The 144,179-nt window shown below is 40.5% G+C and overlaps 1 protein-coding gene and 1 non-coding gene across 3 annotated transcripts; one reads left to right on the top strand and one right to left on the bottom strand.

Moving 5' to 3' along the window:
• Positions 1-11,770: 11,770 nt before the first annotated feature.
• On the bottom strand, positions 11,771-11,877 carry LOC122663528. The gene has a single exon (XR_006333192.1). It is a non-coding gene; the product is annotated as a small nucleolar RNA R71 (small nucleolar RNA).
• A 12,689-nt stretch (positions 11,878-24,566) lies between these two features.
• LOC122661608 (trafficking protein particle complex subunit 8) lies at positions 24,567-117,206 on the top strand. 2 transcript variants are annotated; one of them, XM_043857061.1, is made up of 28 exons: positions 24,567-24,804; positions 24,920-25,014; positions 25,419-25,518; positions 26,037-26,138; positions 26,290-26,452; positions 29,250-29,370; positions 29,510-29,572; positions 29,753-29,833; positions 29,965-30,059; positions 30,184-30,334; positions 34,278-34,364; positions 45,787-45,906; positions 45,998-46,129; positions 46,221-46,318; positions 46,407-46,530; positions 52,196-52,303; positions 75,547-75,688; positions 88,788-88,898; positions 88,991-89,087; positions 89,181-89,256; positions 98,245-98,430; positions 98,529-98,639; positions 98,787-98,954; positions 99,050-99,208; positions 108,745-108,978; positions 109,224-109,397; positions 116,356-116,477; positions 116,575-117,206. In XM_043857061.1, the coding sequence occupies exons 1-28, from the start codon at positions 24,642-24,644 to the stop codon at positions 117,131-117,133; spliced, it is 3,942 nt and encodes a 1,313-aa protein (XP_043712996.1). In that variant the 5' UTR covers positions 24,567-24,641; the 3' UTR covers positions 117,134-117,206. The 2 variants fall into 2 exon arrangements, with proteins under 2 accessions (XP_043712996.1, XP_043712997.1); XM_043857062.1 differs by having other exon boundaries at positions 88,994-89,087.
• Positions 117,207-144,179: the final 26,973 nt, after the last annotated feature.

Here is a 144,179-nt window from a genome sequence, read left to right on the forward strand (position 1 = left end):
AGAATATCTTTCAAAATAAATCTATCCCAAGTAGAATTCCAAAAGTGCCCTTGAGAAGTTGGTGGAGAGAGAGAGTAAGGGTGATGACTAGGATTCCTTCAAGAATAAATAAAATACCCATTCTATCCTTCAAAAAACGTGGAGCATGGGGTGATTATATAGGCCTCACCATTGTGTTCCTTGCGAAAAATCACCCAAAATAGACCCAAATTTCGTCCAATTTGGAGTTGGGGAGCCCAAGATATCTCAAGTTGAAGTTGGACTGTCCAGAGCCCTCCAAATGGAATCTTTCGGGTACAGGAAATATAACTTCTGGTTATTTCATTAAGGCCCCTGGAATCCGAACTTTTGCTTCACTTTGTCCCCGGCCGACTGTCAATAATTACAAATAAACCTCTATAGATCATTTTCGCGCTTCGTTATGGAAACGGCCGTAACTTCTTCGTTTCAACTCGGAATCAAGTGCCGTTTGAACCGTTAAGAAGCTGACTCGATGGGCTACGCATCCATGCCATTAACACCTCTAAATAGCTTAAAAACATTTTCTTAGCATCATCTCCTCCATTTTCATAAGAATTCACCTAAAACCTGAAAAGCACAAGAAAGCACCGAGTAACTCTGTCCAATGTGGTAAAATGTATGCTTTATGCCCTAAGATTTCACACATAAATGTGCTCATCAACAAACTAAAAAGTCTCCCAGTGCGATCCCTCACAATCTTCAAGCCCAACACAAAGTTGGCCTCACCCATGTCCTTCATCTCAAAAGTAGAGGACAACCACTCTTTAGTGGCGACAATCATTTCAATGTCATTCCCAGCCAACAAGATGTCGTCAACATATAAGGATAGGATTAGAAATCCTGCCTTGGACCGTTTAACATACACACAGTGGTCCTCTTCAATCATATCGAAACCCACGATGGTAATGGCATGGTGAAATCTAATGTACCACTGCCTGGACGATTGCTTAAGGCCATACATGGAACGTTTGAGACGACATACTTTGCGCTCATGTCCGTTCTTCTTAAAGCTCACAGGCTGAGCCATAAAGATCTCCTGATCCAGTTCTTCATTGAGAAAAGCAGTTTTAACGTCCATTTGGTAGAGTTCCAAATTCAACTTTACGATAATGGCTAGAATGAGGCGTATGGAGGCCACTCTCACTATAGGGGAGAACATCTCATCATAGTCTATACCCTCCTTTTGGGTGTATCCCTTTGCCACAAGACGTGCCTTATACTTGTCAATTGATCCATCTGCCTTTCGCTTGACCTTCAGGACCCACTTGGTCTCCATGGCCTTGTGCCTAGGAGGAAGATCAACTAACTCCCAGACTTGGTTCTTACTCATAGAACTCAACTCTTCTTCCATCGTAGCTTACCACATTTCCTTAGCTGGAGAAGAGAGCGCCTCACTTATTGAAGCTGGCTCATCCTCATCCCTTGGAACACAAATGAGGGTAGCGTCCCCTTCAATCTGAAAGTGACGTCAGGGAACGTGTCCATGTGTGCCTCCTACGTGCAGAGGGTTCTTGACCTTCTAGTTGTGCACTGTCACTAAGTGGCACACTCCCTCTAGGTTGATGATCAGTCTCACCCTCTCTGGCGACCTCTTGATGAGTTATTAATTCCTCACCCTCACCAAGAGTATGTGAAACGCTTTCATCAATCTCTATCTCAAAGAAATCAAGATCTCTACTAGCGTCACTAATGCTGGGGAAATCGGTCTTAATGAAATCCACATCACGGGACTCGCTCTTTGTCATCCGTCCATCTTGATGTTCACTGTACACTACATAGCCTTTCGATGTATCGAAATACCTTATAAAGATATTCTTTTTAGCTCTAGGGCCAAGTTTCCCAAACTTATGGGAGGTACTATAAACATATCCTGCACAACCTCATGGTCGCAGATGCCCTAAAGTGGGCTTTGCGCCTACCATAATTCATAGGAAGTGGAAGGAACTGACTGTGATGGCATGCGGTTAAGGATGTAGGCAGCGGTCAACATAGCATCCCCCTAGAAAGATATTGGGAGGTAGTCCTATGCCATCATCGATCTAACCATATCTAAAAACGTCCTATTCCTCACACATCTCTTTAAATTGATCTGATAAATATTCGTGTCCTCGATCAATGCGCAGAGTTTTTAAACTCTTGCTCTATTGATTCTCAACCTCTGCTACAAAGCGTTTGAAGCAATCTAGCGCTTCGTAGCGGTGAGCGATCGGATAGACGTAACTAAATCACAAGTAATCGTCGATAAAGGTGAGAAAATAGGAAGCACCATGAAATGCCTTCACGTTCATAGGTCCGCAGATGTCCGAATGGACAAGCTCTAGGGTCTGGGTTGACCGTTTAGCCTTTCCAAAAGGCTTTCGGTGGGTCTTACCCTCTAAACATGCCTCACATGTCGATAAGTTGACTTTAGCGAGTGAGCCAAGAAGGCCTTCTCTAACTAGCCATTCCATCCTATCTCAACCTATGTGTCCCAGTCTAGCATGCCATGCAATTAAATCTGAACTAATATCAGAATTAACCACAAAAGATGAAGAGTAAACAGTAGGAATTATTAAATCTAATGTAACAAAACCACTCTCAAGTTTGCAATATCCAAAAATACTACCATCCAAACGTATCTCAAAAGAGTCACTATAAAAAATAAAAGAATAACCAAAAATCAAAAGTGTAGTAACGAAAAGTAGATTATACTGGATTTCTAGTGTGTATAGCACATCATGAAGTAGTAGGATACGTCCAGTGCGTAAGTTGAGCTGATAAGTACCAACTCCTCGAACTACTTCACTCGTGCCATTCTCCATGTAGATATTCTGGGCTCTGATCGAAGTGCATTTATATATGCATTCTTATTTAATTTAGCAGCTCTTGTTCAATAATTATGATTTATTGCACTAAAATACTTGAATTATTGGTTATTATAGGGATATTGAAGTTTGCAAATATTTGATGCTAAAGGGGGCAGCTTAGGAATACATTATAAAAGAGGGACTTGATTGTAATTTAGAAAGGTGGAAGATTTTAAATTCCTTTTTATCTCTCCTTCCAATAATCACTTCATTATTATTCTCCTTCTTTATCTCTTTTCAATAACTAACCATCCCATCATCTCTCCATCTCTCTCTCTCATCTCCATCTCATACGTAACCTCTCTCTCTTTTACTTTCCTAACCCAACCCCTTAAGAGACGGATTCTCTCTCTTTCTTTTTCTAATTTAAAACCATCTCACCTCTTCCCACTAGGAGGAAATCAACTGATTCTAAACGGTGGGCAGAATACAGATATTGATCCCTATCCCCCACCGAGAGACAGAGAGGAGACAGAATACCATACTTGTGCGGCTAAGAGAGAAGAGAGGGTCTTAGGGTTTCTACTTAGAGACTTCGAGATCACCATTGCTGCCGTTGTTGTCATGAAGATCGACTGTAGCTGTGCTCCCTTGATCGCCATGTGTAGCTAAATTCCCAACCTATTCTCAGGGAGATGAAATTCTATGAAGTTAATTTATTTTATTTTCTTTGCACACTGACTATTTGATGTTAAGACTTCTATAAATCTTTGATTTGGCTTCATAATGACATCTAGTTAGGATCTTTTGTTTCTGTGATTCAATTGATTCGTTTAAATAGTGGTTTTCTTTTCCCATCTGGTTGTACCGAAGATAGGTTATAACGGAACGATCTAAGCGTGCCAAGCCTCATAGCGAAGGACGATAGTACTCGTCAAGATACCCTATATCTAGGAGGAACCCTATACTTTATGGTGTCATTGGGCTTGTAGCCGCAATGAACCGTAATGTGCGAGATAGTGAATAAAATCAATCTAACAGAGTGAATTTGAGCGGAGGATAGTTCTTCTCATCTTATTATTCACATTATTCTTTGTTTATCGTTGTTCTAGGTTAAGTTTAATTTCTAGTTACCTTTAATTAGCTTAAGTCATTCTTTGCAATATTTCTTCCAGTTCCCCGTAGATCGACCCCTTACTTGCTACTTGCTAGATTAATTTAGGTTTTTATTTTTTACCGGTTAACGACACGATCAGGCGTCATCCGGAATTTTTCTATAATCTACGAACCCCCTCGATCACGAGCTATGTGTTTTGTTACTCCGATATCCACAATCCAGTCAGATTGGGTTTGGGCAATCAAAACATGTGTACAAACAAAAGTACAGGGAGAGAGGGGTAGAAATGGTACCTTCTTCGCTTCAGTGCAATCACGAGCGAAGTGCCCCATCTTCTGGTAGTTATAGCACTTGACCTTGTTGATGTTTCTCTTTCCACCTCGCTTGCCACGTCGACGCTTGGTGGTTTTACACCCAGTTGGTGCAGTGTTCTGAGCTTGCTCCTGATTCCCAGTGTTCCTTTGTCTTTTGCGCTTAGACCCATTCTTGCGCTGCCCCACTTGGGTGACAAGGGCATGTGATTGGGTCACCTCTAGGCACTCTGCCTCTAGTTCCACATGAGCGGCAATGTCATTAAATGTCTTTACAGTGTCATTATGTGTTAGAACTATCTTCATTTGCCCCCAGGAATCAGGCAACGTCCTGCTGACGGCTTGTACTTGCTGCTCATCGGTAAGGTGTACCCCAGCATCATCTAATTTCTGGATCATGTCTTTCACGATCCTTAGGTGTTCAACCATAGTGTGCTTGGGGTCTTTACGGTACATCTCAAACTTCAAGGTCATGGACCTAAGCCTGGTAGTGGATGTACCGCCACAGTCGAGCTTTACCTAGTCCCACATTCACACTTTTTATACTAGCCAATGAGATCATCATGCATCGTGCTTAACATAAGAAAGTGAGCATTACGATCTCTCTTAAACCAATTGTCGTAGGCCTCTTTGTCTTGACGGTGACGGGGGGTAGTACCCACTTCGGGTGGAGCCATTTCAGTGGTCAGGAGTTCTAGGTAATCTTGCTCATTAAGCAAGAACTTAGCCTTACGGTGCCACATGTCATAGTTGGTGCCATCCAACTTGTTGCCTTGGTTAAGGTCAACAGCAACACTTTTAGAGGCCATCACTACAATGTGCAAGGGAGGACATTTAGTATACAGTCATAAACCAAAGTTGTTTAAGAAACTGTAGATTTGAATTAGGTTAATGCTTGGATGATTAGTTCATCCCAAGCACATTGTATTTATAACTATAATGAAATAGTAAAAATAATTAAATAAGCAATGTGGGATTAAACCACATAAGAAACTAACAAATAATAAAGGAAAAAAAGTCCAGAATACCCCCACGGTATTCTGGCCCAATATAACTAACACTCCCCCTCAAGTTGGAGCATATATATCATGCATGCCCAACTTGACTAAGATAGGACGAAACAGCTTGCTACTCAATCCCTTAGTGAACACATCAGCTAGCTGATCAGAAGACTTCACAAAGGGAACACAAATGAGGCCAGCTTCAAGCTTCTCCTTGATGAAATGTTGGTCAACCTCCGCATGTTTCGTGCAATCATGCTGGACAGGGTTATGAGCAATACTAATAGTCATTTTATTGTCACAATAAAGCATCATTGGAAGATGGACAACAACACCAATATCCTGCAATAACCCTCTAAGCCACAGAAGTTCACAAATTTCTTGTGTCATTGTACGAAAATCGGCTTCAGCACTAGACCTTGCCACAACATTTTACTTTTTGTTCCGCCAAGTGACAAGGTTTCCACCCACAAAGGAACAGTAGCCAGAGATAGATTTCCTATCAGGAGAGCTATAGATTTCCTGTCAGGAGAACCAGCCCAATCGGCATCAATATAGGCTTCAACCTTCAAGTGACCATTGGCAGATAGAAGAATTCCCTTTCCTGGAGTAGACTTCAAGTACCTCAAAATACGACGGACCGCATCCATATGAGAGGAATATGGATCGTGCATGAACTGACTCACCAAACTCACAGCAACTGCAATGTCAGGGCGTGTGTGGGAAAGGTAGATTAGTTTGCCTACTAACCGCTGATAGGCACCCTTGTCAACCGGCTCACCCTCTTTCTCCCTAAGTTTCGTAGGAGCTTCCATAGGAGTATCTAAAGGATGACAGCCAAGTAGCCCTGTCTTAGTCAATAGATCAAGGACATATTTTCTTTGAGAAAGAAAGATGCCCTTTGAAGATCGAGCAACTTCTATCCCTAGAAAATATTTTAGGGGACCAAGATCTTTGACCTCAAACTCACGGCCAAGAAGAATTTTTAAATCCCTGATTGCAGCATCATCATTACCAGTGATCATAATATCATCCACATAGACTACGAGAAGAGTAACCTTGTTACCAAGTCGTCTGATAAACAAAGTGTGATCAGCATTGCTCTGCGTGTAACCTACTGAAATCATAGCCTTATGAAATCTACCAAACCAGGCCCTGGGTGACTGCTTCAAGCCATAAAGGGCACGCTTCAATTTATACACCTTGCCCTTAGTCCTGTCATCAGAGAAACCAGGTGGAATGTCCATATATACCTCCTCCTCAAGCTCCCCATGGAGAAAGGCATTTTTGACATCTAACGCTCAAGACCCCACCCAAGATTTGCAAAGACAAGATAATAACACCCTAACAGTGTTGAGCTTTGCCACTGGTGCAAAGGTCTCCTGATAGTCAACTCCATAAGTCTGAGTGAACCCCTTTGCAACCAAACGTGCCTTGTACCTGTCCACCGAACCATCCGCCTTTTGTTTAACTATGAAGACCCATCTACAGCCCACTAGTTTTTTCCCTGGAGGAAGAGCCACAAGATCCCACGTATTATTTTTGTGTAGTGCTCTCATTTCTTCCAACATTGTTGTCTTCCACTTTCCATCTGTAGATGCTTCCTACCAATTTCTAGGAACCAAAACAGAGGAAAGATAAGATACAAATGCACGAAAAGAGGGAGAAAGAGAGTTATACGAAACAAAATGAGATATGGGATGTAAAGTGCAAGTCCTACCTTTGCAAAGTGCAATAGGTAGGTCAGAAGGATTACCAGGAGATGTAGGATCTGTGTCTGGAGCCGGCAATTGGATGGGTACTAGTGCTATAGTGGGATGCAACTGCCCTCTTGTGGACCTTCCCCTTGTATAGGTGATCATGTTGGAGTTGTTAATTCTCTTCTAAAATTCACCAATAGTTCTCTGGACCGGAGTCCGCTCCCCCTGAGTAGGAATATTAACAACACTATTTTCTATGGTGTCCCCCTGTAAAGGATTCCCATTAGGTGAGGGAGGAACAGCCAGAGGTTGTTGGCAGGTCTCCAAAGTAGGATGGACAGCATCCAAGGGTGGATGGGAAGCATCCAAAAAGGGTTGGACAGCAGCCATGGGTGGTAAAGAGGGCTAGGCAGCCAGAGGCTCCTCAGGTAGAGGAATCTCAAAAGCCACATCTTCACTAGCACTCTCCCCATGAAGAGGTGGCGAAGAATAATAAGAAAGGGACTAATGGAAAACAACATCCATGATAACCATGGTACGGCGGGAAAGGGGATGGTAACATTTATAGCCTTTCTAGGTTGGAGAATAACCCAAGAAAATACAACGGAGTCCTCGAGGTTCAAGTTTGCTGGGAGATTTAGTGTCTCGAGCATAACACACACAACCAAACACCTTGGGAGGCACAATAAAGGAGGAATTACCAATTAAAACATTAGAGGGGCTACGGGAGTAAAGTACCCGAGATGGCAGCCTATTGATGAGATAGGCTACCGTGATAACCGCATCCCCCCAATATTGAGACAGGACATTCCTCGCAAACATTAAGGCTCTGGCCATTTCTAACAAGTGGCGGTTTTTCCTTTTTTCCACACCATTCTGGGCAGGGGTATCAACACAACTAGTCTAATGAATGATGCCATGGTCAACCAAATATTTTTGAAATTGTGATTCTTTATACCCTGTTCCATTATCACTTCTCAATATTTTGAGAGTAGCCTGGAACTGAGTTTGGACCATTTTATGAAAGTGTTGAAAGTATGAAAAAACTTGATTTTTGGTGTGCAAGAGATAGACCCATGTGTTCCTAGAATGACAATCAATGAAAGATACAAACCACCAATGGTCAGAAAGAGAGGGTTTATGAGTAGGGCCCCAAACATCAGAATGCACTAACTCAAAACAAGAAGAACTTCTTTTATTTGAAATAGGATAATTTGAACGTGTCTGTTTGGCTAGAACACACGCCTCACAAAAAAAGTCATCCTTAGTATGTAGGGTGACCAAATTAGGAAATAAATGTGCTAAAATTCCTAAAGGGGGGTGACCTAACCTAGAGTGCCACTGGTAGAGTTCAGAAGAAACCATGGAGTTTTGGTGTAGTGGAGAAGGTAATGGTGGTGGAGAGAAGCGATCATCATTAATCAGGTATAGCCCACCGTGCACTTTACCCAATCCAATCGTCTACCCAAAGGCCAGATCCTGAAACACACAATGAGAAGGAAAGAAAGTAACTTTGCAGTTAAGATCACGAGTAATACTACTAATGGAAAGAAGGTTAGTAGTAAAATTAGGAATGTGCAAAACAGAAGTTAAGGGAAGGGAAGAGGTGCAGTTGATGATTCCCTTTCCAGAGATAGATGAAAGAGAACCATCAGCTACCTTGACCTTATCCTTCCCAAAAGTAGGAGAGTATCGATGAAACAAACTAGAGGAACCGATCATATGATTTGTAGCCCCATAATCTATGATCCAAGGATGGGAGGCTACAGAAGCACAATGACCGCCAAAAGGAATACCTAACCGGGCAAAGTGTGAACCCTGAATGAGCGAAGGATTGGCGAGAGCCGATGTAGTAGAGGCAAGAATGAACAGCGAAGACCTCAAAGCATATGTCGAAATGCCTCTAGCTCATCCTGGGATAGACCAGGGTCAGTAGTAGGGTCTGTAGTAATAGTCTTAGTCTGATGGGCCTTGGGCTTTGTCTTGGTCTTGGTCTTGGCAGCTTGTTTTGCTTCAAAGTCAGCTGGTTTCCCATGAAGTTTCCAGCACCTCTCCTAAGTGTGATATAGTTTGTGACAGTGCTCACAAACAACAGTCCATGTAGTAGAATCACCAAGAGAAGCAGTGCCAATAGGTGTAGGAGTAATGGGGGCAGCAGCCTTGAGAGTAGATCTGTCAATAACAGGAGGATGTAACATGGCAGCTGATGAGCACATTTACGTGTGAAATCTTAGGGCATAAAGCATACATTTTACCACATTGGACAGAGTTACTCAGTGCTTTCTTGTGCTTTTCAGGGTTTAGGTGAATTATTGTGAAAATGGAGGAGAAGTTGCTAAGGAGATGTTTTAAAGCTTTTTTGAGATGTTAATAGTATGGATGCATAGCCCATCGAGTCAACTTCGTAACGGTTCAAACGACACTTGATTCCGAGTTGAAACGAATAAGTTATGGCCGTTTCCGTAACGACGTGCGAAAATGGTGTATAGGGGTTTATTTATAATTATTGACAGTCGGACAGGGATAAAGTGAAGCGGAAGTTTGGATTTCAGGGGCCTTAACACAATTATCAGAAGTTACTTTACTGTACCCGAAAGATTCCATTTGGAAGGCTCTGGACAGTCTAACTTCAACTTGAGATTTCTTGGGCTCCCCAACTCCGAATTGGACGAAATTTTGGTCTATTTTGGGTGATTTTTCAGCAAAGGAACACAATGGTGAGGCCTTTCAACTTCTCTCAAGGGCACTTCGAAATTCTACTTGGGATAGATTTATATTTTCTCATCTATAGAAGGTTAAAAATCAAAGATGCTTTGATTTTATTGCTTGGAGAAGATGTCTACAAAGAAAATGAAGCACTTGTTAGAATTGAAAGTTTATTTTTCTAGAAATAAAAAGTCTATGTAAACAATCTTCTCTTCTTCTTTTTTCTTTTTTTTTTTTGTCTTAGGATTCAAGGCATTTTAAAAGAGGAAAGAGAAGAGAATATTCTCTTTTCTTAGGAAATATTTCTCCTACACTTCCATTTTCTCTCTTCCACCTATAAATACCCCCTACCTCTCTTGTAAAAATTGCTCATTCACTTAGTGAAATTTCTTCTCTTCTTCTCCTTCTAATTTGTGATTTTTGGCTTTTCTAAGTTCTAGTTTGCTTTTATGATTTTTAGTTAATGGTTATAATAGGTTTAGTTTATGCTTTAATTTCAATTTAAGTCTTCAATTGGGTTGTAATTTCTTAATTTTAGTTTAGGTTTTAAGCCTTCTAGTCTAAGTTCTTAAGTTGATGACAAGACTTGAAGATTTAGAAGAGGAGGCCATGGTAAGTTTATGCAAGTATTCAAGCTTTTCAATTACATTCATGCAAGCACATCCAGGTTTTACTATCTAAACTCTCAATCTCATTCTCCATCTCCTCTATCTCTCTCTATCTTCTTCTTCTTCCCTTTCTATTTCTTTTATTTTAATTTTATATGGTTGTGGTTTATGGATGCATTTTTATTCCCTTATTTCTTTTTATATGATTAGTATGTGTGGCTGTACTTTTATTCCTTTCAATTCGTTTTAGTTTGATAGGTTAGATGCTCATGTGTTAGGACATCGATTTAATCCCTTAATTTTGTTAGATGCTTACGAGTTAGGATGCATTGATTTTTGTTAGTTTAATTAGTTTAATTTAACACTTTAATTTGGTTAACTTTGCATTACTTTTAAGTTAGTTAAATAGAGTGGCGTATATCTCCTCGTGTTCGACCCGTAGCTACGATTGACCCGTACGCTTGCGATTTTATTTTAACTCAAACAAGTTTTTGGCACCGTTGCCGGGGAGATTATTGTCCATTTTATTTATCTGATTTTTAAGTAGTTCGAAGTGTTTTAGTTTATTATTTTCTCTTCTTTTTCTTGAAGAAAAAAAAAATCAGTTTTTGAAAACCTCTTCTTGTTTATCTTCTGTTTCAAATAGTGTGCGCCTAATCTAAAGTCCTTGATATGTTTAAACCCTCCATCTTTTGGTGTCCCTCTTAGGATTAAGTTACCTATGACGCTACATCTTGACTTGGTTGGGTGGATTGACATGTGACTTATCTTTGGAGGTGACCACTCTTGATAACAGGAAAGCGACATAGTGAGAGTGTTGGAAACATAAACGTATAGTAGACCTCCATTCTACATCAGAATCTATATTGGAGTCGCACGTAGGTGGCTATAGAAGACTATACGGGCTCCCTTGCTGTCAACCTATATGGCATCCTTACAGCTTTTGAACCATTGTTTCGCTTTTTGAGGGATAGAGATGCACTATCTACCTTGGGCTCACTCTTGTTTCTAGGTTTTTTTTTAAGTATTTTATTTTTCTTTAATTTTTCTAAAGGAGACCTCATATCTGTTTAGGTGGCTAAGGTGTGGACTCGTGATTCAAGTAATCGTCTTATTAGAAGACCACCTTCTCTACTACCTTTGACCATGGGTGACCAACAACCCAAGACTCTTAAGGATAGATTTTACCCCACCAGGGCCGCACGACCCTCATGCATTAGTCTGCCTGTTGTTATAGGGAATAACTATGAACTCAAGACCAACTTCATCAGCATGCTACCCCATTTCCATGGGATGGCTAATGAGGATGCGTATCTCTTCCTTAGGGAATTTGAGGAGGTCCGTGTTTTAATTAAGGTCCGAATTTGACTGATGATGCGCTTAGGCTTAGGTTTATACCCTTTGCCCTGAAAGACCAGGCCAAGAAGTGGCTCTATGGACTGCCAACAAACTCCATTAATACATGGGATGAGTTCACCATTGTCTTTTTGAGAAAATTCTTCCCTCTTCACAAGACCAATAAGCTTAAAAGTGACATCCTCCAGTTCAGGCAGAAACCACATGAGTTATTTTCTAAATTCATGGAAAGATTCAAGGACCTCCTCTTAGAATGCCCTCACCATGGTTTTGACTTGTGGCAGCTATGTCAAATTATTTATGAGGGTATTGATTATCAAACCAAGCAACTTGTAGAGTCTATGTGTCCAGCAGGCTTTACTTCTTTTTCTGAGGAGAATTATGCATGGACATTCTTAACCAACTTGGCTGATAAGACTAGGGAATGAGAATCTTCCCAAGAGGTTGAAAGGACCACAAAGGGGTATCTCATTGAGGGTATGCCAGCCAAGGAGGCCAAACTTGACAGCCTCATAAAACGGTTGGAGTCCATAGTTCTTAAAGAGTCTATACCAGTTAATCCGGTCAACCAGGTCAACCATGTGTCGGTATGCAGTTGGTGCCAAACCCCTGGACACCTTTCTGAGGAATGCCCCAACACCTTGGTGGGCAATTTTAGCACTGAGAATGTAAGTGCTCTCTACCAAAATAACCCATATAGTAATACTTACAATCCAGGATGGAGAAATTACCCTAATTTCTCATGGAATCAAGGAAACTAAGTAGGCCCATCCAACTTTAACCATCAAGGCCAGGTTGGTGCCCAAAGGCCCAACTATGCACCACAAAGCCAATGAATGTCTCCTAACCCCTTTCCCCCTCGTCCTCATCTAGGACCTTCTATTAATTCTGCAAAGCCTCCTCTCCTTGCACCTTATCAGCAACCCCCAGGGTTTACCAATATAGGAGAGGCAACAAGACTGAATGAGATGGACAACAAGATAGCTCTTCTCATGACAAGCCACAATAACATGGAAAAACAACTCACTCAGCTTGTCACAATCCTGCGTGAGAGGGAAACAGGGAAGTTACCTAGCCAGCCTGAGCCAAATCATAGGCATCAGGTTCATATTCAGCAAGGTACCTAAGCTCCTCCAACCAATGTTGCACAAGGCCAACAAAGACCAAGGGCCCTCCGAGATGGTAAATGTTGTTTATGCTTTAAGGAGTGGCCGTGAGTATCAATAGGCTAGTGCACCTCAGTCTTTACCATCTCATACTCCTGTTGACTCTCCCCCTTCTGAAGAGGGCATTGAAGTGCCTATTGTTCCAGGTTCGTCTGATGAACCTAAAGATATACCAGATGATTTGGTTGAGGAAACCAAAGAGGATTCTGTTGAGGAAGTTAAAAAGACCAACCTTAAAAGAATTTATACCCCACCTGTCCCTTTCCCAAATAGGTTGGTTAGCAAGAAGTCTCCTTCTGTGGAGAAGATATTGGATGTGTTCAAACAGGTTCAGGTGAATATCCCCTTGTTGGATGCTATTGCCCAGATCCCCGCTTATGCTAAAGTCCTCAAAGACTTATGCACCCAAAAGCGAACCACCAATGTGCCCAAAAAGGCATTCTTGGCTGCTAACATTAGTTCTCTAATCTCACAGCTAGTAGCAGCCAAGCATAAGGATGCTGGAAGCCCCACCATCTCTTGCACTATAGGTCATACTATTATTGATCATGCCTTATTGGACCTTGGTGCAAGTATGAACCTCTTACCCTTTCATGTCTACCAACAACTGGGATTGGGAGAACTGAAACCGACCAAAATTACTCTTCAACTTGCAGATCGGTCGGTTAAAGTTCCTAAGGGAATGATTGAGGATGTCCTGTTGAAGGTTGGAAAATTTATTTTTCCTGTGGACTTTATTGTTTTAGATACCCAACCCACTACCAACTTCAAAGACCAAATCCCAATCATATTGGGTAGACCATTCCTAGCTACCAGTAATGCTTTAATCAATTGCAGGAATGGTCTCATGAAATTATCTTTTGGCAATACTTCTGTTGACTTCAATGTGTTTAGGTTGGGTAAGCAGGCTGACATGGATGAAGATGTGCATATGCTTCAAGGATTTTCTGATGATATTGATACGTTCTTTGAGATTGATTTTGATTCGGGATTTCAAGAATGTATGCAAGAATTGGAGGGTGTTGATGATACTCCCTTATCTGAGGTCTGGAGCATCCAACCACCTTTGGAGTTCCTTGGACCCCTATCCACTTCCATTCCCAAATTCTCTATTATTGAGTCCCCCACATTAGAGTTGAAGGCATTGCCCTCCAACCTCAAGTATGCCTTATTAGGACATGATCATACTCTTACTGTTATTATTGCTTCTAATTTGACTTCTATTCAGGAAGAAGAGTTGATTAAGCTTCTAAAGGACCATAAGGAAGCCATAGGTTGGACCATGTCTGACATCAAAGGTATTAGCCCCTCCATTGTTCAACATCATATACATCTGATGGAGAGTTCCAAACCTTCTAGGAAACCCCAAAGGAGGGCTAATCCTGTGCTGAAAGAAGCAATTAAGAAAGAGATCCTAAAATGCTTGGATCATGGCATCATTTATCCTATTTCTGATAGCCAATGGGTGAGTCCTATGCAGGTTGTGCCTAAGAAAGGAGGAGTCACTGTAGTTGAGAATGCCAATAATGAGTTGATTCCAACCCCGTATCCAAACGGGATGGAGAGTGTGCATTGACTATAGAAAATTGAATGCGGCAACTTGGAAGGACCACTTCCCCTTGCCTTTTATTGATCAGATGTTAGAGAGACTAGCTGGCCATGAATATTATTATTTTCTTGATGGTTATGCAAGCTATAACCAAATTCCTATTGCTCTAGAGGACCAACACAAGATCACTTTCACATGCCCTTATGGAACCTTTGCTTACCGGGGTATGCCTTTTGGGCTTTGCAATGCCCCTGCTACATTCTAAAGGTGCATGATGAGTATCTTTTCTAATATGGTAGAGCACTTCCTAGAGGTGTTTATGGATGATTTTTCTATTCAAGGCTCTACTTTTTCTAATTGCTTGCATCATCTCTTTTGGTTCTTAAAAGATGCATAGAAAAGAACTTGGTCCTGAATTGGGAGAAGTGTCACTTCATGGTAAAGCAAGGTATAGTTCTTGGTCATATTGTGTCCAAAGAAGGGATCAAGGCTGATAGATCTAAGGTGGACCTTATTGTCAATTTACAACCACCCAAGAGTGTGAAGGACATTAGATCTTTTCTTGGCCATGCAGGTTTTTACAGGAGATTCATCAAGGACTTTAGCCAGATAGCTAGACCTCTCACTTCTCTTTTGGCAAAGGACTGCCCATTTGATTTCTCTTCTGAGTGCCATGATAGTTTTGAGCAATTGAAAAGAGCTTTGACCTCAGCCCCCATTATTCAAGCTCTAACTTGGACAGTTTCATTTGAGCTTATGTGTGATGCCTTTGATTTTGCTATAGGGGCTGTTCTTGGGCAAAGAATCAATAAATTGTCCCATGTGATTTATTATGCAAGTAGGACTCTTAATGATGCACAGCTTAATTATACCACCACTGAGAAAGAATTTTTAGTTGTTGTATTTACTTTAGAGAAGTTTAGGCCCTACTTGGTTGGATCACATGTGATTGTTTATATTGACCATGCAGCTATCAAATATCTTATGCAGAAGAAAGATGCCAAGGCTCGCCTCATTAGGTGAGTTCTTTTGTTACAATAATTTGATCTTGAAATTAGGGATAAGAAAGGGTGTAAAAATTTGGTTGCAGACCATCTATCCCGGCTGCCTAATTCCTTGACTGTTGATTCTCTAGTCAATGAGAATTTTCCTGATGAGTATCTGATAGCAGTGTCTAGTGAACCTTGGTTTGCTGACATTGTTAATTATCTGGTTACGGGTGTGACACCTGCACATTATTCCACCCAAGATAAGAATCATTTCTTTTCACAAGTTAAGTATTTCTTTTGGGATGATCCTTATCTTTTTAAGACCTGCCCGGATCAAGTAATCCGGAGATGTGTCCCTGATCATGAGCAACAATCTGTCTTATCTTTTTGCCATGATCAGGCTTGTGGAGGCCATTTTGGGCCTAATAAGACTGCGGCCAAAGTTTTACAGTGTGGATTTTATTGGCCTAGTCTGTTTAAAGATGCTTTTACTTATTGTAGGGCATGTTCTTCATGCCAATCCTTAGGGCGTCTTACTAAGAGAAATATAATGCCCATCAACCCAATTCTAGTGGTTGAGGTGTTTGATGTATGGGGTATTGATTTTATGGGGCCTTTCCCTAATTCTTTTGGTAACCTGTACATATTACTTGATGTGGACGATATGTCCAAATGGATTGAGGCAGTTGCTTGTAAGACCAATGACCACAAGGTGGTTGTGAAATTTCTAAAGGAGAACATCTTCTCCCGTTTTGGTACTCCCCGGGCTATCATTAGTGATCGGGACAAGCATTTTTGTAATCGGCCTTTTGAGGCCCTCATGAAAAAGTATGGTGTCGTCTATAAGTTGGTCACACCCTACCATCCCCAGACCAGTGGCCAGGTTAAGGTTTCAAATAGGCAGATCAAGCAAATTCTTGAGAAAACCATCAACCCAAACCGCAAGGATTGGTCTAACCGGTTGGTAGATGCGTTGTGGGCCCATAGGACAGCCTTCAAGACCGATCTTGGTCAATCTCCGTACCGTCTGGTGTATGGAAAGGCATGTCACTTACCTGTAGAGATTGAGCACAAGGCCTTTTGGGCTATCAAGAAGCTTAACTTTGACCAACGCACTGTAGGTGCCCATAGGAAACTCCAACTATCTGAGTTGGAAGAGCTTAGGAATGAGGCATATGAGAATGCCCGGATTTACAAGGAAAAAACCAAGGCTTTCCATGATAGGCACATTTTGAGAAAATCTTTTGAGGTAGGCCAGAATGTTTTGTTGTACAATTCTCGTTTGCATATCTTTCCAGGTAAGCTGCGTTCTAGATGGGATGGCCCTTATATTGTTCAAAAAGTTTATCCTCATGGGGCTGTTGAAGTCCTCAATCCAAGTACATGAGCTACTTTCAAAGTCAATGGCCAAAGATTGAAGCCGTACATAGAGATGCCTACTCCAGTTGAAGAAGAGGTCATGGATCTCCATGAGCCTCTTTACCTTGACCCCTGATATCTTGGTATGTATCCCCTCCCTTGTCCTTATTCTTTCTTTTCTGCATGCATTGAGGACATTGTATGAATTAAGTGGAGGGGGGTGTGTGTTGGATTTTAATTGTGAATTTTGTGAATTTTGATTGTGGCGATAGTTTTTGGTTATGTGCATAAGTCTCTTCGATTTGCAAAGCGAGAGTGAGAGGGAATTAGGTGCCCTCCTAGCATGCGAAATAATAAAAACATGCCTTTTCAAGGATGGTAGTTGATTTGTATCTGGTGATTGGGATTGAGTTTGAAAATATGAGTGCTACTTCATGTGATGGTTAGATTCCTCTATGTGTTTATGGACCCCTTTGATCTTTTGGCTAGTAGTTGAGACCAATTTGTTTGTGGCAAGGCATGAAAGTAAAAGTGAATGAAAAAAAAAGAAAGAGAGAAACAGAAAGAAAAGTGGAATTCCTTGGGACTAGACAGGGCATTATGCCTCATGAAGCAGGGTGACTTGATCGGAATTCCTTGGAAGGAAACTCAAAAAAAAAAAAAAAACTCTTGCATCAATGTCTCAATGTCTTATGGATACATGCAAAAAGCAAAGCTACCAAGTATTTGGGTGTCTGGTGTATGCTCTACCATGTCATTCAGAGAACAGTAGTAGAGTAGAAAAAGAGTTTGTTGTTGAAAAAAAAATAAAATAAAATAAAAAACTTTTGCCTTAATGCCTGGAAAAGAAAGTATGGTAAAAAATACTGAATGCCTAAGTCTTTGGTTCTATCAGTACTATGAGTGGTTTACTTGAAGGTGAGTAGTGTTCAAACAAATATGAGCAGATCCATTGACCTTGATACATGCTTGTTACTTGAATTGATGTGGGGTGATAAAATTCAAGTGTGGGGGAACCTTTGGCTCCTTAATCTTTAGTTAAGTATTTCTTTGAGATTGTGTGCCCTATCTTACTTATGCTATGAGAAAATTTTACATCATTTTTTTTTTTGATTTATTGAATTTTGGGTGTATATTCACTACAAACACCCACGAGACACAACTCGTCCACTAGGGGTAACCTAGGGGTTGAAAGGCTTGTTGCACATGCTAAGTGCAACCGTGATTCCTACGAAAGTGAGTTAGGATTTTTTTTTTGCATTCTAGGTTAGTTTATCTTTTGCTTTACTTGAGGACAAGTAACATTCAAGTGTGGGGGAATTTGATGAGCACATTTATGTGTGAAATCTTAGGGCATAAAGCATACATTTTACCACATTGGACAGAGTTACTCGGTGCTTTCTTGTGCTTTTCAGGGTTTAGGTGAATTATTATAAAAATGGAGGAGATGATGCTAAGGAGATGTTTTAAAGCTTTTTTGAGGTGTTAATAGTATGGATGCATAGCCCATCAAGTCAGCTTCGTAACGGTTCAAACGGCACTTGATTCCGAGTTGAAACGAAGAAGTTATGGCCGTTTTCGTAATGACGCGCGAAAATGGTGTACATGGGTTTATTTATAATTATTGACAGTCGGACGGGGACAAAGTGAAGCGGAAGTTCGGATTTCAGGGGCCTTAACACAATTATCATAAGTTACTTTACTGTACCCGAAAGATTCCATTTGGAAGGCTCTGGACAGTCTAACTTCAACTTAAGATATTTTGGGCTCCCCAACTCCGAATTGGACGAAATTTGGGTCTATTTTGGGTGATTTTTCGCAAGGAACACAATGGTGAGGCCTATATAAGCACCCCATGCTCCATGTTTTCTGAAGGATAGAATAGGTATTTTATTTATTCTTGAAGGAATCCTAGTCATCACCCTTACTCTCTCTCTCCTTCAACTTCTCAAGGGCACTTCTGGAATTCTACTTGGGATAAATTTATATTTTCTCATCTATGGAAGGTTGAAAATCAAAGATGCTTTGATTTTATTGCTTGGAGAAGATATCTACAAAGAAAATGAAGCACTTGTTAGAATTGGAAGTTTATTTTTCTAGAAATAAAAGGTCTATGTAAACAATCTTCTCTTCTTCTTTTTTCTTTTTTTTTTTGTCTTAGGATTCAAGGCATTTTAAAAGAGGAAAGAGAAGAGAATATTCTCTTTTCTTAGGAAATATTTCTCCTACACTTCCATCTTCTCTCTTCTCCTCTCTTCCACCTATAAATACCCCCTACCTCTCTTGTAAAAATTGCTCATTCACTTAGTGAAATTTCTTCTCTTCTTCTCCTTCTAATTTGTGATTTTTGGCTTTTCTAAGTTCTAGTTTGCTTTTATGATTTTAAGTTAATGATTATAATAGGTTTAGTTTATGCTTTAATTTCAATTTATGTCTTCAATTGGGTTGTAATTTCTTAATTTTAGTTTAGGTTTTAAGCCCTCTAGTCTAAGTTCTTAAGTTGATGACAAGACTTGAAGATTTAGAAGAGGAGGCTATGGTAAGTTTATGCAAGTATTCAAGTTTTTCAATTACATTCATGCAAGCACATCCAGGTTTTACTAACTAAACTCTCAATCTCATTCTCCATCTCCTCTATCTCTCTCTATCTTCTTTTTCTTCCCCCTCTATTTCTTTTATTTTAATTTTATATGGTTGTGGTTTATGGATGCATTTTTATTCCCTTATTTCTTTTTATATGATTAGTATGTGTGGTTGTACTTTTATTCCTTTCAATTCGCTTTAGTTTGATAGGTTAGATGCTCATGTGTTAGGACGTCGATTTAATCCCTTAATTTTGTTAGATGCTTACAAGTTAGGATGCATTGATTTTCGTTAGTTTAATTAGTTTAATTTAACACTTTAATTTGGTTAACTTTGCAATACTTTTAAGTTAGTTAAATAGAGTGGCGTATATCTCCTCGTGTTCGACCCGTAGCTACGATTGACCCGTACGCTTGCGGTTTTATTTTAACTCAAACAGCAACCCTACGGTTCTCCTCAGAAGAAACCAATGCATAAGATTGTTCAAGTGTGGGAAAAGGTATATGGCCCAACACTTGAACACGAATGGGATCATACTCCATATTCAAACCAGCTAAAAATTTATAGACTCTGATCTTGTCCACATGTTTCTTATAAGAGGCAATATCAACAACTGTAGAGGGGTGAAAATCAGAGTAATGATCCAACTGTTGCCACAGGCTGCGGAGAAAAGCATAGTAGTCCGAAACAGAAAGGTCTCCCGAGTAGTGTGAAGGACCTTTTTCGAATTTCATAAACTTGAGCATCATTGCCAAGTCGTCCGTAGGTCTCCTTGCAAGCAGCCCAAACGGTGGACAGTGTCCAAAGAAGAAAATTATCTTGTAAAGTCAAGTCATAGAGCCTATGAGGTAGGACATGAGAACACCATTATTGGCCAGCCACTTAGTTTGATCGGGCCTTTATCACTAGGCTTAACAATAGTGCCATCAATATGGTTAGTGAGGCCACGCCAAGAATGGCAAAGGAGGCGATCTAGACCACGGAAGGTAATTTGAGCCATCTAGTTTGATGGGGTTAGGTGGAAAGTCTGTGATAATCTGTCTTGTGATTGCCATCATGAATGTAAGTAGCAGAGAGTTGGTAGAGTCACCCATACCGAAGCAGAGAAGGCCAAACAACTTCAAGTAAAGTCCCAAACAAATAGAACCGTGACCAAAAAGAACCTTGATCGATTATGATTTTTAGGGTTTTGAACAAAACCCTAAAGTGATGGAATCGATGGATGAGCCTAGGCTGCAATAAATAATATCAAAGTGGCTGAAAGACTAAGGTAGAGAAGTCCTTAATAAGAGAAACACATCTGCAGAAAAACCAGATCCAAAAAACAGGTGCAGCAGCCCAATATCGATAGAGTTAGGGTTAAAAAAAACCCTGTAATGATGAGATCGATCTCAAGGTCTTCACATACCAAAAAACAGATCTGTAGAAGCTGATATAGCTGTCGAAGGAGCCCTTATAAGTGAAGAAAACACCTCAACAAATCAAAAAATAGGCAACAATAACCCTAAGATCGATAGATGTCGTGGTTTTGAAAAAAACCCGATAATGGAGGAATCGATCTCAAGGAAGTCTTCAATCTTGAGGAATAATTTTGAACCAATAAAACAACAATTCTCAGAGCAGCTTCTGGTCTTCAAAGAGAGGAGAGGAGCCCTTGTATCTGATGTAGAAGCAATCTCCAAGAAGGAACTGAAGAACCAATATCGCAGCAGTGTTGATTGGAGTCTATCGAACAAAATTACAAGTCATAAATGAGGTAATGGGGGCAGCAACTGGATCGCATGATTACCTCATCAGTGCTGCCCTATATGGGAATGAAGAACAAGGGAGAAGAAGGAGAGAACTAGAAGAGAAGAAGATCAAGAGAGAGAAGAATAACAAAAATCGAGAAAAATTGGCGTCCCTAGTTCGAAATCTGCTTTGATACCATGTAGAAACAGATTTGAATTAGGTTAATGTTTGGATGATTAGTTCATCCCAAGCACATTGTATTTATAACTATAATGAAATAGTAAAAATAATTACATAAGCAATGTGGGATTAAACCACATAAGAAACTAACAAATAATAAAGAAAAAAAGTCCAGAATACCCCCACGGTATTCTAACCCAATATAACTAATAGAAACCCTAATTAAAATTAATGGTTTCCTTTCCCACACGGTGAGACCAAAAACTTCACTAGGCTCGTAATCAAAACTCACATTGTGTAGGTCTGGGGACATATAATTTTAATTGATTTCGAACAAATATAAGAGGAAAGGGCATCTCCAAACCACAGTTTAATGTGTCATACATCGGGTGCACAAGGGACTCACACAAGAGACCCAAATTCGTACTTGAAGTGATATGCCGAGTCGGTACGGGGTTGTGATACGCAGTGCAGTAGCTCCCATTATATGGCTTCTCAAAATAAAATATTAAAAAAACAACCAGCTCTTTACATTCAAGAATCCTACTATAAACTACCGACGAGCACTGCACTTTGTATCACTTTCAGGTACCAACTCTAATGCACATACATCTCAAAAAATATATCACTATGCAAGCACCAAATCCATCTCATTAAAAATAAAAAATAATAAAAACACAGGGTGTGCATGGGATGGGGTGTTTGATAGCGTTACCCAAATGATAGAGTCAAACCAGGTCAATACCGCCACAGGAAGGTATATAATATTTCTCAATCAAAAAAAAAAAAAAGAAGCCCCTGGGCGATCTCCAATATACATGGGAAAAATATGGGACGATTTGGGATTGAACCCTATCTCCCATTTTTCTCCCATGGATCTCAAAACTACTGATTTCTTGCCAATAGGGAGACCACGTAATATAAATCAATAAAAAAAATATATATCCCCCCAAAAACAAGAAATCTCACAGGGGAGATCACCCCATAATTTGTTGAGGGTCACAAGAACAAATCATGAACATACCCAATAATCAAGTTAAAGTATGCAATTCCTAACCATACATGATTTATTCCAAGATCAAGAAACAAATTAATAACAAAAAAAACAAACCTAACTTCCCATGTTGTTTATTTTTTTTTCTTCTTCTCTTTTCTTTTTCCCTTTCCTTCCCCCCCCCTTTTTTATTATTCACAAAGTTGTTGCCTAAGGCAACGGTTGCTACCCCAAACCCGCAGACACCAGTCGGCTGCACACAGCCACGGCAGTCGCAGGCCGAGGCCCGCTGTTGCTACTGCTGTGTGCGGCTGGCACATGGGAGTGCGCGCCCTGCACATAGCCGCTGCTGCTACTGTGCGCCTAGGGCCGCACGGCCATGGGGGGAAGTCGAAAGAGAGAGAAAAAAGGAAGGGGAGGGGATGAGAGAGAAACAGAGGGAGGGACATGAGCCGCTCCCTATGGCAGCGGTCATATTCCTTCCAAAAAAAAAATAAAAGTGTTTCTCCATTAAACCAAAAATGATCTCATCCCAAAGCATGCAAACCATAAACCTAAACGGCTCTGATACCACTGTTAGAACATCATGCATTCCATTCTCTAAGTACTATAGGTTTAGATTATACCTGGAGTGAACGGAATCGCAGTGGAAGGGATGATCGGAGTCGGCTTACAGTTACGAGCACACCGCAATCTCTACATGCTTCTCCGTGTGAGAAATCCACATCGTAAAACCCTAGGCTGTTAGGATGGAAACCCAAGGAAAAAAAGCGCAGGACTTGAAGGAGGAGGAGAGACCGAACTAATTCTTTTATTTTTCTAGGGTGTAAGCCAACATATATTTATAGGCTAATACCCAAGGCACCCCTCCAATCCGATTCCCTTTGGGACTCTAAAGGATAGGAGAAGCAGAGAAGGGATTGGTCACTTAAGTGATCGTCCCTCTCTCTCTCTCTCTCGTTTGGGTTTGGCCGGTCTGCCCCATGTGGGCGAATCGGTTGGACCCGAGGCCCTTCAACAATTTACAAGAATGAAACTGAATGTCACATGACCAGTGAACATCTACTAATTAATTAAGCTGATATTGGTCACATAATAAGCAAAAATTCCAAGTGAAATTAAAGGGATGTTGCATTCAAGCGCAGTAACAAACTCAATAATCACAGAAAGAAATATGATCCCAATCTCCAAATTCTGCCGCACCAATCTTTGCTTCAACTTTGCCATTTCCTCTGACTGTCAATTCCCACCAAGTACCAAATCAAGATCTCGTGGAACGCTAGCGTAGCAACAAGAGGCCTAATGGTGCAATAATTCTAAGACATCCCCATGGTGACTCCAGTAATGACAAAGTGAAATATGATCCCAATCTCTAAAACCTGCGATCAATCTCTGCTTCAACTTTGACATTTCCTCCAACTGTCGACCCCCATTTCCATCATGGTAACTCGCCTGTACCCTCTTCCATGGTCATGAGACCTCCAATTCATTAAAAAAAAAAAAAAAAGAAGAAAACAAACTAAAGTTTCAAAACCTCATTAGGAGAATGGCAAAATATACTTATTGACGTCAAAGAAGAAAACCCAAAACACACCATTTGCGAGGAATCAATTCAAGAGTTCAGCAGTTGGGGCGATTTTAGTGTTCCAGATTCAGATTAGCAGACATGGAGGAGGTGATTTGCAGCAACGGTTCTAGAAATTGAAGGAGTTCGTTCCAAGCTTTATCATAACGGTGCGACAACTGATCGGTGATGATGGCTCATCTTTTGTCCATCTGTATTTCTTCGTCAGGGAAAACCATGAAACTGGTTGCAACAACGGTTCTGGAAATTGAAGAACCGAAGAAGAGAGAGTCGTTTGCAACAATGGTTCTGCAGATCGAAGTGCTTGGTTTAATTTCGGAGAGTCGAAGAGGAGAGGAGAGGGAAAGAGGAGAGAGAGAGTGTGCGGAAAATGAGGTGAGATGTGTATCGTATTAAACACATCTCATGTTAGCGGGAAATATTAAAATTTTTTTTTGAAGAAATTACTAACCTTGCTTCATTTGCTCTGTTTCCTTCCATTTGTCAGTGAATAGATGTCACAAGAAGAGATAAGGGGGGCGTCTTATATGCTACCCAAGGGGTAGCTGATCCGGACTCGTTTCTTATGCCGTGATTAGTGTGGTGTGGGCTTCACCCCAAAAAAAAAAAATAAAAAAATAAAAGATTAGTGTGGTGTGGGAGGACTGGCATGAGAGATTCGTCTTAAGAGTGGATTGGGACCCTCCTCTGTTTTAAAAGTGGGGGGAGCGGTGGGGGTTGTGTAATTTGGGGAGGAAACGCTAGCACATTCTCTCTTCTGAATGAAATGACCTTGCTGCACTCCATGTACAACGAGAGGGGGAGAGAAAGGGGACGAGAGAGCATAATCGCCTTTGCTGCAACTAAACAAGGTCGTCTTCACTTCCGAATAGTTGCCGGCGCCATCTGAGCACAACAAGATGGTGGATCCGGCGAGTTCATTTCTCGGGAAAATGTTGTTGGAAGAGATCACTCCGGTGGTTATGGTTCTTCGAACTCCCCTCGTTGAAGAAGCCTGTCTCAAGAACGGACTCACCTTCGTTCAGATGCTGCAACCCTTTTGTGTCTTCAACAACATTGATGGTAAACCAATTTATCTTCTCAAAATCTCTCTATCTATTAGAAATTTGGCATTGCGTTCCGACCACAAATTAGGTATGAATTTAAGCTATTTTGTGTTTGATCTTGTGTATTTCAGTACCTGTACGGACGGTGAGCGACCAGCCCTACAGGTTGCACAAGTTCAAGTTGCGATTGTTTTATGCTTCCGACATAAAGCAGCCGAATATGGAGGTAATATTTTCTTAATAGGAAAGGAATATGGCAAAGTACTAATGGGTTGTCTTGCTGAGTGTTGAAACCCTTATCATGGAAGTTATAGGTTCATAGGTGTTTGGATATTGTTGAAATCAATGCATTTATAGATGAAGAAACGTTTTCTACGAAATGTTCTAGTGGTTCATCTGACTGAAATATATTTGATATTGCTGAAAACACGTTGACTTGGGGGCGTGAAGGAGCTGAATAGACAGCTCAGGGGAAATGTCTTGATTTAGGTGGATGTAGGACTTCTAATATTTAGTTTTATTGTAACAATGCAGTTATTGTTTATATTTATTTGCTTTCAAACAAATTTTTTATTTTAGTTATTAAATTTGAACGAGATTCTTATTAGGTTTCTTTTTGGTTTCAAATAGGCTGCGGAAGAGCATTTAAAACAGGTGGTTACTCATGCTGCTGAGAAAGGTCTTTCTGATTTGCACACAGATCCACCTCAACTTGATGATTTACTTGCTAGTATGTCTTTTACATGAATTGATCTGAATCCCTGCAATTAAGTTTGAATCGTTCTATGCTTTAGATGGCTCATTAAGTGTGTCGGATTGAGAATTTCATCTTTCCTTTAGCCGTCTCCTTTGCAAACTCATTTGAGTGGCATTTTCTAGCTTTTATTTTCAAGCAGCCTTTTGGTGGACAAATTATTATTTTTTATTTGTTCTATATAATGTATAGTTTCCAGACATGGACTGTTTGTCCTTTAGCCAGTTGTTGTGTGTACTCTTAGCCAAGGTTCTAAATCTTGGTTTCGCGGCCGATTTCTAAATCTTTGTTTCGAGGTTGGTTTTGGTCAGGCCCGAAATCGACCCTGGGCCTCTCTGGGTTGAAACTTGGGTCAAAACCCAGGTTTCATTTCGGCTAGGCCCGAAACCAAGACTACTCAGTGATTTCAGTCAGTTTCGACCGAGATTTAGTTCCATGCTCTTAGCTATTGGGAGTTATTTCAGATTGAGATATGATATTTTTCTGTGCCGCAGTGAATTCTGAATTGCTGCCATTGTGGTTTAAAATCTTCAACAAGGAGCTTATACAGACCTTATCTTTCTCAGAGCAGGAAGCCTTTGACCATCCTGTGGCTTGTAAGGAAAATTTATACTCAAAATATTGCTATTCATCCATTTTGCTTATAATATAACTGTTTATCAAGAGTCATAATTATGAGATTTTTGGGCCTTAAGAAATGTTGAACTCATATCCTGATTGTTTCCTTTGTTAAAAATTGGCTTGCAGGTCTTTTGGTTGTTTCTTCTAAAGATGAACAACCTATCAACAAATTTGTTGACTTATTTAACACCAATCAGTTGCCCTCCCTTCTCAATGATGGTGTGATGGATCCAAAGATTCTGAAGCATTACTTGTTAATTCATGATAATCAAGATGACAGTTCAGAGAAGTACATTGACCCTCTCTCTCTTGATTTACAGGATTACAATTTCTCTATTCCAACCAAGAGGGCTTCTGACTAGGAAATTTTCTTTCTGATCATCGTTTACTTGTTCTCTTTAGTCTATTCTTGTGGTGCATTCTCACTATAGGTGGAGTTGCATATGTAAAAGAAATTCTTGTGACTTACTGGTATTTTATGTCTCACCATGGTAGGATGACATTGCCTGGGTACTTGTACACAAAGACCTTCAGTTTACATACGATTGATGTCTGATCCAGTTTTTCTGCTCTCTAGAGTGGATTACTTGTTGCTTATGCGCAGAGTCAGTTACTATATTTTGAGAAAACTTCACTTTTATCTGACGAAGTAATTGATTGTTTCAACTGATAATGTGAAACGCTTTGTGGAGGAATTTATGAATTGATTGTTACACAAAGTTTTGAATATTGTAACCGGATCTGGTGTATCGGCGAATTTATATTGGTATCGCTGGTTGCTATCTGGCCAATACACCTGGTATCTAAATGGTCAATCAATCTGTACTGGTATTCCCAGAGGCCGATCCTGTCCCTGCAAGCACTAGTTAAATCCTTGTTGGTACATATTCTGACACAGGCTGAAGCTTGGGCCAATTGAATCTCAAGCCAACCTCATTGATGCTCAATTTGATGGGCACTATGAGCATGGAGCAGGACCTTTCTCCTTGGCTATCTCTTGAATCTGGATGGCAGAGTTTATTGTCATATTCCTCTGCAGAAATCTGTTATCTCTAGGAGTTAATCCCTTCTCCTAGGTTGTTGAGTCAATGCAGCCCAAATTGGCTGAGTTACCTCCCAGCTTTTATCAAGTTGCAGGTCCTTCCTGCATCATATTCCATAGTGCTGAAATTCATAAATGAGGATGGTCTGAATCGACCTTGACTTCAATACATGAGCCAATGGATCCAAGGAAATAATTGATTTCTGTATGGCGTTGAGAACCATATAGTATTTAGCATTCTTACTGTGTTGTGTAGTAAGAGTCTTCAATGTGATTAGGTTTAATTATGAGAATAGAGGAGGCGTTGAATTATGTACACCAGAATACCGTGGGGGTATTCTGGTTATTTTACAGTTGTTTTTTATATTATTTGTACTTCCTAATTAAGTCGGCTATGCTAGGGGTATTTTGATCATTAGGATGTAATCTTCTCTATTATAAATATAAGGCTTGTTTGATCATATTGATCATTCAAGCAATTACTCTCTAATTTAGGTCTGCTAACATGGCATCAGAGCAGGTTTCGAATTAGGACAGTCTCCCTTTTTTGTCCATTCTCGATTTCCCCTCCTCCTTCCTTTCATTCTCCAGCTCTTCTTCCCCTCTCTTTCCCATTTGTTCTTCATATACCCACTAGGGCAGCACTGATGAGGTAATATTGAGGTTGAGTGATCCTTGTAGTAGTGGAGAATCACCCTTCAAAAATCAGCAGCAATTGAAAAGAGGAACCCTAAAATCGATTGGAGTCGGGGTTTTGAAAAATTCTGAAAAGGTGAGATCGATTGGGTGAATCAAGGCTGGAAAAGAAAGGAGAGGGGAGTAGATGGAAGAAGGTAGATAGGTGTTGGGAATGGTTGCATAGGAAGCTCCAACAATGGAGGATCAACCTTCATGAGTGAGAGGAATCTAATCTTCAAAAATTTCTGGAAAGCTCCAATATCGCAGGTATGGTTCCAGCAGTATGGATTAGAATTTAGGTTATGAAAAAAAGGTAGATTGGGAGGAGGGCAGCAACTAAATCATTGGATTACCTCATTAGTGCTGCCCTCTTAGAAGGATGAGAACCAAAAAACCAGAAGAAGGAGAAGCCGAGAGAGAGAGAGAAAGGAGGGAGAAGAGAAACGATGGTGAGAGGGGTGTTATGTAACCCTAGATCAGATTAGGAGGCTCTGATACCATGTTAGCAGAACCGAGAATGAGAGAATTAGAGAATGGCTAGTATATTATTATTGATAGAAAATTACAAATGGGACAGAAATACCCCTAACTAGCTGAGTCTATAAGAGCAGCAGTCTATACCTAATGAATAACAATTAAACTATCCCAAAAGTACCAGAATACCCCCACGGTATTCTGGATTACATATTCCAACAAGATCCTATCAACCCAACTCTGTTACTCACCACCTTTGTTTGTACTCAGCCTTAGAAAAACCATAAATCTAGGCTGTGCTGCATCCCTTAAACTATAATAATCCTTGGTAAGCAAAAGTTTTTGGCAATCCAATTCAAAAATTAAAAGGATCACAGCACCCTAGCTACGAGGGGGGGGGGTTTAGCGCACTGAGGAAACCCTACTTCCCATACCCTTTATATCACAACGAAAGCCAACACATCTAAAAACAGTCCCACCTCATCGAGTGTCTAAATAATGAGCTCCATACACTTCTTCCTCTCCTGCCATATGCAACCAGTTGGCTGCTGGATGTTCTGGAGTTGGATATTCTAGTTACTGGTCATAGCTGTAACGTCTGGAGCTTTCAGTTCTAGGCGCCTGCTGTTTCATCTCTTTTGCTAGGTATCAACTAAAAAAAAAGGGTGTACCCAGTGCACGAGGCTCCCGCCACTGCGGGGTCTGGGGAGGGTCATAATGTATGCAGCCTTACCCCTTCGCGGAGAGGCTGTTTCCTGAGACCCGAACCCGTGATTACTTGGTCACAATGGAGTAACCTTACCGTTGCACCAAGGTCCACTCTCTTTTGCTAGGTATTAACTGCTGCTTGAAATTTTTTTTTTTGAAACCTTAATTCATTCTTTGTTTGCAGGGCGACTAATGTTCTTACAGAAATGAGAAGTACTTTTGGCATCAATGACTCTAGATTGTTGTGCATTAACTCTGCCAAAGATGGATCGGAAGAACGAATAGGTAGCCTGTGGACTCCTTATGTAAGTTGACTGTTTAGAGAAAGCAATTTTCTGTAGAGCTGGTTGCATGTTATTCCAAGGATATCTCTTTTTTCTTGTTTTTTTTTTTTGAACATTTTGAAGGTTAAGGCTGAATTATCTTTTTGCTGCCATGTGGCAGAAAACTGATGCTTCTCCTAGTCAAGATCTTGGTTGTTTGCTTAATGTCAATGATGTTAGTGAGGTAATTTTTCTTTCCTTCTTTGATCATGTATCTTCAGAAATTTAATGAGGCCCCTAAACTTTTTCATCTTCTTTTTCCCTTTTTTTAGCATTTCATTTTTGGTCCCCTCCCTCTCCTTCCAAACAATTATTAGATTGGAAAATTCTGACCAAAATGTTAGTTTTGGAAAATCTTGTTTAGATAAAGGACCTCATGCAAGATCTATCTTCCAAACATATAATTCCTCATATGGAACAGAAAATACGAGTTCTCAATCAACAGGTATGCCTGCTAGTTGACTTGTTCTTGAGTTCAGGTACGAAGGACATCTTGTACTTCACTATATTCTAGTGAATAAACTTGTTTATTTTGTCCTTCTCCATTGACTAATGTTGTTTTTTTTTCTCCCTTAGGTTTCTGCAACACGTAAAGGCTTTAGAAATCAAATTAGGAATTTGTGGTGGAGAAAAGGAAAAGAGGAAGCTCCTGATGCCCACAATGGCCCCATGTATATCATATACATTTATCTTATGTTACTTTGCCACCCTACATTGTTGTTCCTCTCCAAGGACTGTTTTTTCATAGTTTGGTTATAAAAATAATTGTTGAACTTTTGGAAATTATTTTTGAAGGTACACGTTTAGCTCCATTGAATCTCAAATAAGAGTTTTGGGCGACTATGCTTTCATGTTGCGAGATTATGAACTTGCTTTGTCAAATTATCGATTGCTTTCAACAGACTACAAAATTGACAAAGCCTGGAAACGCTATGCTGGTGTTCAGGTATCTTTAACTGTTTCTCACACTTTCTGTTCTTAGTCATAGCCGTAGGTTTGTATGGTGATTGTTTGTTATAGGAATTCTTGCCTACTCTTGATTTTTGCTCCTTGAATTTTAATCATGCTGACTATATATAGGCAAAGGTTCTTTCCATGGTTCACATGTGAAAGCCTTCCTATGTGGGCCACCTATTTTTCCAGGTGGAATGTTGATGTGGCAATACCTTTGATAGATAAGGCATGTTCTGGATTAGCCATTTTTCAATATTTCAGAGCCAAATCCAACCATGTACAAATTGGCGTTTTCCCCAATATTATTAGCAATCCATTGTTTTGAACCGTATTTTCAGGAGTTTCATCTTCTTAGTGAATTTCAAATGCTTTATTTTGCCATGTGGCCAACTCTGGGAGCAGGGTATCTTGTGATGCAGGTACATCACCAAAAACTGCCTTATTTTGATGGGAATAAGTCTAGGGTTAGGTTATATACATGTTGGGCCTTTGATCCCATGGGTTTTCAATGTAATAGGTCACTTTTATGGACCTAAAGTAGGAGTACAATCAGTACATAGCCACATAGGTTGCATACGGGATTAACTCTATACTTAGTTTGTATTTTGTTTTAAATTGAACCGGTTGAACCACTCGTCAAATTTAAGTGATTTTAGTAGTTTTCTTTTGAGTGTTTAGTGGGGCATGATTAGGATTCTGTTTTGAGTTTATTTCATTTTCCTAGTCAGTTTAAGTTACCTAATAGGTTAAGGATTGGGTTAGGCCTTTCTTTCTTAGTATAGGAGTCTATTTTTGAGTTTTTTGTATAAGGTTGTGAGGGGGGCAATGTATTGGACACGAATTTTGATATTAATGAAAGCTTTTTGCTGCTCTTCTTCTCCAATCTCCATTGAATATTTTGTCTTGTGTTTGATCAAGGCTGGTGGGATTGGTGTTTGATCCGATTGACACCTTGCAGTGGGAAGCCCTGGTGGTTCGTTGGTGAGATTGGTTTTGATCCAATCGACACCTTGCGGTGTGAAGCCGGATGGTTCTTTGAAGCTTTCTTTCAATTCTTTGAAGATCTCCTTCAAGTTCAAGATCAAGATTCAAGATTTATTCAAGATCCTCTAACCAACTGAGCTGCCCTTGCAACAATAGTAAGTTTGAATTATCCCATCAATACCCATTCTTCTCCTAATCCTCCAAACCACCCCAAAACCCTAATTTTCCCACCCATCTCCCAAAATTCATAACAAACCATTCAGCTAACAATACCTTCATATAATTGGATTGAGTAGTCTCCTGCCCAATTGGAATACTCGAACCAAGCTGTTTATACCCCATTCAAACCACAACATCCCACCTATTTTTGGAGATCATCCCATTACCTAAATTCTTCACAGACCAATCTAACCATCAGAAACACACCATAGCTGAATCGAATTTCGTTCCCTACGCTAGGATAATCGATCCAAACTCTAGCCCCAAATTCCCATCAGATCCCCCTCTTTTCCTCTTTTCTTCTTTTCCTAAACCTGAAACCCTAAAACTAAGTTGCTGCCCATTCAAATTTACACACTTCCATCCATAAAAACATCTCAGGACCTTTACTAATAGACTCCCCTACCTTGACTTGACATAACCCGAACACCAAATCCTAACCCTAATTTCACCAAAAACCCTATTTTTGACCTAGCCGATTCATCTGTTCATAACAAATTCTGGTTTACTGGCTCCTAGTTTGTCTCCTACCAATCTAGGACTACATTATCTTGTGTCCTACTTGTCTACAAATTTGGGGCCAATCAAACCTGCCAAGTGGCAGATATTAGGGCCGTACAAGAATGGTTTCCAAAGTGGACCGTCCAGGAAATGGGCAGGTAGTGTTGGGCTTGAGTTGTTGTGTTCATTCATATTGCACATAACAGTTCCTGCTATTGTTTATATGATGAATTGTCAAAATGACATTGAGTTTCCATTGTTGGACCTATATTGAAGTTTCAAGTATAACAATTGTTTGAGAAGCTCTGAGGCCTACTGGAATAGTTTTTATTTCTCTTTCTAGGAGATGATAAATTGGTTCAACAGACAAATGAAGTAGCAAATAATAAAAGTGAGAATCTGTTGGAGTGCTCAAAAAAGGTTCAAAATGTTGGTCTACACTGGGTTCTGCGTTGAGTCCTCACAAGGACAACTTTTCCCTAATGTATGAGTCAATGTAACCATATCTAGTGTTGAAGCCCTATATTGTATTCTATCTATGGATTAGACTAAAGAAAGTTGAAATTTATTAGAATTTGGGAGGGGTGCTTTAAAATAAAAATGATTCAAGATAACCTAGATCAAACTGAATAGGTGATTGATGTTCAAGAGAGTCCTTGAAGTTTCAATTTCATGTCTTTGTTCAATCATGTCTATTGAGGGAGGAATTGGAGAGGATGTTTGTGATAGACTCAGAGAGAGGAACTTATGGAATCTTTGCATAGTTGTCAAGGTGTTGCCTAGGCGTCTAGCTCTTTCTTGGGTCCAAGGTGACAACACGCATTGTTGACACTTCACGAGTTTATGTTGATGTATGTTTATTGCTTTGTTTTTTAATGAATACGCTTATGTTATATTGTATGCTTTGTTTAGTATATGTTGGTTTTTCTCATATTAGGCCATTACTAGCATAGTTATATGGTATTGCATTGATATGATGGTGGGTGTGGATAGAATGAACCCTAGGTTCAGAATTACACTCTTGTGACAACATCTCAAGAAAACCCTTAAACAAAATTTAGGTCAATGATATGGTCAAAGTCAACCTTTTCTGATAAAGGTCAGATTTTGACCAAGGATTACAAACTATTAGAATAGATAATTGTTAAGGTTACAGTTTGCCTATCTAGATTTAATGTATGTACAGGCTAAGGATGCTGACCGTATTGTGACTCTACCCTCGCTAAGCATATCATATCTGTAATCCATTTACCATCTATAAATAATAAAGGGCCTCTAGCGCTACTGACAAGCCAAATCATTCTCCAACACTTTCTTCTCAACTTGGTATCAGAGCCCAATCCACTTTTGGGTTCAAATTTTTTTTTCTGCCAAAGGTTTCTCTCAATCGCCGCCACTGAGGCTTCAGCCTCTCCTTCATGTTTAGCATGGATGACTGAATGTGTTCAGCCTCTCATATGGTGTTTAACATTTAAAAAAATTGAAGGCCAACCACTAAATATTTACCCTATTTTTTGCAAAAACAATTTTAGGGAAAAGGGTATACTTTCAACTTGGAATCTTGCACAAATCTTGCAAATCGTTGCTGTTGATGAAGCGGTCCTCAACACCTTGTTCCACCGAGAAATGGAGGTGATTTGGTAAAAATACTGAATATGGGGTTTTCTACCAAATTTTCCCACTCTCGGTCGGAACTCTTGAAATGAGCGAAATAGGTCAAAATTTCGAACCACTTCATCAGTTTTGGATTTTTTTATTACTACATGGTATAATTTCACCGGAACGATACCGAAATCTCGAATTGGGACAAAAAAACCGGCTGCTGAAATTTCGATAAAAAAACTGTGTACCTGCCGAGTTGCATAGCAATTTGCTTCGATCTTGTCAGAACCGAAAAATTTCAGTCATTTCAACCAAAATCTCAAACCATATAACCGGGGATCTTAGGTCCATACCTACTCTAAATTACAAGTAGAACCTTCCGATTACAGCATTAAGAAAAAAGACACTTTCAAGTTGTCAATTGACCTTTGGATATACTTTTCTGCTTTTGGTTGTTCTCAACTGCAATTTATCTGGTCTGCCTGTACGCTTGTTAGTTCTGTTTCTTTTGCTTAGGTCAGTGACTAGATTTTCTGGCTGTAACAAATAAGAAATTTTCTTTAGTATTGTGTAGGACATTTTGTAGTAAGTTCTTGAAAATTATTGTTTTGACATGCACTCTTATGCAGGAATTGATGGGACTTACCTACTTTATGCTGGATCAATCAAGGAAGGAAGCAGAGAATTGCATGGAAAATGCTTTTAGTACCTATTTGGTATGTTAGCTACATATTGCTAAAACTATTAGTATGCTATCATGCTCCAGGTTATGAATAATAGGGTACCATTTTGTTATTAGTAGTTAAAAAAAGTAATTGACCTGATCTGTGAACCTTTAAAATTTGGAGGAACTATGGTATTGTCAATCTGTGCTCAAGCTGTAGGTCATTTCATACATATAATTCATAACATGTTTTGCCTCTCTTAGTGATAAGCTATTGCAGGTCATGTCATGCAGTCTTCCTCCCTTGGACATGGTACACTGTTATCTTTCTTTATTTGATTAGAAAACAGTATTAGAATTTATTAAAGCATAGAGGCATCTAATAAGATATTCATTCGAGAAAAGATGTGCTCTGTAAAGCACCACAAAATGGAGCCTTGTTTCTGAATTGAACCTTTAGGTTTTGAGGGTGGATAACACAGAGGATATTTAATAGATGCTTAAAATAAGTACTGCATAAGGGCGAATGGTAGGTGTGCCCTGGGTGTCTCATTGTTGTCATTCCCAGAGGATCTCCAACTTTGCTGATCATATCCTGTCGTCTTCCCTACAGAACCGTATGGTTGAGGAAGTTGGGTCTTATTACTAGTTAGCATAGTTGTCACGGCGTCTAGGCGACTCAAGGCATTGGAGAGGGTCCAAAACATAGTTATCAAGGGCGACGCCATGGCGTTGGCTCCTTGGTCGCTTTGGACGCCTTGGATGCCATGGTGGGCGCCTTGCCGCCATGGCGGTGTCGCCTTGATTTTTTACCCTCTAAAACGCCGTGGTTGCCTTCCTGCCTTGATAACTATGGTCCAAAATCAAGGCGACACCAACTAGGCGACCAAGGAGCCCAACTCTGATCTAGCAAAATATATGTACCTTAGCTCCAAGGAATTTTTTAGGGACCTAGGGAATGATAACATGACCTACTTGGTTAATTGCTACTTGGTGTGCAAGCCTATACATTAGGTAGGCCTTGGATGGAGAAATTTGCCCATGAGAAATGACGCCCTCCTCTCCAAATGGATTGGGAAGAGAGTATTTGGAGACTGTTTCCAAAAAGTTCTGCATCACATTGGATACCAGATTGGTGATGGTGCTCGTAATTGATTGTGGGAGGATTTCAGTGGGGTGATCGACCCTCCCAACTGTGACAAACTAGACTTTAGGGCAATTTATAGCATTCTTTCAGTAGGCAGATCCCATAGGAAGTGTTTGGTTCAGTTATCTGAAGAATTAGATTCTGATTCTGGATCAGATTCAATGAAATCAGTTTCTGTGGATTCATAACTTTGAAATTTAACTGTTTGGTTACCCTGAGTCTGTCAGTTGGATTCATCTGGAATCTGATTTAAAAACTGTTGGGTTCCCATGTTTCTGTCATTTGTTAACTCTTTTTCCAGCCCAACATATGCAAAAAAAAAAAGAGAGAGTTTTTAGAGACTAATTTCCTCCTCCCATACAAACTAATTGCCATTACCTTGCTATTAACACTACCCCACTATTTATGTAATCGTGTCATTACTTGCAATCCAACATAAATAAAAAAATGTGAACAGTCCACCACAATCACTAAATTCTTACTTCTAATAATGATATATATTATTACCCAAAGACGCAACTAAAAAACAAAAAGAAAATTGTAATCCATGGAATGAATAGTTATTATAGTCCAACTACCAAGTTGTAAAATTAAGTATAAAGAAAACCAAACACATCAGAAAGCCCACACATGGTTTTAATTGCTTCCTTTTTTTGAAGTCAAGCTTTTGAACAATGTCAATGACATCCTTTTGTGATCCATATATCCCAAAGAAAGAAATTGATGTGTGAGAGAAAATATTAATGGAAAACACCACTTGAAATTGTGTAGATTATTGCCATAACTAACTATGCTATGAACAGTTGAATAAAAAGATCCTTGGTGGATTTGGACCACTGTCCTTGGAACATGCTCATGTTTCAAGTGCTCTACCAATTTGAGCTAAGACCCATCAAGAGGAGCTTGGAATTTACAAATAACCATGAGACCTTGCCACAAAACCTTGACATTCATGATGTTGGGAAGAAAATAACTAATATAAATACTAAGCTAAGAATCAATTACCAGCACAAATGAAAACTCAAATGATGGTCTCTTATCAGGGTTATGCAACAGTTACAGAAATCTTGTGTGTGAGAACATTTTCACTAAGTTTCTCCTCAATTACTAAATCAATTGTCAGCTGCTTCAAAACAATTCTTTCAAAAGATAGCTCATCATGCACAACTAAGGAGTACCAGAAGAGTTCTATGGAGCTACCAATATAGAAACCAGAAGATTCTAATGAAAATTGAAGTGGGAAAAGTACAAACACATGGGGAATTGCTTGGAGCTACCAATATAGAAACACATGGGGAAAAGCAAGGATTTAAGTCTTGGTATCCGGGTATCGTATCGGTCAGGCGATTTTAAGAGACGTATCGTATCGTATCGTATCGGAGATACGTATCGATCGGTGCAGAAACGCATGAAAATGATCAAAATATACATGAAAATACACTTTTGGACACAAAAAACAATATAAACAAGCAATTTGTGTCATATATCAGGCATATATACTAAGAATTGTGAATAATCAATAACCAGACAAGTGCAGCACTTTGAAATTGTTATAAAAGATTAAAAGATGAAATTCTTTACATGTAGAGTCATTCTATTTCCATGAAGAATATCGGGGTGGATCAAAGTCATGTCTGTAAGGGTCTTTAACAATAGGAGCGACTAGGATGATGTTGTGTCTGTCGAACATAAGCACAACATCGAGCCCATCAAAATACTCGATGGTAGTGAATCTCCCACTCATAGTAGAATCGTGTGTCTTGCTCCTGGAGTGGCTAATGTCACGACAACACTAGGTTGTGCTTGTGCTTGATTCTCTCGTATCCATAACTTCCATACCCTCTGAAGCCCCGTGTCCATAGCCCAAGAAGAACCGATGCATAATGCCCATGGCCTCGATGAAGCACTAGCATAATCGAACTAATGCTAAGTGACTCCATGCCACTCATAAGCACATCACTATCATATGGATGGTGAGAGCGCTTGCGGATTTGCCCTTATGCGCTTCCGCGAGTAAGTCTTATGGCGCAGGCTCAGCACCATGATCCATATCTTGGGTAGTATGTGTGTATCCTGCCTCACATGTGAATCGAACTCCAAGACGATGTTGTGAAGCCTCATGGCCACCACCACTACCTCCAAGCACCACCACTACGTCCAACACCATGGCCACCACCACCACCACCACCACCACCTACCATCATCATCATCGCATCATCATCATCATCATCATCATCATCATCATCATGAACCACCACCACCATCACCATCACCATCACCATCACCATCACCATCACCATCGCGTCTTCATCCTCATCATCAACATGTTGTTGAGTTCCTCCATACGGATGACCGACCTCGTCCTTCCGACTAAACCTTCTTTGAGCTACTTTCATTTTCTTCAACATTAGGACAAGGATCTTGTGATGGTGGCGTGTTGCATCCTCATCCATCTGTTGAATGATGCTCTCTATCACTGGATCAGGTTTGGTTGTCTGGCGATCCTCACTTAATTGATCCATCACCAATACCTTATTGGTATCTTCTATCTATGCTCTAACTGGATCTTCATCGTCAAGTAGGTGGTTGATGTCGATTGGGTTGACATCTACATCATCTCCTTCTCTTTCCAGCTCTAAATATTTAAGCTTCAGCTTCATGTTGTAATGGACATACACTAGCTTCTCCAACTTTGAATAATCGAGACGATTCCGGGGTTTGGTGTGTATCAACCCGAATGTACTCCAGTTACGTTCGCAGCCACTAGAGGATGCCGTCAGGGATAATACTCGAATTGCAATTCGGGTTAAGTGTGGAGCACTAGTACCCCCATAATTGAGCCACCAATCAGCTGCACAATAATAAATGAAATATTAAAAGACAAAACCTTAAAACAAATTTTAAATGATATAATAAATTAGGTAAACCTAACTTACCTGGGCGTTGTGTGCTCCTAGCATGGATAGCCATTCTATCAGCAAAACCATGAGTGGCCTCCCGAAAATACTTAGCCTAGAGAGGTATTAAAAAAATATATATATTAGTTCCACTTCCACTAATCACTCTATTCTTGGTTTCAATCATTTATACAACTAATTTAGTTCTAAACTCATCCATGGCAAGTGTGGCCTTCGCTACATCTGGCTCCATTCTGTTCACAACATTCCTTAAGGCACGCAATAGATCCGGTCTACACCCTATATCATTGGAGTATTGGATATCCGGATTCAAATAATATGCTGCACATGGTTTGTAATGGATGGTTAGAAACTTAGAAATTCTAATAATAAATAAATAAATAGTAACTTACTAACTACTAAGTGTTTAAAATGAAACCAAAGTCATATACTTATAAGATTACCTGCCCAATGAACATCTTGAACCAACATATTTTCCCATCGATCGGATATAATCTTCAAATATTTCTTGTTTGATGTTGGGTTATTCTCATGTATTTTTCTCTGCACACATCCCATGGCCTCTACCATCTTACTCATGGTCTGCTCTTTATCCCCATCAACCTCTCGAAGCAGACAAAAGAGTGGCATCATAACATTATAAAGTCGGCCCATTGCAGCCCAAAACTTTGAGGAGGTGACAAGATCTTGAACAAATCTCCCAATTTCAGACCTTGCATAATTGCTAGTCAACCACTCAGTAGAGGTGAACATCTGTAGTAGCCCATGCTTTCGGAAAATGAGGCTATCAATTGCAATGTAATTTGTTGCAAATCTTGTTGTTGCAGGCCTCACTAAATCCCCTTGTGTATAACTCCTCATCAATGCCAAAACCCAACTATGGTTGTAAATAAAGCTGGTGATTTTCCTTGCATTACCAACCAACTTTTGGACCTTGGGCAATTCTCCCATGTCCTTAAACATCAAATCTATGCAATGAGCTGCACATGGTGTCCAAAATAAATGTTGCCTCTTTAACATAAGCAACTGACCAGCTTTCTTGAAATTTGCTGCATTGTCAGTTACTATTTGGACAACATTTTCTTCTCCTATGTCCTCCACAACTTCATCCATTAACTTGTACAAGTAGTTGGCATCTTTGATTTCACTAGATGCATTGACCGACTTGTGGAAGATCGTCCTTCCATCACAGTAGATAAGAAAATTGATGATGGATAATCTTGTTGGTCCACTCCATTCATTACACATGATGGTCACTCCATATAGTGGCCACTTCTCCTTGAACCTCTCTACATACTCATGCACCTCTTGGACAATATCATCCAAGTAAGGCCCAGCAATCTCATGAGGTGTGGGTGGTTTAACATTTTTCCCACACCGCTGAATCTCCTTTACCATGGCCTTGAAGTGGGGATCTTTGGCCTTATGTGGTGGAATCATAGAACTGTGGAACCATTTGGAGATTGCTCTGCCTATCCTTTTACTAAGTGTTTTGGGTTGAAAGCTTTCTTCAATCCTCTGTTGGCTAGCATCCCTTGCTCTATAGACATTAGGATCCATGTCTCGATATCTAGGCTCTTCTTTCTCTTACCCTTACCACTCTTTGTAAACCGGTCAAACATCCCCTTCACATTGGTTGCTCTACTAAGGCCAACAGGCTGCTTACCCTTACTTAGAGATGGACGACAAGAGGAGCCAACACCAATATCTACAGGGCCCTGGCTGGGTCGAGCTGATTGACTTCTAATCAATTGCTCAGCTCTCCATTGTTGCTCTTTTGCTTCATGTCTTGATTGTTTCATCGCCAATACCAACTCTGGGTCCTCCTCTGCTTCCATATCCGATCCTTCATAATCTTCAAAATCTTCCATCAAAATTTTCACCAATGCATCAACATCATCATGTGCTTGCTTGGATTTTTTTTTGGAATCTCTAAGGTGTTTTTGCATTGCCCTGCTTAACTCTACAGGGCACTGTGTACACTTGGAAACATTTCCATATCCTCCTGCCATGTGCTCTTTTTGCCGAGTTACCCCACCTCCAAGATGTTGGGTGTCACGAAGTTGACCTGTGTATGCAATCTATTATTGTTTATTTTGGTACAATAAGACCACCCAATGTCTTGTTGTCGCGGCATCGTCCTAAATACCAAACAAAAGTAGATAACTATATAAGATATATATTAAACAATATTCAAATCCACACATCAATAATTTATTATTTATACAAGTATAGACAGACATTATGATGCATGTCATGCATTGCATCATCTTCTTTTATTTACTACCTAGCAAAGTTGTCCTAAACAATATTTAAACATTTTTATATTTTCTACAACTAGTTACACATTATTTAATTTTTTAAATAATTAAAAACAATGACATAATGTACTACATAGTCTACATATATGAATCTAAGTCTTTGATTCTATTTCAACCAATTATACATTTTATCAAACTATAATGAAAGAGTATAGATGGAAAAAGATTTTAGGGTAAATGTTTAATCTTCTTGGGATGTCATACATCTATACATAATGTACTCCATATCTTATAAACATTACCATTTGTTTTAAAGTTAAGAAGAAAAAAAAAAAATTTCATTTTAAAGAAGGAATTTTCGGTTTTGGGTAAAAATGGTCAAAGAAACATGGATTTGAAACCAAATCTTTGTAAATGCATACAAAGAATGCAATTTCTATGTTTGTTTAACATATTCTCTTTGATTTATACCAAAAAACATACCAATAATCAAAGATTAAAGCAAAAGATTCAAGTTTTTTTCAAAAAACTTACCTAACCCTTCAAGAACAGCTTTTGAATTCGAATGTAGGCTGTTAGATCCACCAAATGATGTGATTTCAGCTCCTCTAAGTTCGTTTTTGGCAAAGAATTGAAAGCCCTTAAGAAATCTTACCCAAAAAGCAAGTTTCAATGTGTTTTTGGAAGGGTTTCTCAAAGCTGGGAAGACCTTTTTTCCGCCAGGACTGCTAGAAATCGAGTTTTAGGTGAAAACAATGAAATGGCCATGTGTTTTTTAAGTTAACGATACGTATCGAGTCGTCTCGATACATATCGTTTTTTAAATATAATAAAATAATCTTTTTTAAAAACTCTCGACTGTATCGATACGTATCGATCGTATCGTATCGTATCGGTACGTCTCGGTCGATACGTCTCGATACAGTCGAGACATTTACATTTAAAAAAAAAAAGATACGTCTCGGCCTGTATCGTATCGACCACGACCGATACCGAGACGTATCGGCCGAGACGATACGATACGGACCGAGACTTAAATCCTTGGGGAAAAGTACAAACACATGACATAGAAAGATCTTAAAAAAACCAAATGAGATAAGTCAAGTGCAGACAGAACAACAACATAACCATAAAGATTTGTACAAAGATCTTGAAAAATCAAATGAGATCAGTCAATTATAGCCACTGTTGTACTATTATTACAAGAATTCATATGAGATCTATAAGAATCAAGTGGAAAGTTATTAAATGGTCATGGCAGCACCACTCTTAACATGAGAAATCTAACCAGCAAAAATAAGAAATCCAAAAAATGTAAATATTTGCAGTAACCATCTGCAACAATACAACAAAATGATCAGAGCAGTAAGGCAAGAAAGCATCCATTTAATGAAGAAATTTAGAGTAGAGGAGAAATTCAACATTATAAGTCTATGTCATTTTAACTAAACCAAAAGATAAAATAGCATAAAGTATGTTTGTTAGTTTATCCAACTCCACCACCACCATTAAGTCATATAACCAAAAAAACCCACATTATAAGTCTATTTTATTTAATGTTTTTTTTTGCAAAAATATGTCATTAAACAGCATAGCTAAGGTTAGCCTATAGAGTTTTAATGTTTGGATTGGTGACATTATGACTCAATGACTCATTATGAGGGACAAATGCTAATATATATGGAAGTCCACTCCTTAGAGATATGAAATAAAAAAGATTAACAGCAGAAGCATCTGTGCTTACTGTCCATCCACAGAGCCAACATTCATTGGACGCCACGCTTGTAGGACAACTCAGCTTTTGCTTGGATGATTTGAATCACTTATCAGAGTTTTGAGGCACTTCAGTTTAGGACCCATATGAGTATTATCGTGCTAGTGGAAGCTTCACTAGGGCTAGTGCCTTAGTGTATGGTGGAAGAGGATGTTTTGAGCCTTTGAGCAGGGACTGCTAGAGATTATATCAATCTGGGGGATGAAGAGAAGAAGACTAGGGCTCCATGGGGCCATGTCTTGATGTGTTTCGCAGTCAACCCTATTAGTTTAATGCTTAAACAGATAAACTAATAACCTACTTGATTGTTTGAGAATTGAGACCTTAAAAATATGAAAATTAGGATTAAAGCCAATGGAGCCAGAGTACTAGACAGAGTCTCCCACATGGGGCATGTGATTTAAGGTTCGGTCAAGGGAATTTCAAACCAAGAGAGCTAAAACCAAGAACTTACTTTGCTCTACCAAGACAAGAGATTAGGAATTGGGTTTTGGGGAAGGGGGGGGGGGGGACAGGTAGTGCCAGATACAATCTCCCAGAAGAAAACATGGGTATGTCGGCCTATCTCAAAGAAAATTGCACACTCTCCCTAATGACATAACATCAACAAATATTGCCACTTCAGAGTTCAGACTACCTAATCCACTTTTAAAAAATAAAAAATATCATCTTATGCATCAGAAATTATTTTAATAATTTGGTACATTATGAAGATGGTAATAAATTTCCTCGCTCATACTTAGTTCATTTTTGATTCATTGATTGCAAGGGAAAGAAAAAAAAAAAACCTAAGAAAGAACAATGAATTTTGTTAAACAAAAAAAAAAAGAGGGGCAGAGAGAGAGAGAGTGTGTTCCATACTTGAGATCTCGGCGACCTGTTCCGGGATGAGCTTAGCGGAAAGCCCACTTGCAGCGGTCTTGTAACTGTAAATCAGAGATTCCGTTGCTGCCTCCTTGCTGCAACAACAGATGCGTTTGAAATAAGAACACAACTCCAGAGAAGAGCGAGCAAAAATAGTAGTTTAAAACTTAAAAAAAAAGGATCCCAGTGCAAGTCTAGAAGAATAACCTTAACTCATACAACATGTTTAATAGGTTGAAAACAAAATCATGCATCATATAGCAAGATCCTAGCATTGCAGTCAAATCATAAAAATAATTGTGAATTAGAGAGATTATACCTTTTTCACCTACAATCTTGGTTGCAGGTGGATTTCACGGCCATGAGCAAGATTGGTGGTGAGCTTTCCCAGTGCCCCTTCCCCTCTCCAAGAATTGTATTTTGGAATTAGTGTCAGAATCACCCAACAATCCCCTTTATATACGAAGTACCTCAAATGTGTGTTTCTTTTTGGAATTCACCTCCTGAGGTGAATTCCTCAACGAATCAATTTTACGTTAAAATGTAGAATTACATTAATTCCGTAGAATCATTTTCAAAATTAACCAAACGATATTTTAAAGTAAGAATCATGATTCCGTAGAATCTAAATCTTCAGAATAACTGAACCAAACACTTCCTTAGGAACATAGTTGTCAAGGCACTAAGCGATCCAAGGCATTTGAGGTCGTCCCTAAGCGCTTAGGCGGCACCTAAGCGGTGCCCATAGTTATCAAGGCGGGAAGGCGACCATGGCGTTTTAGAGGGTGAAAAAACAAGGCGACACCGTCATGGCGTCCAAGGCTCCCATCCAGTTTGATAGGATTAGGGAGAAGATCACGGGTATCATTCCTACTATACCCATTGTCAGTAGAAGTTCCATTAGAAATTTCAGATTCAGCCATAAGTGCAGCAGAACAAATCAAATCGCAAAGAAGGTTGTGGTAACAAGAAACACAAGATATCCTCCAAATTAAAGGCTGAAAATTGGAGGAGAATCCCCTTTCAATGTCACAAGATGTGTCTCCAAAAATCAGCAGCAGCAGACAAGTGTGGCCCCTATATCGATTTTTTCAGGGTTTTGAAAAAAATCCTGCTAGGCTGAAATCGATATAGGGAAGAATAGGCCCAAAAACTGAATAGTTTAGGCTCAAATTTGGGGCAGATATGTCATTATAAAGGGAGAACCAACCTTCAAAAAACCAGCACCAACAGATCTTCAAAATACTGATATCGATTTTTTCAGGGGTTTGAAAAAAACCCTGATTTTGTTGAGATCGATGTAGGGAGAGAAACCTGCAAAAACAGCACTGGATTGAGCTGAAACTTGGCTCGAGTGTGTGTCTAGAAGAGACAAAGAACCCCTCCAAATATCAGCCCCAAAAGAGGACAGCAGCCCCTAGATCGATATTTGTCAGGGTATTTTGCAAAACCCTGTTTTTGGAGAAATCGATCTAGGGGGTCTTCAAGGCAGATCTTAGATAAAAAAATCAACAAAGGAACTTGCTGCAGTTCTTGATCTTCAATAAGGGAGATTGAATCCTTAGAGTTGAGGTGGAATCAATCAAATATGGGAAGCTTCAAATATCGCAGCCAAGGTGTTGTGGATATGGAAACTTATGTAATCATGGAATGAGGTGAGAAAGGGCAGCAGCTGGATCTATGGATCACCTCATCAGTGCTGCCCTATTGAAGAATAGAAAACAAAAGAAGAAAAGAGAGAAGAGAAGAGGAGATCGAGATCGAGATCGAGAGAGAGAGAGAGAGAGAGAGAGATGAAAATAGTAGGTAGAAGACCCTAATTCAAAACCTGCTCTGATACCATGTTAACAAACTTAGAATTAGAGTAAGGCTTGGATGAATAATGATCATCCCAAGCTCTTTTTTATACGACTGAGAATAGAGAATAAAAGTACAAATAAGCAATGTGGGACTAAAGCCCACATAATAAAAACATAAAAACATAAGACATAAGAAAAAAGGGTCTAAAATACCCCTACGGTTCTAACATATGTATATATATTTACTCTACTGGTTAATTCTCGTTTCTTATAAATCTAGAGGTGTATGTATTTTTCTCATCTTACTTGACTAGTTAAGTTTCGTCTCTTAGAAATCGAAGTTAAAACTGATTTTGCTGCTACTCGGATACCTTTGCTTATTTCATGTAATTTAGTTAGAGAAGTCATACACTAAAGGGCGTACCCAGTGCACGAGGCTCTCGCTACTGCAGGGTCTGGGGTGGATCATAATGTATGCAGCCTTACCCCAGCTTCATGGAGAGGCTGTTTCGCGACTCGAACCTGCGACCACCAGGTTGCAATGGAGCAACCTTACTGTTGCACCAAGGTCCGCCCTCACAGAAGTCATATGCTATGGAGTTTAAATTTAGTGAATCTGTGGGCATTGATTGGGTTTAAATTCAGCTAATCGCATGGCATTCATGAATCAACATTTCTTATATATATTAAATTAAAATGATGTGTATGCAGAAAATTGGGTCAATTGGTCAGAGAAATGCTACGAGGTGTGGGCTTTGGTGGGTTGAAATGCTTAAGGCCAAGGACCAGTATAAAGAAGCTGCTGGTGTCTATTTCCGAATTTCCAATGAGGTAATGCCTAATTCCCAGGAAAGAATACATTAAAGAATACAAAGTAAGTTTGTATTGTAAGCTCCTGACAATTTCCCCCTCCCCCCCTTAGGAACCTTCTTTACATGCCGCAGTAATGCTTGAGCAGGCATCTTACTGCTACTTGTTTTCCAGTCCTCCGATGTTGCGTAAATTTGGGTTTCATCTTGTTCTAGCGGGTAACCGTTACTATTTATCTGACCAGGTATCTGTTATCTTTTATTTCAAATCTTGTTTTTGGTACTTACAATGCTGTCAGCCATTTGAAGCAGTTCTTTGTATGCTTGCCATCTCAGAGAAAACATGCAATTCGAACATACAGAAGTGCTCTCTCTGTTTACAAGGGAAATTCATGGAGCTTCATCAAAGATCATGTTCATTTTCATATTGGGAAGTATGTTACCTGAACTCCCTAATGAAATATGTTTGGATATACCACCTCTTCCCCTATTCTTAATTGTATAGATTCTATCTTTGATCAGGTGGTATGCTTTCCTTGGGATATTTGATGTGGCGGTCAAGCATATGTTGGAAATCCTGGCATGTAGTCATCAGTCTGTCTTGACACAAGAGTTATTCCTGAGGGACTTTTTTCAAATTGTTGAGGTGATAGTTTGCTCTCTTTTACTTGTCTTTTTAATTCTATTTATAAAAACCGATTATATTGTTTAAAAAAAAAAGATACAAGGTTATGGATGAGATTCCCTTTCATAGAAGAGAGTTCAATGTGAAGATTCCTTAAGAAGTGAATCTACCAGGTAACCAGAATTTCAGGCTAAATGACATAAATCCACCATTTTAAATAAAAATAAAATCTTGTCAACTATAGAGGAATAAAACTTATGAGTCAGATCTAAATAATCAAATCGATCAGCATATCTTTTCTCCCCTCTTTTCTTCTCTTCTTCTACGCAGGTACTGGTGATCTAAATGGCACCCAGGGTACCTAATGTTTTAACAAATTGTAACTTAAGTACTCGACGTTTCATATATTGTGTTTGAGGTACCTAAACCAGATTATCACTAACCTAATTACTCAATTTTTTCTTTTTTTTCCAATTTTACCCTTGAAATAAACTTAATCATGGGACTCACCCTATCACCGTCCCTTCTTCTGCTTCCTCTTCCTCTTCCTCCTCCTCCTCCTCTGCAACCCCACTAGCCCCACCACCTGCTGCAACCCAACCCCACCCGCTCCTACCCCTCCTGCAACCTAACCCCACCACCACACCCCACCCTCCCCCTCCTAGAGGTTCCTTCCCCAACCCCAACCCCAACCCCCAACCCCCAACCCCTGCTTCCTCGCAAGTGTACGCTACATTGCACCTGGGCTGCAATTATTGTATAAACATCAAAGCATGAGGCTTAAATGATATAGTCCTATAAGCAGACCGTGATGAATTGAGATTGTAAAAGGGAAGCTGCACAACACTAAAGACATATCTAAGCTAGGAAAATCTATTGAACCAGTCTATTCAAATTGGAATTGATTTACTCCGATTTTGATTAACCCTGGTCCTGATAAAACCTATTTTGGATGAAAATCTAAAGTACAAATGATTACAGAAACTTACCTCTTGTATAGATAGATTTACAAAACTTTTGAATGGAAAAAAGTTAAAAAATCTATGCTTCTTCTCCATCTCATTTTTTAAAGTTTTTGTCAATTCAAATCCAATCCAAACTGACATTGATGGAGGTCAGTCTTGTCCCGAGTAAACCTTGAGGCTACATATATAGCATGATTGGTTTGTGATAATGACACAGATACCTGTGCTGCCGCGCAATTGCTAATCTCAATTTGTGCCTGGGAAGAACTTCAATTATGATTTTTATGTTTCTCAATTGGAACCTTATTGGTACTGCATTGATATACTTCTTTTTTTTGGGTAAACACATTGATATGCCATGTTTATCATGTTTGCAATTGAATTGGTGGAGTTGGGTTGCAGAGGGGGTAGCCGCGGGGTTGGGTTGCAGCAGGTGGTGGGGCTAGTGGGGTTGCAGAGGAGGAGGAGGAGGAAGAAGAAGAACAAGAAGAAGGGATGGTGATGTGGTGGGTCCCATTAAGTTTATTTTAAGGGTAAAATTGGAAAAAAGAAAAAAATTGAGTAATTAGGTTAGTTATAATCTGGTTTAGGTACCTCAAACTCAATCTATAAAACGTCAGGTACCTAAGTTACAATTCGTTAAAACATTAGGTATCTGCAATTTTCCCATGATTTTTTGATAGGGAAGCTGAATCATCCCATTAGATGAGGTTTGTGCCTACCCAGCCCCTGTGACCGCCGGCCACCATGGCTGGCTCCCCTGGGGTAGTGGGGTAGTGCCATCAACACCCAAGTCCCCCTCTCCCCAACTGCCTTCTCTACCTCTTGCCCCCACCGCCTTCCCGTATCCCTCCCTAGTTTGGCTCGATCTGGAGTGCTCTGTTCAGCTAAGCCCCTGTGTCCTCTTGGGAAGGCGTCCCTCTTCGCTTTGTCGCCCCTACACTTGTTGGAAGCTCTAAAGTAGCTCATTGCCCACCTGGGTTACTGGATGATAAGGCCAGACTCTGGCTCAACTCTTTGATTAGCCACTTCATTGGAAGTCGACCACCATTCCATATCGTCAAGCTCTCCCTCAGTAAACAATGGAGATTACAAGGAAATATAGAGATCTACCTGATGCATAACGGATTCTTCATCTTCAAGTTCTCTGATCAACATGATACACTACGTGCTTTGGAAGGAAGACCATGGCAAGTTAGACGGAAACCTATATTTCTTTGTCAATGGAACCGACAACTCCATCTGCATCGTGTTTAGCTAAATACCATACCCCTGTGGATCTTGCTACCAGGACTCCCCCTCTACTTCTGGTGCACTGAAGGCCTCAGCAATGTTGGTTCTATCTTTGGGACCCCTCCCTACTATGCTAGAACCAAGAGGAAGGACCGCCTCGCCTATGTTGAGGTCTCTGCGGTCGAACCCTTGCCAACATCCATCACGGTTCATGAAGGTGAGAATTTCTCATTCCAACAAGAAGTTGCGCATGAACGGACCCCTCCCCACTGCCTGGTTTGCAATCTCTTCGGCCACGACTCCAATCTATGCTCTCCCATTCTTCCCGATGATGCTGCTCAGGATGACCCTTTGGCTCCCAATTCCTCTGCCATCCTTGTGGCCAAGAACCACCACCCCTCATCTTACCCACTCCTGCTCCACCTCCTTTCCATGTCACTAACCCTTCTTCTGGGTTCCATTCCCCTAGTCATGGCAGGCGGAGAAGAGAACGGGTTCGAGAAAAGCCGGCATCGGGTTCTCCAATAGGGCACTCTCCGAATTGTCAGTCCCTACAGCTGGTTAATAACCTAATTGGGAGCTCTGGTAACATCAGATCCTCAGCTCTGCAACCTGAGATGGCGACCTCAACACTGCTCTTGAGACTCCGCCTCTTAGCCGCTGCAACTTTGGTCCCTCTTGCTCCTTGGGACGTCGCTCTCCTTGGAGAATATGTGAGAAACCAGCATCGGGCTCTCCGTCTGACTGTCTCACTGGACAATCGTCCCTACCATCGGTTCAAAGAGAGGAAGGGACTAACAAATCTACTCGTTTTTCCTACCTGCGAGAAGACGTCGTTCCCGAGGATGTTGTGGCCCCTTTGGCAGCTTCTCCCTGCGGAATAAACCCTCCTTGCCCCCCTTTCTGGTTGTTGTACCTTGCCAGAACCCCCACGCTTCTCTGTTGCAGCTTCTGTCTGCGAAGTGCCTTCCTGGCTCTAGTCCTTCTGCCCCTCTTGTCGGTAACGTAACCTTTGTCTGCTCCTCTCCCCTCCCCCCTCTTCTTCCCACTCCTCTCCCCTCTATGATGGGGCCCAGCCTTGTTCTCGATCAGTCAAATCTTGCTCTTTGCAAATCGAGTTTTTCAAATAATGCAAACCTTAAATCTGGCTCATCCACTAGGTCCAGCCCTTGGACCCCTTCTAGCTGCTGCTATGAGGCCAACCATGCCTGTCCTCTGCTTTCCCATTTTTCTCCAGCCCTAGCCCTGCAGTCCCACCCCGCTGTAGCCCATCTGTCTCTAATCTCTAGCCAGCCTTCCCCTTCTGAAATAGCCCAGGGCCATTTGCGTGCTACTCCCCTCTGCCACCCTTCTCTCCTCTCCCTTCCTGATGCTGCCCCTACCCCTCTCTGTGCTCGCAGTGGGTCAACCTCTATCCCCGTCCGGCACTCTATTGCCCCTCCCCCACCCCCTTTCATGTCTACCACCGGCTTGACAGAAGTTCCCCTCCTTATCCCAAAATGCAGCCCCACCAGGACTTTTCCTTGCCCAGCAATGAGAAACTTTTGCTTCTTAAGTATGGATATTCGTAGTCATATCCTATGCCGAGACAACTACTTCTGTTAGTGAGGTCTACCCTGCTTTTTACACAGCTTCTACTCTCATGGTTCGTTCACTTTCTTTAGTTGGGTCTGTTCGTTGAGTTGCGATTCGGCTGCCTCCCGGATGTGCGCCAGCCGCCACCCCCTTTTGGTCTTTTGTGTTTGCTTGGGGTTCTTCCCCTTTTTCAGGCCATCGCCTTCCCCCTTGTAAAAGCAGGGTTTTTTAATGGGTTCATGGGTTGTTTGTTCTCCCTCCCTTCTTTCCTTTGGTAATGAATTTTTTATTCATCCAAAAAAAAAAAAAAAAAAAAAAAAAATTTTCCTGTCACAGAATAATAGCATCACTGGATGTGCCATAACTTTCCCAGAAGTTCTGATTTGCACGAATTTGGTCTTGTTGCAATGTGAATGATGTTGTGCTGGGTGGTAAATGAATGGTGACTCTCCATCACAACGCAGTGCAGCTTGTGGTTGTATGGTTGTGAGACTGCCGGCACAATGTGTGTGATCCCCCAATTGTAGGAAAAGTATTGTGTGACCTGTGTCACTGATTCACCCCTCTCTCGGTGACTGCTGAAATCAACATTTAAGGCAGCTCTCTTCATAGTTTAGGCCTTGTATCAAGTATGACCTCGAATAGGGCTGATTGGAGGCCAAGGATCCATGTCAGACCCACTTTGTTAGGATAAGGCTGAGTAGTTGTTGTTGGCTTAGAGGAGTAACCTGAGCTTGCCTCCAGTTAGCCTTTATACTGTTTAGCAACCAAAAGACTGAACACCCTAAGAATAAGCATATTACACCTTATTTATTGAAAGACAAAAATCCTCTTAACATATGACCCACAGCAAAACCCCAATGCTGTTGGCCTCACATTAGAGCATGAGGTTGCCCCTAACCTCACGTTGCATCGTGGATGCAGAGTGCCAATGGTCATGTGGCAAGACACCTTTCTGCTACGTCACATGGCCAGAACCTTGGCAATATATGTCTCTGTCTCAAGAGAGATCTGTTCAGGATCTCCATTTTCAAGTAAGCTATTCACCATTGTAAACCACATGGTCCACATCATTGATTTCGACCACCATTCAAGCCCAAAACATGAGGCCCCCATCTTTGATTTTGATAGGTTATGGTGTTATCCGAGATGGAGAATTACCTATTATGGTTCCAATCATAGTTATCAAGGCGTCGCCTAGGTGTCCAGGCTCCTTGGTCACCTTGGGCGCCTTGCCGCCTTGATTTTGGACCCTCTCCAATGCCATGGTCGCCTTGTCGCCCTGATATCTATGGTTCTAATTACATCAATATATTCCTAATAAATGCTTTTTATCTTGTTTTGTTACAAGTCCTTACAAACATGTCCAGTTGCAGCAGTAGTGACTGATCAAGCTTAAGTGGCACCCCTGTACTTGTATATTGTTTCTCTCAACTGATCGAACAGAGGGGACTGGGAACAGAGCAAGCTCCCTACCACAGTACCACCCACCCTTAGTTGTACAATGTAAAACATGAAGTCCCTCCGATCCAAGTGGAATATAAATACAAAGAGACTGCCTCCCATTCCTCTAATAGAAAGAGAGGAGTTTATATTCCATTTAGCTCAGAGATGGAGTGGTTTCTAGGTCTACAAATCCTGTATGAGGTTGCACTTGTTTTCTTTCTATTATTGCCCCCAACCATTCAAAAAGAAAAAAAATTGAAACTATCTTTCTCTGTCTTGCGGATAAAGCATCTAAAGAAAAGGGTAAAAGAGACTGACACTATCTTTCTCTGTCTTGCGCATAAAGCATCTCTTGGATTAATAGTTTTCTACTTTGATGGTCAACCTTTTAATGTTATGAATATTTTCACTATTGAAACAATTCTGCAGATCATTAACAGTCTTTCTTGGATTTTATGCTAATTTAGAAAATGGGAAAGACATTTGAGGTGTTCAGACTTCAGTTGCCCGTTATCAACATGTCCTCATTGAAGGTTGTATTTGAAGATCATCGGACTTATGCATCAATTGCAGCTGTAAGATCCACTACTTCTGATTTTTCTTTTGCCTTGAAATAGGGACTGTTGTAATAATTTGTGGTGGGTTCTTTCTGCAGTTGGCTCATAATCCTGAGCAACAGTGTATTACCATTTGTTGCTTGTCATTACGGTCTATATCTGTTAGACCTTATAAATTTCTCTGATTTCTCCTTTGATAACTTACCTTAGTTATATGCCATCGGGCTCATCACCTGAAAAAAATTCTGTTATCATGACAAGAAACTTGATGCTATGTAATGCCCTTCTTTTTCTCTTTTTTTGCTTAAATTTCTTTCTGTGGACATTGGAATTCCCTCATCTTTGTAAAAGCATATTGTGTTTCCTGTGGTACTGAAATCTATAGATGTACAATACTTAATTATATGGATTCATTCTATTGTGGAGTATTTTATGTTTGCAAAGTTGGGTGGTAATTTTATTATTTTCCCTACTACATTTAATTTTTTTATTCATAAATTTAACTTCATACAACTCAACTCAACCCAACCTTATCCCAATTAAATCGGGTTGGCTACATGGATCCTCTTTGGCCAATCAATGCAAAAATGATACATAGTTTTTTCTTCATCTGATGTCTTAAGACAGCTTTGTGGATAAATGTAATTTGTAACTCCAATGAAACTTATCCCAACTCCCAAGTACTTGATTGTGTACAGGAGATTCTCTATCTTGTGTGTTATCTTCCATTAATTTCTTCTTTTGATTGGTTTAATAGGCAAGTGAGAAGAAATTTTATTAAGAAAGAAAAAGAAAGAGAAATGTGCAATTGTGTAAGACACCAAAGAATTACAAATACATTCTGGCAACTAATCTTTCAGAAACCAACTCGAGCGAAATTCTGGCTGTTGAACATCCTTCAAGTAACCCCTTCCGAAGAAACCCCTTGAAGACCACAACCCATTGCATGAAGAAGTCTTAACAAATTCTCCGTCCTCTAAATAATCAATATGTAAAGGTTATAATCTCCTCACTATCAAGAGAAAGGAACCCTGGGTTAATCCAAAATAATCTTCTTAGGAGTCACCCATTAATTTTTTAAAGTTAAAAAATTTGCACTTACCATCTGTTCTTTTTCAACATAAATTATTTTCCTGAAAAGTAATTATTATACATAGATTTGTTTATATTTTCTGGTATTTGGCATATTTCTGTTGGACATCACTGAAAGACACATCTGAACATGATTTTGTGAGGGAAAAAATCCAGCCATATGAGGGGGGTGGAGTCCTCCATGAATGCCAAGAGTATCAATGATCAAAGATACCATCACTATTTTGGGAAAACAACATGATAAGATTTGAAATGGATGTTTTCCAACTTTTTTGTATTGCATTTTAGTAAAAAGAACTTATAATATAAAATTATAAGCTTTCTCTACTTCTGAAAACCTTCACGTTCTTCAACCTGACCCTCTCTCCCATGTCCGGCCATCCTGGGATGGTGCCACCACCCCCAAGGGTCCCTTACTCCACCCATTCCCCCTCCCCACCTCCCGGGGGTTTGCCTTGGTCATCCCTTTTTAGCCAGCCGTCGTCTTCCCTTCGTGAAGGTTTCCCCCTTCAAGTTGTCCCTCCCATCATCATCGGTGGATCCAAAGTAGCCCACTATGAAGCTGACCTTCTGGTTCATGAAGCGAAGACATGGGATAACTGCCTTGTTGGGCACTTCATGGGCAACTGCCCCCCTTCCCAATAGTAAAGTCTTCCCGAATGAAGCAATGGAAAACTTGTGGTCGGTTTCAAACATACCTTTTGGATAATGGTTTCTTCATCTTCAAATTCTCAGATGATGGCGACAAATGCCATGTTCTCGAAGGAGGCCCCTGGAATGTTGGTAGAAAACCGATTTAGTTGAATGGCCTAGACCTCACCTCCGTGATATGGCGTAGAAACTCATCAGCTTCAATGCTGATACGTGCATGTGGTTGCAGTGGAACAAGGTCTATAGGCCATCGAGGTTGAACTCCAAGTATTATCTCAAAAGGGTGTGACCTGTCGTTCGATTCACGGAGCTGTTTTAAGCAAACTCGGCTATATCAAGTATGGATGACCATGTCTTCTCATAATCACAAACCAAGCACCTCAATAAGTTTCCCAAACTCCGATTAACCACTTCTGTTTGCCTGTCAGTTTGTGGATGAAAAGATGTGGAGAACTGGAGCTTTGTGTTTGTTCTCAGCCACAAAGTTTTTCAAAAGTAACTCATAAATTTAACATCACAGTCGGATACAATACTGTTGGGCAGGCCATGAATTTGCACCACTTGTTTGAAGAACAGCTTGGCAATTTGATAAGCATCAAAGGTTTTGCGGCATGGCAAAAAGTGAGCCATTTTAGAGAAGCGATCAACAAGAAGCATAATGGAATCATACCGTTCTCTAGTAGGCGGCAGTCCAAGGACAAAGTCCATGCTAATATCAACTCATGGTGCATGAGAGACAGGTAAGGGAGAGTATAAACCTGTATTTTGCTTTCCTCCCTTTGCAAGCTGACATACCCAGCTCAGTTTGATCACATGATCAACATCTTTTGCTATGTGTGGCCAATAATAACGATCCGTCACCTGAATAATGGTCTTATCCTTCCCAAAATGTCCTCCCAAGCCTCTTTCATGTAATTCCCTTATGATGTGATGTTGTAGGGAAGAGTTGGGAATGCATAGGCGTGTTCCCAAGAACAAGTAACCATCATGGACAGAATATTTAGGATGCTGTCCTCCCCGCTGCAACTCATCGTAGATCATACTAAAGTCTTTAGCGGCAGCATACTCTCCTCATATTTCTCAATACTAAATGCATGGGCAGAAATGGTATTGAGGGTGAGAACCATGCGGCTCAATGCATCAGCCACCATGTCCTCTTTACCAGCCTTGTATTTCAGCGTAAATACGAACTCCTGTAGATAGGCTACCCACTTGGCATGCCTGTTGCTAATCGACATTTGAGAGTGAAGATGTTTCAGCGCTTCTTGGTCAGTGTAAACTGTAAAGAATAAATTCTTTACCAATAAGATAGTGGTGCCAATGTCGTAACACTTGAACAACTGCATACAGCTCAAGATCATAAGTCGAGTAGCGCTTCTTGGCATCATTTAATTTTTTGCTAGGAAAAGCGATTGGGTGCCCTCATTGCATTAATACACCGCTTAAGCCGATATGTGAGGCATCCGTTGCAACCTCAAATACTCGGTCAAAATGTGGTAGGCGTAAGACTGGTGCTTTTGTCATCTTCTTCTTGATAAGGTGGAAGGCCTTTGTTGCTGCTGCTGTCCATTCAAATTTTCGCTTACTAGACTTCATACATTCATTAATAGGAGCCATAACAGCACTGAAATTTTGAATAAATCTCCTGTAGAATGAAGTCAACCCATGGAAACTTCGAACTTCAGTGAGTGTCTTAGGTACCGGCCAATCTTTGATGCTTTTAATCTTCTCCGGATCAGCTTTCACCCCCTTGGCCGTGACAATAAAGCCAAGAAATACCACCTTGGGCAGCATGAAAGAACACTTCTTGAGGTTTAAGCATAATTTCTCTTGACGAAGAACTCTCAAGACATGTTTAAGTTGGTCAATGCCATCTTGGTTTTTTCTGTACACCAAAGTATCGTCAAAATAAACAATCATGAATCGACCAATAAAAGGACGAAGTATCTGAGTCATAACTCGCATTAAGGTACTAGGTGCATTCGTCAAGCCAAAGGGAATGACTATCCACTCATAGGCCATCCTTGGTTTTGAAGGCGGTCTTCCTTTTGTCTCTTGGGCAGAGACGAATCTGATGATAACTGCTCCTAAGATCAAATTTAGAGAAGATCCTTTGCCCCAGACAGCATGTCTAACATGTCATCAAGCCGTAGAACAAGGAACCGGTACTTAACAGTTATTTTAGTTATCGTCCTGCTGTCCACACACTTCCGCCACGAACCATCCTTCTTTTGAGTAAGCAAGGATGGTACAACACATGGGCTTAAACTCATAGCTGTCAGGGCGTCGCCTAGGCGTCCAGGCACCTTTCTCTCGCCTTGATTTCTGGTGTCGCCTTGGTTGCCTAGATGGCACCTTGTCGCCTTGTTGGTGTCGACTTGGTTTTTAACCCCCTCAATCGGTGGTTTGCCTATGCTCTTTAACAACTATGGCTTAAACTCTCCACAATAAAACCCTTTTGAAGAAGCTCATTAACTTGCCGTTTGAGCTCATTATGCTCCGTAGGACTGAGGCAATAAGCTGGTAAATTTGGTAGCACCGAACCGGGTACCAAATCAATGGCATGTTGGATTTCCCTCATAGGCGGTAACTCATCTGGTAGCTCATTAAGAACCACATCAAAAAAGTCAGAAAGTAACTCTTTGATGGGTGGAGAAAATGTTACCTCAGGTTGAGGAGTAACCTCCCTCATAACAAGGGTCAATACCATTCCCGTATCATGGCTGGTGTGCAGGAATTCCTTCTGAGGAACGGGTGAACAGCTAGCAGCTCCTTGTGTGGTACAGTCAGCACCTTCGCATCACTGGTGCTCTTTTGGTTGGTTCTCAAGGCTCTTCGTTAGCGCAACTCAGCTGGTACATTGATTGGATGGAAGACGGTGTGAACTCCCTTGAACTTGAATACACACTGATTTTTCCTTCCACCGACCATGACGTCATTGTTATACATCTATGGTCTGTCAAACAAAACATCAGTGAGGTGCATAGGAATCACATCGCACCATACCTTATCCTCATTCCTATGAAGTTTCAGCGGTATAGAACAACGCTGATTTTCTTCCAAGGTGTTACCATTCAGCAAGGATACCTTATATTGTTGAGGTTGCTTCTCCACATTCAAGTTTTCCTTCTTCACAAAGGTGTCCGAAATGACATTGACGCAGCTGCCACTGTCAACTATCACCAATGCATTATTATCCCCCGACTTCATGTGGCTGTAAAAGATACAACTGCGCCGCCAATCCTCTCCTTTATTTTCAGACACCAATATACAGCTGAGTACATGAATGCCTTCAGTATTTTCATCATTAGCATCATCCTCATCATATTTTCAGCCCCACCATAATCAGCATCATTGAATGAGTATCGGAGTAGATCAGGATCTTCCTCTTCCGGTGTATTTTCAAATTCAGCAACCGCATTACTTTTTTGATGGAGTGGACAATACTTAGCATAATGTCCAATCTCTTGACAATGGAAACATTGTGCCTTGTTGCCACTAGTCATAGAAGCCTTGCCTTTGTCTTGTGGGGTAGCGGCGGTGGGTCGATTAGGGGCTACTGTAGCAGGTTTGGCTGCTGGAAAATTCTTCCTATGCTCCCCAACTTGGTAACCAAACCTCTTGTTATTGGAAGCCAAAAACTCTTCAGCACGTAGGGCCTTCTCAAAGTAGTCTCTAACATTCACCATGTCCGCAACGCCAATGGCCCTATTAATTTCAGGCTGTAGACCCAATCTGAATCGTGACAAGACTTGAATAGCTTTCTCCCTAATTCCTGTACGAGATGAGAGAGAACCAAACTGCTCCATATAGTCCGCAACTGTTAAATTACCTTGATGAAGAGAATTTAATTTATCTTCTAGTCGCGCCCTAAATTTGGGTGGCAAATACTTGTCTCTCAAGTCTCAACTCTTCTTTCATCTCCTCCCACGTGACAGGTGCTCTACCAGGATCCTCTAACTCATTCTCATGAGTTCTCCACCACTCACGTGCAGCTCCAACTAGCTTTTTGTGTGCTAGCTTCATCTTTTGCGCCTACGACAATTCATACCAATCAAAGTAGTCGTCTAACGCTGCCAACCAATCATAGAACACTTGGGGATCATGCTTACCCGAGATTCCTTGAGTTCATGCTTAACATTTTGAGAATCACCAGTGTTCTTATTAAGTGTGGGCTGATCACCAGTAAAATAACTCCGTAGATGCTCTTCAATGGTTGGCTGTACTGCTGGAACCCTTTGCGGCCCTCTTCCTCACCCCTCCGGTTAGGAAAATTGGCTGCAGAGTGAACTGTCTGGACTTCTTCATCAATTGGAAGGTGTGTGGCATGATTAGGGGCGGCAACTCTAGCTTTCATTGCTGAGAGTCTTTCATCCATAAGCTTCTGGCTCTCAGTGATCTGGTTACTCAGTTTGGTAAACATCTCCAGCATAGCTGCCATGGGATCAGGACCAGAAGGTCCAGAATTATTTGTCCCTGACATGGTCTCTGATACCACTTAATGTAGGACAGGGTTGGAGGCTCAACCAGTCCCAAAATAAGATCTGGAATCAAGGGAATTGGTTCAGCTCAATGGGTTAGGGCTGGGATGGTTTGATAGGTTAGGGTTTAGTTCAAGGGTTAGGTTTAGTGTGAAGGAATAGATCTGTGACAGTAGAGGGGTCAAGGAATTAAGCAAAACAAATCAACAACAAAGTTTCTTCTCTGCCGATTCGAGTACCAGGCTGAGAATTAGGTTTTTGAGGGTTTTAGGGAGATTTATTGTAGAAGACAATCTACTGGGTAGAATGGGATGAAACAAGGATCGAGTGGGGGTCTTAGAGGGGGGGATGGTAAGCTGAAAAGCTTGAAGAAAACTGATGGCTAGATAGGGCAGGAGAGAGGGGGAATGGAATTAGAAAGTTTGGAAAAATAATCTCAAACCAGGTGCAGCAGCAAGGGGAAGGCAGAAGTGGCTCTCGGTTGTAGAAGAAAGGTCTTCTAAGGGCTTGACAGCTTGAAGAAGATCGAAGATAGCATTGGCATGGAACCTCCTGGTCTTGTCTCTGTAAGGAGTCATCCAGATCACACTCCAGCTCCATCCTTCATGGATCAAACACCAAGGAAATAACTTGAGTAGAAGTAAAAGCTTGACAGCAATGTTGATTATCAAAATCGTGGCCAGTATGGCCTCTTAGGTTGTTTTTATTGACCTCAATAAAGATAGAATGGCAAGGGGACAAAATTAGGAAGTCCTAAAATTAGAAACTTCCAATTTCGACCTTGCTTGGGTTACAAAACACAACTACTAATTATGAAAATAGAAACTAACTCCCTACAATGAAAATAGAAAACTACTAACTTGGTCCACAAGACTTGACCATGACTTAAACAAGACCAATGGAACCAACCGGTTCATTGGTTTATTACATGACCCAAAAATTAAAACAAAACAACCCAATAGAACCATGGGCTACTGCTGGACAGTAGTCTATTCAAAATCCGGCTGCTCAGCCTTATTCTTCTTCTTCTTCTTCCTTGAATGCACCCTTGGTTTTGCATCATGGGATATCTTAAAAGAGAACCTAACCAAAGCTCTTCATTCTTCCTTAATCCTTCCCAGATTCGTGGCATCAACAATACTTTCTTCTGTCTCATCCCTAAAAGAGAGGGTGCCTCCTCTATGCCTTACTTTCGCCCCATCTCCCTTTGCAACCTCCTTTACAAGTTCCTTACCAAAATCTTGACAAATCGCCTCAAGGTAGTGGTAGACTCCCTGGCTAGTGAAAACCAAATTTGCCCCAAGTAGATGCATTTCAGTTAACATTCTCCTTTGTCATGAGATAGTTCGGGGTTTTGAAAGAAAAATCACCCTCTCTAGGCCCTTTTGAAGGTGAATATTGAATATTCATATGGCTTTTGACTCCTTACGTTGGGATTCATAGTTAATGTCATGAACAAAATGTTGTTTCCTCCTATCTTCACTCACTGGGTCTGCTATTGCATTTCTTATCCTCACTTTTCCGTCCTTGTCAACGGAAGTTCAGCTGGCTGGGATTCGTCAAGGCTGTCCTCTCTCCCCCTATCTCTTCACCTTAGCTCTTGAGGTCCTTTCTAGGAGCCTCCAGTCTCTCCCTGACTAATAGCTTATCTCCCCCATCCCCAAGTGTAAAGCCCTAAAGCTCACCTACTTAGCCTTCGCTAATGACCTTATGCTGTTCTTCAAAGCTGACCCCACCTCTGTCCAATCCATCTTGACTTGCTTGAACCAATTTAAAGCTATGTCAGGTCTTCCTGTCAACCTCACAAAATCCCTCCTTTTGTTATCGGGGATCTTTGAGGACCTCAAAGGTACCCTCTTAGAGATTTCTGGTTTCTCCCTTGGTTCCCTTCTAGTCAAGTACCTGGGCCTTCCCCTAATCCCATCTAGGTTGACTGCACACCATTGCACCTCGATGCTTGATGTTATGCACAAAAGGCTTCAAGTGTGGAAGGGCAGACCTTTTTCCTATGTTGGGCGCCTTGAAATGATCAGATCAGTCCTCCAAGCCACTTGTCTCTATTGGTCGGGCATTTTTGGTGTCCCTCATTCGATCATCTCAAAGTTGGAATTGCTTATGTGTTCTTTCCTCTAGAAGGGCTCTGAAACTTCCAGATTTCTTCACCCTACCTCTTAGGCCTCGATTTGTCTTCCCAAAGCGGAGGGTAGTCTTAGGTGTATAGAGGATACTAATGCAGCTGGTATCTTAAAATTGATCTAGAAGATTGTCTCCAAAGAAAAAAAGTATCTGGGTCGATTGGGTCCATACAAGGTATCTTTGAAATGACTCTATTTGGATTGTCGATATCTCTTTAGATACTTCTTTGGTTTGGAGAAATATTATGAAACTCAAACCCCTTGCTCTTGGTTCTATTACTTCCTTGATTGATGATGGTGTCTCTACAAGGCTCTGGTTGGATAACTGGCACCTCGCTGGTGTCCTTCTCTGTAGGGTGGTCGACGAAACTATTAATAGGTTGGGTTCTAATAGATTAGCCAGTCTCTCACATCATCAGAGGGCCTTTCTGGGACCCTCCTTCCCCTTCCCCCCTCCCCTTGATCTCATCTGGTCTGCTTTGCCAAACATTCACAGATCTTCTCTAGGAAGGGGTGACAGGGTCTCTTGGAGTGCTTCACAATCAGACTTGTTCAATTTGAAGTCTGCTTGGAACCTTATTAGAACTAGTGGTGAGGTTGTCAATGGCGCAAGGTAGTTTGGTTCCCAAGTTGCATACCTTGCAATGGCTTCCCCCTTTGACGAGCTCTTCGCTACTGTCTTTCCACGCAGGCTTTCCTTATTAGTAGGAATATCCCTGTATGTCCCAAATGCAAGGTTTAAAGTATCGGTATTGGTTATCGTATCGGTCGGGTGATTTTAAGAGACGTATTGTATCGTATCGTATCGTAGAGACGTATCATATTGTATTGTATCGTAGAGATGTATCGAACGGTGCAAAAACACATGGAAATGGTCAAGATACACATGGAAATAAACTTTTGGAACAAAAAACATTATAAATGTTTGAAGTTGTTGTAATAAGGGGGAGGGAGTCGTGAATTAGCGATAGAGCTAATTCACGACTTCTCCCTCAGGGGTGGTTTGGTCTTTTTGGGTTTACCCTATTGTCTAGTAATTAACTTATTATATATTGGTGGTTTTGGGGGCAGTCAGGTTTACGGCTGTGACTCCCAACATGTTGCAGCAATTCTCTTCTATTTCTCCCCTCTTCTTCTTTATTCTTATTTTATTACATGGTATCAGAGCTGGATCGATAGGGACTGGTTCACACTTATAAGGATCAGTTGTTCTCTCTTGATCGAGGCTCTGCAGTGGCTGAAAGCTCCTTTGATAATTCGATTGGTTTGTAAATTTTTTTTAGGCTTTCGTTTGAAGGGGTGCAGCACCCTATGCTGTTTTTTATGATTGTCTAGAGACTAGTTCGTGACTATAAAGAACTAGTCTGATTTTTTGGTGGTGTTGATCAAGTGTGTTGAGCAGTGAGTTTGATGGAAGTCAGCGACCTTTGAAGTATCCAGGATTTTTTATTTTAATCGTGATTTTCTGTAGTGGGGTGGTGTATGCATTGGAGGTGATTCACGATATCTGTTTTTATTATTTGATTCGTGTCTTTTTGGTGGACTGTTGGCTGTCTCTGTGGCTTGCCGATTATTGTGATTTGTGAGGATGGTTGAGACCAAGACTACTGTGATTGAACTTTTATCTTCTCATCGTATTATTGACTGAAAGTTAGAGGGAATATCAAATTTCCAGCAATGGAAGAAGGTGGTTCGATTGGCTTTGATTGGCCGTGATCAACATGATCACTTGACCCAATCGAAACCTGATGGAGATACAACATGGGACACTGTCGATGCAAGAATTTTGAGCCAGATGCTGAACTCAATGGAAAATCAGATTGCAGATTTGGTGACTCATTGATACGGTTAAGGAACTATGGGAATATTTGAATATCTTGTACTCTGGACAAGATAACCTATCACGTATATATGATCTGTCCCAGGCTTTCTATAAAGTGGATCAAAAGAATCTCAATGTTACTCAATATTTTGATGACTTCAAACGTTTGTATGAGGAGCTCAATTCCGTCCTTCCTATCTCATCGGATGTACAGGCAATGCAAAACCAGTGAGAACAACTTGCTATTATGGTATTTTTGGGTGGATTTCGTAAGGAGTTTGAGTTGGTGAGGTCTCAAATTCTTGGTGGGGATAAGGTCACCACTCTTTCTGAAACTTTTTCTCGAGTTTTACGTGCTTCCCGTGAGAGCAGCCTAGAGACCACCAATGCTGAAAATTCTGCTCTTGCTTCTTTTCCACCAAACCATGGTCCTACAGGAGGGTCGGGTAATAGTGGTGGTGGTGGTAGGGGTCGTGGGACTGGTACTAGTAAAGCCCCCACGACTGGTGCTTCGAAGACTTCTGGACAGGTGTGGACTTGTCATCATTGTGGCAAGACTGGCCACATTCAGCGCTTTTGTTGGAAACTACATGGTAAGCCACCTCAATTTGCCAACTTGGCCAGCAGTGAGTCGGGTGTTTCTTCTTCTTCCTAGTCCGAGGGTACGACTGTGACAATGTCTGATGAAGATTATGAGTGCTTTGCTTAGTTTTAGAATTCCTAGTCATCTCAGTTCTCCGCCGTTACTGTGGTTCAGACAGGTAATGCTACTGCATGCCTCTCCTCCACTTCTCGTCCCTAGATCATTGATTCAGGTGCTTCGGATCACATGACTGGGGTTCCAGGTATTTTTTCCTCATTTTGTGAGTCTTCTTCTAATGTAGTGTTAGCTGATGGTTCTTTGGCTCAGGTTCGGGGTACAGGCACTGTACATGCTACCTCATCTTGTCATTATCCTCTGTTTCTTATTTACCTTAGTTTCCATTTAATTTGTTATCTGTTCACAAGTTTACCAAAGCTCATAATTGTTCTGCCACTTTTTTCCCTGGCTATTGTGTATTTCAGGATCTCAAGTCGAAGAAGACGATTGGTAGAGGCCGGGAATCTGGGGGGCTGTATCTGCTTGAAGACACATCAGCTGTGGCATGTTCGAGTGTGGCGCTTCCTCATCAGATTCATTGTCGGTTGGGTCATCCTTCATTGGATAGTTTGAAACTTTTGGATAGTCGTTTTAAGTCTTTGTCTAGTCTTAATTGTGAGTCATGTCAGTTTGGGAAACTTCACCGTGTAAGTTATCCCCCTAGAGTCAATAAATGGGCTGCCCACCTTTTTGCACTTGTTCATTCTGATGTTCGGGGCCCTTGTCCGGTTGTTTCTCAGTTAGGCTTTCGTTACTTTGTTACATTTGTTGATGATTATTCCAGGGTTACCTGGATTTATTTAATGAAGAATCGTTCTGAGTTATTCTCCATTTTTTGTGCTTTTGTTCTTGAAATTCAGAATCAGCTTCACACTTCATTAAAAGTTCTTCGTAGTGATAATGCTAAAGAATACTTTTCTGCTCCTTTTTCTTCATTTATGGTTCAGCATGGCATTATTCATCAGTCCTCTTGTGCGGACACACCACAACAAAATGGTGTGGCCGAAAGGAAAAATAGGCATTTAATGGAGGTTACTCGCTCTCTTTTGTTTGAGATGAAAGTGGCTAAAATTTTTTGGGCTGATGTTGTTTTGACAGCCTGTTATCTTATTAATTGTCTACCCTCTTCGGTTTTGTGTGGGAGTATTCCATATTCTTTATTGTTTCCTTTGCAGCCTTTGTTTGCTTTACCTCCACGGGTTTTTGGGAGTGTTTGTTTTATTAGGGATCATCGTCCTGGTCGCTCTAAATTGGATCCTAGGGCTCTTAAATGTCTTTTTGTGGGGTATTCTAAAACTCAAAAGGGTTATCGTTGCTACTCTTTTGATTTGAAGAAATACTTTGTTACTGCTGATGTCACATTCTTTGAGTCCACTCCATTTGTTGAGTCTTTGCTGCCTTCTTCGGATTTGGACGATGATCTGCCCCTCTATGTTGTCGAGCAATCTTCTCTTTTGCAGGATCCTTTGCCAGCAGCGCCACCTCCAGCTAAGCCACCTGTTGTGTTTCATCGTCGCTCTTCTGACGATCCGACACCTCGTATTTCAGCCTCTGACACATATAGAAAACGGTTCGCTACCTCTACCACGTCTTCTTCGCCTCCAGATCCGGATCCTCCTATAGGTACTTCCCCTTCACATCCCGCTTCTGTTATTTCTGATTTGGATGTTCCTATTGCTTTTCGTAAGGGTGTTCGGGGTTGTACCCAACATCCTATCTCTAACTTTGTGTCCTATTCTGGTTTGTCCTCTAATTTTGTTGCCTGTTTATCCACTATTGAGCGTCATCCTATTCCTAAGTCTGTTGTCGAGGCCTTGTCTGACCCTGGGTGGAGGGCTGCTATGACTGAGGAATTATCTGCGCTGAAGGAAAATCAGACATGGGACCTTGTTTCGTTACCCTCGGGTAAGACCGCAATTAGCTGTCGGTGAATCTTTGTGGTGAAAGTTAATCTTGATGGGTTTGTGGCTAGGTTGAAGGCCCGTCTTGTTGCTAAGGGCTATGCCCAGGTCTATGGTATAGACTATCTGGATACTTTTTCTCCTGTTGCGAAACTTACTTCGGTTCGCATATTTCTCTCTTTGGCTGCTACACATCATTGGCCTTTGTTTCAGTTGGACGTCAAGAATGCTTTCTTGCATGGTGATCTCCATGAGGAGGTGTATATGGAGCAACCCCCTGGTTTTGTTGCTCAGGGGGAGTCTAGTAAGGTGTGTCGGCTGAAGAAATCGTTGTATGGGCTGAAACAGTCGCAACGGGCATGGTTTTGCCGGTTTATAGAAGTTGTGTTGAAGTTTGGACTGACTCGGCCTGAGAGTGATCATTCGGTGTTTTGATGCAGGGAGGATATTTTTGGTAGTGTATGTAGATGACATTGTTATCACAGGAGATGATTCTTCAGGTATTGAGAGCTTGAAGACACATTTGGGACAACAATTTCATATTAAGGATCTGGAACGTCTGAAATATTTCTTGGGTATTGAGGTAGCCCAATCACGGAAAGGAATTTTGCTCTCACAGTGAAAGTATGTACTTGACTTGCTTTCAGAGACAGGGTTACTGGGATCTAAACCTTTGGATACTCCTATGGATCCTAATTTTAAACTAGTGGCTGATGGTGGTCTGTCTCCTTGATGATCTAGAGAAGTATCGGAGGCTGGTAGGGAAACTCAACTATTTGATTGTGACTAGGCCTGACATCTCCTTTCCTGTCAGTGTACTGAGTCAGTTTATGTCCTCTCCGCGGACGTCTCATTGAGATGCAGTTATAAGAGTTTTGCGCTATATCAAGAAAACTCCAGGCCGTGGTCTTCTGTATTCTGATCATGGTCATGGGAGGGTTGAAGGCTTTACTGATGCTGATTGGGCAGGGTCTCCAGTTGATTGAAAATCCACTTCAGGTTACTGTGTGTTTGTTGGAGGTAATCTTGTTTCATGGAAGAGCAAGAAACAGACCGTTGTAGCTCGGTCCAGTGCAGAATCGGAGTATTGTGCTATGGCACATGGCACTTGTGAACTGATGTGGGTTAAACAGCTGATGGTAGAACTTGGGTTTGATGATGATTCTCCTATGTTACTGTGGTGTGACAATCAGGCTGCCATTCATATCTCTACCAATCCTGTGTTTCATGAGAGAACAAAACACATTGAGGTTGACTGCCATTTTGTTCGTGAAAAGCTGCAACAAGGGATTATCTCTCGTCGTCATGTTCGAATTGGGGAGCAACTTGCTGATTTGTTTACAAAGTCTTTGGGGAGTGTGAGAGTAGATTATATTTGTAACAAGCTGGGCATGATTAACATATATGCTCCAGCTTGAGGGGGAGTGTTAGAAGTTGTCGTAATAAGGGGGAGGGAGTCGTGAATTAGCGCTAGAGCTAATTCACGATTTCTCCCTCAGGGGTGGTTTGGTCTTTTTGGGTTTACCCTATATTGTCTAGTGATTAACTTATTATATATTGGTGGTTTTGGGGGCAGTCAAGTTTACGGCTGTGACTCCCAACATGTTGCAGCAATTCTCTTCTATTTCTCCCCTCTTCTTCTTCCTCTCTTCTTCTTTCTTCTTATTTTATTACAATAAACAATCAATATAGAGTCAATATATCATGCATAAACAATAAAATAGCTGAAAAGTCATGGATTTGAGTTCAAATCCTTGCACATGTTCAACTTTGATGCATCTAATAGCTTAGTTTAACCTAAATACATTATAGCAAAAAAAAAAAAAAAAAAAAAAAAAAGGGGAAAAAAAGCATGATTTGAGTAAAAAATCACGTTTTTTCAAAAAGCATACCTGTTCCTATGAAATCCCCTTCAATCTTTGATTTCAGCTTCTTGGATGATTGTTTTTCCACTCCTTGAATCGTTTTCAAGTGTTGAATGGAAGCCCCAAGTAGGTAAGTGTGAAAAATTGAGTTTAGAAGCAAGATTTAAAGGTTTTCCAATTGGGTTTGGGTGTTTTTTCCGCCTTTGGGCTTGCTTTGTTGACTTTATGAGTAAGCATAGGGTTTAAGTACTTTGTATCGAGCGTATCGATATGTATCGAGCTGTATCAGCCGATACATCTCGATATGGATACAAATCGATACGTATTAATGTACATTTAATGCGTTGTTTCGATTGTATCGAGTGTATCGTATCATATCGTATCGGTCCGTATCAGCCGATACAATATGAGACACTTGATACATTTTATATAATATATTTATTTTAAAAAGAGACGTATCGATCAGTATTGTATCGATACCGACCGATACGATACAAACCGATACTTTAAACATTGCCCAGATGCATCCTTTGTTGGAATGGCCTAGAAGATGTGGATCACTTGTTCTTCGGCTGCTCTTTTTCCTCGAAGATCTGGTCTTGGCTCCTCGCCCGTTGTTGGCTGGTTCATCGCGGATCCTTCCTTTCCATAGAGAATGGATTTGGGTTGACATGAGCTTCGGAGGTTCCTCTTTTTGTGACCGAGTGGGTAAACTGGCTTTTAGTGCTGCTATTCACCACATTTGGCTCGAGCATAACCTTAGAAGATGGACTACCAACTCCAGATTCTTTAATCAGATTTGAGATTCCATCTCCTTTGACATCATAAGCAGACTATCATCAGTCTCTCTTCATTATATTGATTCCCCTAGAAATAGACACATTGTATCTTCATGGAATATTTCCCTTTAAGGGTTGTAATTTTTTTTGCTTTCCTTGCTTGTAGTTTTTGGATCTTTCTTTGTTTCTTCTTGTTTCCCCTTGTAAATTATTATTGATTTAGAGTTGCTATATGTCAGTATATTTGGGGGGGGGGGGGGAGAGATACTAATTCGTTAGTTTCAGTCTTTACTTGGGAGCCATTAACAATTATTCGTTATTGGTTGCGTCACGAAAATTTTGTGTGATTGCAATCTTTATGGGTCATACAATTTAGGCTGTCCTTTTCTTTAAAAAAAAAACACTTCTTGGTGTGGGTTCTCAGGTTGTTTATTATTTTTATGAGAATTTGAATTAGGAATCTAGTTGTTTTCATGGTTTGAAATTTTGGTTGAAATGACCAAAGTTTCAGAAAATATTTTCATTTCCTAGAAGCCTCAAAATGAAACAAGGCTTGACTCTATAGCTATACCAGATTTCGACCGAGATTTCAGCATTTTGGCCAAAATTTGGTCATATAAACTCATTTCAGTGAAATTTCGAGCTTTTGCACCCTTTCCCCCAAGCACTCCAGTTCTACTAGAAAATCTAATTTTTGAGCAAAGCCCATCATTTTGCTACTGAATCAAGAATTGGTGGTCAACTGTGCAACATCCAGTTCTACATTTGGTGGATTTGAAGCATCATTTGGCCAAATTATAAAAAATTTTAAAATTTCCACACATAGGTCTGTTGTGATGGACTTTTTGAGATTCTTCAGGTAGAGGATGACATGGCTGCCATATGTCAATAATAGGGTTCAAAGCCAACTACCACTTTGGGTGTTCTTTTTTTCAATCTAATAATGCTTCAAACATATGTACAGATGCTTAAATAGGTAATCCCTATTAATTGTCTATGATGACAATGGTTGTCAAGGCGAACCAAGACATTGAAGGGGTGCTTAGGTGACAAGGCGCCCGCCAAGGCATCGCCTAGGCAACCTAGGCATGCATTAATGACTACATGTCATATATGAATGATAATTTTATATAATTATGTTTATATGCAATGTAGAAGCCATATCAATGTGATATAATTATGCTCGTAATAACCTAATATGAGAAAACCAACATATAATAAACAAAACATAGGACATAATATAAGCATATTCATCAAAAAACAAAACAATAAACTTAAATCAACATAAACTCGTGAAGTATCAACAATGCGTGTTGTTGCCTTGACCCAAGAATGAGCCTGGACGTCTAGGCAGTGCCTTGACAACTATGATGATGACATTTTTTGACACTGGTGTACTATTAAATGGTTTTTCTTCATTCTTAACTTATATTTCAATTGCTTTTATTAAATGTTGTGTTTTGTAGCACTATTATATGTAGAATAGGTTATTAAAGAGAAAGGATACTGAAACATACAATGTACAGTACCAACCTAGGCTTCAAAGCCAAACTACCATTTTGTGTGTGCGTGGTTTTTTTTTTATTTTTTATTATCTAGGGTTCAAATATGTTTAGAGATGCTTAATTAGGGTTCCCTGAAGTTTTGGGCCAAAATATGTCCATTTGATCACTAAAATGCCCAACTGAAATGTAATTCGACCGAATCTGAAATATTTCGGTTTTGTTGAAACCCAGTTCGAAATTGAATTCTCAAACTATGATTGTTTTCTGCAGTTTACTGTAATTGGTAAATTAGCACCTAACATCGTAGTTATATCTTAAAGTTTTATAATTCTTTTCATTGCCATTTTCAGTTTGATTTGGGTAAGTGATGGTATGTAATTATGTATGTGCATGGGGTTTGTTAAATTCTGTATACTTTTTGGCATTTAATATTTTAATATGGGTATTGTCACCAGTGTACTACTATGTAGTGGTTGGGATAGATGGTAGGGAGATACTTCAGAATGTAAGTTTTTGTTACTTAAGGTCAAATTTAAATAAAAAAGGAAAAATTGAAGATGTTATTTATAGAATTAATGCAAGGGTTGGTGAAGTGGAGAGATGCTTATGGAATGTTATGTGATAGATGCGTTCTGCTAAAACTCAAGGCAAAATTTTGTAGAACAGTTAAAAGCTGAAAATGTCTCGAGGAACCCCTATAAAGACTTTCCACTGCACTTGTATTGCAAATTCAAAGAAGATTGAAATGTAGACCAGCATAATCAGAACTCTATCGTCTAGTCTTGATTGAAGGGTAGATAAAATTGCACCACATCACAGTTGCAAGGACAGTTCACAAGTAGAAGTGGTAGCAAAGAAATATACCCTCTATTAGCATCATCTTAAAAAAACAGAGGATCTCCATCTACAGTGCCTGTAAACAGATACAACATAGCCTTATCCCAACTAAATGGGGTTGAGCTAAATGATCCTTGCTCTCAAATCAGCCCTTTTTGAAGTCATATGTGGTTGAAGGCCTAGGCTATATATGTCTTTCCTCACCAGTCACCACCTCTCGTAGGGTTATTTTAGACCTGCCCCTGGCTCTTAAGATCTTTCAGTCTGAATGAAATCAGTCCTCCAAATTGGAGCATCCGAAGCCTACATTGAACATGGCCATTCCACCTCAAACGACTTTCTCATAGCTTATCATGAATCGGAGCTACTCCCAAGTCCCAACTTAGCTCTAATGTGGTCATTCCTTACTCTTTCCTTCCTATTTTTGCCACACATTCATCTCAACATCATCTCCGCTACTCTTAGTTTATCTATATGCCACTTCTTAACTACCCAACATTCTGCGCCATACATTATAGCCGGTCGTATGACCGCCCAATAAAATTTTCCTTTTAGCATTAAAGGAATACGACAATCAGACAACACTTTGGACACACCTCTCCACTTCAACCAACCTATTTTAATTCTCTGTGCGACATCATCCTTTGTATCACCTTCTTTATTTATGATTGAACCCAGATACCTAAAATAATCACTTTGTGGAATTTCCTTCTTATCAATAATATTTAGCACTTCATTAACCGTCATAGTGTAACTAAAGTTGCACACCATATACTTTGTCTTTGTCCTACTTATCTTAAAACCTTTTGATACCAAGGTTGATCTCCATAGCTCTAACTTGGCGTTAATTCCCACTTTTGTCTTGTCTACCAACACAATATCATTAGCGAAAAGCATACACCAAGGAACCTTATCTTGGATGTCTTTGGTTAAATCATCCGTGATAAGGCGCAAACAAATTAGGGCTTAAGGTTGATCCTTGATGTAACCTAATTGTAATTGGCAATTCACTACCTTGATCCCCACCGTTCTTACGCTAGTTACCACATCTTCATACATATCTTTAATTATGTCCACATATTTATTTGAAACCCTTCTTTCTCAAGAATATGCCAGATTAGATCTCTAGGGACTCTATGGTAGGCTTTTTCTAGATCAATAAATACCATATGGAGCATAGTTGTTAAGGCGGCAAAATGATCCAAGGCGTTGGAGGGGTGTCTAAGCGCTTAGGCGACAAGACGCTCCCAAGTGCTATTTTTTTTTATTTCCCCCTTTTCTGACATTATTTAGTGTGCTACAATATATATCTTATGTTATAAAAAATCAACATTAAGCCTTCTCAAGTCATAAAAAATCAACATTAAGCCACATTAAGTCACATCAAGTCATAAAAAATCAATATTAAGACACATCAAGTCATAAAAAATCAATATAGAGCTAGAAGACAACAGAATTGGAGAAGCACGCTATTGGAAGTTTGAAACAATCAAACATACATTTGGTTTATGCTAGTCTCACATTTGGTTTATACTGTTCTTAGAAAATATGATCTTATCTATAAGTAATTAAATTGTTCTCAATTTAGAGAAATGTTCTTGTTCTCTAACAAGTTTGACTAATTAAATGATTTTATTTTTACATGAGACTTTTAGTATTAGGTAGAACACAAAACCAGCTGTCTAATCCAAAATTGCTTAAATTTGATTTATATTGAAAAAGTTATGTTCTGGTCAAACCTTATTTGATATGCGCGAATGCTGTCAAAATTGCTTTGAATGAAGATATTTTCTTGTCCTCTCTTCATCTTTCCATAAGCCTCCTAAGTAAATAGCTTCCATCGTGGATCTACCTGGCATAAACCCAAATTGGTTCTCTGAAATAGTAGTTTGTTTTCTCCAATGGGTTTCTATTTCTCTCTCCCATAACTATGTTGTATGGCTCATTAGTTTTATGCCTTTATAGTTATTGCTGCTCTATATATCACCTTTATTTTGTGAATTAGGACCACAATGCTTCTCTTCCATTCATCTGGCATTTTCCTTATGCTCATAATCTTATAACAACTTGGTTGACCGAGATAAACCACATAATCCTAAGCTCTTCCACACCTCTATTGGGATCCCATTTGGGCCCGGTGCCTTGCCTACTTTCATCTTTCTTAAAGTTTCTTTCACTTCAGACACCCTGATTTTGCATATATATGTACGACATATGTTGTTTAGATGAGTAGTGCAGTCTTTTGGGGGCAAGGTTTTAGAACTCGGTTTTGCCCTTGGTTTCGCCAAGTCACGAAACCAACATCTCGGCGAGATCTTGCATTTTTTTTCCGTCTTAACTAGATGGTGGCTTTCGATGGCCATATGGCCAAGATAGGTCCTGAAACTTGGCATCCACTCTATTTTAGGCCTTTTAAACATAGTGGAAACATTAGTTTTTACAAATTCAAACCCTAAATGGTACTTTGACTTCAAACCCTAGGTTGATAGTCTACGACGTATGTGAGGTCTATCCGAGACTAAGCCACACAATATTTAGAACTCATAATTAAAGTAGAGGTGTAAAACAACTTCAAAAGTATTAGGAATTATACATCAAACCATAAACCATTTAAGCATTAGGCATCATAATCATATATGGTGATGGTTCGACGGTTTGTTAATAATTATTAGAAACTTGGAAGGAAAATAAGAGACGTATGTTAAACAAATACAAGTGTAAGTGTGTAACAAGCAAGGTTCTAAAACTCGGATCTCGGTACCAACTCAGTTCTAAGAAAAACTGAGTCGAGATCTCAGTGAGATCTCGTCGAGTTGGTGCTTTTTTTTTTTTTTCCGACTCGAAGCCTCATCTCGGTGGGTTTTAGACCTAGTTTAGGTCTGAAACTTGGTATTTAGCCTATTTTAGGCTATTTAAACACAATGGCACTATCAGATTTTGCAAAAACAAAGTCTAAATATGAGTTTCACTTCGGACCATAGGTTGGTAGGCATCGAGGGTGACGACGTACTAAAATACCCTACTCTACACATAGTTTAAAATTGTAGATAGGCATAAAAATGGTAGATGGGCCATTAAAATGGTAGATGGGCATTAAAATGGTAGATGGACCATTAAAGGGTAGATGAGCATTAAAAGAGTAACTTAGGTGGGCATTAAAATGGTAGATGGACCGTTAAAAGGGTAAATGGGCATTCAAAATGGATCAAACCGAGATATCGACCCGAGATCCGAGATCTCGGCGAGATATGGACAAGATGCCTTATAAAAATGGTTCAAAACGAGATCTCGAACCGAGATCCGAGATCTCGGGACTCGCCTTAGGTCTCATCTAGTTTTTTCCAAAAACCGAGAAACTTGGCGAGCGAGTTCTCGAACTATGGTAACAAGTCCTACCATTTGAGAGTAGCTAGTACTGAAACGAGTGGCTAATGGTAAAACAAAAAATTTTCACTATTTGGATCATGCTTCTATGAAAAAAATGATCGATGGACATTGTATCACATATATTAAGTACATAATCAACAAACAAGCATTGATCATGATTATATGAAAAAAATTATTTTTTTAGATGAATAGATATGTGACAGTGTTCTTGAGAAGCAACCCTCCCTTTCTTGATGTTGAAGCTTGACTGTTGAATCCACATGCTTTAATCTTCACTTAGAGGTGAGATTTGCCAAACCAATCCACCAAAGTTGGGTTTCCCTTCACAACAGACCGAGATTGGCAAGATGAGGCGAGATTTCGACTTTGGGGTCGAAATCTCGCCGAGAGGGGGGGGGTTTATATGTTATAAGTTGGTCTGGTTTGAGTTGAGACCGAGATATATGTTGAGATCTCGGCCAAGATATTGTATGTTTTTGGTATCACATATGGTTTCGTCTCGAGAGCTGCCGAAACTGAGAAAATAGCGAGATCTTGTACCATGTTTGGGGGTACTATTTCTCGAAATTGACTTCTTTGAGAAGTTTGTAAAAGTACTCTTTCCATCGCTCCTTAATATCCTCATCCCTTATTAGTACTCTACCGTCTTCACTTTTAATACATTTTACATAGTTGAAATCTGTACTCTTTTGTTTTCCTCATTCTAGCTATTTTATAGGTAGCTTTTCCCCCTTCCTTTATGCTCAGGTTGTTATAAAGGACTTCATATTTCTTCGCCCTTGCTTCCTTACATTTTTGGCAAATTTATACAATTTTGATCCTCTACATCCCTGGTCCTTTGCCATGTCTTAAAACTATTTTTCTTAGTCTTAATGGCTGCTTGAACCTCGTCATCCAACCACCCAGTCTCCCTAGGGGATATTGTTTTCCTTTCGATACCCCTAAGACCTCTTTAGCAACCTTCTTAATACACATTGACATCTCATTCCACATCACATTGGTGTCTCCCTCAAAGCCCCAATCTCCTTGTTTGACCAGTTTATCAATATATGAATTCAAGGAGTCTCTTTTTAGGCTCCACCACCTTATTTGAGGGCAAATAAACTCCCTTACGATTCTGTGTAATGAGTCACATATCCATGATCAACAATCTATGTTGAGTGGTTAGGCTCTCCCTAGGTATAACCTTATAGTCCTTACAAAACAATCTATCGGACCTTCTAGTTAGGAAGAAATCTATTTGGCTGATATGATGCCCACTTTTGTAGATGACTAAATGCTCATCTCTCTTTTCAAAGCAAGTGTTTACAATGGATAGATTATAGGCCATAGAAAAATCTAAAACTGAGGTACCCTCATCATTCCTCTGTCCAAAACCTTAACCTCCATGTTCGCCTTCATAGTCTCTACAATCTCTCCCCACATGTCCATTCATATCAACCCCCATAATCACCTTTTCTCCTCCATTAAAACCTCACATTAATCAATCCATGTGTTCCCGAAATTCTAACTTACTAACTTCAGCCAATCCTACTTGGGGTGCTTAAATGCTAATTATATTGACAACCTCTTTCTCCAACACAAGCTTGATAAATATAATCCTACTTCCCAATCTTATAACATCCACCACAACATTCTTTAGATCTTTATCCACTACTATGCCCACTCCATTTCTATTATTTTGGTCTCCCGTATACCAAAGTTTCAAGTTGTCCAGAGTGGATCAACTTAGGAAACTTGAAAAATAGAAACAACTTAAAAAGGAAACTAAATACTTGCAGCCCAAGTACAATAGAAAGTAGATCTTCTAGAAGCCTTCCAATCAGCTCGTGCTTGTAGTGCAGTCAAACTCAACTTGATGTCTCCAATGGGCCCACAAGATCTTCTAAAAATCATTTCCAAACAAGGCAAATATTCAATGTGATACTATTCATGTGAACAGTAATTAGGGTACTGGTACCATGAACAGTAACTTTGTTTTGAATTTTGTTTTGGTCATTCTCTTCTTCATGCTTTGATCTACATCACAGACAAAAAAAAAAAAAAAAAAAAAAAAAAATGAGGTCACAGTGATGGCTCAAAATTGTGTAGCTGGCTTGAGTCTGGTCAATTCTACAAACGAGCTATTTTCTGTTGCTGATGTTTCTTTTTAATTTTAAAATCCAGGTTAATGTCAGAGAAAGCTTGTGGCAGTCTTTGGAAGAAGATATGGTCCCTTCATTACCTATTTCTAGGACGAATTGGTTGGACTCACAGCCAAAGTATTCTTCAAGAAATTATAAAGATTCTAATGTCTGTGTAGTGGGAGGTATGTAGCAGTGACTGTTATTTGCTTTTAATTTTTTCCCTTGTTGTGCCGAAGTTTATCACTCTAATACTTTTTGATTGACCAAAGGAAGTGTATATCTTATTTGATGCTGGTTTTAATGAATTGTTTTGACCATTATGAAAAACTAAACTAAAATGTTGCTAAAACAATTTGAGACTTAAGAGAAGGTTAGATTGGTTTAGGTAGGTTTTTCCTATAGATTTGCTAGCAACAATTAAGTGATCTGATATTTCTTCCACCTTTATTTATCAAAACCCCAAAAAGGGGGAAGAAAATATTCTCACTATGCTCAGAGGGTAACGAAAGGCAGTGAATGATGAGGGATCAAGCACTGAAATTGGATAAATAGAATTTAATGATTGAATTTGGGGTAATAGTCATGTCTTAGAATACATTATGTCCTCAGTAAATGCAAGGGCTTGATGTAAAAGTTACAATGTTGTTGTCCATCCCTTAGGAGACGAGGAATATTTTACTTTTCAATGGTAGCACGCCACATGGCATAATATTCTATCTATAGATTTAAATTAGGAACAATTTCTGAAATATTCTTCTGTTAACTTACAAACTGTATTAAGCTGTCGCAAATTTAATGGTAGAAGTACTGATATTGTTATAGTAAAGCAATGTATGCATGCATAAAACCATGATCTATCATAATTGAAGGTGTCTTAAGAGTTCTCATGCAATGTAGTTAGTTACAGACTTACAATCATTTAAACACAATAGAAAACAATGGTCATTAGTCAATAGTCAAACACTCGTTATAAGTTATAACAAGGACTTAAATCTCAATTTGAAAGTCTTATCTAAAATTCTAAATCCCAAAACTCCAAACTAAGCTTCAATGTAGCAGATATTTGGGCCCCTGTAGACAGGATGAGGAAGCCGTTACTTTTCTTCTAGACAATTAGAATCATTCCATTATTAAGGAATGGCTTTGCAGATTGGATTGATAAGTAGCCATGTGGATTGGCATCTCAAAATTCAATACCAAATTCAATCACATGGGCCACTGGTTATTGAATATTTTCCTGTACATTCAAATCCAGACCCAAATCGGCTTGTTGATTGTGTTGTATAATGCTTTTGGTCTGAAACTGGCCAGATGCGTCTAGAATGACTTGGACAATACATCCTCAAAAATTTCAGTGCCACCTATGATGTCTTGCAGTTTATGTCTATGTAACCTCGATAAGGAAGTCATTCCTTATTCACCAAACAAGCAGAAGTGCTCTTTTATTATTGCAATCTTATTGTTATTACTATTAATGGTATGTATAATTGTTATTGTTGTTTTTATTCGGAAAATGTTCAATCTCTCTCCTAAAGTATACCTATAATTACTGATACTTCTCTAGTGTGTCTTTATCCTGATATTTAAACTTACATAATATTTTCTTCCCAGTTCTTTTTGAAATTCTAACATTGCCCCTCTTGGGTCTTGGCAAGTTGGTTACTGTACAATCTGTTTCTCTACCTATTTTAACTTGACCCAATTAAAACAGAATAGACCAGTATGAGTTACTCCAAAGTCAGCCCACGATGGGTTTACTCTCTCAGTAATTATATGAATTCCACAGGGCAGATGTTGAAATTTCCCCTTTGTTGTTTTTATTTGTTACTTATTATCAATAGTTCTGTTCCTGTCAGTGGTACTGTTACTATGACTGGTGAATTTTCATGGATCACAATGCCTAGCTGTCCAGAACAGAATAGATTGCTTAAGCTCTGGAAATAATATGTATAAAATATAGAAGAAATACAATTAATTTTACATAAAGAGAAGATTCTGGTATCCTAGGCATAGTGATGTAGAACAGGTTTGGAAAACCAAGAAAATATCCTAACTGAAAGGTAGGAAGACTGGGAAGGGTATCCAAATCATAAATCTAAGAATACATGCAGGAACTTTTAACAAGTACAGACATCAATAAAGAATCGAACAATTAATATAAGGAAGGTGATTGCTCCTCGTTTGTGCCCGCTGAAAATCTCTAACCTTTGCTTCTGTCTCCTTGATGCAGATCCAAGGGCCTACATCCGTAAGAAGAAGAGGCAACCCTAGGAGTAGGGCCAAGTGTTTGGAGCCTTAGTCTATTTTTGCTAGTAGTTTCCATACTTAGTTTATTTTGAGTCTATTTGTAAACTTAAATTGAACCTGGTAAAACCATGGTCCAATTTAAGTGATTTTATTCTTTTATTGCTTAGGGAATAGTCTCTTATTTTAAGTTGATTTTTTTAGTCCCCACACCCCTCCACGATTTCTAAAGAGGGAGTGACTTGTATTAGGAATCAGCCAAGTGATCATACTCCTAGGTTGAATAGGAATTAGACCATTGGCCATATCATAAATAAACAAATCGTGGGAGGCTCCCTCACAATTCAGAATTCAAAAGAACAATCTCTTGCTTGCTGCCATAGCTGCTGCTGCCTTGCTCTGTTGAGTGTTGCCTTGTGAGTCATATCAACATGAAGGGAAGAAGTGGGCTGTGAAATCTGGAACTGATTGTACCGTGCAAACTCCTACTCCGACATTACTACTACCTTATCCTCAGTGGGTTGAGACTGAGGGGCTGAATCACTACTAGTAGCAGAATTAGCAAACTGCTGTTGTGCTGGTTTCCCATGGAGCTTCCAACAAAACCTTTGAATGTGACCAGGTTGGCCACAATGATGACAAGTCCATACAGTACCTGAACCATCAGAAGAAGTACCAGACTGGCCGAAACCTTGTTGATTCTTACTGCTTCCTATGCCACCACCACGACCACAGCCACCTCCACGACCACGGCCTCCCCGATGACTTCCACCATCTCCACGTCCACCTACACGAGCCCCTGTTTGTGACACCAGGGCAGAACTCTCAACTGTAGGTGTAGCAGCACGAGAATTCTCACGAGATACACGATGAACTCGAAAAAATGTATCCTTGAGTGAGGTAACAGTTTCACCACCAAGGATCTGTGATCTAACCGACTCAAATTCTGGTTCAAGCCCTCCCAAACAGCCCATAACAGCCAATTGCTCTCTTTGGTTCTGCATCTTTTTCACATTGGAAGAGATAGGAAGGAGTGAATTTAACTCTTCATACTTTCTCTTGAAGTCAGCAAAATATTGAATGATAGAACGTTCCTTCCTCTCAATCCCATAGAATTCCTGTGACAACTCATATATTCGAGACAAGTTGTTTTGGCCAGAATACAACACTCCCACATAATTCCATAGTTCTTTCACAGTATCAATGTGAGTAACTAAATCCACTGTATGATTCTCCATCGGATTCAACGTCTGTCCAAGGATTTTGGCATCAATAGTATCCAAGTCGGATCATCAGCGGGTCCTGGTTCCTGTTAGATGTGCCTGTTGATCACGACCTGTCAAAACAAGGTTCACAATTTTCTCCATTGCTGAAAATCTGTGATACCCTCAAAGCTTCTTTCCCGTGATTCGATTGGAGGATGAGGACACAACCTCCGTAACCACTGCATTCTTCTTATCATCATCACCCATACTGTTCCCTTGGAGATAATACCAATGGAATCACCAAAAAAAATTGAAAGACAACAAAGACAACCAATCGGCAACCTACTGCCACCAATCTGATCAAATATAGCACCATGCACACCAATCGAATCACCACAAATTGAAAAGAAGAACCAAACCAGCAACCTGCCTCTATCAATTCTTCACACAACACCATAAGTACCGAAAAATGCCAACCCAGCAACCTGCGGTCGACAATCCTTCACAGCCAGCACCATAAACTCCATCTGAAACGAGAAAAATACCAACACAGCAACCTGCGGTCATCAATCCTTCACACCAACACCATAAACACCGTCTGAAATCTGCTTTTGTATTGTATAATAAGCAGATTTAATCCATCATCAATATTATCACACCCGCAACCAAAGAACAAACGAAAAGGAGGGGGTGAAACTACCCCTGTTCTTAAGATCGCAGACCTCTGGTTAGGTCAACCAGAAAGCGCAGAAAAGGATAAGGAAACAAGAGGAGAAAAGAAGAAAGAGGGAAAGGGAATCTCGCAAGTTGTGCACCAGTCTTGGTGGATCTGCTCTGATACCATGTTACCTGCGAAAATGAGAGAAGAGAAGAGAGGAAGAAGAAGAGAAAAGAAAGAGAAGCTGACACAGCTGTGCAGGTCTTATATTTCTTATGTAATTTCGTTTCGAGTAGGTCGATATCTCCGAGATTTTTGAAATTTCAGCGAACTTTCGCCGAGTTTTCGAACTGTCACTTATATTTCCACATCAAATAATCTGTAGAAGTCAGTTTGAGTGTAGCAAAACTTGAGAGGTGATGCAAATTCTGGGTTGAAATCTTCGAAGTGAGCCCAAGAACCCTTCTGTTCGGATATTTGGTGCTCTGGTAGCATGTGAATTCTCATGGATCATAATGCCTAGCCGTGTCCAGAACAGAATAGATGGCTTAGTTTCTAGAAATATTATTATATAAAATATAGGGCAGCATTCTCTGCAGGGGAGCACAGGGGCCACTCGTATACGGCAGGCATTGAGAGTGCTTGCGCTGGCACATTGGGGCTAGAAATTCCGCCATTCATGGGGGTGGGGTGGTCATTTCCGCCCCCCCCCAATGTGTCTGGGCATGGCCCCTGCGTCCCATGCTGGGAACATCTCTCCATAAAATATAAACGAAATGCAATCAGTTATGCTGTGATACAAAAAGGGAAAGTCCTATTCAAATAAAAATCCTTGATATAAAGAGAGGATTCTGGTATCCTTAAGCATAGAAACAAATAAATCCTGATTTAGGAATAGCTTGACTTTCTCCTCATCCTAGCTGTCTTGCATGATCTTCTCTTTTCAGCTGCAGAAATGCATCCCTCGTGGTGCTCTCTCTCTCTCTCTTACCAGATCATTTTCTTGTGGGCCATGACGGTTGCAATCAGCCCATTCTGAGGTGTCAAAGTAACTTCACTCATCTTTAATTACACTCATTTAGCTTCGGCCAGTTTAGCCAATCCAATTAAGCCTCCATGTTCTCTTTTCTTTTATAAAGTTTTTAGGTCTCCACAACTGAGATCCAAAACTTAGGTATAAGCATTAGGACACTTATGTTCATAACGGAACACTTCCTCACATGTGCCATAGCCCCTGGTGATATTGGCAAGATGTTTTATCACTTGGCGTTTCTAGATGAGCTGTCACATAAAATGGTACATCAAATTTGGTACCAAAGTTTGAGTTTTTTGTTTCTTATTGGTGTCTAGCTGTTGGATTGTATGGGCCAGAATACCGTGGGGGTATTCTGGACTTTTTTACCTATTTTATGTTATGTACAGCCATGTCGGCTTAGTTAGGGACAGTTCTGTCCATGTAATATTTTCTATTGGATTATAAATATATGGCTTGGGGTCTGCCTCAGACTATCCAAGCATTCAGCTCTAATTTTATTCCTGTTAACATGGTATCAAAGCAGATTTCGAATTAGGGCCTCTCCTCTCTTCTTTTTTTCAGCTTTCTCGTTCCCTTCTCGCTTTCTCTCGATCTCTTCCTCCCTTTCTTCCCTTGTTTCTCTTATCCCAATAGGGCAGCACTGATGAGGTGATCAATGGATCAAGTTGCTGCCCTTTCTCACCTCATTCAATGCAAGAAAAATTCTGATCGATAGGAACCTCCTCCCTGCCTGCGATATTTGAAGCTTCAAGTTCTTGGATTGTTTCCCCCTCAAATTATTGGAACCAATTCCTCTTATTGAAGATCAAGACCTGCAGCAGATTTTTTTCCAAACAAGTTCCTATCTACAGCCACCTATTGTGAAGACCTCCTTGGATCGATTACTCCCAAAATCAGGGTTTTCTCAAAACCCTGACATATATCGATCTTGGAGTTACAAGTTTCTGTTGGTGCTGATATTTGAAGGACTGATGAAGCCCCTTTGGAACTCCACCCGACCAAAGTTTCAGCCCCAAACAGTGTCTTTTTGGAAGGATTCTGCCCCCCATCGATATCAGCCAAAACAGGGTTTTTTTTCAAAACCCTGACAATGTCGATCTAGGGATTCCCTTGTCTGCTGCTGCTGATTTTTGGAGACATACATTCTCCCATTGAAAGAGGATTCTCCACCAAATATCAGCCTTTACCTTGAAGGGATTCTTGGGTTTCTCATCTCACCATCTTCTTTGTGATCATGGGTGACTCAGTTAATTCGACTGCAACTTCTGTTGGTGATGGCCAAGGCAAATCAGAATTTCATACCTTTCCTCCTAATCCAATCAAACTGGATGGTTCCAATTACTTGCTTTGGTCTCGGTCTGCTTCCTTTGCGATTGTTGGCCGTGGCCTTGCTGGCCACATTAATGGCACCACTATTATGCCAACTGAGACTGGTCATGTTCAAGATAGATGGCTTGCCAATAATGGGGTGCTTATGTCATTCCTCATTGGTTCGATGACTTCAGATCTTGCTCATGGATTTCTTCTCCTTGATACACCCTCTCAAATATGGGCTGCTTGCAATGAAACTTATGGGCAGCTTGGCAATGATGCTCATGTGTATGAACTCAGGCAGAAGGTGCTTCATACTACTCGGGAAGAGTTGTCAGGCTCCAAATACTATTCTACTTTGCGCAGCCTTTGGCAGCAATTGGACCACTGCTCTGATTATCACCCTACTACAGCTGCTGACATTAATTCCTACAAGAAGCATGTGGACAAGATCAGAGTGTATAACTTTCTAGCTGGTTTGAATGTGGAGTATGACCAAATTCGGGTTCAGCTGTTGGGCCATTAATCTTTTCCCACCCTTGAACAGTCCTATGCTTTGGTCTCCTCTGAGGAAAACCGTAAGGTTGCCATGCTGCACCCACCTATTGCTGACAGATCAACCCTCAAAGCTGCTACCCCAGCGACTCTTGCACTTGTTGGCACTGCTTCTCTTGGTGATTCTACTATAGGGACTGTTGTTTGTGAGCACTGTCACAAACCCTACCACACCAAAGAGAAGTGCTGGAAACTTCATGGGAAACCAGCTGACTTTGAAGCTAAAAGGGCTGCCAAGACAAAGACAAAGCCAAGGAACAAGGCTCATCACACTGAGACTGTTACTACAACCCCTGCCATTGACATTGGTCTATCCCAGGATGATCTACAGGCATTCCTATGTGTGCTAAGGACTTCCGCTGCTGCTACCTCTACTACATCTGCTAATACTGTCAACTCTGCTGCTCCTTCAGGTTTAGACTTTGCCCGGTCAGGTATTCCATTTGGTGGTTACTGTGCTTCTGTAGCTTCCCAACCTTGGATCATAGATTCTGGAGCTACAAATCACATGACCGGTTCCTCTTTCCTGTTCCATCTTTATTCTCCCACAAGACAAAGTCAAAGTAGCTGATGGTTCCCTTTCTTCCATAGCTGGAAAAGGAATCATCAACTGTACTTCCTCTCTTCCTTTGTCTTCTGTTTTACATATTCCTAATTTTATTACTAACCTTCTTTCCCTTAGTAGTATTACTCGTGATCTTAATTGCCAAGTAACTTTTTTCCTTCCCATTGTGTTTTTCAGGATCTGAACTCTGGGAAGACGATTGGATTGGGTAAAGTACATGGTGGATTGTACCTGCTTGAAGATGGTCATCCCTCTCCACCTCCACTACCTTCTCCACTACATCAGAACTCCTTGGTCTCTTCTGAACTTTACCAATGGCACTCTAGATTAGGTCACCCTCCATTAGGAATTTTAGCACATTTGTATTAAGGATGATTTTTTTGTGAGGCTTGTGTTCTGGCCAAACAGACACGATTAACTTATTATTTATTAAATAAAAGGAGGAGTTCTTGTTTCCAATTGGTGCATTCTGATGTTTGGGGTCCTAGTCGTAAAACATCTCTTTCTGGTCACCGTTGGTTTGTTTCTTTTATTGACTGTCACTCTAGGCACACATGGGTGTATCTTTTACACACAAAAAATCAAGTTTTAGAGTGTTTTTGGCATTTTCATAAAATGGTCCAAACTCAGTTCCAGGCTACTCTCAAAATATTGAGAAGTGATAATGGAATCGAGTATAAAGAATCTCAATTTCAAAAATATCTAGCTGACAATGGTATTGTTCACTAGAATAGTTGTGTTGATACCCCTGCCCAGAATGGTGTGACAGAAAGGAAAAACCGCCACTTGTTAGAGGTGGCCAGGGCTTTGATGTTTGCTAGACATGTCCCATCTCAATATTGGGGAGATGCTGTTCTGACTGCTGCCTATCTCATCAATAGGCTACCTTCTTGGGTTCTTGACTCTCGTAGTCCAGCTGAAATTTTACTGGGAAATTCCTCCTTTGTTACTCCCAAGGTGTTTGGTTGTGTGTTTTATGCTAGAGATACAAAATCTCCAGACAAACTTGAACCTAGGGGGTTACGTTGTATTTTCTTGGGTTATTCTCCAACCCAGAAGGGTTACTAATGTAGTCTTAGATAGACAAGGGGTCTACTAGGAGCCATGTAAAACTGGATCTGCTAAGCTACTGGTTTGGAGGGGCTGATTTGGGGAAATTTGTCAAGACTAGGGTTAGGATTGGGGAAATGGGGGTTGATTTTTATGTAGTAAAGCAGGGCACGTGTAGGGGAGGCTAATAAACCAGATTTGGATAAGAAATTAAAAATTAGAAAATTAGGGTTTCAGATTTTAGTTTTTGAGGATGAAGAAGATGGAGGTTTTAGGGTTTTTAATGGAGGGTTTGAGCCAAGTTTGGATCGCGTTTCCCAAAGGCTGAGAACAGCACTCGGCCAAGGTTGGGTGATGTTTGGGTGGTTGGAAATGGCTGAGTGGAAATCTAAGGTTTTGGGGTTGGAGAAGGTGGTGAATTTGGGGAAGGAGAAGGTGGTGAATTTTGGGAAGGAGAAGGTTGTGAATTTTGGGGAAGGAAATGGGACAGAACTCGGGATTGAGTGGAAGGGTTGATATGAAGGAGCTGGGGTTGAGAGATGAAAGGATTTTGATGGCTGGAAGTGATGGACAGAAGTTGAATCTTAAGAAAGAAATTGCAGAAAAACTGTAAACAATTATTGATTTGCAAAGAGTGCAAGACAGCAATTTGAAGATGAGCTTGAACAAGACCCCCCGATCTGAACAGATGCAAAGAGTCAATCGGAGTCCACCGATTCCTTCACCTTGAGATCCACAAGGCTTTTTTGAAGTAACTCTCAAGGAACACTCACAAAGGGAGCATGGCAGCAGCCACAACAGCAAAAGCTGATTCAGTTTTTTTAACAAATCAAAAAGTGGGCAGCCTCCCATGATTCTCTTAGCTATTAATAAAATGGCCAAAGGCCTACACCCTAATACAAGTTAAGTAGATCCTCTAAGGACGAATAGCAATACAAGATCCTCTAAGGACCAATAAAAATAGAAAACATAACTTAAACTGAACCAAAGCTGAACCAAAGGTTGAACCAGTTTGGTTCAACTTAAAACATAAAAAAAATACACTTAGCTAAAAAACTATGGAAAACAGAAAATAAACTAAGATTAAAAATAACTAAGGCCTAATCTTAGGGCTGTTTTATTTGCGGATGCTTGGATCTACATCAGTTACAAGTGTTACCACCTCCCTTCCTGCCGTACTTTGGTCAGTATGGATGTTATTTTTCATGAGACCCTTTCCTATTATTCTTCACCACCTCTTCAGGGGGAGAGTTTTAGTGAAGATGTGCTGCCCTTTAAGGTTCCTCCTTTTCTAACCCCAACGGCTGCTGTCCAGCCCCTATTGCTGCTGTCCAGCCACCTACGGCTGCTTCCCAGCCCCCCTGGCTTGCCCAGCCTCCTTTGACTGCCCAATCTCCCTTGGCTGTTGCCCAGCCTCCTCTGGCTGTTCCCCCCTCATCCAAAGGGAGTCCTTTACAGGGGGAGACCATGGAAAAGAGTATTGTTGATGTTCCTATTCAGGGGGGGGGGGAGCAGACTCGTGTCCAGAGAACTATTGGTGAGTTTCAGAAGAAGATTGACAACTCCAATATGATCACCTATAAAAAGGGAAGCACCAAAAGGGGGCAGCTTCAATCCACTGTAGCATCGATATCCATCCAGTTGCCGGCTCAAAATCCAGGTCCTTCCTCTCCTTGTAAGACCTCTTCTTCCGACATACCTATTGCTCATCGCAAAGGTACTAGGAATTGCACTTTGCATCCTATATCTCGTTTTGTTTCTTATAGTTCTCTTTCTCCTTCTTTTCGTGCATTTGTATCTTCTCTTTCTTCTGTTTTCATTCCTAAAAATTGGCAGGAAGCATCTACAGATGGAAAGTGGAAGGCAGTAATGTTGGAAGAAATGAGAGCACTGTGGCTTTTCCTCTAGGGAAAAAACCAGTTGGATGTAAATGGGTCTTTGTGGTCAAACAGAAGGCAGATGGGACCGTGGATTGTTATAAGGCACGACTGTTTGCAAAGGGGTTCACTCAAGCTTATGGAGTTGACTATTAGGAGACCTTCGCACCAATGGCGAAACTCAACACTGTAAGGGTGTTATTGTCTTGAGCTGCAAATCTTGGGTAGGATCTTCAGCAGTTGAATGTAAAGATTGCCTTCCTCCATGGGGAGCTTGAGGAAGAGGTATATATGGATATTCCACCAGGCTTCTCTGATGACAGGACCCGGGGTAAGGTCTGTAAATTCAAGCGTGCTCTTTATGGTTTGAAGCAGTCACCTAGAGCCTGGTTTGGCAGGTTTTACAATGCTATGATTCAGCAGGATATAAGCAAAGCAATGCTGATCACACTTTGTTCATCAGACGAGTTGGTGACAAAGTAACTATTCTCAAAGTCTATGTGGATGTTATTGTGGTCACTGGTAACATAGTTGTCATGGCGTCGCCATGGCGTCCTGGCGCTGGAGAGGGTTGCATGGCGACCTACGCCATGGCGTCCCTCTTTGATTACTTCTTCCTGTCTCTCTTTCCCTCTTCGATTTCTTCTTCCCTCTTCGATTTCTTCTTCAATTTCTTCTTCCTGTCTTCTTTCCCTCTTCGATTTCTTCTTCGATTTCTGAATTTTCTTCTTAAAACTTGAGAAACAATAGAGAAAAAATAAAACATGGCTTGAGTTTACATCTATTAACACATTAAAAATAGAGAAAATAAAAAATAAAACATGGTCGACATGCTCGCCATGGCGGGCGACATGTCGATATATCGACGTGACACCCCTCCACCGACTTGGATCGCCGTGACGCCGTGACAACTATGACTGGTAATGATGGTGATGCTATCAAGAAATTGAACCATTTCCTTTGCCGTGAGTTTGAAGTAAAGGATCTGGAGACTCTAAAATATTTTCTAGGGATAGAAGTTGCTGGATCTTCAAAGGGCATCTTTCTTTGTCAAAGAAAATATATCTAAGATCTGTTGTCTGAGATTGGGTTGCTAGGTTAGTAGGTTGTCATCCTTCAGATACTCCTATGGAAGCTTCTACAAGACTTAAGGAGAAAGAGGGTGAACCTGTTGACAAAGGCCGTTATCAGTGATTAATGGGCAAACTAATCTGTCTCTCTCACACACAACCTGACATAGCCATTGCTATAAGTTTGGTGAGCCGATTTATACATGATCCTTATTCCTCTCACATGGAGGCAATCCTTCGTATTTTGCGATATTTGAAGTCTGCTACAGGAAAAGCAATCCTCCTCTCTCCCAATGGTCATCTAAAGATTGAAGCTTATACTGATGCCGATTGGTCTGGATCTACTGACAGAAAGTCAATTTCTCGCTATTGTTCCTTTGTGGGTGGAAACCTTGTCACATGGCGTAGCAAGAAGCATAATGTTGTGGCAAGGTCTAGTGCTGAAGCAGAGTTCCGTGCAATGGCACAAGGAATCTGTGAACTTTTGTGGCTTAGAGGATTGTTGGAGGATATTGGTGTTGCTGTCCATCTTCCCATGATGCTTTATTGTGATAATAAAGCAGTCATTAGCAATGCTCATAACCTTGTCCAGTATGATCGTACTAAGCATGTGGAGGTTGACCGACATTTTATCAAAGAGAAGCTCGAAGCCGGACTCATCTGTGTTCCCTTTGTGAAGTCTGCTGATCAGTTAGCCAATGTATTCACTATGGGACTAAGGGGAAAAGTGTTTCTTCCTATCTTAGTCAAGTTGGGCATGCATGACATATATGCTTCAACTTGAGGGGGAGTGTTGGATTGTATGGGCCAGAATACCATGGGGGTATTCTGGACTTTTTACCTATTTTATGTTATGTACAGCCATGTCGGCTTAGTTAGGGACAGTTTTGTGCATGTACTTATAGATATAAGGCTTGGGGTCTGGCTTAGACTATCCAAGCATTCAGCTCTAATTTTATTCCTCTTAACACTAGCACATCATTCGACGCCTAGACTAGGTTCTTTAGAAGGATCGACTGATTAAGCTATTTATGATAAGAGAAAATTGAAACCAAGTACAACAAGCTAGGTGCCAACCCTCTGAATTTTCTAATTTTGAATGTGTCTGGCACATCATTGGTTCCTAGACAAGATGGCTTGAAAGGATTGATTAAGCTATTTATGAAAAGAGAATAATCAAACATTCAAGTAGAGCTCTTCGGACATGACCCAAAAGTGAATGCTACCATGAAGATTCAAATGGATCCCAGGTGAATCTTATATTGCATCTACAAAAGTATGGTACTGGGCCCTTGATTGGCTCAAAAAGGGTGCATCCAGATTGTTCATTGTTGGGAAATATTTGCTTGTGGTCTTCTAATCAAGTATGGTTCAGAATTATCTTGGAGGATTGTTTTCTGATTAGAAAACTGGAGTTGTAACCTCAACCATCACTTTCAGTTGGATGCAACTATTGCCTCAAGTAATTTTAGCTGGTTTCAGTCACTTGTTGAGTTTGTTGCCAATCCAGAACAAACAGAGTCTGCATGAACAGCCAATTGTGGTTTTCTGTTGTACCAAAGGGTTTTGTGGCCGATGGCTTATAAACAGGGGAAAATCAATAGTTCCAAATTTATTTTCTTTGACACAAATATTGAACATGCAAACACTTCTTATTATTACACTATTATTTTGATGTATCTCACTCATGTACTGTCCAACCTTTTGCAGAAGGAATTAAAATGGATATTGAATTCAAAAACCCTCTTCAAATCCCTATTTCCGTTTCTGGTGTTTCACTTATATGCCGGCTCTCTGCAAGATCTGAAATGGTGGAAGCTGGTAAACAGCTTGAGTTTTTCTTTTGTTTGGCTTGTTTTCATATTCTGATGCTTCAGTCCGATATTAATATGCTTAGAACTCAAATCTTTCACCAGAGTTAGTTGAGAAAGATGCACAGGCACATCCATATGAATCAGCTAGTGGCCAAAATAATGATGCAGAGGAACTTAGAAAATTGACCAGCAATTGGTATTTTTTATTTGAACTCTGTGTGGTATTTCCTACATGCTCCTTTTTATCATGCTTGAGCCATTAAAGGTGGTCATATTTTGGGAACTGCAGGGAGCTGAACTCTGGTGTTTCTCCTTTTACTTTGTCAGAAGTTGATTTTTCCCTGCGAGGAGGTGAGACCACTGTGGTGAGTCTTGCTGATATCTATGCTCTCTAATGTACTATTATATGGCAATTTCCAGCATACTCAGCATTTAAATTTAGTTTAGCCATATTTAATGGTTGTTGTGCAAGATTTGCATGTGGTTGCATGAAAAATAAGGGAAGAAGATGACTTGAAAGAATACGACCATGTAAAAGTTAAAAAATGCAACTGATGATTGTCAAGATCATTGGATCCGGAAGATATTGGTATCGAAGTACTCAAATATAGTATGAAATTGATTTAGATGATGCTGGTAAGAAAGCATCTATAGGTCAACCAACTCCAAGATATGTGAAGGAACAAAGGCACTTGCAGATCATCAAGTTGTTGTTTACCTTTTTTTTTTTTTCTTCCCCTCAGTCCTTTCGGAACGCTAATCCCTAAGACTTCGACTAAACAAGGGTATCAATAGATTAAATTGAATGATGTGTCATGTTGGATGCACAATGCTTATTCTTATTGCTCTTGAAGTCTTCCATAATGATTATTTTACTACAGTAGTAGAGGGACTGATGTTGAAGAAGGCATGGATGATGAGCATCCACAATCCCTCACTAGGTGCATCGGAAGTCCTAAGCAAGGTTTTAAGTATCCTTCTGTATTTACCGATACTAACTGATGCGTATCGTATCTTTAAGGTACTGATACGATACCTGAAAAATTTGGTATTAGTACTTGTAAGAAACCTCATCCTTTATATAGTCAATTGAATGCATCTGTCTCGTCGTACTTTGTTCTTCATTTTATACATGATATATTTTATGTATTACTTATTTAGGTCCTTCTAGGCTGTGACACTATGCCTAGTGAAGTATAACGTTTCACTATTTGCCACTTGACAGTACATGGGTTAATCCATGTGATATAGGACCCCACATACATCTCTATGGCCAAATTTTAGTCCAAAGTAAGCAAGGAAAATTGCTCAAACTCTAATTCAAAGTTTTAGTAAAACTACCAAAACGCCATCAAATAAAGAGAATATAAAGTTCAACATGATATCTTTTGTAATTTTTGCTACTTTCTATACTCATTTTAAGCTGAAATTGTACCAATGAGATGCTTTCCTGGTCCTCTATCACCTGGATTAACCCATGTACTACCATATAGCAAATAGTGAAGCGTTATACTTACTAGGTATAGTGATGGGGAAGAAAACCCTACTTATTTACAGTGTTTTATGCTTTACAACTGTATTTTTTGCGTATATCCTAAGCATTTTACATGTTTCTTGACCATTTCCACACGTATCTTGCGTTTGTCTGACACGATATGTCTCTTAAAATCACCCTTCCGATATGATACCTTTATACCGATACTTTAAACCTTGGTCCTAAGTTCTACTGAAGTGGTGGAAAAACTGGGTTGGCAAATGACACATCAAAGAGTTCTTACTTTGGTTGTATAAGAGTAGACAGGGGCGCCACCTTCTCCCTCACTTTTCTTATGCACAAAGAAGAAGGCAAATCTGTGGACTGCCTTCGCCTTTATTTCCCTTTAACCAACCGGGTTTGGTGTCACTTTCTGATGCTCTTTCATATCGATTGGGTTCTTCCCTTTGGATGTGGGTGAGTTGGTGTCTACTTGGCATTATTCCCATGAAGGGTAGATTATTTTGGAGAGGGGTGATGCTAGGTAATTTTTGGTGCTTATGGAATGGAATGCAAGAATCTTCCGAGATAAGTTTATGAAATTTGAAGCAGTGAGTAATTTTTTTTTTTTTTGGGTGAATAAATATGTATTACCATACCCCAGGAGGGGGCAGGAAAGAGGAAGGGATATACAACTATACAAGGGAAAGAGGGGGGGGAGAACAACAAACCAACCTACGCAGAGATGGAAGAAAAAAGAGAGGACAGATCAAGGCCCCAGCAGACGGCAATATGCCTATTCCTAGGGAGTCCCGGACAGCATGAAGATGGGCACGACTGAGTTTGGAAGAGACTTCAAAGGAGATGGCTTTCCAAATCAGATCGTAAGATCGAGAGTTGGAAGCCCATCTCCTAAGGTTTCGCTCCATCCAAATGTGATAAATAGCAGCTCCAAAAACCAGCTTTCCAATGGTGTCACATATCGAGGACCAGAGAAGGATTTAGCCACCCAAAGCCATTCTCTGTCGAAGTGGAGAGGTCTCCTGTTGCGGTGCCAGATCGAGGAAAGGGCTTTTTTCCAGATGGTAGAGGTAAAAGGGCAATCAAAGAAGAGGTGGGGGATGTTCTCAAGACCATTCTAGCAAAGGAAGCAGGCAGGGGAAACAGGGATGTGACGGTGAATGAGGAAGGCTTGGGTGGGAAGGCAAAGGCGAAGGGATCTCCAAGCTGTGATACTGTGGCGAGGATGTGGCCTTTGAACCAGACTAGGTTGTGCCAGGGGACGATGGGGGCGGTGGTTCGAACAAAGTTCCAAGCTGATCTGGTGCTAAAGAGGCCATTGGGGGAGGGCATCCAAAGGGTTCTTTCCGCATGGGGGGGGAGGGGGGAGAGCAGGCCAAATCCGAGAGATAATAGAGGGATTGAGATGGGGGGGGGGACCAGGATCCAGAGGAAATGAGACAGGAGAGGGGGGCATTTTTTGGGAGACTAGAAGAGTAGATCGTCCTGGGGCCAAGGACACAGTAAAGGATTCCTAGGGGGTGCAAAGGGTCAAGCTAGAGGGAAGTGGAGGAGCCACGAGCAATAGAGGAAGAGATACCATGAAGGGCAAGGGGGCAGAGGGTAAGGATCTTTCTCCAGATCCAGGAGGCGTCAGAGGGGGTGGGAACAGTCCAGATGGAGTCGGACTTGAGAAGGTGAGAGTAGACCCAGTTGACCCAGATGGAATCATAACGGGAAGAGACTTTCCATATCAGCTTAAGAATACCAGTAGTATTGGAGTCCCTGATATGCTGAATCCCAAGACCGCCTTCGGATTTTGGAAGGCAGATAGACTTCCAGCTAACAGGATGGAGGAATCTAGAAGCGTTATTCCCTTTCCAAAAGAAAGCGCAGAATAGGCGTTCCATCGCCTGGATGGTGGCTTTGGGTAAATCCAAAATCCCACTCTAGTAGATGTAAGAAGCTTGGAGGACAGAGCGGATGCAAACAAGGTGGCCAGCGTAGGAAAGGAGTTTGCTTTTCCAGAGCTGGAGGCGCTTGTGGATGTAATCCAACATAGGAGCGCAATAGTGATTGGAGAGTCTGGCCGAAATGAGAGGAAGGCCAAGGTATTTAACCGGGAGGGAGCCAATGGAGAATCCAGTTAGGTGCAGAAGGGAGTCTCTATCATGATCGAAAATACCAGAAAGGAAGATTTTGGATTTGAGGAGATTAATGCGAAAGCTCGAGAGGGTCTCAAAGAGGTGGAAGGAATCCAAAATAGCAGAGATGGAGGAGTGAGAGGCCTTGGAGAAGATCATTAGATTGTCTATAAAAGCCAGATGGGTAAGGTTGATATGCTTATATTTAGGAATGGGAGAGATGAGATGGAGATCAGTCTTGGATTGAAGGCTACGAGAGAGGACTTCCAAAGCAAGGGAGAACAGGAAGGGGGAGAGGGGGCAGCCTTAGCGGATGCCCACTTTAGAGTGGAAGAACCAGGCCGGAGAGCCATTGACAAGAACGGAGAAGGAGGGGGAGGATATGCAAGCATGAATCCAGCGGACGAAAGCTGAGGGGAAGCCCATCTGAGAGAGTACTCCACAAATGAAGTCCCAGCGAAGGGAGTCAAAAGCTTTGTGAAGATCAATTTTCATAAGGGCAGCCGGAGAGTGGGATTTGCGGTCGAATCCTCGCACAATTTCAGAACAAAGGATAATGTTATCCACAATGATTCGCCTAGAAATGAAGGTGGACTGGTTGGGGCTAACCAGGGAGGGGATCACAGCCTTGATTCTGTTGGTAAGGATTTTGGCAATGAACTTGTAGATGAGATTGCAGAGGGAGATAGGCCTAAAGTCAGAGAGAGAAGTGGCTCCCTCTTTTTTAGGGATGAGGCAGATGAAGGTCTAATTGACCTGGGCCAGCTGACTTGGCTTGAAAAAGAAGCTGTGAATGGCTTTGAAGAGGTCTCCTTTGATGGAATCCTAGTAGCTCAGGAAGAATCCCATACTGAACCCATCCGGACCGGGAGCTTTGTTGGATTTGTGGGAGTGAATGGCCTTGGAGATCTCATCATCAGAGGGAATACTAATGAGGGAATCCACAACATGGGGAGGGAGAAACTTCTTGATGAGATCAGGGGGGATAGGGGGGCGGAAAGGGGGGGATTGAAAAGGTCGGAGAAGAAAGAGATGGAAGCAGATTTGATATAATGAACTGAGGTAAGGGGGGAGCCTTCAGGGGAATGTAAGAGGGTGATGGAATTAGAGTTGAGTCTAGCTTTCAGGGACCTGTGAAAGTAAGCTGAATTTGAGTCACCTAGCTCTAACCACTTGGTCCGAGACTCTTGACGCAAGAAGCTTTCCTCCAGGGAGGAGAGAGAATGCAACTCCTCTGAGAGGAGGTTTTCCTCAGAAGCAAGGTCAGAATTTAGGGGGTCGGATTGAAGTCTGGACTGAACAGAGGAGACGTTGGATTTGCAGGAGGAAAGCATGGAATTGATGTTACCAAAGGTGGAGAGATTCCAGCTCTTGAGGGCGGCTTTGGTGTTGCGGAGCTTCCTGGCTAGGGCAATGAGGGGGAGAGAAGGGGAGGAGACCGGAGTGCGCCAGGCCTTTAATTTAATTGTTACTAGATCTCATATTGGGCTGAGGTATTGAAGTGTTTTGGAGATTTACCTAAAGGGACTATTTGGGATTCGGATCCTTTGATACACTTTAAAGTAAGGTTCGAGATTTCGGTTTTGACCAAAACCTGGCTGGAACCCTACATGTTTTCGCTTATGGATTCGATAGGGCATTTCAGTGGTCAAATTGCCTTATTTGGGCCCAAAACTTCAAGGAAATCCTAATTAAGCATGTCTAAAAAATGGAACCTTTAGATTGTTAAAAAACATACCCGAAATGCTAGTTTGGTTTCATACCCTAGGGTGGTAGTATACTGCATAATTTAGTACTAGAACACCTAAAATTCAATGAAAACAATTAAAATTAAAAGGGAGTATCCAGTGCACGAGGCTCCCGCCAATGCAGTGCCTGGGGAGGGTCATAATGTATGCAGCCTTACTCCTGCTTTCGTAAAGAGGCTGTTTCCATACTCTTTTTTTTTTTTTTTGTTAGAGGCTGTTCCATACTCGAACTTGTGATCACCTGGTCACAATGGAGCAACCTTTACTGTTGCACCAAGGTTTCTGACAAGGATGATTGGTGTTGCAGCAGTATTCTCCAGACTAGAGATATAACGATAGTCTATGCACCATGGTAATCGACAGTGGTAGGTGTACCAATTCCGTCTCTGAAGACACCGTTTGCAAGCTCGGTTTAAAGACAGCCACATCCTAATCCCTACAAAATTGCATAGGTGAACAATACAAATCTTAAAATCAATGATTGTTGTTTGCGCATGTACTCTATTGGTAGGTTGATTGATACCATGCAATGTGATGTCCTAACCTTCAAGGTGTGTCACATCCTTTTGGGACGACCGTGGTTGTTTGATAGGAAGGCACAGAATTGTGGTTATGAGAACACATATTCCTTCAAACGCGGTAGACTCAAGATGAAGTTCCTTCCAACTAGGGACCTTCAGGCAATCAAGCTTTGATGGACAGCGTGATCATTTCTCCTCCAATATGTTGACTAAGATGGCCTCCTTGGTTCTTATCCAAACTTGATGAAGTCGAGTTCTTTTCAGAGGAGGAGAATTGACACAGTGGCACTCGAATGGTTGGACCAGCATGATAACCCTAGCCTAGACGGAACTGGCCCAAACCAGATTTTTGATCTATTAAATGCTGGTAGTGGTCTAGTTATTTGTGTGGGTTTAACTTGTAGTCTTTTATTTTATCATGTTTTGTTTTGAGTAGATTACTATAGGATATGGGAGATAGAGTTTGACTGCAAGTTAGTTTCAGTTTTACAATCAATTTAGGGGACTTTTATTTCCTCTTGATATGTTGGGATGTATTCATCGACTAGAGCCAGATTAATGGAAAATTTGAGTTTACTTGAGTAGCCTGCATGGCTGTGGTTGGTGTTTCCTTCTTTCTCCCCTATTCCTGGTATGAGCCATCCATCTTGCCTTATCCTCTTCTGTTATTCTCTTCTCCTCCTTATTCTTTCATTCTGTTTTCTTTTCCCTACCCCTGCTTCTAGCGGTACTTGCACTCACCAAGGGTTGAATCTTGTTCCATCTAATCAAGTTGCAGTATCCCAACTAAAAAACCCGCTTGATATTTCTATCCCCAACCCACACGATCAACTATGTTTCCACTCGGAGACCCACTTTTGCATTAGATCCTGAGCCAGGCTGGAAGCACCACCAACTAACCCTTTCTTCCTGAGATTAGGATCGAAGAAACCCCTTCCCTGGGTGACTCAAATCTGAGATTCTCCTTCCCCATTCAATTCTCTTGGTGTGGGATATCTAATTGCAACCAAAACAGAACCTGAACTTGTCGCCAGATCTTGAATCTGGTTGTTCTTGTTTACTTGTCGATTGCTCTTTTGATCTGCTACTAATTGTACTTGATAGGACTTTTGGTGGCGATTTCTCGAATGAAAGTTCAGGGCCATCCATTGCTTAGTGAAGGAGTTCGATTACAAACTCCATTCTTGTGTTTTTGCATCTGGTAGCCTTTAGAGGTAGAATCCGATTCATTCCCCCCTTTCTCTCTCTCGATAATTTATTTCTTAGGTTTTTTTTCTTTTGGGTGAATAAAAAATTTCATTATGAAAGAGAAGAAGAAACGGCAGCCCCCTAAAGAAGGGGAAAAAGAAAGAAAAACAAATACACAAACAAGGCCAAACCCTCAAGAAGCAGAGGGGGGTCCTGAAGAAAGGAGGGAGAAAGGTCCTAGGAGACAACAATATTTCTTAGGTTTTAGTGCCGTAATAGCCCCACTTTCTCCTTTGTTCTTGTTTATCCTTTTCTGTACTTTGATTCCAAGTTTACACCTGTCAAAAAATAATTAGGGAAAATGGTTTTTGTTGGGGAGCATGGTGCCTGCGCTCAGAGATAGGAGGGGGCTAATGACCGCTCTGCTCCCCATGAAATTCGAAATGACCGCCCTTGTTGATGCTTCCACATGCGCTCCCATTGACCCTCGCGCGCGCTGGGCCCATCTTCCCCACAGGAAACACTTCCCTTAATTGTTAATACTCTTTATATCCTACTACCAAGTTACTTTTTAAGATTCCCTTAAATTACTAATCTGCCACTCTTATATAAACTTAAGTATATATACTGTTTTGCCATTGTCCGTTTGATGTAAGTGTTCTTTTACTCTTGTGGGACCATAGTGATTCCAAATAAGGTTTTCGAGCCCCAGGATCGCCATTACTTCACCACTAGAAACATTGGTGAGTTAACATCAATACTAATTCGAGTAATTGCATTGATTAGAATTACATAAGAAACTAAAAGTTTACCTCACTATTGCATGTTGACATTATATTTGGGTTAGTCTCTAGCTTGGGCACCATATCTTGCACTACATCAATCAATTCTTGATTCATCTCAGGTCTGTGCTTGTATTGGTACTCAGGATTGAGATAGTAGGCTGTGAATGACATGAAGAACTTGTCAAGGCTTATGAAGATGTAAATGGAAAGTAATTCAATTTAGGTAGCATAAAAGAAAATTCAGCAACCTTATGCAGTGGATGCATAAGTTGCTTCTCCTAGCGATCTTGCACTATCTGAATGTAGTTCTGCTACCACATGGTCCTTCATCATCTCCAATGTAGCACACACACTTGGCAGGATAGGCTTTTTCTCAGAGTCTGCCATCCTCAAGACCTTCACCACTGGCTCAAGTAATATTGTAACCTTCTGCAGGTTGTGCCAGAACTGGTTACTGGATATGGTCGCCTTCACTACCATATAATGTGGCGAATCCGACTCCCTCTAACTAAACCACTCCTTTGAATCGAACATAGATCTGAGTCCTACCTTTTTTGCCTCAAAGCTCTTTAGGACAATGTAGTTCATGGAAAATTGAGTAATGCTCTACCTAACCAAATCCCCACCATACTTGGTCCTCAACATATGTAGAGCATGTCCGTGGTTGTACACAAATGTGGTCGGTGTCTTGCCCTCTCGACCATATTTCGTACCAAGGGCTTCTTCCCCATTCCTTCAGCACGAGTTCAATGCAGTAGGCTCAAGGTTCTAGATCTCGGTTTCGAGGCCAGTTTTGACAGTAGCCGAAACCTAGATTATCCTGGTTTCGACCAAAACCTGGTCAAAACTACCGAAATGGGTTGCTTAGTTGCCCTTGACAACTATGCTCTCCATTGAATGTATTAGTTGCTGAATCCAGGACAAATCAATTGTAGAATGCAGAGTTGATGCTTTCAGGGAAATCACATAAAAGATAGGCTAGTTTGTATGCCCATGTGAAGCATGCTTTGAACATACTTTGTCCTTCCTGCCATAGGGATTGGAATTTATTTATTAATATTTTAAAGTAGTCCAGTTCATAAAGGTCAAACCTTGTACGTGTTTATGATATGTCAGCACAATAGGGCATTAAGCTGCTGAATTTTATAATCCTTGTCATTTTTAACTTTACAGATCGTAGGTTTTTGGTAAAACTTATTACATTTGAAATTTTCGTCATAATTCGTAGGTTCTTAATTACATGCTTTTATAATGCATTTAGATATCTGCTTGATATATAGATTAATTAATTTGCTTGTTTTCTTGGAAAGTTTATATAGGATTTGTCCTTGTGCTGAGTTCTTGTATCCTAAGATTTTAATAGTTAGCGAAAATTAATCCTGGAGGCTGGAGATATATGTTGTAATTTGTTTTTATGCTTGGGCACTAGTTTGCACATTATCTTCTATCTTGTTTTGTTATTGTTGGTTAAGTTCTGTGTTTTCTAATTCCAGGTACAGCTTACTGTCAATCCCAAAGTGGAAGGTGTCTTGAAAGTAATTGGTGTGAGGTGGAAGCTGTCAGACTCTGTAGTTAGTTACTTTAACTTTGATTGTGATCATGTAAAGAAAAAAAATGTTAGAGGACGAAAGAAACCTATGCAATCTTCAAGCAAGAACCTAAATTTTGTTGTGATCAAGGTATTTTCTGTCTCTTACTGTTCCAACTCATAAAAAAAAAGTTTGTAAATATAATTATTTTCTCTCCACTTTTCTTACCTCACATCCTTGATTGTCAGAGTTTACCGAAGCTCGAGGGCTGCATTTGTCACCTACCTGGAAAAATTTATGCAGGTGATACACGGCGTCTTGTTTTAGAATTGAAAAACCAATCAGACTTATCTGTTAAGGTAGAACTTATGCAAGCTTCTGATACTATTTTTTCCGAAAAATGTTGTATTACACGATGTCCCAATGTGTGCAGGAGTTGGTGCTTATGATATACAGTATTTGTAGCTAACTTGAAATGTTCCGTGGACTGTGCTGTCCTTTGGCAGAATATGAAGATGAAGATCAGTCATCCAAGATTTGTAATTCCTGGGAATCTGGAAGACTTGAACATAGACTTTCCATCATGTTTAGAAAAGAATTCAAATAGTGAACATAATGGTGTCCAGCCTAACAGTTCTAAACAGCCTAACAGCTTCTTATTTTCATTTCCAGAGGTCAGTATAGAACATAATATCAAGCATGATCTCCAGTGCAATGTATAGATTTTGGACGCTTTTTTGTGCCATTCTTCATTAATGTCTTTTTTCAGGATACAGCAATTCAAGGGGGAACAACTTTCTTCTGGCCTTTTTGGCTTCGAGCTGCTGTTCCTGGACGGATTTCCTTGTACTTGTCAATATATTACGAAATGAAAAAATTGTCAAGTGAAATGAGATATCGTATTTTACGCATGCATTATGATTTGGAGGTAATGTCTTGAATATGATGGATTGATATTTGGAAGTTGTTAGTTTAATAATCTTATTATGTCAGTGGGTGTTAAATTAAAATATAGTGACAAGAAAACCGAGTACCATTCTGAACAGTAGCTCAAGGTTTGACAATATCACTCGAACAGAGAAGACCCATTGTAATTTTCATTCCCTGTTTTCTGTCAAAATTCCATACCTTGTGACTAGATCTCTTAAAGATTTATTAAATTAGTGAGAGCCCTTTTCAAATTTCATTCCAGATCCGAGTTGCTAAAAGATTAAGGGGTAGACAGTAGACTGAAAATGCCCTGGGGTGATGTGTTGAGAAAAGCGTGGATGGCTTAAATGAACGACAGATATAACTTTAAATAGAGTTCAATGGTAAACAGGATGTGTATCCCACCAGAGTTATTTGGATAAGTGTTTGAATTGAGTATATAGAAGTACCCGAATAACTAAGCATATCCTGGAAACCCAGACTACTGATTATTTGTAATTTTTCTAAATACTCTCTCATGTATGAAGGTGTGGGAAATATGAATAATGGCTTGTGACCATATGATCACAGCCCCACTTTAGTTGTAATGAGTGTAGGAATAGTCTAGAATAGGTACAAGGACTAAAGTACCCCTAGGACAAAAATACCCTTGAACCCATATTACAACACTCCCCCTCAGGTTGGTGCATAAATATCAAACATGCCCAACTTGCTAAATATAGAACAAAAACTCTTACTACTAATTCCTTGGTGAGAAATATCAGCTAACTGCTCACTAGACAGGATAAAAGAAACACAAATGACTCGTCGTTCTAACTTCTCCTTGATGAAGTGATCATGAATCTCAACATGCTTTTTGCGATCATGTTGAACTGGATTATGTGCAATACTTATTGTTGATTTACTGTCACAATAAAGGCACATAGGCAGATCAACAACAACACATAAGTCTTGAAGAAGTCCTTGGAGCCAGCGGAGTTTGCATATTCCATGGGCCATAGCCCGAAGCTCTGCTTCAGCATTGGATCGAGCAGCAACAACTTGCTTCTTGCTTCACCAAGTGACCAAGTTACCTCCAACAATAGTGCAATAGCCTGATGTCGATCTTCTGTCATCTGGACCTTGCCCAGTCATCATTAGTGAATGCCTCAACTCGAAGATGTTTGTGGAGAAAAAAGTATGCCCTTTCTAGGAGAAGACTTCAAATATCTCAAGATCTTATATGCTGTCTTTACATGAGTAGAATAAGGATCATGCATATATTGGCCAACTACACTCATTGCAAAAGCTATATCTGGCCATGTGTGGGATAGGTATATTAGACGCACAACCAATCGTTGATAACTGCCCTTATCCACTGGATCTCCATCTTTACTCTTTAAATGAGTATTCAGTTCCAATGGTGTATCAGCAGGCTTACATCCCAACAGTCCAGTATCAGTCAGCAAATCAAGTGTATACTTTCTTTGAGAAATAGAGATGCCTTGAGCTGAATTAGCAACTTCGATCCCAATAAAATATCTAAGCTTCACCAGGTCTTTTATTTCAAATTTTGTCCCCAAAATAAGTTTGCCTATTTCTTCAACATCACTCCCAGTGATTACTATGTCATCCACATAGACAATCAAATATTGTAATATGCTGGCCAATCTTCTTGATTAACAAGATATGATCAACATTGCTCTGTTTGTACCCAATAGAACCATGGCTCTATGGAAACGATCAAACTATGCTCTCAGGGACTATTTTAGGCCATATAAAGCTTTCTTCGGATGACACACCTTTCCCTGTGTCTCTGGGGCAGAAAAACCAGGAGGAATCCTCATGTATTCTTCTTCTAGCTCGCCATGGAGAAAAGCAGTTTTTTACGTCAAGTTGTTGAAGATCCCATCCTTGGTTGACAGCACAGGAAATAATTACCCTAACCGTATTCATTTTTGCTATTGGGGCAAATGTTTCTTGATAATCAATCCCATTGGTTTGGGTAAAGCCTCTAGCAACCAACCTAGCCTTGTATCTTTCTATTGATCCATCAGCCTTCTATTTAATAGCAAAAACCCATTTGTGACCTACGGGTTTCTTTCCTGGAGGAAGTGTTACCAACTCCCAAGTGTTATTTTTCCCAGGGCGCTCATTTCTTCATTCATTGCTTCTTTCCACTTCGAATTAGCTTTTGCCTCCTACCAGGTGTTACGAATAGAGACAGAGGACAAAGAGTAAACAAAGGCATGGAAAGAGGGAGAAAGAGAATTATATGATACATCATTAGAGATGGGATGTTGAGTACAGTTTCTTTTTGGCTTACGAATAGCAATTGGTAAGTCAAGACTAGGATCAGAAGCAGACTTACCAGAAGGAGAACTTGGAATAGGTAGTGCCGATTGAGTAGGAGCAATGGTGATGGTTTTTTTATGCCATGTTCCTCGAGAAAAAGTCTTCAAGGTGTCAGGCTTGTCCGGCTCCCCCTGGATCAAAGGCTGCTCCTATTCTTGTCCTGTTATACCATCCTCAAGTTTTATGGATGGGTCTTCCACTGTAGGTGCGTACACATGCGATGGCGCAATGAGAGACACCTCTTCACTTACAGACTCCCTTTGAAGAGCTCCATGGGTAGGGAATAAGTCTCAAACTCGCTAAAAATAACATCCATGGTGACAAATAACTTCCATGTAGGTAGGTGATAACACTTATATCCATTCTGGGTAGCAAAGTAGCCCAAAAAAAATGCAGCGAAGACCCTTGGAATCAAACTTTCCATGAAGATGATGATTGGGAGTGAACATGACAGCCAAATACCTTTCGAGGTACCACAAATGAAGAAGAGCTGTAGAAAATCTAGGACCTATAACCAGTAACTTTAGAGAGAAGAAAAGAGAGAACAGAAGATGGAAGAAGAATAGATTGTAATGCTTGAGTAATCATAGTTGTCATGGCGGTCCAAGGTGGTGGAGGCTTGTCTATGCGCTTAGGCGGTAAAGCGGCCGCCTAAGCGGTAAAGGCGGTATAGTGTTAGTTCCCCCCCCCAAAAAAAAATAAATACTCAATACATGATGGCATGATGGATCATAGTATCATACCTTATATCATTAAAAATTAAATTTAAGCCACCTCAAGTCTTCAAAATGAAAAATCCATGATACATAAAAATTCAGAATAATCAGACCTCATAATGTACATAAACTAATAAACTATAAAGAATTTCATTACCCAAAAAAAAAAAAAAAAGATTACAGATGTAGATGTATAATCCCATTAGTGATCATAATTCAGTGATTCATTCACTGATTCACCATTATTCCATTACAAATAAAACAGAGAAGAAGCAGCAGCAGCAGGAGGCAAAGAAGAAGAAGAATAAGAAGTTAAAAAAAAAAAACAGAGAAGAAGCAGCAGTGCGTTACAGAGAAGAAGCAGGCAGCATTAAGTCATTAACCAAGCAAAAAAAAAAAAAAAAAAAAAAAAAAAAAAGAACAGAGAAGAAGCAGTAATTAAAAAAAAAAACAGAGAAGAAGCAGGCAGCAGTAAATCAAGCATGCAAGCAAAAAAAACAGAGAAGCAGCAGCAGGTTAATGCGTTAAAGAGAAGAAGAAGCAGAGCCCAAGCACAAACGAAAAAGAGAAGTAGCAGTCAGCAGCAGCATGCGTTACAAACTACAGAGAAGAAGAAGAGCAGTTAACCAAGCATTCAAGCAAAAAAAAAACAAAACTAGAGAAGCAGCAGCAGATTAGTGCGTTAAAGAGAAGAAGAAGCAGAAGAAGCAGAGCAGCTATCCAAGCAAAAAAGAAAAAAGAGAAGCAGCAGCAGGCGATACCAAAAAAAAGAAAAAAAAACAGAGTAGAAGAAGAAGACGACTATGGTGTAGGGGCTAATAACTACTCACCTTGCCGGAGACGGAAAGATAGGAACTAGGAGGAAGCATTGCGGCCTTCGTGACTTCGTCTGAGTCTAGTTTCCAGAATAGCAGTGCCGGAAAAGAGGAACTAGGAAGAAGCTTTGCCGCCTTCGTTTGCTCAGAGTCGCAGAGTCTTAGACTTCGCAGAGAGAAAAATTGATCGAGGGTTGTTTACTTTTTGAGAAGTTTTTGGTTTTTAGCTTTTAGGGATTTCAGTTTTGTATGATCCCATGTAGCAGCATTACATGAAATACTTGTACATCAACAAATAAAAAATAAGAAACAGAATAAAGGAATAATGCATGAAAAAAAAAAAACCCACACAAGAGAGGTGGCCGACTTGACCACATGGCGCACCAAGGCGTCGCTTTAACTGCCTTGGCGACGCCTAGTTGGTCAAGGCTCCCGCCTTTCGTGACTCTCATAAAGCGTACCATCGCTTATCATATGAATTCCCGCTTCGATGCCAAGGCGACGCCTTGACAACTATGTGAGTGATCAAATTGATCAGGCAAGCTCTTTATTTATAATGAAGAGAAAATTACAAAGGGGACAGAAATACCCCTACACTAGCCGACTCTATAAAAGAAGCAGGCTATACCTAATAACATAACAAATAAACCCCTAAAAGGACCAGAATACCCCCACGGTATTCTGGTGTACATATTCCAACACTCCCCCTCAAGCTGGAGTATACATATATCAAAAGGAAGCTCCACCTTGAACTAATAAGAAAAAAATAAATGCCAACACTCCTCCTCAAGTTGGCACATATAAAGCACTAATGCCCAACTTGAACAAAATAGGAAGAAACAGAATTGTAGCAGAGTCCAGCTTGACGCACTGGAGGATGGATGAAGCTCCCAAATAATCTTTGTTATAACAAATCTTCAAGAACTAGAGATAATTGATCTTCAAAACACAGATAGTCTTGATTAGCAAACCGGGACAGATTTGTTCTGCAAAGCCTGAGAATAATCGTTCTTCCAAATAGAGAGAACCACCGACCTCAATAAAGGCAGAACACAATCTTCCAAAAAAGGCAGCTTTCAACGATCTTCAATAGCTATCCAGTGATGAATCTCGGATCGCCACAGTGACATAGAATCTTGAAGATAAACAAATAGGACAGCAAACATCGGAAAAACCTGAATCAACCCAACTGTAGATTCTCAAATAGGCAACCAAATAAGATTCCAAAATATTTTCAATACTTCAATCTTCCCCTCACGGTAAATTCAACCCAATAATAAAAGATACCCAATGGCAATGGTGGAAAAACTGGTCTTCAATGCTTTGCACAAATGTTTTGCAATGTCTGCAAGTTTCTGCAAGTTCTGCAATGGAATTGTACACAATCTCCCCCTCACGTGTAGTAGTACACGAGGACAAATAATGGAGATGAAGTAAAGGAAAATGGCAAAAAGTGTAATTTTTCAGAATTTTCCAAAGGTGCTATAGGTAATTAAAAAGAAAAAAAAATGGCAAAATGGCAATTTATCAAAAATTTCCAAAGGTGTTATGGATAAATACCTAATTTTCAAGGCTCAATTAGGTAGTCAAATTAGGTAGTCAAATTGGGGAATGGACACAAGTGGGTTAACAAATATTTAATAAGGGCAAACTTGGAAGAAACAAAACCGAAGGATATATAGGGAATTAATATTTATAGATGGGGGACACACTTGGATGGAACAAACTCTTAATGGCAAGATGTAAATAACATGAGAGGGATGGGTAATAATAAAAGGTAAGGTAGTAGCATTAAATACCTAATAAGTTAAAACTTAAAAGGAAAAGGAAATGTGAGGAAGAAGTCCATACAACAAGTAAATAACGTCTTCATCCTCAAACCCAAAACAGGGGCAGTAATCAAGGGACCAACGAAACCTGAAGAAAAGGGAATTGCGACATGGCAGCCATCTTTCTTCCCCAGCTGTAACTCAGATCTGAAACCAGGGAAAGGGGGAGGCAGAACAAAAGATGCATCTTCAACCTCTCTTCAACCAATTCCAAGAACCAGTCACAAGAGGAAAACAAGAACCAGGGATCGATTCAACTAGGCAGCAAGCAATAGAAGAACAGCAACAAACCAAAATTTGATTCTACAAGTAAACCTTCGATAGCAATCGAAGTAAACAGCAGCAGCGACAATTGATGAATCGAACCTTATTCAGAAAATTGATAGAAGCACAAATGACTACTTGTCTTCAACAATCGACTCCAATAGCAAGCAATCTAACCACATAAACAGAGCACAGCGAAACACAACTCTCAAATCAGCGGCAGTGAGACCATGATTTGGGGTTTTCTGCATCCCCCCGACCGTTAACCAATATGGAGAACAAAGAGAGTTACGACTCTCAAACAAAGGCAGCAAACGATCGACAAGAGCCCTCAAACCGTGCAACACTTCCTTCGATCAGTAATAGTTTACAAAACAAAGCACCTGTAGCAAATCAAATCAGCAACTCAATGTACGAAACCGTACTTCTTCTTCTTCGATGAACTAGGGTTTCTTTCTTCAAACCAGAAACCCTAAATGACTCTCAAAACGACAATCTTGTAGAGAATCAGTCACTGGTTGCCTAGCTCTGATACCATGTAGAAAACCTAGGACCTATAACCAATAACTATAGAGAGAAGAAAAAAGAGAACAAAAGATGGAAGAAGAATAGGTTGTAATGCTTGAGTGATCAAATCGATCAGGCAAGCTCTTTATTTATAATAAAGAGAAAATTACAAAGGGGACAGAAATGCCCCTACACTAGCCGACTCTATAAGAGAAGAAGGCTATATCTAATAACATAACAAATAAACCCCTAAAATGACCAGAATACCCCCACGGTATTTTGGTGTACATATTCCAACAAGAGCCCAATAGAACATCGAGAGGGCAATGAGCTGCTAGCACTTAAGAAGGCAGCCGATTGAGTGAGCGCTTTTTCTACTATGAATGAATGACCTCTCCATTTTCAAGCTTGCTCTTCAAACCGGCCTATCGCTCTCCTTTATGTAAAGGTTCTTCCGTAAGGAAGGCAGCCGATTTATAAGATAGGCAATAGAAAGCACAACATCACCCAAAAATGAGGAGGAACTGCCATTGTGAACATAAGAGATTTGGCCACTTCCAAGAGGTGACGATTCTTTCGTTCAGCTACACCATTCTAGGCTGCAGTACCCGCACAAGAGGTCTGGTGTTTTATCCCATGAGAAGACAAGTAGGTTTGAAAGGGGCCTTCCATGTATTCCTTCCCATTGTCTGTCTGAATTTTTTTTTCTCTGAGCATCAAACTGAGTTTGAATCATTTTGTGAAACAATAGGAAGCAGGTGAAAACATCACTCTTTTGGTGCATGAGGTAAACCCAAGTAGTACGACTAAGCAATCAATAAAGGTGACAAACCACCGGTAACCAGATGCAAAAACACAATGGCCAGGACCCCACGCATCAGAATGAATTAAACCAAATGGAATTAAACTTCTACTATCTGAATAGATAAACGGCTCTAGTTTGCTTGGCAAAAATGCACGCATCACAAAAAAAGTGGTTTTGATTACAACTCTTAACCAAACTGGTAAATAAAGTAGATAAAACTCCTAGTGAAGGGTGGCCTAGACGACGATGCCACCTATGCAGTTCGGCCGAAGCTGATGCCGAAGATTCAGGGGAGAGAAGCCTGAGAAGTGTGATTTTTGTGGCATGGAAGGTCTGGGTTACACAAGTCAGAGTTGTAAACGGATAGTCGAAAATCCGAATTCAATTCGCATCTGTATCTAGGCAGGGAATATTCGGATCCAATCACATCTGATCTGTATCCGATCCGTTTACATCCCTACCAGTAACGCAGGAAGAATCCCCACGGGATGAACTCTATTGGCTAGAGAACAGTGTTGAGCGTTCCTGAGTAATTGGGTGAACCATGGCATTACGACATCTCTCCTTAGATTGGACCATGGCATAGGCCTGCTCAAGAGTAGGGAGAGGATCGTAATTCAGGACATGAGCCCGGTTCTGGTCAAACTCAATATTGAGGCCAACAAGAAAATCGAATATACAAAGACCATCTTCTCATTTCTTGAAAGCAGTAGCATCAACATTGCAGGTAGCAGTAAATGACCCATAAGCATCCAACTGTTGCCACATGCTACAAAGCTTGGAATAATATTGTGAAAGAGATAATTCCAATTGCTTGGTACCATGTATCTTTTGGCGAAGTTCATAGCATTGGGCAGCATTACCAACCTGGGAATAAGTATCCTTGGCTGTCTTTCAAATTTTGGAAGCGGTATCAAGAAGAAGATAAACCCCAGCAATTTCATGATCCATGGAGTTGATGAGGTAAGACATCATGAGAAAATTAGAAGTCATCCATTTATCTTTGGCAGGACCAGCATTGGTAGGCTTAACCAATGTTCCTGTGATATAACCAGAGAGACCATAGGAACTAATGGCTAGAAACCAGGATCGCGACCACATCAAATAATCGCTCCCTTTTAATTTAATGGAGATTGCAGGGAACGGAAGGAAATCACGCTGAGTAGCCCCTTCGTGTCCAATAGATGCAGTGGAGATCTCAGAATCAGTCATAGTTGCTGGTCAGGGAAAGCTTCAACAAAACATCAACTTTCCAAGGAATCCGGAGAGAAACACATCAAACAATCCCAACAAAGAGGGATTTAAAATATGCTGATCGAGGTAACGTCCCTTGGTGGGAGATAACTCACCACCATGGGCAAAGAGAAGAACGGGCAGCAGCCGGAGTCGCAACCGCAACCGAGAGGAAGAGGAAGGGGCGGCAGAAGTTGGCAGTGGTTCTGGCTGGGCTGACGGTGCATTCTATTATTTCCTTAATACAATCTTTTCATTGATTAGAAGGGTCAGAGAGAGAGAGAGAGCATTCTATTATTTCCTTAATACAATCTTTTCATTGATTAGAAGGGTCATTTATACTCATTCTATTATTTCCTTAATACAATCTTTTCTTTGATTAGAAGGGGGAGGGGAAAAATTGGGATTGTCAACCATGGTCCTGTAGTTTCTGAATCAGACATTGGTATTTCAACTTTACAAGGCTAATGGTGAACTTACAGTGCTTGTTCAGAATTATTCCCTCCCCTCCTCCCTTTTCTGATTAAATAGCAAAATTGGTCACATGGACAGAAAGAACTGTGCAAGGTATGCAAATTATTATGTATTAAAGAAAGCCCACACCTCAAAACACCCTTCCCCAATACATTCTGCTCTGATCATGCAATTGGATGGGATACAGCACTTCTCTCTCTACCCCTTCTCATGCTGTGGCAGCTGCCAATAAGTTGGTGGATCTTGGCTAACAAGAGAACAAGATGTTTGCTTGATCGCACAAGGATCAAGCTGTTCAAACCAGACGCACGTCACGCACCACCTCCAAGGAACTTGAGTTTTTGGGCAGCCATCTGATACCCAACCCTACATGACTAAATGGGACCATTTACTTTGTAGCATAGATTGATGATCATTGTCTAATTGCTTTTGATGTTGAAGGAACTTCAGTATTATCTTGCTGTTTCATTTACTTGCTATTTACATATACTTTTTGTACAAACCTGTTGGCTGGAACTTCGTTCAGTAACCACTGGAATGGTTTTGTGCTTTAATAGGTACTACCATCATTGGATTTGTCATTCCAAATCAGCCCATGTCCATCAAACTTGCAAGAGTTCCTTGTGCGCATGGATGTTGTCAACAGGACCAGTCAAGAGAGTTTCCAGCTTCATCAGTTGTCATCTGTTGGATACCATTGGGAGATTTCACCACTGCAGCCTGGTGGAGTCATTTGTCCCTTGCAACTGCTAATTGCTGGTCAAGCATTATCTTGTTTCTTTAAGCTTAAGGTGATCCAAGTACATTTGTTTCTTCGACACTTCTTTATGAGTTGGGCAGACCTATTATTCTCACCTAGTTACTAGCTAGTTAAACATTAGGGAACCTTCCCTATATTGCATTTATCATTCAGTAATTACTAATTGCAGCTGAAAAAAAAAATTACTAATTGCACCTCAGAGGATCAAACTAGTATTCTTTACCTTCTGATTTTTCTATTACTTTCTTCAACTTCACTAAATTGTTTGTCCTTCAGAATTGTAGGAAATCATCATCTTTTGAAGGCTCCGCCTCTTCTCATAGTCTTCTCCAAGGACGTGATGTAAGATTGGGTCCTCAAGGCAGCAACAAAGCATTGTTTAATGTATTCAGTTCACCTTTGGCAGATTTCCACCATTATGAACGATTGCACCAGATAACGTCAATTCAGGTTGGCTGGTTCCTTATGCATATCATGTAATATGAATAAAAAGGTCCTTATGCTTATCATATGATATGAATAAAAAGTTTAATGAATGACACATATCATCACCGACATTGCCAAGCCTTGTCCCAAATGTTTTGTAGAGGGGGGGGGGGGTGAAGAACCCAACTAACACCAGGTTTCAACCTATCTGAATCAAGTGATGAGGCAAAGCTTTGTAGGTCAGGAAAAGTACCAATCACTGAAGGAGCTTCAGTTTCTTAGAAGGGGGAACAAAGGGAAAAACCTTGTAGAAGGTGCCAACATTCGAAATTTCGTTGAATAGGATAAACCTTGTATGAGAACACCAGAATCTGCAGAAAATCTTATAAAAATGAGGAAATTGGGGGAAATTATGTGGAAATGTCAAATTTTCCGGTGAAATTATGGGGATTCTAATTTAGAGATTAATAACATCTTGATTTGATTGTATCATTGTATGCACATCCATAATTCCTTTGTAAGAGTTTGTCCACAGAATTTGTCAATTATATTTATGTAACTACTGTAAGATATAGTACAACAACAAACTCAGCCTTATCCCAACTTAATGGGGTCGGCTACATGGATCCAAAAACCAAAAAAAAAATAATATGAAAACATAGATTTAACCGAAAAAAAAGATGGGAAAAGAGAGATGAAAAAGGAAAAGGATAGTAAGAGGAGGAAAGAGGCATAGTCCAATCCATCAGGAAAATCTCAGCTAAATGGGGTCTGCGACATGGATCCTTGATCTCCAGTAGGCTCTCTCCGTGGTCATACTTGTAACAAGCCTAACCTATACATGTCCTTCTTCACCCCTTCTCCTATGGTCATATTTTAGGTCTGCCCCTAGCTCTTTTAGCTCCTTCAATCGGGATCATATTACTCCTCCTCATTGGGGCGTCACTAGGTCTCCGTTGAATATGACCATACCACGTTAAACGAGTCTCTTGTAATTTGTCATTGATTGGGGCTACTCCCAAGTCCGATCTAATAAGTTCATTCCGTGCTTTATCCTTCCTTGTTTTTCCACACATCCATCTTAACATCCTCATCTCTGCTACACTTTGCTTATTATATACTGTAAGATATAGTATATAACGCAAATAATATGAGAAAAGATGCATATGCTAAGAATATATATTTTTTGGTGACTTAAAAAAGAGAAAAAATGAAAATAATAAAATAATAGATCCTGTGTGCCTTCCCTCATAATCTGCCATATTATATTTTTATTATCTATTTTGAGCATTAAATTGAAAATATATCTTATTATATGAAGTACAAGATACACAAAAGTCTAAGTTGTTCATTTGAGAAAGAGGATGATGTTACACAGAGAATTAAAATAGGATGGATGAAGTAGAGCGGTGTGTCCAGAGTATTGTGAGACTGACATATTCCTTTGAAGGAAAATTTAATGGGAGTCATACGACCAACTATGGTGTATGATGCGAAATGTTGGCAAGTTAAGAAACATCATATAGATGAACTCAGTGTGATGTAAGAGCCCTTCCATGGACCGGCCCAAACCCTTTGGGGAACCCCGATGGACATGAACCGGGTCTGATTGGTTCTTGGGTCCAGTAGGATATTTTAGTTTATTTATTTATTCTAGTTTTTATTATTTGGATTTATCTAGTAATTTTATGTTTTAGTTTTAAAAGGCCAATTAGTGGTAGAAGTGGCTATTTTCTGTTTTAGTATATTTATTTAGTTTTTTCATTAGTGGTAGAGAGTGCCTTAAACCCTCTCTCTCAATCACTATTGACACCTCATCAACGTCTTCCTGGTCACTATTTGAAGGTGAAGGTGCAGGTACCCTCAGCGTAAATCGTAGATCTTTTAATTCTCTGTTGGGGGCCTCTGTAGCAGCCTCAACAACAGATGTATGTGTTAGGTAATCATGGGATCATCTCCATGGTTGCCCATGAGAACTCAATCATAGGAAATTTATGGTACAAATAAAAAATTGTTCTAGTGATCTCTTTTTGTATCCCATAAGAATTAGGGCAAAAAACAAGAAGAGAAAGAACCTCTTTTTCCATCCCATGGAAAAAGGAAACAATCCCATACCCCAATGCGCATCAGAAAGAGATCGATTCGGGTGTTCTTTTGCATCCCATGAATATCAAATAAAAGAAACTCAATGCATAAATAAAAACATTAAGATTTTGCTAACTTGGAGAGCCTCAAGTGTTGCTCCTCCTCCAGATAATGGTTCTTTTCCCAATGAGCACTTCAAGAAAACACTTTCTTGGACCTTCTTGATGCAGTCAGAGATTCCCTAGTCAAACAACCAGCTTCTCCAACAGGAAAGATCCAATCTTTCAAGCAACCAGGGTTTACAAAACCCTAAAACAGCTCACTACTCAAAAGCAAGGCAAAGAAGAGAGGGTCAGAGAACATCATGTGGAGGGGGAGAGGGCAGGAAATTCGGCCAAGCACTCCTCTCACCTTGGTTTATATAGATGGGGTTCTAAAGAGCCCTATGCCAATTCCTAGTGAGAATCTTGATTCTCTCCTCTTAAATTTGACTTGAAACCTAATGGGCTTTCTTGATGGGCTTCTAATTGGTGAAGAAGCAGAATCTAAAAGGGAATTTAAACAATTAATAAATTTAATCTTTAATGAGCTTCTAAATAATTGCATCACACCCATTTAAGATTAAATAAATTAATTATTAATTAACAAATCCAAGAAATACCCTCGCATAATAACAACTTATTACGCTCCAACCCTTTACTAAACAACATCATCGTTATGGAATCTAGGGCATGTATCTCAATACTGCCTAACCCCATTATATTGTACATGTCCATATTAGAATGTCTATGTACGGAATCCGCAAAACACGATTAAATTCTTTAATCAAAAACATATTTCATTTTATGTGAAAATAAGTTTTGCAAACCATTTCTAAAACAGTATAGGATCATGATTCTCATCCGACCATCCACAGACAAACCATCCTTCATGTTCGGACAGTGGAGACCATGTTGAGTAACTCTTTCACTCACAAAATGTTTGCGCATTCCTAGAATACCGGCTTCAGTTCTCTTGAACTGTAATCATTGATGAACCAAAGAATTCGTTTACGCTTTGTAGTGACAAGCAAGGTTTAAAGTATCGGTATCGGGTATCGTATCGGTCGGGTGATTTTAAGAGACGTATCGTATCATATCGTATCATTTCGGAGATACGTATCGAACAATATAGATACGCATAGAAATGGTTAAGATACACATGGAAATACACTTCTAGAACAAAAAACAATATAAATAAGCAATATATAATAAGTGTCATGCATAAACACTAAAATGGTGAATAATGTCTAACCAAACAAGTGCATTAAATTGAAATTGTTATAAAAGATGAGGTTTCTTACATGTTGTAATCGACTATAGCTATAAAGAGTATTGAATGATGCAAAGGATGATGTTGTAGTACCCCTTGATTCGTTTTTTAGTTTAAAAGTGTGAAAAAACAAGATTAAATGCAAGATTTTAGACTCTTGGCTGAGAGTTTTCCTTCATTTTTTCGTTAGATTAGGAGTTGTATCCAGTCTGTGAGTGAAAATGGTTTTTTTATGGAATTTATCGATGGTATCGGTATGTATCGATACATATCGGTATGTATCGAGCCGTATCGGCCAATACGTATTGATATGTATCGATACGTATTAAACCACCCACAAACTCCTTTACTGGACGTATCGATGGTATCGATACGTATCGTATTAGCCCGTATCGGTCGATACATTTCGATACAATTCAAGACAGTTTATTTTTTTTTAAAAAAAGGAGACGTATCGGTATCGACTGATACCGATACGTATCGGTCCGTATCATATCGGTTGATACTTTAAACCATGGTGACAAGGCCCTCTCAGGTACTGGGTCTCGGTGACACATGTCTATCCCAAACCTAAATCCGACAGTAATACATGAGGAAATCGACACAAGTAGATTCTTCGCCAATACACACCAATATGTGTACTCGCATTTGTATCCGGACATCACCATGTCTAGGCATACCAATGCAACGACCATATGATAAGGGTGTCTAGCCCAAACCCTAGTCGTGACTACCATTTTAAGTATAAGTATAAACTTACAGACATGCGTTGCTCAAAAAGTTTATATCGCATGTGATAATATTAAACCAAAATGTATAAAAGGTTCAATACACAATAAACCGGGTTGGATGGACATACATATCCAACAGTATGCTGGTGCCCGGTGGCAAACCCTAGCTACAGGAAGATTGATCGAACTGTTGAGATACTGAGCTTGGTGTGGATACAAAAAAGAGATCGATCCTTTGTTGAGTCCTTCATTTGAGTGTGAGTTACGAAATCTGAAACCGTATAGGTAACTCACCGGCTCACCCCCTTGCCCCCACCCTCGAATCTCTCTCCACGATCTATCCAACCCCACCCACTGCCCATATATTTTCCCCCTACCCTCCTGGTTCTCGATCAAGTCCTAACCCCTTTGCTATCACCCCCTGTCCCAACCCTCATCCCTGACTCTCACCCTGTTCCTGTCTTATTCTCTTCTCAATGGCTCTTTCTTGCTCTCTCTACTCAACGACGCTCTCTCGCTCTCTCGCTCTCTCTTCTCAATGACTCTCTCCCTGAGCACTTTACTGCACCCAAGCCCCAACCCCCAACCCCCCTTAGTTTGCTTCTCATCCCTGTCTCCCTTTACCTACTCCCGACTCTCTCTCTCTCTCTCTCTCCCCCACACCCATCCGTACCATACCCCACCTCTTGAGTCTTGACCCTATCCTGATCAAAGAAACCCAAACCCAGCAACCTACCGCACAAGTAAAAAAAAAATTGATCAGGATTACTACAGTAGTGCAGTGCACGGTTCTGCATCACGCCGCATCCTCGACTGAGTTATCCTTGGCCATGGTTCTCGGAGCCGCTGTATCGTAAGGGACACCCTCTATACCCCCCCCCCCCTATTAAATTTTTGCTTGCTAGTGTGTTGTTCCCTGTTAAGCACTAGTGTAACATGCGTGAACCCGTTATATTCCTGTTTGTTTATTAAATCTTGCTTTTTCATCTTTGTTTGGCCTGATCTTCTGTAGCCTTGATACCATTTGTATGTATGAGGTTCTACTACCTGCCCCTCATATTGACGCTAATCTGAGCCACTTGTCTACTTTATCATCAGTATTGTTTAGTTTTAAGCTCTACTTTACCATCGGTATGCCTTGCTTTGCTTGATTATGAACCTTTTTGAGAGTGTCTTTTAATGCATTCAGTGTGTCCCATCCTTCCTATCCTTTTGTATTTACTTCTCGTATATATATATATTTTCATATAGTGGTGCGTCAGTTCGGCAGCCGACACTTTAATATATTCTACCAATCACCTTTTGCATGGATCCTTTTGTTTTATGATCTCCTTTCTCTTGATCTCATGTCTTTCTGTCCTCATTTTACTATGGTGTCTCCCGTAAGCGATACGTCGTGTCGATGCCTGAATGCGGTGATAGACAAGGGCAAGTGAAGAATTTTTTCAGCCCAGAATCCTAGGATTAGATTAGCTTCCTGGAACATTGAATAAAATGTGATTTACATCCAAAGGGCAGTTCTCAAGTTATGAGAGAATCCTATTGGGAGTAGGAAAATTCAAGAGCTGCAGAATAGATGGTCAGGGTTTTACATATCAGAACACAGTTTAAAAGACAGATTTTAGAATGAATTCAGCAAGTAATAAAAGTCAATACTAGAAACCAGAATCACCTATTCAAATCAGATTCAATTAAGCAGAACTCCTATTCTAATCAGGAAATCCACAAGTAGAACAAGTGACCGAATTTGATGCAGGAAATTGAGATTCAGTCACTAAAATCAAATTGTAGATTGATATCTGAATTATAACCAGAACAGTGATTAGAAATCAGATTTTTAAAAATCAGAACAGAAAACAGAGTTTTTGAAGAAGATGACTTCAAATAGAAAAGCTGAAATTTGACTAGAAGAAAAGAATTTTTGAAACTGACCTGATAAAATAAAGGAAGAAGAAGAGAAGTAGAAAGAAGGATATGAATTCGGAATCCCACCTGATCCTCGGGGCTTGCACCCCACCAAACGACAGCTTGGAATCACCACCAAGCTTTTCTGGAATCACCACAGCAGAGAGCTTTGAATCTTGCAGAAACAAAAGGCAAAAGCCAATTTCCATTCATCAAATTTGTGTGCAGGGATGAAGTCTCTAACAACCTTATATAAAAGGCTCGAAAACCGACTCAGACTAAGCTTAAACCTCCTCCAACCAATATAGCTTGTTATTGAGGTAGTCTTATCTGGCTAAACTCTGCATACAATAAACTAAGGCAACTTAAAACAAGGCTGGACTTATAGAGACCTTTTTCAACCTAACTAAACCAATTTGATAACAATTAAAATAAAGAAATGTACTATAGCTAGACTAACTAATAACATAAATCTGAAAAACTCAAAAAAAAAAAAAATTAACAATAAAGTAGATCCTGTATTCATATCTCCAATTCATATTTCAGGCCCATTAAAGTAGTCTATTACAAAGAAAACCCATTGGACCAAAGGCCCAACACATATCCCAGCTCATGGTTAATTTCCACGGAAATAAGCCCAAAGTTATGATTTATCTGCATCAGAGAAGCTGATTCTGTAGTGAGGAAATATGCTCATGTCATCGAGGTAGGTGGTCAGGCTTTTACGCATCGAAAATAGACATGGAGATTCTTGACAAAAGTTGGGTTGTATGGATGATGACCGGTAAATGAATCATGACATCAGAACCTTTTGTTTGCAAAATATATGCTCATCATCATCCATTTGGGAGCTTTTGATCTCTATGGAACAGAAACCATGTCGATTGCTCTGCCATTATATTGTTACCCTTTTTGATTATTTATTTATTTTTAAATTTTTTGTATTATAGGGACTGCAAGGTACTGTTGATTTTATCTTGATCTCTCAGCTGCCCGAAAATCAAGCAGATCATGTGCCAGGAGGCCAGTCGGATCTCCTGCAACTATTCTCTCATCATTCATGTCACTGCAGGCAAGATTTGTAATATGATGGATGCTTTAGGTTATAAATCCTGGATTTAATCATGCTTGTATTAACCCATCCTTTCACCTTTCTTTCGTTTTTCTAGTATTGCAAGCACGAGCCCTGTGTGGTGGCTAATGAATGGGCCACGGACCGTACATCACAACTTCTCTGTTTCTTTCTGTGAAATTAGACTGTGTGTGACCATTCACAACTCATCAGAGGAAGCTGTTTCTATTCGGATAAGCACTGTAGACATCACATCCAGTGATGGCCAATTAAGTGATGTAGCTGCAGCAGCTCAGTATCCAATGTCTTCGGAAAATCAAGCAGGATGGCATGATGTATCTCTAGGCAAAGACATTAAAGTCACTTCTGATGTCCTTGGGACCCAATCTGGCAAGGGAGTGTCATCTGATGTGATGGCTCCCTTTGTTTGGGCTGCTTCAAGTTCTACCCGAGTTGAACTTGGGCCTATCTCTACCATTGAAGTGCCTCTCAAGGTCTGTGTGTTTGCTCCTGGAACATATAACCTTTCAAACTACTCAGTGCACTGGGAAGTTAAGCTTTCAGGTGATCCAGTATTTGCTGGAGACGGGACAAGACAACTCTCCGGGAGGAGTCCGGGTCATCCATATTATATTACTGCGCTGCAGTCTCCTTAAGAACTGTATCACTTTAAAGGCTATACTCTATCCATCTCCTGTGAAATTAATTAAATGCAAGCTTCTACTGTCCTGTAAGTTATGATGGAAATTTGATAGAAACAGAGGCACTAGAGCCCCACATTCTTGTGTGCTGAAAAGATAAAAGGGTGTAAATTTGTTTTGGGTGTCTCCAATCCACCCTATCTTTGTTACAGGACTGAAACATTCTGAACACCTTTCATGGTTGTATATCTCCACGCAATAAAGGTAGTCAGGCTCTGGAAAGGAATGTTGGGACTTCTGCTTGCTGTAAGGACTGTCAGTCATCACGAGGAATCCTTGCTGTATGGGCTGTGCCATGCATTTAAAACAAAAGGCGTTTCACTGTTTTATGAAGTCCATTGAGTTTTGTGGTTAAAGCCAACCATTATGCCATTATAGGCTTTGGGGCCTCTACGGCTGGCCCTTCCCATCATCACCCCACAACAGTGTGAAATACGTACCAGGACGACACCACTCTCTAATGTAATTTCCTCCTTTCTACCTCCCATTTGATGGACATTCGATTGTCTACGCAGCTGACCTAGGCACTGTTCCATTTTAGCAGAATCGGTTGAGTGTAGATGTCCTAAAATACTGGGGCATATTGAGACGTAAACAATGCTCGACCCGACTATTTCAAGCAATGTTAGCTTCATAGTCCACCTGTTAGTCATTGTCCCCTTCAAGCTTACTATTAGGAGGCCTCGTTGGCCATGTGACAAATTTGAAGCCTCTAAATAAAGGTGGCAATTTAGAACCAAAACTGTAACTGGCTTAAAACCGAATTGAGTTGAAACAAATCAGTTTGGTTTTGGTTTCAAAATATTGAATCTTTTCTCAGTTTCGTTTTTAGGGATGAAACTTATTGTTTGAACCAATAAATTCTGTTTATTTTAACTTTTAAATTAATTTGGTTGATAAATTCTATTCTTTGTTAATGTTTGGAAAAGGCTCGAACGGGCGAGTAGTCTTGAATTATCTGGCCGCATGCCTAGCCAGGATAGATTCACGGCCATTGGAGGATTCATTCCCAGACGAGGGTGTAGCATGTGTGGAAGAAGAAGATTGTAAAGACTGGTGGCAATTGTATTTCGATGGCACAACCAAACAACGAGGATACGGGGCAAGAATATTATTGATAACCCCAGATGATCTCTATGTGTCATCCACATTTCGGCTAGAATTCCCATGCACTAATAACATTGTAGAATATGATGCCTACGTGAACGGCTTTGAAGCCGCCATGGCATTGGAGATCAAGAAGTTAAAACATCATGGGGATTCATCGATTGTGATCTGCCAAACCCAAGGGAGGTGGAAGACGAAGATGAGAAGCTAAAGCCCTACCAGTAACACTTGGAAGGGTTGATCAAGAGTTTTGAGGAAATCACCTTCAAATACTTGTTGATGGTCAACTACAGATTTTTGCAGGCGCCTTAGCCACTTTGGCTTCGATGGTCTAATGCAGACCAGATACCTAGATTCGTCCATTTTTGGTAGACAAGAGATGCGGACCAATATACGAGGAGTCGATGAATGCTCTGACTGTTGATGGCAGGGCTTGGTTTGCACCCATCATCAATTTCATTAGGGAAAGAAAGTATACCGTAGATTCTACAATGGGTGAAAAGAAGCAGCTGCGAAAGAATGCCACACAATTTGTGCTCCAAGGTGACCTGCTGTACAAAAGGTCTTACGTTGGCATACAACTGTTATGTGTGAGCGAAGAACAGGCTCAGTTGATTATGGAGGAGATACATCAGGGGATTTGTGGACCACACATGAATTTCAGGATGCTCGTCAAGAAAATCCTTAGATTGGAATATTATTGGACAACCATGGAGGCAAATTGTGTGTCGTTTGACAAGAAATATCATAAATGTTAGAAATTCACCAAAATCATCCATATTCCTCAAATAGAGCTTCATTCATTGAATGCTCCCTGGCCATTCTTAATGTGGGGCATTGACATAATAGGAAAAGTGACGTCAAAGGCATCCAATGGGCATGAATTCATCCTCGTTGCCATAGACTATTTCACCAAATGGGTAGAGGCACAGTCTTATGCTGTCCTGACAGCTGCGAAGGTAGCGAAATTCGTCAAAGAAAATATATCTGATTAGGGAGTACATTTCTAGAGAAAGGCGGACGCGTTCTGCACTAAGTTTGGTATCCAAAGGCACCGGTCCATGACTTATAGACCATAGACCAATGGAGCAGTAGAAGCGGCCAACAAGAATGTCAAAGTCATATTGCAAAAGATGGCTGATAACCACAAAGATTGGGTGGATAAGCTTCCATATGCATTATGAGCCTATCGAACGTCGATTCGAACTTCTACCAGGGCAACCCCCTTTTCTTTGGTCTACAGAATGGAGTTAGTATTACCCATAGAGATCCAGGTACCGTCTCTTAGAATACTATTGGACAACAAATTACTTGAAGGAGGATGGATGCAGGAGAGGCACGACGAGCTCAACCTGTTGGATGAAAAAAGGATGAAGTCCTTTGACCACCTCAAGAAGTACCAACTTAGGATGGCAAGGGCATTCAATAAAAGAGTTCGCCCTCGCAACATTAAAATGAGAGATTTGGTTCTCCGGGAGCAAAGAGCAACTATACACGACCCAAGGGGCAAGTTCAGGCCTAATTGGAGCGGACCTTACCGGGTGAAAGAAATCTTGACCGGACAAGCAGTTTGTCTCACAGATTTGGATGGAGAGGATCTAAAGGGCCTTGTCAATATGGACCAACTCAAGAAATATTTTGTGTAGACATCTTGGTTTAGGCGAACTACATTTGACCTGATTCCTTCTCAAAGGATACATAGAAAACTTGGCATGCTCAAGTGCGGTCTCAGTAACCAATTTCCATAAAGGACATGTTTTCAATTCTGCCACCCAACATCACAATCCTTTCCAAAAACAAAAATTTATTCGCCAATTGGCACTTTCCTATGTCGCTAATAGGAGCTGACTATTCCTTAAAAAGAAGAAAAAAAAAAAAAAAGAAAGCAAAAAAAAGATAGGGGAAAGAGACCTTTTTCAGTTTGCTAAAAAGAAAGTTTTTTAGTTGAATACAGGCAACATGTATCTCCCGAAAAAAGCAACTCTCGATGAGATTCTACGCAAATGGACCATTATCATGAACTCCGATGATCCAACTATTTTTGGGAGATGTCCAATTTCCGGTCCTAGGAAGGATTATGTGTATGTAGATTCATCATGATCTGCTTCAACAAGCCCACCAATGTTGAGATCCGGAGCTACATGTCTTTAGATTCAGAGAAGTGAAGACAAAGCTCACAATTGAAGAATTTTGAGCTTGCATGCTCTCACCACCCCTAGGGAGACTCTTCTGTTCGCCCTTGCACAGTAACTACGAAGAAGCATTACAAGAATTCTTCAGATGAACCAAGAAGGAGGTCAAAGGAATAATGAACTATGGCAAAGTGGATATCTTTATAGTAGCAAGGGTTTTCTCAAAACAAAACGGCGACGAAGGAACCCTATAGAAGAACAGGAGGAAGGCATACCACTTTTGCATGATCGGGAGATATTTACTACAGACTCCAAAGTTGTTTCCCCTGTAGTTGTAGACCTTGTTCGGCAGCTGCTGGACGGGTGTGATATCTTCCCTACCATGTTGGCAGAAACTTTCAAAGGCCTAGATAGAATGGTTGCTTCCCAGAAATACAGCACAGATTATTGCATGGGGTCACCAGCAATCATGCAGATGTGGTTGATGGAGAGATTACGGCTGGTTAAACCCATACCTTGTGCCAAGCTTCAACCAAAACATATCCAAATCAGAAGAGAAATGGAAGAATTCCGTATGATCAAGGACTAAAAAAAGTACTTGGAAGAAAGGACGGACGAGAAGATTCAATGGGATTGCCACTAGTGGGCTACAGAAGCCCCAATCCTCAAGACTCAAGGATACAATTATGTGAGGTTAATGGGTCTGACCCATACTACCTTCTATTTGCCTCATTGTGTGTCTGCACAATACCAATCGCTTCCAAGAACATCAGAAACAAAGGTTCGACCGCCAAAAGAGTTAATGCCGAAAGTCGTGAACTTGTTGGATGAACTATGGATGAAATATGTAATTGCGGGATGACTTTATTGGACTATGTGCCAGTTCCATCCCTTTTTCCTTTTTCTTTACCATTCCCATCCATGTAATGATCAAGAATTAAATGAAAATGTCTAGAATTGTGCATTGCAAAGGAAAGAGTAAGTGTCTTAAGTGTTTAACATGTTTTGTTACAAAGCATAATAATAAAACCATCATCTAACAATTCTTGTTTTAAAACATAAAACAAAAAAAAAGGGGAAACAATAAAAAAAATCAAAAGAAAAAGAATGTCTAATTCTCATCCTTGGAGGAAGAAGCATCATCCTCATCACCCACATTACCCTCATCCTCCTCACCATCATCATCACTATCATAATCAAAATGCAATACGGACGAACCAGGATCAAATCTAGCATACATCATCTATCTCTGGTGTCACACCCCTATCCCAACAAGAAATATAATACATTAAAGGGTGTGACTAGGATGACACACATCATCCCAATAAGCCGCCAAGATTACAGCTACAATGTCCCAAGCCACAGTCATAAACCAATATTAAAAAAAAATAATATCAGAGTGCGGAGGAAGAAACATTACATTTCAAAAGATAAATAAGCAAAAGCGTTTACAAAAGTTACAGTATGTTCAATCGTCTAATGATACTTAAATAGTCTAACAGTTATCTGACTAACCATCATATAACTACTCAAAATATAAGTATAACATGGAATGTTTATACAAGGGCTCAAGCCCCAAAAAATAAAAAGAGAACAAGTCCCAGACATCATTATGCCCCATAGGTACAGTCGTCGCAAGGACATCCATCGCCGTGCTCCTCAGTCACAGCTTCATGGTCCTCAAAACCAATATCATCATATCCCAAGGATTGAACCTCGAGTCCAACAAAATAGCCATCACCTGCAGTGACATCTAAAAGAGAGTGCACAAAGGGGGTTAGCTCCACTAAGCCAATGAAGGGATGGGGAATGCACAGACAAACAATTCACACATAGTCCATGATGCATGTAAATGTTAATTGATTTTTCACCTAACAAACAGTTCTAAATCGATGGTATATGCTATTATAGCAATTCGGGAGACACCATGGGTCACTTATCTTATTGCCCTAGTGAAACCTTAATTGTTACCAGGGGGCCCGCACTGGTCGTAGCCCCAATATCACCCAAAGGCAGACCTTGATGATCAGTGGTCATTCCTGACCTGGCCTCTCTCCTCCACAGGCAGCAAGGAGCCCTGATCACCCACCTAACTGCAGTTATACTACATGCAATCCTATCGTTTCGAGAGGTATTTCGGGTGCATCAACATCCCATATCATCTAGCACTCGGGTAACAACACGACACAACACATGCAGATCAGCATGGTATGCAACAAAAGTTTACATATTATTGGGGTTCCAATGCCGGTACTTCCTGGCACCGTAACTCGATAAAAAAAAAAAATAAAATAATCCACAACAACATCATATCGATCAAGTAAGATAAAATGGAATTATGAAATCATGCTAGTAATGATGCAAATAGCATGATACTTGTACAAGTAATATAAAGCAAACCCAAACAATTGCCCAAAACCCAATCACCAATCGTTCGCGTATTGTTCAGTGCGTTTAGTAAGGATTGTCTTGGTACATGTTCCCCCATAGTTGTTAGATAGTCTAGGGATGAATGAACAAGGTGTTAGAGAGTGTAGGTGGATCCCATAAAGAGTCCCCAAGAATTGTTGTATAGTACAACATGAAGGAGTTCGAACGGATTCTCGAACATAACCCACTAACAATGGATCCATTCGTGGATCCATTCTCAAGTATTAAGAGGTAGTGGCGAACGGATTCTCGAACGTACCCTACTTTTATGGGTCCATTCGTAAATCCGTTCAGGCCAGTTTCGAAAGTCAAGTATATATACTGAATGGATTCTCGAACGGAGGCCCGATACTTGGGTCCGTTCATAAATCCGTTTGAGCTAGCACATGATGCCCCTCAACCCAATTTTGGTAGTTGAAATTTTCGATGTGTGGGGCATCGACTTAATGGGACCATTCCCTAATTCTTTTGGGAATTTGTCTAGCATGTTGGCCGTAGATTACGTTTTCAAGTGGATAGAGGCCATAGCATGTAAATCCAATGATTATAAAGTGGTGGTCAAGTTTCTTAAAGAACACATCTTTTTTTGCTTTGGTACACCACGTGCTTTGATTAGTGATAGGGGTAAACATTTTTGCAATAGACCCTTCGAGGCCCTCATGAAGAAATATGGGTTCACCCATAAGTTGGCTACCCTTTATCACCCCTAAACTAGTGGCCAAGTGGAAGTGTTTAATAGGAAAATTAAGTAGATCTTAGAGAAAACCGTCAACCCCAACCACAAGGATTGGTCTAACCGATTGGTAGATGCCGTGTGGGCCCATCAGACTGCTTATAAGACCCATTTTGGTCAATCTCCCTACCATCTAGTGTATGGGAAAGCGTGTCATCTACCGGTTGAATTGGAACACCGAGCATTCTGGGCCATAAAAAAATGAATTTTGATCTATTTAATGGCGGTATACATCGCAGACTCCAACTATTTGAGTTGGAAGAACTTAGAAACGATATCTATGACAATGCTCAAATTTACAAGGTGAAGACCAAAGCCTACCATTGTTGGGAAATTCTTCCCTCCCTCCATAAATATTTTGATGATAACAAATGAGTTGGCATAAGCCATTATGTTCTATTATGTCAACAGGTTTAATGGAATAATAAAGAAGAACGAGTCAAGGCTTAAAACACAAGGAAGCTCAAGACAAAGCTTGAAGAGATTAAGTCTGTAAAGAATTTTCAAATAAGTAGCTCTTGAAGAAAAGACCATTTGAAGATTGAAGAACATCTCTTAAAGAAATCAAGTTGAAGACCTAAATGAAGATGCTTGTATGCACATACACATACACACACTTGCATAATTATAATTATAATTACATACGTATAAATAAAATTATATTTGCATCATATAGAGACTCTGGGAATGTACTTAAAGACCCTAGAAGTCCTTAGCATTCGTTGGGAAAAAACTGGACCAAAGACTGTTAGAGACAGGCTGGCTAAATGCCTTAATATCCCAAACGGTCAGACAACCGGTCGACTGGCTACAGAGCCAAATCGACCATTGAAAACAATGACCAACCAGTTCCCCCAAACAGTTACCCAACGCCTATCGGTCGCACAACCAATCGATCGGCTATCGACTGCTTGGACATGAAAAGTCCTAACAGCTCTATTTTCTCTAATAGTTATATCTAGCGGTTGACCGACAGAATCATGCGATCGACCGGTTGAGCTAAAAACTAGCCATTTTATAGCCGTTAGAGCAATTTTAACACATGATTTTTTAGCATTAAATGATGCCTATAAATACCAATTGTGTCAAACCTTTTGACCATCACTATAATCCAAAAGAATACATTATTGTGAAGCGAAAAAGTCAATTCAAGCTCTTAGTGCTATTATTTCAAGTCAAGAAGAAAGCTTAGTTACTCAAGCTTGACTTCATCACTGGAAGACTTATCTTCTTCTAGTATAAAGCTCAAAGGTCAAGCATCTTCATACTATTCATTGCATATTCACAATTGCAATGCGTGAAGTAAGTTGAAACATTTTCGCTTAGGTAACATTTCCTTTTAATCTCTCTTATTTATTAATTTCTTACTTTTGAGTCAGGTCGACTCTAGACAAGTAAGGTGTGCTTACATTTTCCTAGACTGTACTTAGGTTTTGTAAGGGATTCTCTTATCCTTAAAAGATTGTAGGATCCTCTTATCCTGGTAAAAAGATTTGTAAAGGTATTTTTCCCACCTATTGTACTGAAAGGGAAAATATTAGTAGAATTCTCTCAAGGTTGAGAGGAGTGGATGTAGACTCAAGGTTGAGTCGTGTGATAAAATATGGGCTTTGGGCCCAACTTGATCGCCCACATGGGGGGTTGATCGCAAGCCCAAGACAAGAGAGGGAGGAACGATCACTTAAGTGATCGATTCCTTCCCCCCTCCTTATCCCTTGTTTAGATTCCCAGAGGGAATTGGATTAGTGGGGGCGCCCAAGGGGTTTAGCCTGTAAATATGTTATTTGGCTCAAACCCTAATATAGTAACACAATCAGATTTCTCTCCTCCCTCTTTGAGTTCTGCATTTTCTCTTGGGTTTCCATCCTAGCCTAGGGTTTTGTGGTGTGGGAGTCTCAAGTGGAGAAGCTTGTAGGGATCGTGATCTGCTCATAACCGCAAGCCATGTTCGATCATCTTTTCCGCTGCGATTCCATTCGGTTTAGGTAATTCCTAAACGTCTTCGTATATGGAATAATATGTTTGTTTCCCTAACAGTGGTATCAGAACCATTAAGGTTTACAGTTCGCACATGATGGATATTTTTTTTTAATAAAGATCAAAAAAATACTTTGAAATTTGGACAATCAGATCTCTTTCTTTCTTCTTTCTTTTTTCTTTTTAATTCCTTCCTTTCTGTTCTTCCTATTCGATGAAACCCCATGGAAGCCGCAACCCTTGGCGCACAGTGAGGCAGCAGCATGCGGTTGCTACCATGGCTATGTGCAAGTGTGTGCAGGAGAGGGGAACACGAAGGGAAGAAGGGGAGGGCCAGCCGCATGCGGCAGTGGCAGCAGCAGGCCTAGGCCTGCGTACGCGTAGCAGGCTAGGGCAGTGGCCATGCTCTGCAGCACCAAGCACGACTGCAGCAGGTTTAAAAAAAAAAAAGGAATGCAGGCTGAGGCAGCAGCCATGCTCGGCAGCACCAAGCATGACACTGCAACGGTTCAAAAAAAAAAGGAAACAAAAAAAAAGGGGAGCTGCTGTCTAGGTAGCAACATGTTTAAACCAAAAAGAAAAAGGGAAGAAGAAGAAAGAGGGGGAAAAAAAAACTGATATTTTTATATGGTTTGTTTGTTTTTTGTTTTTTATTTTAGTTATAAAACATAATTGCATATATGATTTGTATTTTGGAAATATATGCATAATTTGGGGGTTTTGGTTATAACAATATGCATGTGATATGGTTTTAACAAAATGCATGTGATATGTTTTTTTTACAACTATATGCATATTCTTTGATTTTTTATGCATGCATTGGGGTTTATCAATGATTATTATTTATGTGGATTCTTTATTGAAGAATATCTCGGTGATTTGTTCTTGTGGCCCCTAACAAATTGTGGGGATCTCCCCTGTAGGATTTCTCGTTTTGGGGATATTTTATTTATGTCATGTTCAACCCCCCATTAGTGAGAAATCATTTTGTGAGATCCATGGGAGAAAAATGGGAGATCGGGTTTTACCCCAAATCGTCCCATATTTTTCCTATGTGTATTGGGGATTGCGCAGGGCCATTTTATTAATAAAGAAACATATGATTGCCCCCATTGCGGTACAGACCGGTTTGACGCTGCCATCAGGGTATCACTGTCAAACATCCCATCCTATGCACACTATGTGTTTTATTATTTATTTTTCCATGGGATGGTTTGGTACTTGTCAAGTGATGTGTTTTATTTGGATAGATGTGTGTTAGAGTTGGCACCTGGAAGTGATACAAAGTGCAGTGCTCGCCGATAGTTTGTAGTAGGATTCTTGAATGTAAAGAGTCGGTTGTAGTTTTTTAATATTTATTTTGAAAAGCCATGTAATGGGAGCTACTGCACTGCGTATCACAACCTAGTATCGACTCGACATATCACTTCAAGTACCAAACTAGGTCTCTTTATTGAGTCCCTTGCACACCCGTATGTATGGCGCATTAAATTGTGGTTGGCATTTCCTCCTATTTTTGTTCGAAATCAATTAAAGTTATACGTCCCCAGACCCACACTGTCACACCCCAAACCACCCCCTGGGAGGATTATGTAGGTGACCCGAATTACATAACAGCAATCCGCCAAATACCACAGATCTAGAAGCAGTTAATACATTCACAAATACACATCCATAGTATTATCACATGTAAACTAAGAGTGCTGCAGAAACTATAATTACATTAAAAGATAAAAGAAGAGTAGCAGTACAGGAAATGATGATATATACATAAATAGGTCTGATCATTCCCTCTCTCACACCCACAAACTGAACAGTAAAAGATACTAATGAGCACATTTATGAGTGAAATCTTAGGGCATAAAACATACATTTTACCACATTGGACATAGTTACTTTGGTGCTTGCTTGTGCTTTTCAGGTTTTGGGCTATTTTGGGCTATTCTGGACTATCGGGAACTGAATGTCTAAATTTACACGTAAAGCTGCCCAATATTTTTGTATGGCTGTGTTTAGAGCTAAATTTGGAGCAAGATGGACGTGACGGAATGCAAGTACGCATTCATTTAGGCCACCATGCAATCGATTATTCTTTTCAGGCCAGGAAAGGATAATGGGTTAGAAAGGAGCTGTAGTGCAAGCCCATAGCCATTCTACCACTTCCCAAGGACATTTTTGGCATCAAAGGAGGTATTTCTAATCAATGGTGGAGATCTACTACAAGTACAGGGCCATTTCGATAATTTTTCATTCTTAAAGAGAGAGAAGGATTGCTACCCACATGGGGAGGACCCACACTGTCAACCCTCCACGATTTTTGAAGGCACCAAGCCCTCCACGTTTTTTTTTTAGGGAGCATCATTGCTGCACAAATTTTGAAGGACATATTTGGTATTGTATTAATTGTGAGTGGAGTCCTAGTCATCCTCATCACTCTCTCTCTCCTCCAACTTTCCAAGGGCCCTTTGGAATTTTACTGGGATAGATTTCTTTTGAAAAATATTCTTTCATCCAAGGAAGGTTGAAGAGTCAAAGATGTCTTGATCTCATTGCTTAGAGAAGATATCTACAAAGAAAAGGAAGCACAAGTTAGAACTAGAAAGTTACTTTTGTAAAATTAGAGGGTTTATGTAGCTAGGATTCTCTTCTCTCCCTCTTTCTATTTTTTCTCTTTTTTCTTGGGAGTCAAGCATTGTAAAGGAGGAAGGAGAAGGGAATATTCCCTATTTTGGATTCTCTTCTCCCTCTCTCTCTCTCCCCTCCATGATTTTTAGAAGGAGAGAGCCCCCAAAATCGTGGAGGCCTCTCTCCCTCTTCTCTTTTCTCCCTTCTTCTCTCCTTCCCCCTATATATACCCCTTGCTCTTGGTTTGTAAGAGTATTAGTTCTAGTTTAGTGTTTAAGTTAGTTTTAGTTTAGTTTTAGTTCAATTCTAGTTCAATTAATTAGTGAAATTTCTTCTTCTCCTCTTCTATTTTTTGGCTTTCTAAGTTCTAGTTTGATATCATGCTTTCAATTCCATGGTTGTAATGCTTTTGATTCATGCTTTAATTTTATGTCTTCAATATGGTTGTAAAAATTCCAGTTTAGTTTAAAGCTTTCTAGTCTAAGGTCCTAAGTTGATGACAAGACTTGGAGATTTAGAAGAGGAAGCCATGCAAGGTTTGTTCAAGTATTCAAGCTCTTCAACTACATTCATGCAAGCAATTTCAGTCCGGTTCAAGCACATCTAGATTTTTACTCTCTAAACTCTTAACCTCATTCTCCCTCTCTTCTTCTATCTCATTCTCCATCTTCTTCTTTTATTTTTTTTTATGTGGTTGTGGTGTGTGGCTGCAATTTATCTCTTCCAATCCGCGTTAGTTTGATAGGTTAGATGGATATGTGTTAGGACGCCAATTTAATTCATGCTAATTTAATTCGTTAGATGCTAGTGAGTTAGGATGCATTAATTTGTTAGTTTAATTAGTTTAATTTAATACTTTAATTTGGTTCACTTTGCATTACTTTAAAGTGAGAAAAATAGGGTGGCGTATATCTCCTTGAGTTCGACCCGTAGCTACGATTGATCCGTACGCTTGTGGTTTATTATTTTGTGCAAACAAGTTTTTGGCGCCGTTGCCGGGGAGATTATTGTCCTCCTTATTTTTTTGATTTTTAAGTAATTCGAAGCACTTTATTTTATTTTACTTTTTCTTCTTAAAAAAAAAAAAAGCAGTTTTTGAAAACCTCATCTTGTTTCTCTTCTGTTTCACAAACTGTGCGCCCAATCTAAAGTTCTTCTTATGCTCAAAGCCAACCTCTTTTGGTGTCCCTCATAGGATTAAGTTACCTATGATGCTGCATCTTGACTTGGTTGGGTGGAATGGCATATGACTTATCTTTGGAGGTGACCAATTTTGATAACAGGAAAGCGACATAGTGAATGCCTTGGAAACAGAAATGTATAGTAGTCCTCCACTCTACATTAGAATCCAATTGGAGTTGCCGTAGGTAGCTCTTGAAGACTATACGGGTTCCCTTGCTGTCAACCTATATGGCTACATTACAGCTTTGGAACCATTGTTTCGATTTTTGAGGGCAATGCACCAACTGTCTATTTATTCCCTCATGTTTTTAGTGAATTTTTTCTAGTCCTTTATTTTTCTTTAATTTTTCTAAGGGAGACCTCAATTTGGGATAGGTGGTTAGTTTTTAGTTTTTGCATTTTGGAATAATGGGAGATACACTTCCACCTATGACTTTAGGGGAAAGATGAAACTATGCTAAGGCAACTATGACTTTGGGGAAAAGGTTTAAACAGGCTAGGAAAGCCAAAAGTAGTGAGATAGAGAACAATTTTGCACCACCCTAGTACAATTTTACTCCCCAACCCAACTATGGGCTTTCTGGAAATTTTGATTGGTCACATCCCCAGACTATCCATGTTGTGGAAGGATGCCCTAATCTTTATGGGGGTAGCTTTGGTGATGAGAATATGAGTCATCTATTTCAGTATAATTCTTTTGGCACTTACAATCAAGGGTGGAGGGATCATCCCGATTTCTTGGGAGATCAATGGAATAACCAAGCTAGACCACCCAATTTGCAATGTCATGGTCAGTTTGGTCCTCTAATGCCCAACCCTCCATTGAATCTCAATGGGCCACCTCTCCTTTAACCATATCACCAACCCCCTGAGTTTTAGAAAATGGGTGAGGAGGCCAGACTGAGTAAGATTGAGAAACACATAGCCCTTCTCACGATAAGCCACAATACCATGGAGAAGCACCTCTCTCAATTGATCACCATGTTACAGGAGGAGGAAATGGGTACATTACCTAGTCAGCCTGAACCTAGTCTATGTTACCAGATTCTAGTTCAGAATGAACCGCCCCATCCCCAGTTTAATGCTGTTAAAAGTCCACCACCCCAGTTTGAGGTTAATGAGAGTCACTCCCAACAAGATGATTTTCAAGATGATTTATATGTTGAGATTGAGCCTCCTGAATATGTTAGTGAAGCGGAGTTTGATGAGCTACCTAGGGACGTCCAACTTTTGCCTGAAATTTTTGATCTTAGTGAGCCTAGTGTTTCCACTGATTTAGAGTCAGCTTTTTATGATAGCATAGAAACCCTGGAAATTCGATCTCCCCCTCTCCCTTTGGAAAACCCAGATAATTGTCATTTTGAGGATTCCGTTGTCTCACATGTTGATTTGTCTAAACCTCCTAGGTTTGATGATTTTATTGAGGAGGACAATGTTAGTCATGATGCTTTTGAAGCAAATTATCGTGATCCTTATTTGGCAAACCAAGTTCTGCAAAGAGCGGATAGTTTTATTGCTAGGATTGATTTGAGTAAACCTCCCATTTTTTATGATTATCTTGATGAGGTTACTGATATTTATGATCCCTTTGATGCTTACTGCGATCCATTTTTGGTTGGTTTTTCTAAACATGACATGTGTTCTACATTGCAAACGGGAGAGAAGGGGAGGATTTATGGCATGAGTTTTATTGTCTTCATTTTCCACTGTCCCATGAGGATAGATTTTTCTGTCGGGTATTTCTCAATTGTGCTTAACTTCTATATTATTTCTCGCTATACTAAAATTCATGGTCGAGTGTTTTCTGGTTCTGAAGCCCTTTCTACATTTGCCGGCCATGGATTGAGATTTCTTTTGATGCCCAAGTACTTGTTGTAGAGCTCATGACTCTTCATGATCCTCTTTGTGATCATAGCTGGTAAGCCCCCTCATCTCCTCTCTTATCCTTATTCTTTCTTTTATGCATGCATTGAGGACACTGCATGAATTAAGTGTGGGGGTGTGTGTGAGCTTAATTGGTGAATTTTGATTGTGGTGATAGTTTTGGTTTTGTGCATATGTTTCTTTGATTGCAAAGTGAGAGAAAGAGAGAATTAGGTGCCCTGGCATGCGAAATAATAAAGAAATCCCTTTTTAAGGATGGTAATTGGTTTGCATCCGGTGAGAGGGACTGAGTTGAAAAATATGAGCGTTATTTCATTTGATGGCTAGATTCCTCTATGTGTTTTATGGACCCCTTGATCTTTTGGCTAGTAGTTGAGACCAATTTGTTTATGGCAAGGCAAGGGAAGGCATGAAAGTGAAAGTGAATGAAAAAAAAGAAAAAGAAAAAAAAAAGAAACAAGAAAGGAAAGTGGAATTCCTTGGGATTAGACAGGGCACTGTGCCTCATGAAGTTATGTGACTTGATCGAAATTCCTTGGAAGGAAACTCAAAAAAACTCTTGCATCAATGTCTTATGGATATATGTAAAAAGTGAAGCTACCAAGTATTTGAGTGTCTGGAGTATGCTCCACCATATCATTCAGAGAACAGTAGTCGAGTAGAAATAGAGTTTACTATTGTGAAAGAAAAATTTCTGCCTTAATGCCTGAAAAGCCTGAAAAGAAAGTATGGTAAAAAATACTCAAAGCCTAAGTCTTTGGTTCCATCGATGCTATGAGTGGTTTACTTGAAGGTGAGTAGTGTTTAGAAAATATGAGGAGATCCCTTAATCTTGATGCATGCTTATTACTTGAATTGATGTGGGGTGATAAAATTCAAGTGTGGGGGAATTTTTGGCTCCTTGATCTTTACTTGAGCACTTTTTGGGATTATGTGCACTGTCCTACTTATGCCATGATTAAAATTTACAGCATTCATTTACAATTGAATTTTGGGTGTATATTCACTACAAACACCCACGAGACAAAACTCGTCCACTAGGGGTAACCTAGGGGTTCAAAGGCTCGTTGCACATGCTAAGTGCAACCGTGATTCCTACGAAAGTGAGTTAGGATTTTTTTGCATTCTAGGTTAGTTTTTCTTTTTGCTTACTTGAGGACAAGTAACGTTCAAGTGTGGGGGAATCTGATGAGCACATTTATATGTGAAATCTTAGGGCATAAAACATACATTTTACCACATTGGACAGAGTTACATTAGTGCTTTCTTGTGCTTTTCAGATTTTGGGCTATTCTGGACTATCGGAAGCTGCATGTCTAAATTTACATGTAAAGCTGCCCAATGTTTTCGTATGGATGTGTTCAAAGCTAAATTTGGAGCAAGATGGACGTGACGGAACGCAAGTATGCATTCATTTAGGCCACCATGCAATCGATTATTCTTTTCAGGCTAGGAAAGGATAATGGGTTAGAAAGGAGCTGTAGTGCAAGCCCATAGCCATTCTACCACTTCCCAAGGACATTTGTGGCATCAAAAGAGGTATTTCTAATCAATGGTGGAGATCTATTGCAAGTACAGGGCCGTTTTGATAATTTTTCATTCTTAAAGAGAGAGAAGGACTACTACCCACATGGGGGGGACCCACACTATCAACCCTCCATGATTTTTTAAGGCACCAAGCCCTCCACCTTTTTTTTTAGGGAGCATCATTGCTCCACGAATTTTGAAGGACAGATTTGGTATTGTATTAATTGTGAGTGGAGTCCTAGTCATCCTCATCACTCTCTCTCTCCTCCAACTTTCCAAGGACACTTTTAGAATTTTACTGGGATAGATTTCTTTTGAAAAATATTCTTTCATCCATGGAAGGTTGAAGAGTCAAAGATGCCTTAATCTCATTGCTTGGAGAAGATATCTACAAAGAAAAGGAAGCACAAGTTAGAACTAGAAAGTTACTTTTGTAAAAATAGAAGGATTATATAGCTAGGATTCTCTTCTCTCCCTCTTTCTATTTTTTCTCTTTTTTCTTGGGAGTCAAGCATTATAAAGGAGGAAGGAGAAGGGAATATTCCCTATTTTGGATTCTCTTCTCCCTCTCTCTCTCCCCTCCACGATTTTTAGAAGGAGAGAGCCCTCAAAATCGTGGAGGCCTCTCTCCCTCTTCCCTTTTCTCCCTTCTTCTCTCCTTCCCCCTATATATACCCCTTGCTCTTGGGTTGTAAGAGTGTTAGTTCTAGTTCAATTTTTAAGTTAGTTTTAGTTTAGTTTTAGTTCAATTCTAGTTCAATTAATTAGTGAAATTTCTTCTTCTCTTCTTCTAGTTTTTGGCTTTCTAAGTTCTAGTTTGATTTCATGCTTTCAATTCCATGGTTGTAATGCTTTTGATTCATGCTTTAATTTTATGTCTTCAATATGGTTGTAATAATTCTAGTTTAGTTTCAAGCTTTCTAGTCTCAGGTCCTAAGTTGATGACAAGACTTGGAGATTTAGAAGAGAAAGCCATGCAAGGTTTGTTCAAGTATTCAAGCTCTTCAACTACATTCATTCAAGCAATTTCAGTCCGGTTCAGGCACATCCAGGTTTTTACTCTCTAAACTCTTAACCTCATTCTCCCTCTCTTCTATCTCATTCTCTCTTCTTCTATTTCATTCTCCTTCTTCTTCTTTTGTTTTTTTATGAGGTTGTGGTGTGTGGCTGCAATTTATCCCTTCCAATCCGCATTAGTTTGATAGGTTAGATATATATGTGTTAGGACGCCAATTTGATTCATACCAATTTAATTCATTAGATGCTTGTGAGTTAGGATGCGTTAATTTATTAGTTTAATTAGTTTAATTTAACACTTTAATTTGGTTCACTTTGCATTACTTTAAAGTGAGTAAAATAGGGTGGCGTATATCTCCTTGAGTTCGACCCGTAGCTACGATTGATCCGTACGCTTGTGATTTATTATTTTATGCAAACAGATACTAAATACATCAGCTGAAATTAAAGGAAATATATATACAGGGCGAGACAACTCAAGCCCCCAAAAGAAAGAGAAAGACTAAAAGCAGAAACGAGGATAAACTCCTGACAAAGTAAAAAAGGTAGCATCAGCATCCACGTCAGTACCCTTCACGGGTCAGTCCTCAATAGTCACCGAGAACACTCGGACCATCGGCACAACCTCCATCGGGGTCCACACCAATATGGTCATAACCATCAAGGCTCTCCTCTGCGTAATGAGCCTCCCCGCCACAATGACATCCACCTGTACAATCATCTAATAGAAAAGCATATATAACAGAGTGTGAGCCCCACTGAGCCCATGAATGAAACATATCACCATGCATGCATATGCAACTACAATCATATGGATCCTACATGAAAATGCAGGCCAGTTATTTATTAGCCACCTAACATCACAACTAGGGCAGGTTAGTGCTACTACAATCCCCAATACATGTATCCTTGGTGCGGGCTTTTAACCCCTTCCCCCGATATACCCATTGAGCTGTCGGAGAGGACTAGTCAGCTCCCGCGTTCGTTCACCAAGGTCAACCCGACCAGCCCTCTGTGATTAACCTGTGAGGCATCCGTCCTTTTTTTTTCTTTTCTTTTCTTTTATGGCTTATATCCTGGCATATAACTCATATTCACATTTATTTTCTTTTCCTTTTCTTTTCTCATATATATGGTCACTCCCACAAGCATCCAACACCTTAACCCCTGTTGGAAAGGGTGCGTAGCTTGGGTGATGAAACGCTAACCCCATGTCTATATGACATCGTATGAGTTGGGTGGTGTCAACTGCATCCCATTCTACGGGCTACCATAGGCCTCGTTTCCAAGCCGGCTACGACATCTAGTCTAGCCATCACAATCAGCATAGAATATTCAAGTAGAGTTGTCCAACAGCCAACCCAGTTTTGTAATGACTTTTATAAGATTTGAATTAAACATGTATCACAGTATTGATATTATAAATGCTTAATTTCAGCATGTTATTCATGTTACAAGTACATACATGATGACATTTCGTTAACCTTGGCCTGGTTCTATAAGATCAGTTGTTGTTTCAGTTCCGGCTGCGGTCTGGCAGTGCACCTCGAGCACGGGGTCAAATCCTAAAGTGTCAAATCAGACATGTGTTATTTAATGATCAAACTATTTTCGGGTGTTTTAGTGTTGATCTAGACTCACTGGTCTGACTCGGTGCTCAGTCTGATATCACTTGGAATTCTCTGGGCCTTGCTCTGGCCCTTAGGTCTATGTCCCAGTGCATCATCCGGAGAATGTGGTTTAGGGTCAGTATGGTATTTTACCATTGTAGTACATGGTTCTTGGTCCCAACAGTCTTATAATACAGTCCTTAGGTTAGCAGCGCTGTAGGACCAACACAGACAGGGTTTCCAAGCCCTGCGGGGCCCACTTGGGTACCCAAGGTACAAATAAATGTGGACAGATGTGAGGAGGGGTATTTTGGTCATTTGCCACCCCTTACACTGTCCATAGTCCATTGGTGGAAGCCCCCAAAGTCAAATTTGTAGAATAGGCATTTTTGATTCTCTGGGCGATTCACTAGGTGATGTGTGCATCGCCCAGAGCCTGTTTAGAACGTGAGCAAGCTCAATTTCTTGGGTTTTGCACCATAGGCAGTGCCATGGTCAATCCCTTATGCATGTTAGGTCATTATGGACCCCATGTGGAGTAGTTTGCGGTGATCCACATGGATCATGACCTGGGCCCACGACTTGGCAGCCAGGAGCTGCCTAGACAGCCCAGGGAATAGTAACCCAACTGTGTTCTAGCGTGTGGCCTTGGATTGGGCTGCATGCAAGGGTGATCCCACATAAGATAGGGTGGTCTAAGGCTACAACAACACAGGGTTAGGCCAAGAGCAGCCTGTATGCACAGATCCTAGCCCAGACTGCCTATTCTTGGTGCAACAGTGCAGTGCAGTCTGGCACAGAGACTGGTTTCAGTCCCAAGAACAAATAGCAGCAAAAATCATTGAAAAATCCTCAGATCTTCCATGCAATTTGTTTGCATGTTGGATCTGAGGCAGTACATGGCCGCCCCCAGGTGATCTGGGCTGTCCATGACCAGAAACATCATCAAAACATTGAGATCCAAGGTGAAGAACAGAGAACTTGCAGTGGTAGTAGGTAAGGGATAGATTTTATACCTGAACCTGGTCTGGTAGGCTACTGGAGCTGAGCTTGGAGGCAGGGGTAAGTTCTTCCCTTTCTTCTCCTTCTCTTTTCTCTCTTTTCTCTCTTCTTTCTCTCCCACGATTTGAACAGTACTTAAAGTTCTATTTCAGGGCTGGGGTCCCCTATTTATAGATCAGCCTCAATTAAGGCCTGTTTGGCAGCCTAGGCCCATTCCAAGAATGTATTTTTGAATTAAGGGTATTTTATGGGGTCCAAGGGTATTTTATGGTGCCCAAGACTCCCATCCACCTATGGAGGATGTTCATGGCCGGTATGGGTGGTCCCCATACTTCTACTGATTAAAATACTCATTTTTCCCACTTTGGGCGATTCACTGGGTGATGGGTGCATCGCCCAGTGCAACACCCAGAGAATACAGCAAAGCTGTATCACATTGGACTTGTACAGGGGTTTGGCCTAGGGTTTAGGCCTTACACCTATACCTCACCCAGGGTCAAATGCACCTCTTTTCAGGTGTGGGCCCACATTTATGAGGAGGAGAGAGATTACCTGGAGTCCAGGCTATACATTATGCAGTGGGCTGTATAACTACAAGGGTCTGCAATCCATCTTTTAACAGGTATGTAGGAGGACATCCTCGGGGGTTCTCCATTAAATTCAATCATTGGAGTGATGCTCCACAGTGTGTTTGGATGCCATGTTAGGGGTTCCTGTCTTTCAATCAAATTCCCAACCAGTTAGGGGCAGATTTGACATTTCTCCCCACCTTACAAAAATTTCATTCTTGAAATTTGCTTACCTTGTGGCTCAAAGAGTTGGGGATACTTTTCCTGCATTTCCTCTTCGCGTTCCCACGATGCTTCCTCTATGGGATTGTTTCCCCATCGAACCTTAACGAATGCGATGGTGTGGTTACGGAGGTTATGTTCTTTTCTGTCCAAAATCTCCATAGGCTATTCTTCATAGGTCATATCCACATCTACCTATTCAGGTTCAGCTGAGAGTACATGTGCCGGGTTGTTGATGTACTTCCTTAGTATCGACACATGGAAAACATCATGGATGCCTTGCAAAAATGGTGGTAATGCCAGCCGGTATGCTACGGGTCCCACTCTGTTGAGGATTTCATAGGGACCAATGAATCTTGGGCTTAGATTGCCCTTCTTGTTGAAACGTAGCAATCCCTTCGTTGGAGACACTCGGAGGAATACCTTATTTCCGACTCTAAATTCAATATTCTTCCTCCGATGATCAGCATAACTCTTTTGTCTTGATTGGGCTGCTTTAATCTTCTCTCTAATAATATCCACCTTCTCATAGGTTGCTTGTATCATCTCGGGCCCAAGGTACTTCCGTTCTCTAACTTCGTCCCAATACAATGGGGTCCGCCACTTCCGACCATAATGAGCTTCATACGGTACCATGCGAATGGTGGAGTGGTAGCTATTGTTGTATGCAAATTCCACCAAAGGTATGTGCGCATCCCAACTATCGTTCATTTCCAATATACAGGCTCTGAGCATGTCCTCCAGAGTCTGGATTGTCCTTTTGGACTGTCCGTCTGTCTGAGGATGGAAAGCCGTACTGAGATTTAGTTGAGATTCCAGTGCCTTTGGTAGACTTCTCCAAAACCTTGAGGTAAATCTAGGATCCCTATAAGATACAATGCTGACCGGCACGCTATGTAGTCGGACTATATTTTCAATATATAGTTGGGCAAGCTTCTCCATCGAATAGTTTATTTTGATGGGAATAAAGTGAGACGCTTTCGTTAGTCCGTCTACAATCACCCAGATTGCGTTCATCCCTTTCCTGGTGTGGAGTAAATTTGTCATAAAATCCATGGTAATTCTTTCCCACTTCCACTCAGGTATAGGGAGTGGCTGCAACAATCCATACGGTCGGTGTCTCTCCACCTTTATTTCTTGGTAGGTGAGGCATTCGGACACGTATATGGCTATGGTTTCCTTCATCCCGATCCTCCAATAGTACTTCTTCAGATCCTTGTACATCTCCGTGCTTCCAGGGTGGATTGAATAGGGTGAGTTATGTGCCTCCTTAAGGATTTGGTCTTGTACCTCATAATCGTCAGGCACACACAGTCTATCTCTGAACTTCAATGCCTCGTCATGGGCCAGTGAAAGGTCCGGGTCCTTGTGGACACCCTGCTGCACTTCCCAAATTATCTTGGCCAATTCGGGGTCAAGAGGCTGTTTCTCAATTATCTCTTCTCGTATCGACGGCTATATATCCATGGCTGCTAACTATATAACCGTTACCTCGATCACGAGCTCTAGGTCAAACTTTCACGCTTCTTCTAGCAGTTACTCGCTTACAACCAAAGAAGCGAGAGATGCAGTCTGTGATTTTCTGCTTAACGCATCCACCACTACGTTGGCCTTGCCAGGGTGGTACGGGATCTCACAGTCGTAGTCCTTCACCAATTCTAACCACCATCTCTGTCTCATATACAACTCCTTCTGGGTGAAGAAATACTTTAGACTTTTGTGATCGCTGAAGATCTCACTCTTTTCACCATAGAGGTAATGTCGCCATATCTTCAATGCGAAGACTACCGCTGCCAACTCTAAGTCATGAGTGGGGTAGTTCTTTTCGTGTTCCTTTAGTTGTCATGAGGCATAGGCGACCACTTTACCCTTCTGCATTAAGACTCCACCCAATCCTGTTCTGGATGCATCGGTGTATACCACCATTCCTCTGATACCATCCAGAATAGTCAAAATTGGTGCCGTCACCAAACGATTTCTCAACTCCTGGAAACTTTTCTCGCAAGCCTCATTCCACTCAAACTTTACGCCCTTCTTCGTTAGCTTCATCATGGGTGCCGAGATGCGCGAGAAATTCTCAATGAACCGGCGGTAATATCCGGCCAAACCCAAGAAACTTCGGATCTTAGTGGCATTCTTTGGAGTCTCCCACTCGAGAACTGCCTTCACTTTGTCTGGGTCTACCTTGATGCTGTCCTTGGTGACGATGTGCCCCAGGAATCCAATTTGGTGAAGCCAAAACCCCAACCGCTGCAACACGAATGTAAGGTGTCGAGCATGCTCCTCTTCACTCTTGGAGTACACCAGAATGTCATCGATAAATACGATGACGAACTTGTCAAACACGTCATGGAATACTCTATTCATCATATCCATTAACGCTGCCGGGGCGTTAGTTAACCCGAATGATAAAACTAGGAATTCATAAGGTCCGTATCGAGTCCTAAACATCGTTTTATGAATATCGCCACTTTTGATCTTCAACTGGTGGTATCTGAACCTAAGATTGATCTTGGAGAAAACTCTTGCTCCCTATAGTTGATCGAATAGGTCGTCAATACGTGGCAACGAGTATCGATTCTTAATCGTTAGTTTATTTAATTCATGATAGTCGATACACAACCGCATACTACCATCTTTCTTCTTCACGAATAGCACGGGTGCTCCCCAGGGAGACACGGTAGGTCGTATAAAACCTTTCTTCAGCAAGTCTTGTAGTTGGACCTGCAGTTCTTTCAGCTCAATAGGTGTCATTCGATATGGTGCCTTGGATACTGATGCTGCACCAGGAATTAGATCAATCGCGAACTCTATTTTACGATCGGGCGGTAGCTGAGTCAGATCTTCTGGAAAGACATCAAAAAATTCTCTGACGATGTCAAGTTCCTCCAAAGGCTTTATCTTTGCTTCTGTCGGTGTCCATCACAGTGGCCAAAAAGCCTTGACATCCTTCATCCAGCAACTTCCGCGCCTGGAGGGCGGACAAGGTTATTCTTCTGGGCTTCTGCATCGGTTCACTTTGGTAGGTGAAAACCGACCCATCATCTAACTTGAATAGTATCTTCTTCTCCGCACACATGACGTTTACTTCATAGGCAGATAGCCAATCCATGCCTAGTATTACGTCAAAGTCCTTCATATCAAACTTTATCAGATGTGCGGTCAGGTTCTTCCCATAAATCTCTACCTGACAGGGGTCGTAGACTTCCTTCAGGCTCATGACATTACCCATCAGCGTACTGACTACTAAATCGTGCCTAATGTCCCTCGGTTGATCAGTCATCCTACTCGTAAAGGTAGTTGATACGAAAGAGTGGGATGCGCCTGAGTTGAATAGTACTCGTGCGGGAATGGTTGAGACATTCAGGGTACCTAGGGTTTGTATAAAACTTAGGTTTCACATTCCATAGGCTATTCCCTACAATTTAGTAGTGTTCAGTGGACTTACCTGTCATTACATAGGGATTCGCCTCCGCTGCTTCATTTATCAGCGCAAATACCTTTCCTCGCATTCGATTATCCCATGGCTGAAAAGGTCTAGCGTAGGACTGATTTGGCGAGTAAGTGTAGTATCTGCGGTGCATACATTCCCTAGCCATATGTCCTACTTTGTTGCACACATAGCATTTGTTGGACGGAATGGCCGGGGATGAGGCTTGGCTCACTTGGCTTGTGGCTGGTCAGGCTGGCGAAGCTACTGTTGTCGCTTGACTCGCATTTAGTTGAGCAGGTCGAGTATAATTAGGGCAGAAAGGGTTCTGACCCACATCTGGCCTACGGTACGGAGTTGGATTGGGGCTCGAATTAGTTCCTCGGAAAACCTTGTTCGGCCATCCGAAGTTCTGATAGTTATTTGGCCTCTTGCCCAATCCGGGCTATGTTGTAGCTTTCTCTTTTTCATTCTCCTTTAATCTATCCTCCATAGTCTTCGCCTTGTCAACCATCTGAGCATAATCCCGAATGTCCATAATTGACAAGACTGACCCGATCTCAGGTTTAAGTCCCTTATGAAATTTCTTCATCTTGCTTACTTCCCCCTTCAGGTGTTCCAGAGCGAAATGGAACAGATCTTCGAACCGTTGCTGGTAATCCAGCATTGACTTGGTTCCTTGCACAAGTGCCTAGAACTCAGCTTCCTTTCTGTCCATAAAGCTCTCTGGAAGTAGTTCTTGAAGAAAACCTCCTTGAATTGCTCCCAAGTAGGATTTGGATGAGTGGCTTCAAGATTGGGCCTGGTAGCTTTCCACTAGGCTTCAGCCTCGTTCTACTGCTCATAACCTGCACATATCAGCTTTTGTGCATCCAGCACATCAAATGCCTTTCCAGGGCACTAATCCATTGTTCCGGCTGCATCACCTCCGAATTTAACTTTGAAAACACGGGTGGTTGGAGTTTCTAAAATCTCTCCATCACCTACGCTGTAGAGTTTTTCGCTAGGTGGTGGAAACATTATTGGTCGGTTGGGAGGTGGGGGTGGTACTGCACGCTCTTGCATCATGGCCGCAAATTGTGTAGACATTTGGCCCAGCAGTTTCTGTTGTTGCTGCATGGTCCGCATCATAGTGGTCATGAAGGCATTCACCTCACCGGCTGCTATACCTGGCTGAGGTGTTGCAGCAGTGGCTTGAGCATCCATTGATGCCCTCGGCAAAGTAGCCGATACTTTAAAATTTTGAGCTTCGGTTCCATCCAGCAGCTCAACTTTCGAGACAGTTTGAGGGCATTTTCCTCGACGACCACCTCGGTTAGTTCTTGTGTTGACCATGGCTGCTTTTCTGGAAAATGCAACTTGTTCAATAATCCATCAGTTCTTATCGAGGTCAAAAAGTAGTTCCTAGTTAACACATGTACATTACCTATTCCACAGTTCTAGTGAAAATTATGTTGTCGTTCCAGTAAGGTGTATTATTTGTTTAATATTCTGTTCTTGTTCCATTGATTTGTTTTATGTTGGAGGAGTGTTTTATGCTATGATATATTATGCATGATGTTATCTTGAATTTAATTTTAAATAAGAATCTTCCTAATTATGTACCTGTGTCTAGCAGGCAAGCCTCTGCAACTACCAACTGGTGATAACAGTCTGCACGTAAAGATAGGCTATGTCACCTCTAACCTTGTCTGCTAGGGATAGGTAAATGGCTCGACCCACGGGTCCACTAGTGTCCGCAAGAGCTAAGTAAACTACCAACTGGTTCTCAGCACGGGCTTGTATCTCACGTATCGTGATCAGTTTCCTCCTCAGTTGCCTAATGTATCGCATGTTGCTGGGGTCTCCAAACCCGAACAACGCAGCAAGGTCCTGCCATGATGAAGTTCTAAGTATCAGGCCACTATGGTCACTTAATTTCAAGAATTAAGCATAATACTATAGGGAAATTAAATAGCAGGAGTAGGAAGATAAATAGGTCAGCTCGAGGTTGCACAAGGTGTCCTAGTACCTACGGGGTCCAAATTCCTCTCGGTAGCCTAATAGGTCCTATTCCTGGTTGAACTAGGTTATAGGTGTGGTAGGGCCTATGCTCCCTAAGATTCTATAATCTCGTAATACAACATACCTACATACCTATGTTCAAGTTTGCGCAGCATCAATCAACCATGGTTCGTACATTCACGAAGATAAGCACATAACATTTAATATTAAAGTACACACTATTTATTTAGAAATATACATATTTATTTATTCTCAACCAAGAAAAATTCTACATCTCCATGCATCTTACTCTCACTTTGACAGTCTACTATTATGTATAACCCATTATTGTTTTATTTAGCCAAAATGTGTGTTATTATTTAATTATTTAAATATAAATATTATTATTATTATTTTATATTCACATATTTATTTAATTAATGTTTTTAGGTCTATTATACTATTTTTGGATGAAACTTTTATGTCCATAACCATTTACAACAAAAATTGTAGAAAATCATTCTTTGGGCAATATCTCTGGGTGTTAGGCTGCATCGCCCAGAGAATCGGGGCCAGCCTATATTAGTCCGAGATAGGTCATTTTCACCCCATTTGTCCTCCACAGTCCCCCAAACACCCAGGGCAGTGCTCCAAGACTTAGTGTGACCACATCCACACCAAATCCACTCATTTTCACGGGTCCCCCGCGCTCCTACGTGAATCTAGGGTAAGTTCTTTGGAATTTTCTCCCATTTTGGACTGTTGTCCATGATTTTTACTCCTTTGGCTTGGATTTACAGATTTCTCTTGCCCTAATTATTTTTATCCTTTCCTTTTTACAGCACCATGTCTACAAGACATAGCACGACAAGGAAATCGGTGACACGCAAGAGGCTGCGGTCAGATCCCGAGCCTTCCTCATCCTCTACAGTGCCACTGGCCTCACCGAGAGAGGATTCTTCCTCAGAGGAGCCAGACTTCAACCGGTTCTGGTTTTCTAGGTATGAACACTCCAGAGATTGGTCAAATTTCAAGTCAAAAAGCATTGTGAATGGGAGGATGGTACAGGTGGATGACTTCCACCAGTACGGTTTATATTCTAGGTTTAACATCCTAGGCTCGACATCCATGTTGTCGCCCACAAAGCCATGTTACCCGAACCTGGTTCGGTATTTCTACTGTAACCAAGTGCCATCTGGGGCACGGGAATTTGGTTTGGAGAGTAGAGTGAAGGGGGTGGACATCAGACTTACCACTGCCATCTTGGCAGAGATCCTTGGGCTGCCTAACACAGGCGAGAGATGTTACTACAAGCCCAGGATAGATATCTCAGATATGTTTTCCTTGGAGACCAGGAGGAGGGTCTTCAAGGCATTGACTAGTTCAGAGGGGGTCCCTAAGTCTGAGGCTGACTATAAGCCTAGTGCTAGGATCATCAGTAGATGCATTTCATATAACATCTACCTGAAGGGCGGGAACAGGGGTAGTATTTCTATGCTGAGGGCTTACATCACCTACTGCCTATTGGGAGCTGGTAAGGGGCGTCCAGTGATCAACCTCCCCTATTTACT

The sequence above is a fragment of the Telopea speciosissima genome, chromosome 5 (genome assembly GCF_018873765.1).
Source record: "Telopea speciosissima isolate NSW1024214 ecotype Mountain lineage chromosome 5, Tspe_v1, whole genome shotgun sequence".
NCBI lineage: Eukaryota > Viridiplantae > Streptophyta > Magnoliopsida > Proteales > Proteaceae > Telopea > Telopea speciosissima.

Bases quoted from the DNA above. Each gene is read 5' to 3' on its own strand.
- LOC122661608 (XM_043857061.1), top strand. From the start codon at position 24,642: ATGGTGGATCCGGCGAGTTCATTTCTCGGGAAAATGTTGTTGGAAGAG. The intron at 29,573-29,752 runs GTAATTTTTCTT...AATCTTGTTTAG, and splicing joins ATGTCAATGATGTTAGTGAG to ATAAAGGACCTCATGCAAGA. The intron at 89,088-89,180 runs GTATTTTTTATT...TGGGAACTGCAG, and splicing joins AGAAAATTGACCAGCAATTG to GGAGCTGAACTCTGGTGTTT.